The sequence below is a fragment of the Oryzias latipes genome, chromosome 1 (genome assembly GCF_002234675.1).
Source record: "Oryzias latipes chromosome 1, ASM223467v1".
NCBI lineage: Eukaryota > Metazoa > Chordata > Actinopteri > Beloniformes > Adrianichthyidae > Oryzias > Oryzias latipes.
The window spans coordinates 283876-391375 of record NC_019859.2 but is presented as its reverse complement, the minus strand read 5'-3'; the positions used below and the strand labels follow the sequence as shown (position 1 = coordinate 391375).

The 107500-nt window shown below is 48.5% G+C and overlaps 6 protein-coding genes and 1 long non-coding RNA gene across 13 annotated transcripts in view; 5 read left to right on the top strand and 2 right to left on the bottom strand.

Moving 5' to 3' along the window:
• Window positions 1-3111, top strand: part of LOC101164035 (spectrin beta chain, non-erythrocytic 1-like) — a 25129-nt gene extending 22018 nt beyond the window's left edge. For both annotated transcript variants that reach the window (XM_023953567.1, XM_023953570.1), the window contains 3 exons: window positions 21-194; window positions 317-359; window positions 2292-3111. In XM_023953567.1, the coding sequence (XP_023809335.1) occupies window positions 21-194; window positions 317-359; window positions 2292-2486 (412 nt within the window). In that variant the 3' untranslated portion in view covers window positions 2487-3111. The remainder of the gene's footprint in view (window positions 1-20; window positions 195-316; window positions 360-2291) is intronic.
• A 2199-nt stretch (window positions 3112-5310) lies between these two features.
• On the top strand, window positions 5311-34288 carry LOC101174888 (echinoderm microtubule-associated protein-like 6). 4 transcript variants are annotated; one of them, XM_023953555.1, is made up of 42 exons: window positions 5316-6270; window positions 7189-7348; window positions 8084-8182; window positions 8250-8318; window positions 8562-8747; window positions 8904-9039; window positions 9147-9348; window positions 9427-9564; window positions 9839-10092; window positions 10244-10453; window positions 10635-10802; window positions 11100-11206; window positions 11277-11377; window positions 11453-11639; window positions 11714-11819; window positions 12926-13019; window positions 13134-13234; window positions 13302-13504; window positions 13851-13962; window positions 19282-19409; window positions 20000-20141; window positions 20208-20360; window positions 20439-20570; window positions 21106-21194; window positions 21268-21435; window positions 21518-21719; window positions 21809-21935; window positions 22006-22084; window positions 23704-23833; window positions 23905-24003; window positions 25039-25059; window positions 26037-26210; window positions 26287-26495; window positions 26569-26726; window positions 27386-27500; window positions 27590-27778; window positions 27848-28020; window positions 29903-30065; window positions 30148-30251; window positions 31657-31810; window positions 31889-31989; window positions 34006-34288. In XM_023953555.1, exons 1-42 carry the CDS (start codon window positions 6074-6076, stop codon window positions 34028-34030), a joined length of 5865 nt encoding a protein of 1954 aa, XP_023809323.1. In that variant the 5' UTR covers window positions 5316-6073; the 3' UTR covers window positions 34031-34288. The 4 variants fall into 4 exon arrangements, with proteins under 4 accessions (XP_023809330.1, XP_023809323.1, XP_023809324.1 ...); XM_023953559.1 differs by having other exon boundaries at window positions 5317-5654; XM_023953556.1 differs by lacking the exon at window positions 25039-25059.
• An 8256-nt stretch (window positions 34289-42544) lies between these two features.
• On the top strand, window positions 42545-53748 carry mtif2 (mitochondrial translational initiation factor 2). Of its 2 annotated transcripts, none has more exons than XM_023953538.1 (14): window positions 42545-42661; window positions 45388-45579; window positions 45653-45764; window positions 45832-46003; window positions 46089-46249; window positions 46986-47162; window positions 47237-47376; window positions 47446-47570; window positions 47638-47842; window positions 47918-48167; window positions 48230-48370; window positions 48443-48607; window positions 49664-49804; window positions 53470-53748. In XM_023953538.1, the coding sequence occupies exons 2-14, from the start codon at window positions 45418-45420 to the stop codon at window positions 53637-53639; spliced, it is 2121 nt and encodes a 706-aa protein (XP_023809306.1). In that variant the 5' UTR covers window positions 42545-42661; window positions 45388-45417; the 3' UTR covers window positions 53640-53748. The 2 variants fall into 2 exon arrangements, with proteins under 2 accessions (XP_023809306.1, XP_023809303.1); XM_023953535.1 differs by having other exon boundaries at window positions 47915-48167.
• On the bottom strand, window positions 53710-58668 carry sde2 (SDE2 telomere maintenance homolog). Of its 2 annotated transcripts, XM_020701127.2 has the most exons (9): window positions 58481-58668; window positions 56955-57057; window positions 56783-56894; window positions 56538-56707; window positions 56340-56472; window positions 55584-55703; window positions 54714-54758; window positions 54045-54234; window positions 53710-53973 (listed from the first exon to the last, which is right to left on the bottom strand). In XM_020701127.2, the coding sequence occupies exons 1-9, from the start codon at window positions 58604-58606 to the stop codon at window positions 53770-53772; spliced, it is 1203 nt and encodes a 400-aa protein (XP_020556786.1). In that variant the 5' UTR covers window positions 58607-58668; the 3' UTR covers window positions 53710-53769. The 2 variants fall into 2 exon arrangements, with proteins under 2 accessions (XP_020556786.1, XP_011492442.1); XM_011494140.3 differs by lacking the exon at window positions 54714-54758 and having other exon boundaries at window positions 58481-58656.
• On the top strand, window positions 57171-58569 carry LOC111947157. Its single transcript, XR_002872980.1, has 2 exons — window positions 57171-57215; window positions 57263-58569. It is a non-coding gene; the product is annotated as an uncharacterized LOC111947157 (long non-coding RNA).
• Window positions 58669-95894: 37226 nt separating the features above from the next.
• mrps28 (mitochondrial ribosomal protein S28) lies at window positions 95895-96804 on the top strand. Its single transcript, XM_023953549.1, has one exon. It carries the CDS (start codon window positions 96005-96007, stop codon window positions 96536-96538), a length of 534 nt encoding a protein of 177 aa, XP_023809317.1. The 5' UTR covers window positions 95895-96004; the 3' UTR covers window positions 96539-96804.
• Window positions 96805-96818: 14 nt separating this feature from the next.
• Window positions 96819-107500, bottom strand: part of LOC111947154 (calpain-1 catalytic subunit-like) — a gene marked incomplete in the record, with an annotated part of 17900 nt that continues 7218 nt past the window's right edge. The window contains 6 exon segments of the mRNA XM_023953543.1: window positions 96819-97692; window positions 99655-99713; window positions 99793-99906; window positions 99987-100065; window positions 100213-100281; window positions 101370-101434. Coding sequence (XP_023809311.1) covers window positions 97666-97692; window positions 99655-99713; window positions 99793-99906; window positions 99987-100065; window positions 100213-100281; window positions 101370-101434 — 413 coding nt within the window.

The window sequence follows — 107500 nt, the reverse complement described above, 5'->3', positions numbered from 1 at the left end:
CCCGTCTGTGGCATCGGCAGGTCGTGGCACAACGTTTACTGCGTCGTCTGCCACCAGGAGATGAGTTTCTTCAAGGACAGCAAGGCGGCGGCGCAGGGGGCGGCGTACCACAACCAGCCCCCCGTCAGCCTGAAGGACGCCACCTGCGACGTCGCCTCTGACTACAAGAAGAAGAAATACGTCTTCAAGCTTAGGTGGGCAGGCACTGAGGGGAGGAGCTTAGCCTGTAACGCCAGGAACAGGCTGCACGACCTTCCGGTTGTGATGAATGTGGGGGCTTTGATGGAAAATTAACCCCCCCCTTCTGTTTTTTCAGAGTCGCAGATGGAAACGAGTACCTGTTCCAAGCCAAAGACGAGGTGAGCCGCTCCTCCGAGGTCATGACCTCTCCGTTAGGTTTGTCTGTCAGGTGAGGCCTTCAGGTGAGCCTCTCAGGTGAGGCGAGCCTCTCAGGTGAGGCCCTCAGGTGAGTCACTTTGGTTGAGGCCCTTACGTGAGGCCCTTTGGTTAGCCTCTCAGGTGAGGCCTTCAGGTGAGGCCCTTAGGTGAGGCCCTCAGGTGAGGCCCTTAGGTGAGTCCTTCAGGTGAGGCCCTTAGGTGAGCCTTTCAGGTGAGGCCTTCAGTTGAGGCCCTTAGGTGAGGCCCTTAGGTGAGTCCTTCAGGTGAGGCCCTTAGGTGAGTCCCTTAGGTGAGGCCCTCAGGTGAGGCCCTTTGGTGAGCCTCTCAGGTGAGGCCTTCAGGTGAGGCCCTTAGGTGAGGCCTTCAGGTGAGGCCCTTAGGTGAGGCCCTCAGGTGAGGCCCTCAGGTGAGCCTCTCAGGTGAGGCCTTCAGGTGAGGCCCTTAGGTGAGGCCCTCAGGTGAGGCCCTTAGGTGAGCCTCTCAGGGAGGCCTTCAGGTGAGGCCCTTAGGTGAGGCCCTCAGGTGAGGCCCTTAGGTGAGCCTCTCAGGTGAGGCCTTCAGGTGAGGCCCTTAGGTGAGGCCCTTAGGTGAGTCCTTCAGGTGAGGCCCTTAGGTGAGTCCTTCAGGTGAGGCCCTTAGGTGAGGCCCTTAGGTGAGTCCTTCAGGTGAGGCCCTTAGGTGAGTCCTTCAGGTGAGGCCCTCAGGTGAGTCCTTCAGGTGAGGCCCTCAGGTGAGTCCTTCAGGTGAGGCCTTCAGGTGAGGCCCTTAGGTGAGGCCCTCAGGTGAGGCCCTTTGGTGAGCCTCTCAGGTGAGGCCTTCAGGTGAGGCCCTTAGGTGAGCCTATCAGGTGAGGCCTTCAGGTGAGGCCCTTAGGTGAGGCCCTCAGGTTAGGCCCTCAGGTGAGCCTCTCAGGTGAGGCCTTCAGGTGAGGCCCTTAGGTGAGGCCCTTAGGTGAGGCCCTCAGGTGAGGCCCTTAGGTGAGTCCTTCAGGTGAGGCCCTTAGGTGAGCCTTTCAGGTGAGGCCTTCAGGTGAGGCCCTTAGGTGAGGCCCTCAGGTGAGGCCCTTAGGTGAGTCCTTCAGGTGAGGCCCTTAGGTGAGTCCCTTAGGTGAGGCCCTCAGGTGAGGCCCTTTGGTGAGCCTCTCAGGTGAGGCCTTCAGGTGAGGCCCTTAGGTAAGTCCTTCAGGTGAGGCCTTCAGGTGAGGCCCTTAGGTGAGGCCCTCAGGTGAGGCCCTTTGGTGAGCCTCTCAGGTGAGGCCTTCAGGTGAGGCCCTTAGGTGAGCCTATCAGGGAGGCCTTCAGGTGAGGCCCTTAGGTGAGGCCCTCAGGTGAGGCCCTCAGGTGAGCCTCTCAGGTGAGGCCTTCAGGTGAGGCCCTTAGGTGATGCCCTCAGGTGAGGCCCTTAGGTGAGCCTCTCAGGTGAGGCCCTTAGGTGAGTTCTTCAGGTGAGGCCCTTAGGTGAGTCCCTTAGGTGAGGCCCTCAGGTGAGCCTCTCAGGTGAGGCCTTCAGGTGAGGCCCTTAGGTGAGCCTATCAGGGAGGCCTTTAGGTGAGGCCCTCAGGTGAGGCCCTCAGGTGAGCCTCTCAGGTGAGGCCTTCAGGTGAGGCCCTTAGGTGAGCCTCTCAGGTGAGGCCTTCAGGTGAGGCCCTTAGGTGAGTCCTTCAGGTGAGGCCCTTAGGTGAGTCCTTCAGGTGAGGCCCTTAGGTGATGCCCTCAGGTGAGGCCCTTAGGTGAGTCCTTCAGGTGAGGTCCAGTCTTTCACATCAGTAGATGTTCTGATGGGGCTGAGAAGCCAATCAGAGCTCATGTTGACCTTAAGCTAACACTGAGGTGTCCTGAAGCTGACACAGCCCCCCCACATGTCACGTGACTCTGACTGCCCCCCCCTTACAGGAGGAAATGAGCTCCTGGATCCAGGTCATCCTGAACGCCGCCGCGTCTGAACTCACCGACACGCAGAGCAGCTTCCCCGGCACGCCGGTGTCTGGGCGCGCTCAGACGCTGCCGGCCACCATCACGCTGACCACCGAGTCGAGCCCCGGCAAGAAGGAGAAGCGCTTCAGCCTCTTCAGCAAGAAGAAGCAGTGACGCCGACCAGGCGGAGCCCAGGAAGCTGGGGGCGGAGCTCCGTGTCAGAGCTCCGCCCTCAGCAGAGTATGTGCTCACTAATCTACAGTTAGCATCACCTCGTCAGAGTTTGCAGCCACACCCCTCTTCTGCCACATCCTGCTTTTCCCAGAATCCACCTGGAACAGGGCTTCCCGAGCCGCGGGCCCCGACAGGTGGACGCCATCTTTCAGCAAATCATTTTATTTCTTTGTTTGATGTGGAGGGCGTGGCTTAGTGATGTCACAGCTCTGCCATCATGGTTTCTGACGTTTTGAGTTGCTGTGGTTTTGTATTTTTGTACTTTAGTCTGTTCGGTGAAGCCGACTCAAACTGGACCAACGCTCGCTCCTCCCACTTTCTCTGCACTGCCTCGGTTGCTCGGCGCCCGTGAGGAGGCGTTCACTGTCCACGCGTACTTTTGCATGTACCCGCTTGGCTCCAGCTCCCCGCCGTGCTCTTGTATCCGCTGAAGTTAGCGCCGCGCTGCCCGTCAGAGGTGCGTCTGTAGGAGGGAGGAGCAGCTCTGAGTATTTAGAGGCTTTTCTCATGTCTGAGCTCACCTGTAGAGGCTCCTGTGATGTCATTAAAGCTTTGAAAAGCCCCGCCCTCTGCGTCTGTCTGTCCACATCACCCACGGCAAAGATGGTGCTGCTGCGACCAGCTGGGTTCCTCTGTTCTGACATGACCCCGACCAGAGAAACCAGCATCAGAGCTGCTTTCAAACCATTTTCCTGGAACAAATGCTGACCGAGCCGCAGCTGGATGACGGCCTGCAGACCGAAACAATGAGTGAAGACGTCACCAGAATGGAGTTTGCTCATCAAGAAACAAGATCCGAAGGCCTTAACAGAGAAAGAACGTCAGCCGAAGATGGAGACAACGTCAAGCTACAGGAAAGAAGGTTTGGGAAGCGTAAGAAGAAAAGATCTACAGACAGTGATGGATGGACACGCCGCTGGAAAAAGGTGGAACTGAAACGTCCCACAAACATCTGCAGCAGAGGGTCTTCAGACAGAATGACTCCACTTTATAAAGACAGAAATTCAATTCAATTTTATTTGTATAGCCCAAAATCACAACAAAAGTCGTCTCGATGGGCTTCGAAGTAAAACATGAACTTAAAAGGATCACGAATACAAAGAAAGGAGCAGAATCAATGCTACCCAAGCGTTGAAAAACATGTCAATAACGGTTCCTTAAGCCCGTTTGTCACAAACATGACCTCTTAAATGAACAGCAGGAAGTTCTTTTCATCTTTAGCAGTGATGGGTTTCACTGAAAAGACCGCAGCATCCATCGAGGGGTGGGGGTGATAATACAAGGTCATGGGAGGGGCGTCATATGGAACTTCTATTACATGTGTTGATGCTCATACACACACGTACACACACCAGCACGCGGCGCCCCCCCCCCCCAGAGCCACAGCAGACAGAGCAGCCGGTCAGCAGCTAGGGCCCCCGACCCACAGATGCCAGGGACCAACCACCCACACATGAACTAGACCCCCACCACTGGACCGGAGCGGGAGATCACGCCCCCACAGCCCCCGGTTCAGGGACATGTCAAGGAGGCATCTGGACCAGAACCGCCTCAGCTGGCCCCTCCCGATGTGGAGGAGCAGCAGCTCCACTCCGAGCTCTGTAATGAAATGAAAACGGAAGAAAGGAGAGTTTTTCCCAAGATTCCAGGCCGTGAACCTTTAAGGAGACGGTCAAAGTCTCCGTCTCTTCTTCCCTTTTCTGAGATTTAGAGTTTAACCCTTGTGCTATCTTAGATGACCCCCCCCCTTCCATTGAGGTGTTCCCCCTACCGTGACAAAGGTGGATAAAGGTGGAAAGATTTCATGTAATCCATGGACACCAGTGAAGATCACAAATCATTGAAGAAAAAAGGTTCAGAGCTCTGTCTAGTGGGTCTAGATGACCCAACTCCCTTTAGTTTGATCAATTACTGTTGGAATTTGATCATCATTCTATAGATGTTTGTCCAGCTGAAAACCTGACCTCTGAAGAGACTGCAGCTCCCAGAATGCACCGCAGCAGAGATTAACCTCCACATCAAGTAGAGGCTTACAGAAGTAACATCCAACAGGAAGTTCACGGCTGTTCCTTCAAACAAAAAGCTGCTTGAACTGATGAGATGTTCTTGGACCGGTTCTGCTCGGCTCATGGATCATCTTGGACCGGTTCTGCTCGGGTCATGGATCATCTTGGACCGGTTCTGCTCGGCTCATGGATCATCTTGGACCGGTTCTGCTCAGCTCATGGATCATCTTGGACCGGTTCTGCTCGGCTCATGGATCATCTTGGACCGGTTCTGCTCGGCTCATGGATCATCTTGGACCGGTTCTGCTCGGCTCATGGATCATCTTGGACCGGTTCTGCTCAGCTCATGGATCATCTTGGACCGGTTCTGCTCGGGTCATGGATCATCTTGGACCGGTTCTGCTCGGCTCATGGATCATCTTGGACCGGTTCAGCGTCATCACAAATATTTACATTTGTTTTTAGCTTCAGGCTTTTCCTTCATCTGTTTCAACTGTTTTGGTGTTTTTTAAATGATTTTGCATTTTTAAGTTTTTTTAAACAAAAATGTAATGAAATAAAAATAGTATGACATATTTTAATGTACCTGGGAAAAACTAAAAGAATTTGATTATTCTGCATCTTTTAACGATTTTGTGTTTTCTCTCATCATCTTGTGAATATTTCATTTAACGTCTTCAGTGACCTTTGACCTTACTCTCTCTCTTCTACAGGCAACCTTGACCTAATCATGTCAGCTTACGCTTTTTATTTTGAAAGTCACGGCCGGAAGTGGCCCTGACGGTGTCTGACTTGTCGCTCGGTGATCCCGGGCTCCCGTTAATTCTCTCTTTGCTTCGTCGTTTTTACGGATTTCGGGCTGCTGTGAGGCGGGAAGCGCGCGGGTCCGTCAGTGGCGGACGGGGTTCTTCCGAACCTCGGAGGCAGATGGCGGAGGGATCTCAGGGTTCGAGCCTGAGGCGGAACATATGGCGGAGGGATTTTCTGTGATTTCATACGCCGGAACGACACCGCTTTTAGAACGGAACCGAGCCCGAATACGAGAGCTTCTGGCGGATCCACACATGAACCTCCGGGCCAAACGGAACCGCCGGTTCTGACGGTGATTGAGCTCCGGTTATCGTGCTTCCTCCAGCAAACTTGAATCATTTAGTCTGAATAAATGACCCAGTATACTATGAGTTCAGTTCTGACCCAGATGACCCAAACGCTTTGATCCGGACCAGCTGAAACATTCCACTGGGTTCTGCAGGTTCTGCTGCATAAAACCTTGCACCAAATGAAAGGACTTTGGTTTGGAACCAGAACCTCTGTGGTCCAAACGGTCCCTTTGACCCGGCCGTGAACAGGGAGGATGGCTCTAGGTGCAGCAGGGGGTTTGGGCGCCGTATGATGTCATCAGGTCGCTCTGACTGTGGAATCATGGGAGGTGAAGTTGAGAACGGAACCACAGCGATGGAGCCGGGCTCCTGCTGAGCGCGCTCAGAACTCTGGTACTGGTCCTGTGGGGTCTGGGCCACCATGACGGATAAAACGGCGCCGCGGTGTCAGCTGAGGCTGGAGTGGATCTACGGGTACCGCGGCCATCAGTGCCGGAACAACCTGTTCTACACGGCGGGGAAGGAGCTGGTCTACTTTGTGGCTGGGGTGGGGGTGGTCTTCAACACCCGGGAACACACCCAGAGGTTTTACCTGGGACATAATGATGACATCATCAGGTAAGGGGCGGGGATCAACATGACAAACTGACGCCTAGAGCCAGTGGGGGGCAGCACTTGGGCCCAGTTTTTACTTCAGTAATTGTGGGGGGGTCAGAGACCAAAGTGACCCCCGGGTCACATGACCTTCATGCTGGACCGATCAGAAGACAGGCTTCCGCTTTCGCTGCAGTTTCTGCCGTCCATCAGCTGCAGACGGATCTGCTGATCCCTGCAGAACCAGCTGAGAGGACAGGACTGAGCTCGCCGCTGCTCTCTGAGTGACGGCCGCCGCAGAGCGCGGCGCCCTTTGTGTCACCCATGTGACCTCATCACTCGGAGTGAGCTCGCAGAAACAGCCGCGGGCAGCCGTGTGATTGGCTGAGGCAGCCTGCAGGGGGCGGTGCTGGTCCTCTGATGATCCCAACACCTGCGACCCTCCTTCCCTTCTCAGGGGGTCCTATCTCCACATTCAACTGGAAACACGCAGTCAGCATGCACGAGCAAAGGTCAAAGGTCAGAGAACCCAACCGGGGAGTCCCTGAGCTCTGATGCAGGCTCTATAGAAACCAAACCATCCTGAATGTGGTTGGAGTTAGGTGCGTCAGTCTGACTGGGGGGAACCAGGTAACGGCAGCTGTGGTCAAACAGAAGATGGTGATCAGACGGCGCCGTGTTCTGGTTTGACTCATCTTGTGGGGACTTGTTTTCGTCTTCTCACCATTCCAACGGGGACTCCTGGTTTTCAAAGAACGGTCACGACGGAACCAACTATTACTGGTTCTGTGACTCTGTTGCTGCTAACTGGACTTGAACCCACAGACAGGCCACCAGGCTGTGGGCATGCTCAGTACTGCCAGGCGTGGAAACAACCCTTTATGCACATCATGTGACCCCCAGTCCCGAGTCTCAGACTGTTTCTGTCCAACGGTCTTTCAGCCTGGCGATCCATCCGGATAAGATCCAGGTGGCAACGGGTCAGGTGGGAAAGGACCCGTACATCTGTGTGTGGGACACTTACGCCATGGTGACGGTGTCCATCCTCAGGGACGTTCACACTCACGGAGTCGCCTGTCTCACCTTTGACTCGGATGGCCAGGTGAGACCACACCCTCTGCGATCTCAGGTTCTAAGGTGGCCGTGATATCTCAGGCTTTAGAGTGGTGATGTCGCAGACGTCGATGCTGTTACACGAAGGGGTAGCGGCTTTCAAACTCCATGGAAACAGCTGCGTTTTTCCTTTATTAAACAACGTGAGAGGCGAAGAAACAATTCTAAACTCTGCCGCTAAGGTCGGAATGTCCCAAAGGGCTGTTCCCGCCATCCAGGAGCATCAGAGAGGACGTTGGACTGCTTGTCAAATGAAAAGAAGCAGGAGGTTGAACTTGTGGGTAGCAGGCTCTTCTGTTGTAGGGGGGCAGCAGTCCGGGGTTAGGGGGTACCCGATGTGAACTCCTTTTTATAGCCAGTTACCCCGGCAGCCAGTGGAGTGGGTGGGGCTCTCAAAGCCAAATGCAGTTAGAGAGAGGAAGTCAGGTTCTGAAGAGCAAGTCATGAACAAACATTAGACACCACCCCATTGAAAAGGGCAGGCGTGGTAGAGTGGTCCTCTGATGAGAAGATAGAACGTTCAATTCCCGCCTTACAGGTCAACCCCTGTAGGGGTTACTCCCCATGTGGGTGCCTGTAGTTCTTATCTGTGTTTTACACTTTAGACGTTTTTGTTGGTTTCTTTATCTGATCAAAGCACAGATTTGGGACTCTTGGATCTCGAAGGGGTCTGTTGATCTTCAGACAGAATGAAAGCCTCACAGCTTTCTGTCTGTTCCCACAGCGGTTGGCTTCAGTCGGTCTGGATGCTAAGAACACGATCTGCGTTTGGGACTGGCGGAGGGGGCGAGTCCTCGCCACGGCAACCGGACATTCGGACAGAGTAGGTCTTTGCTGTAAACTTGCACATCGCTCAGGGAGAGCGTCCTCACCGGTGTGTCTGCTCATAGATCTTTGATGTCTGCTGGGATCCACTTCAGTCTAGCCGGCTCGTCAGCTGCGGGGTCAAGCATATAAAGGTAAGCCACGCCCCCAGAGCCCAATAAAAGGAGCAAGATCAGTGAAAGTCTGCTACTGAGGCACAGGAGGGCACGTTTTCATGTAGATTTTGGTGGTGTAAGGACAACAGTGACCCTTTAGCTGTACATGATCTGACCTGAAGCGCAGTAAAACACAAAGCATCTCTTTGACCCAACAGTCTTCTGCTTCAGTGTTTCATGAGGCTTCACTGGATGTTAACGTGGGGCTGTTGATCCCTGCAGTTCTGGACTCTGTGCGGGAACGCTTTGACTCCAAAGCGAGGTATTTTTGGAAAGACGGGGGATCTGCAGACCATCCTGTGTGTGTCTGCGGCCAAAGATGAGCTGACGTACTCTGGAGCGCTGAACGGAGATGTTTACGTCTGGAAGGGAGTCGCTCTGGTCAGAACCATCCAGGCCGCTCATGGGGTACAAACAAAACCCGACAAACACATGCTAACACTCAAAAGATGATGAAGGTGGAGATCCAAACCCCTCCCCCTCCTTCAGTGAAGTAACCCTCATGTGAAGGGGTTATGGGTAATGTCAGCGTCTGCTCTGTTGGGGGTTTTGCTTTTGCCGCAGGCAGGAATCTTTAGCATGCATGCGTGTGAGGAGGGGTTTGCCACCGGAGGGCGCGATGGCTGCATCCGTCTGTGGGACGTTGACTTCAAACCCATCACCAAGATTGACCTGAGGGAGACGGAGCAGGGCTACAAAGGTGTGACATCATTTTAGCTCCGCCTCTTCTTGCCTCTCTCAATATGTCTTGAGCACTGAGCCCCTCCCCCATCAGCCATGTTTCATCTGCAACTGTTCTCCATTCAGGTTTGTCGATTCGAAGTGTTTGCTGGAAAGCGGACCGGATTCTTGCTGGGACTCAGGACAGCGAGATTTTTGAGGTGCTGGTTCGTGATCGGGACAAACCAGTTCTTCTGATGCAGTCGCATAGTGAGGGTGAGCTGTGGGCGCTAGCTCTGCACCCCAAGCAGCCAGTTGCTGTCACAGGGAGCGACGACCGCTCAGTAAGGTCGGTGGAACCCAAAGGCACCAGCAGGCCATCTGTCCTTTACCTATGACTCACCTGCAAGTCTGTCACCTGTCTCAGGCTTTGGAGTCTTCCTGACCACACCCTGCTGGCACGCTGTAACATGGAGGAGTCTGTTCGAAGTGTTTGCTTTAACAGTGATGGGTCTCAACTGGCTCTGGGCATGAAGGATGGGTCATTCACGGTGCTGCGAGTCAGGTGATCCTCTCTACTGTTTCACTGCTCCTTACCTGGGATGTCAGGCCGGTTTTAAAGTAGCAAACAGAACTGAAATCCTGAATACATCAGAACTGGTTTCACAAAGGTGAACAGCTCCTAGTGTGAGTTTGTTGCCGTAGTAACTTTGTCTATGAACAGCAGATACAGATAAAGCTAAAGTAGACTTCCTGAACTGTACCCGTATCTTGCTGTCTCTTGTTTGATATTTCTGTTTTGGACTGACAAAGCAGAGTTTTTGGTGCCTCCTCTGCAGGGACATGACAGAGGTTGTTCACGTCAAGGACAGGAAGGAAGTCATCCACGAGCTCAAGTTTTCTCCAGACAGTTCCTTCTTGGCGGTAGGATCTAATGACGGATTGGTGGATGTGTATGCTGTGTCCCAGCGTTACAAGAAGGTGGGGGAGTGCCGTTCCAGCTCCTTCATAACCCACCTGGACTGGTCTGTTGACAGTCGCTTCCTGCAGACTAACGATGGTGCTGGAGAGCGGCTCTTCTTCAGAATGCCAGGTACCCATCTTCTGTTTTCCCGTGTTTTTTTACACTACAGAGTTCATCTGAACAGCTTTCTGCTGAGCTCCTTTGGAACTCACCTTTCCTGGGTTTCTGTGCTTCAGAATAGACTGGGTTGAGCATTGGGATTTGTCTTGTTCTTCTGCAGCAGGAAAGCTGGTTCCTAAAGAGGAGGCAAAAGGGATCCACTGGATGACCTGGACAGGGGTTATTGGACCTGAGGTGAATGGAATCTGGCCCAAATATTCTAGTGCCACTAATGTGAACTCTGTGGACGCCAACTACAGCAATGCGGTGCTGGTGACCGGGGATGAAATCGGCCTCATCAGACTCTTCAGGTTCCCCTGCTTGAAGAAAGGTCTGTCTGTGTTCCTCTGTTACTTAAAGACCTTCTTGGTAACCAAGAATCTAAATGTCTGAGAATCAAGCCTGAGTTCTTGAGCCTCACTGGTTTTAGTTTAGTACCTTTTTTGGGTTCAGGTACTATAGGGGCCGGACTGGGACTAGAACAACTCCTCATTGTCTTTCTTCTGATCCAGGGGCCAAATTTAAAAAGTACATCGGCCACTCTGCCCATGTGACCAATGTTCGCTGGTCCAACGACCTGCAGTGGGTCATTTCCACTGGGGGGGCCGACCACGCAGTCTTCCAGTGGAGATTCCTTCCTGAGGGAGTCATGAACGGCGTTTTAGAGCCTCTCCTTCAAGGTAGCCTCTAAGTTCAGCGTCTTAGTGTTTGTGCCAGCTAGTCTTCTCTGCATCAGGTGTTTTGTTTCCTCACAGCAGTGAATTGTTGGCAGACAGCACACATTTTCCTAACATCTTCAGGGTTTAATACAAAAACATAAAGTTATTCCTGGACAAGCCAAGTTACACATGTGTTGTTTTTGAACTCTGAAAGACCCAAACTACATTTACTTGAAATCAACGCCAGGGAATCTTCTGTTGTTCCGGTACATTCAGAGACTTGTGCCTGGAAAGGTGGTAACAGTTTCCCATTTTCAGAGGGCTACGCTGACTCCAACAGCGGCGAGTCCGACTCAGATGTATCAGATATCCCGGAACTGGACTCGGACATCGAACAAGAATCTCAGACGAATTACGAACGTCAGGTGAGGATGATATACGTAGGATTGCACACAAGTAATTCCGCGGAGGTCACTGAGCTCGCTTCCCTCCCAGGTCTACAAGGAGGACCTCCCACAACTTAGGAAGAAGCTGATTGGGTCTTTGAAGCGACAGAAAGCTCCGGAGGAGGGGCTTCGCCTTCAATTTGTTCACGGGTAAAACTGAGTTGTGATGCTTCATGTTTGTGCTTGTTAGGGTTAGGGTCCATGTCTGTCTCCTGCCTCCTGCAGGTACCGCGGCTTTGACTGCCGTAACAACCTGTACTACAGTCAGACGGGGGAGGTGGTCTATCACGTGGCTGCTGTTGGCGTGGTCTACAACCGTCTGCAGCACAGCCAGAGGTTCTACCTCGGACACGATGACGACATCCTTAGCCTCACAGTCCATCCACTGAAAGACTACGTTGCCTCTGCTCAGGTACAGCTGGCCATCCGAGCACGGCCAGGTCATAGGTCACAGGTGAGGTTTTAATTGTTTGCATCTGTTTTCAGGTGGGGCGGGACCCGGGCATCCATGTATGGGACACCCAAACCCTGAACTGCCTGTCCCTGCTTAGAGGACAACACAACAGGGGCGTATGTGCCCTGGAGTTCACAGGTGCTGCAGCCAAGTTATGCCCCGCAAATGCTCGCTTTGACCACACCTGTTGTCAGGTGTTACAGAAATGTTTATCAAACCAGCTATAGGTCCAGATACACCGTCTGCCTTATGGCTGTACTCTGTTGTACTCCACTGTACTGAGGCCCAGCAGGTTCCACCACTCTCCATTCAGTGTCCATTTACAAATTGTCCCAGAGAAGTCCACACGTGGCGTTTTAACAGAGCAGACGGTGTCTGAATTAGCGCATACTTCCTGTTTCCGTGTTTGTATCAACATGCCTCAGTGCAGCATCGCAGCAAAAAGCTATGGACACACTGGGCATGTGACCTGTACTCAAAAATGTGCTAAGCGTGAACAGCCTATGGTGTTCACACTGGACGAGCAGGGAGGGGCTTCTTCTTCTACTGTTTCCTAGCTCATGTCTGCCACCTGCAGTACGTCAAGTCTTGGTGTGAAATGTCTTAACGGGGTAAATCTGGTGAATCTGCTCCAGACTTTTTCTTTCACAGCTCTATTCAGAAATATGAAAGACTTGGTGTCGTAGATTTCCAGCCAGTTATTGATTTTTCTTCCATGATCAGTTGTCAAGTGGTTGGCACTTCCATGAATTATAAGGGATGCCACCCATACGTCACTATCAAATCCGAGTCCCTGATTGGTGACAGCTGGACCGGGTTTAACTTTAACGTGCGTTCAATGGCGGCATGTTATGTACGCAGAGCCTAAAACCAGTCGTAGAAACTTGTGTAGTGATGCAATAAATGTGAGAGTTTTGAACGCAGAACCCCAAAACGTACATTTCTGCGCGTTTACGTAAACTTTTGATTGGAAGTGGTCGCTTGAACCCGTGTTTCCAACGGTGGAGTGATCGTAGCTCAAAACCTCCAAATGCTGCAGCACTAAAGATGAACAAAGAGTCTACTTTGTTGTTTTTAGAGCAAAACCACAGAAAGACACGACTGTGTCCATAGGAACCACACTCACTGATTAGAAGTGGTCTCCACTGACAAAGCCGTACGCTGCATCTTCATGGTCATGAAGTTCTGAGCCACAGGTGGGTTCCTCTACATCATGTTTGCTTGTCTCTCCGATCGTTTGCCAGCGGATGGAAAGAGTTTGATCTCTGTGGGAATTGATGAGTCTCACAGCATCGTCATCTGGGACTGGAAGAAAGGGGAAAGGCTGTCCAAAGCCAGGTAAGCACACCTGGATTCCTTCAGGTTCCAACACGCAGCTTCCTCTGTGAGCTGACAGTCTGACCTGAGGAAGTGTTGCTGGGTGGGAACTGAGCTCTGCTCCCTGTCCTGCAGGGGTCACAAAGACAAGATCTTTGTGGTGAAGAGCAACCCCTTCAGGATGGACAAACTGGTGACTGTGGGGATAAAACACATCAAGTTCTGGCAGCATTCAGGTGAGACGTCCTTCTGCTCCCACAGAGCGCCGTGATGGAGACTAGCACAGCTTCGCTCATCCTGCAGGTGGCGGTCTGACGTTTAGAAGGGGGATTTTTGGGAACCTGGGGAGACAGGAGACCATGATGTCAGCGTGCTATGGTCGATCTGAGGATCTGCTCTTCTCCGGAGCCACAAACGGAGACGTTTACATCTGGAGAGACACGACTCTCATCAAGACCATCAAAGCTCACGATGGGCCGGTGTTCGCCATGTGCTCCCTGGATAAGGTGAGCGTCCTCCAAACGTTCATGTCCCCTTCACACAGAGGAAGAACCACACCGTTTTGGAGGAACATGACATCACACAGGGGATGGGGGATGTAGTGATGAAGTGACCCTCAAAACCTCCACCCGTCTGTTCTTCATGCACATGGTGGCGCTGGCGGTGTTAGCATCAGCGTTGCTTATTTGGAGCTTCATTTGTACTCCCCAGGGAAGGAAAAGAAACAGAAGTTGCCATGGTTACACAACATAACTGTGGGGTCTGATGACTTCTATTAACACGCGTGAAACTGACATGACAGATAAAAGTGGAAATGCGCCAATATTTACAGAAACCTCTGCCCCCCTCCAGGGATTCGTGACGGGGGGAAAGGATGGGGTCGTGGAGCTGTGGGACGACATGTTCGAGCGCTGTCTGAAGACCTACGCCATCAAAAGAGCAACGCTGTCCCCGTCCTCTAAAGGTCTGGACCTCCTCAGTCGCCCCTCCCATGTCTGACCCATCTGTCTGACCCGTCTGCCTGACCTGTCTGTCCGACCCGTGTGTCTGACCTGTCTGTCTGACCTGTCTGTCTGACCCCTGTGTCTGACCTGTCTGTCTGACCCGTGTGTCTGACCTGTCTGTCCGACCCGTGTGTCTGACCTGTCTGTCTGACCCTGTGTCTGACCTGTCTGTCCGACCCGTGTGTCTGACCTGTCTGTCCGACCCTCGTCTCTGACCCGTCTGTCTGACCCGTCTGTCTTACCTGTCTGTCCGACCCGTGTGTCTGACCTGTCTGTCCGACCCGTGTCTCTGACCTGTCTGTCTGACCTGTCTGTCTGACCTGTCTGTCTGACCCGTCTGTCCGACCCGTGTGTCTGACCTGTCTGTCTGACCTGTCTGTCTGACCCCTGTGTCTGACCTGTCTGTCTGACCCGTGTGTCTGACCTGTCTGTCCGACCCGTGTGTCTGACCTGTCTGTCTGACCCTGTGTCTGACCTGTCTGTCCGACCCGTGTGTCTGACCTGTCTGTCCGACCTGTCTGTCCGACCCGTGTGTCTGACCTGTCTGTCCGACCCTCGTCTCTGACCCGTCTGTCTGACCCGTCTGTCTTACCTGTCTGTCCGACCCGTGTGTCTGACCTGTCTGTCCAACCCGTGTCTCTGACCTGTCTGTCTGACCTGTCTGTCTGACCTGTCTGTCTGACCCGTCTGTCCGACCCGTGTGTCTGACCTGTCTGTCTGACCTGTCTGTCTGACCCCTGTGTCTGACCTGTCTGTCTGACCCGTGTGTCTGACCTGTCTGTCCGACCCGTGTGTCTGACCTGTCTGTCTGACCCGTGTGTCTGACCTGTCTGTCCGACCCGTGTCTCTGACCTGTCTGTCTGACCTGTCTGTCTGACCCCTGTGTCTGACCTGTCTGTCTGACCTGTCTGTCTGACCCCTGTGTCTGACCTGTCTGTCTGACCCGGTGTCTGACCTGTCTGTCCGACCCGTGTGTCTGACCTGTCTGTCTGACCCTGTGTCTGACCTGTCTGTCCGACCCGTGTGTCTGACCTGTCTGTCCGACCCTCGTCTCTGACCCGTCTGTCTGACCCGTCTGTCTTACCTGTCTGTCCGACCCGTGTGTCTGACCTGTCTGTCCGACCCGTGTCTCTGACCTGTCTGTCTGACCTGTCTGTCTGACCCGTCTGTCCGACCCGTGTGTCTGACCTGTCTGTCTGACCTGTCTGTCTGACCCCTGTGTCTGACCTGTCTGTCTGACCCGTGTGTCTGACCTGTCTGTCCGACCCGTGTGTCTGACCTGTCTGTCTGACCCGTGTGTCTGACCTGTCTGTCCGACCCGTGTCTCTGACCTGTCTGTCTGACCTGTCTGTCTGACCCCTGTGTCTGACCTGTCTGTCTGACCTGTCTGTCTGACCCCTGTGTCTGACCTGTCTGTCTGACCCGTGTGTCTGACCTGTCTGTCCGACCCGTGTGTCTGACCTGTCTGTCTGACCCTGTGTCTGACCTGTCTGTCCGACCCGTGTGTCTGACCTGTCTGTCCGACCCTCGTCTCTGACCCGTCTGTCTGACCCGTCTGTCTTACCTGTCTGTCCGACCCGTGTGTCTGACCCGTCTGTCCGACCCGTGTCTCTGACCTGTCTGTCTGACCTGTCTGTCTGACCCGTGTCTCTGACCTGTCTGTCTGACCTGTCTGTCTGACCTGTCTGTCTGACCCGTCTGTCCGACCCGTGTGTCTGACCTGTCTGTCTGACCTGTCTGTCTGACCCCTGTGTCTGACCTGTCTGTCTGACCCGTGTGTCTGACCTGTCTGTCCGACCCGTGTGTCTGACCTGTCTGTCTGACCATGTGTCTGATCTGTCTGTCCGACCCGTCTGTCTTACCTGTCTGTCCGACCCTCGTCTCTGACCCGTCTGTCTGACCCGTCTGTCTGACCCGTCTGTCTTACCTGTCTGTCCGACCCGTGTGTCTGACCTGTCTGTCCGACCCGTGTCTCTGACCTGTCTGTCTGACCTGTCTGTCTGACCCCTGTGTCTGACCTGTCTGTCTGACCCGTGTGTCTGACCTGTCTGTCCGACCCGTGTGTCTGACCTGTCTGTCCGACCCGTGTGTCTGACCTGTCTGTCTGACCTGTCTGTCTGACCCCTGTGTCTGACCTGTCTGTCCGACCCGTGTGTCTGACCCGTCTGTCTGACCCGTCTGTCTGACCTGTCTGTCTGACCTGTCTGTCCGACCCGTATGTCTGACCTGTCTGTCCGACCCGTGTGTCTGACCTGTCTGTCTGAGCCCTGTGTCTGACCTGTCTGTCCGACCCATCTGTCTGACTTGTCTGTCCGACCCATCTGTCTGACCCGTCTGTCCGACCCATCTGTCCTACCCACATCTGACCCGTCTGTCTGACCCGTCTGTCTGACCTGTCTGTCCGACCCGTGTGTCTGACCTGTCTGTCCGACCCATCTGTCTGACCCGTCTGTCCGACCCATCTGTCCTACCCACATCTGACCCGTCTGAGCCCTGTGTCTGATCTGTCTGTCCGACCCATTTGTCCGACCCACGTCTGACCCGTCTGTCTGACCCATCTGTCCTACCCACATCTGACCCGTCTGTCTGACCCGTCTGTCTGACCTGTCTGTCCGACCCGTATGTCTGACCTGTCTCTCCGACCCGTGTGTCTGACCTGTCTGTCTGACCTGTCTGACCCCTGTGTCTGACCTGTCTGTCTGACCCGTGTGTCTGACCTGTCTGTCTGACCTGTCTGTCCGACCCATCACTCTGACCTGTCTGTCCGACCCATCTGTCTGACCTGTCTGTCCGACCCTTGTGTCTGACCCGTGTGTCTGAACCATATGTTTGACCTGTCTGTCTGACCCGTCTGTCTGACCCGTCTGTCTGACCCGTCTGTCTGACCCGTCTGTCTGACCTGTCTGTCTGATCCATCTGTCTGACCTGTCTGTCTGACCCGTCTGTCCGACCCACGTCTCTGACCTGTGTGTCTGACCTGTCTGTCCTACCCACATCTGACCCGTCTGTCTGACCCGTCTGTCTGACCTGTCTGTCCGACCCGTATGTCTGACCTGTCTGTCCGACCCGTGTGTCTGACCTGTCTGTCTGACCCGTCTGTCTGACCCCTGTGTCTCACCTGTCTGTCTGACCTGTGTGTCTGACCTGTCCGTCCGACCCGTGTGTCTGACCTCTCTGTCTGACCTGTCTGTCCGACCCGTGCGTCTGACCTGTCTGTCTGACCTGTCTGTCTGACCCCTGTGTCTGACCTGTCTGTCCGACCCGTGTCTCTGACCTGTCTGTCTGACCTGTCTGTCTGACCCCTGTGTCTGACCTGTCTGTCTGACCCGTGTGTCTGACCTGTCTGTCCGACCCGTGTGTCTGACCTGTCTGTCCGACCCGTGTGTCTGACCTGTCTGTCCGACCCATCTGTCTGACCCGTGTGTCTGACCTGTCTGTCCGACCCATCACTCTGACCTGTCTGTCCGACCCATCTGTCTGACCTGTCTGTCCGACCCTTGTGTCTGACCTGTCTGACCTGTCTGTCTGACCCTGTGTCTGACCTGTCTGTCTGACCTGTCTGTCTGACCCGTCTGTCTGACTTGTCTGTCTGACCTGTCTTTCTGACCCGTCTGTCTGACCTGTCTGTCTGACCCGTCTGTCTGACCCATCTGTCCGACTTGTCTGTCTGACATGTCTGTCTGACCCGTGTGTCTGACCTGTCTGTCTGACCCGTCTGTCCGACCCACGTCTGACCCGTTCACCCAACCCACGTCTGACCCGTCTGCCTGACCCGTTTGTCTGACCTGTCTGTCTGACCCGTCTGCCTGACCCGTCTTTCTGACCTGTCTGTCTGACCCATCTGTCCGACCCACGTCTGACCCGTCTGTCTGACCCGTCTGTCTGACCTGTCTGTCCGACTTGTGTGTATGACCTGTCTGTCTGACCCGTCTGTCTGACCCGTCTGTCTGACCTGTCTGTCTGACCTGTCTGTCCGACCCGTCTGTCCGACCCATATGTCTGACCCGTCTGTCCGTCCCACGTCTGACCCGTCTGTCTGACCTGTCTGTCTGACCTGTCTGTCTGACCCATCCGTCCGACCCACGTCTGACCCGTCTGTCTGACCTGTCTGTCTGACCCGTGTGTCTGACCCGTCTGTCTGACCTGTCTGTCCGACCCATATGTCTGACCCGTCTGTCCGTCCCACGTCTGACCCGTCGGTCTGACCTGTCTGTCTGACCTGTCTGTCTGACCCATCCGTCCGACCCACGTCTGACCCGTCTGTCTGACCCGTCTGTCTGACCTGTCTGTCTGACCTGTCTGTCCGACCCATATGTCTGACCCGTCTGTCCGTCCCACGTCTGACCCGTCTGTCTGACCTGTCTGTCTGACCTGTCTGTCTGACCCATCCGTCCGACCCACGTCTGACCCGTCTGTCTGACCTGTCTGTCTGACCCGTGTGTCTGACCCGTCTGTCTGACTTGTCTGTCTGATCTGTCTGTCCGACCCATCCGTCCGACTCTCGTCTGACCCGTTTGTCTGTCCCGTCTGTCTGACCCGTCTGTCTGACCCGTCTGTCTGACCTGTCTGTCTGACCTGTCTGTCCGACCCGTCTGTCCGACCCATATGTCTGACCCGTCTGTCCGTCCCACGTCTGACCCGTCTGTCTGACCTGTCTGTCTGACCTGTCTGTCTGACCCATCCGTCCGACCCACGTCTGACCCGTCTGTCTGACCTGTCTGTCTGACCTGTCTGTCTGACCCATCCGTCCGACCCACGTCTGACCCGTCTGTCTGACCTGTCTGTCTGATCTGTCTGTCCGACCCATCCGTCCGACCCTCGTCTGACCCGTTTGTCTGACCCGTCTGTCTGACCTGTCTGTCTGACCTGTCTGTCTGACCCATCCGTCCGACCCACGTCTGACCCGTCTGTCTGACCTGTCTGTCTGACCTGTCTGTCTGACCCATCCGTCCGACCCACGTCTGACCCGTCTGTCTGACCTGTCTGTCTGACCTGTCTGTCCGACCCATATGTCTGACCCGTCTGTCCGTCCCACGTCTGACCCGTCTGTCTGACCTGTCTGTCTGACCTGTCTGTCTGACCCATCCGTCCGACCCACGTCTGACCCGTCTGTCTGACCTGTCTGTCTGACCCGTGTGTCTGACCCGTCTGTCTGACTTGTCTGTCTGATCTGTCTGTCCGACCCATCCGTCCGACTCTCGTCTGACCCGTTTGTCTGTCCCGTCTGTCTGACTTGTCTGTCTGACTTGTCTGTCTGACCCGTCTGTGTTTTGATGCAGGTCTCCTGCTGGAGGACAACCCATCCATCAGGGCAATCACTCTGGGCCATGGTCACATCCTGCTTGGAACCAAGAACGGGGAGATCCTGGAGATCGACAAGAGTGGACCCATGACCCTGCTGGTTCAGGTCAGGAGGGTGGCTGTAAGCCACACCCACAAATACACACACTCAGAGACAAACACACACTCCCTGTAGTAAGTGGGAGTAATAACAGCAGGGTCTGCGTTAGTCTTCAGGCCGACTTAACTGGCAAACTCCAGACTCGCGTCTCTAAACGGCTCAGCCTAACCCTAATCATTAACCATGCCTACATCTCTGTGAACAAACTGCAGAGGCTGCCCCTTAGTGGGGCTGAAGGGCAACCTCTTCTGTGGCCATACACCCACACAAACACACAAACACCCACAAGTACACACTAATGTGCGCTATAACCCATAATATCTAAATATCTTTCAAAATAAAACGATGCGGCTCAGACCACAGACCACGTAGACCACAGAACCCAGTTCTGATGGTTTTCTGTTACAGTGATGTCACCATGGGTTCTTTTGGGTCAGTGAACCTCTAACCCAGAACCAACAGACCCGTACAGACTCTACAGTTCTGCTGGTCTCATAGATCTTGATCTTTTCTGGTCTGCTTGAACATGAAGTCAGCAGCTCCAGGTCTTTGATGAAATGTTCAAATGGAAATGATGGACAGTTTCTGTTCTTCAGGGTCACATGGAGGGCGAGGTTTGGGGTTTGGCGGCACACCCCCTGCTTCCTGTCTGCGCTACCGTCAGTGACGACAAGACTTTGAGGATCTGGGAGCTGTCGTCCAACCACAGGATGGTTGCCGTACGCAAACTGAAGAGAGGTGTGATGGGGGGCGGCGTACTTCACCTGAGCCGTCTGCTGTAGCTGACTCAAGTCCTCCCTTTAGGGGGGCGGTGCTGTGCCTTCTCCCCAGATGGTAAAGCTCTGGCAGTCGGTCTGAACGATGGAAGCTTCTTGGTGGTGAACGCTGACACTTTGGAGGACATGGTGACCTTCCACCATCGCCGAGAGCTCATCTCAGATATCCGCTTCTCTCAAGGTACCTGAACTTGTCACCCAGGTATGGCGTTGGCAGGTGTGGTATTTCGGCATCTGACTGGTGGGCGGTGTGTTTTAGATGTAGGCAAGTACCTGGCTGTGGCCTCTAACGACTCCTTTGTGGACATCTACAACGTCCTGACCAGCAAGAGAGTCGGGGTCTGCAAAGCAACTGCAAGCTGCATCACTCACATTGACTGGGACTCCAGAGGTGAGTTCACCTGGGCTGCTGTGGGCGGAGGTCTTCTGTGAAGCTTTGGTATATGGCGTATACTTTTATAGCGCTTTTCCACCTACAAGGACAAAGCGCTATAAAGTCACAGACCCATTCACCCAGTCACACACACATGCACACACACATTCACACACTGGTGGCGGCTCTGCTGCCGAACACAGGCGCCAGCCTACCACCAGAGGCAAGGTGGGGTTCAGTGTTTTGCCCAAGGACACTTTGACTAATGCGCGGGCAAGGCGGGAATCGAACCTGCAACCTTACGATCACGGGTCGACCGCCCTACCGCTGCACCACGGCCGCCCCTTTGGTGTGGGCGGAGCTCTGCTGTGAAGCTTGGTTGTGGGCGGAGCCCTGCTGTGAAGCTTGGTTGTGGGCGGAGCTCTGCTCTGAAGCTTGGTTGTGGGTGGAGCTCTGGTGTGAATCTTTGTTGTGGGCGGAGCTTTGCTGTGAAGCTTGATTGAACATCTCAAAGCAGAGATGAAGCCTGAAACATTTCAACGTTTCCCTGCAGGAAAGCTGCTTCTGGTCAACACTGGAGCTAAGGAGCTGCTCTTCTTTGAGGCGCCACGAGGACGGCGGCAGAACATCAGCCTCACTGAGGTCAGAAACCGTCTGACAGCGTTCAGACACCCACTGAACGTTCACAGCCCAACAATCAGGTGTGTCTGTTCAGTTCGAGAAGCTGGACTGGTCTACTTGGACGTCAGTCCTGGGTCCCACCTGTGAAGGGATCTGGCCGGCGCTGAGCTTCGTCAATGCCGCTTCGCTCTCCAAAGATCGAAAACTTCTCGCCACTGGAGACGACTTTGGTTTCCTGAAACTCTTCAGTTTCCCATCCAGGGTGATTCTGCGCAGCTGCTACCAGACGTGTATGACTATTCAAACCCATTTCCTCACTTCTGATCTTCTTGTCGTGGCATCAGGGCCAGTTTGCAAAGTTTAAGAAGTATGTGGGTCACAGCACCAATGTGACCAACGTCCGCTGGTCTAACGATGACTCTGTGCTGCTGTCGGTGGGTGGCGGGGACACGGCGCTGATGATCTGGTCCAGAGAGCCTCCGGGTCACAAAGAGAGTAAAGCTGTGGACAGCGAGGAGTCCGATGACGACACTGAGGAGGACGGAGGTAGACTCCTCCTTCCCAGAGGAGACTTTATCCATCCCAGAAGACAGTTCTACCGTAGGGATGGAGTCACAGGCTTGTTCTGCTTTTAGGCTACGACAGCGACGTGGCACGGGAGAAGGCAGTGGATTATGTCACTAAGATCTACTCATCCAGCATCAGGAACATGTCAGGAACCAAACCCCACCTTCAGCACAAGGAGCTTCCTGTGGAGGACAGGTGAGGTCCAGCTGACCGAACCAATCAGGTCTGAAACCATCAGTTCCAGACAGTCTGTGGTGCCTTTCAGGCCTCCAGTGAGCCGAGCCACTCCGCTGCCGGACAAACTGTTGAGGAACAACGTGACCAAAAAGAAGAAGGTGTTGGAGGCAAGTGTGGCGTGAGCTGTGGCGCGAGCCGTGGAGTGACCCGTGGCGCGAGCCGTGGCCCGAGCCATGGAGTGACCCGTGGCGTGACCCGTGGCGCGAGCCGTGGAGTGACCCGTGGAGTGACCCGTGGCGTGACCCGTGGCGCGAGCTGTGGAGTGAGCCATGGCGCGAGCCGTGGAGTGACCCGTGGCGCGAGCCGTGGAGTGACCCGTGGCGCGAGCCGTGGCGCGAGCCGTGGAGCGAGCCCTGGCGCGAGCCGTGGAGCGAGCCGTGGCGCGAGCCGTGGAGTGAGCCGTGGCGCGAGCCGTGGAGGGACCCGTGGCGCGAGCCGTGGAGTGACCCGTGGCGCGACCCGTGGAGCGAGCCGTGGCGCGAGCCGTGGCGCGAGCCGTGGCGCGAGCTGTGGAGCGAGCCGTGGCGCGAGCCGTGGCGCGAGCTGTGGAGTGACCCGTGGCGCGAGCCGTGGAGCGAGCCCTGGCGCGAGCCGTGGAGTGACCCGTGGCGCGAGCCCTGGCGCGAGCCCTGGCGCGAGCCCTGGCGCGAGCCGTGGAGTGACCCGTGGCGCGAGCCATGGAGCGAGCCCTGGCGCGAGCCGTGGAGTGACCCGTGGCGTGACCCGTGGCGCGAGCCGTGGAGTGACCCGTGGCGCGAGCCGTGGAGTGACCCGTGGCGTGAGCCGTGGAGCGAGCCCTGGCGCGAGCCGTGGAGTGACCCGTGGCGCAAGCCCTGGCGCGAGCCGTGGAGTGACCCATGGCGCGAGCCGTGGAGCGAGCCCTGGCGCGAGCCGTGGAGCGAGCCCTGGCGCGAGCCGTGGAGTGACCCGTGGCGCGAGCCGTGGCGCGAGCCGTGGAGTGACCCGTGGCGCGAGCCGTGGCGTGACCCGTGGCGTGAGCCGTGGACTGACCCGTGGCGCGAGCCGTGGAGTGACCCGTGGCGCGAGCCGTGGAGTGACCCGTGGCGCGAGTCGTGGCGTGAGCCGTGGAGTGACCCGTGGCGCGAGCCGTGGAGTGACCCGTGGCGCGAGCCGTGGAGTGACCCGTGGAGCGCACATAGAAGGCTGCATTTACACTGCAGGTCTTGATGCCCAAATCCGATTTTCTGATTAAATCCAACTTTTTTGACGACCCGCTTACATCATGTTTTAAAAGTGACCCGTATACGATTTGTCTGCTTAGATGGCACACGCTAATGCATGTATCCCATTTATTTCCACATATGCATGAGGCCTGAATCCAATCTGAGAAAATCAGAATCCATGCGTTTTTTTCCTGCTTACACGTTCACCGGTCATATCCGATCTGTGCCACATGAGAGGAAAAAATTGGAATTGGGTCACTTGAACCATGCAGTGTAACCCTTGTGCTATCCTAGGCACTTTAATGTTGGGTCATCTAGACCCACTAGACAGTGCTCTGAACCTTTTTTCTTCAATGATTTGTGATCTTCACTGGTGTCCATGGATTACATGAAATCTTTCCACCTTTATCCACCTTTGTCATGGTAGGGAGAAGACCTCAATGGAAGGGGGGGGGGGTCATCTAAGATAGCTAAAGGGTTATATGGGGTACAAGATGTCACCTGGCTGTGCTCAGTTCTGGCTCATCCCTGTCGGCATGCAGGACCTGGTCTTGGACCACGTCTTTGGATACCGAGGCTTTGACTGTCGCAACAACCTGCACTACCTAAATGACGGCACTGACATCATCTTTCACACCGCCGCCACTGCGGTCATCCAGAACCTGTCCTCCGGTTAGTAGAACCTTCATCCTCTGAAAAAGTGCAGCTGACCACCTCTCACTTCCTGTTTCCTGTCCTGACAGGAACCCAGACCTTCTACCTGGAGCACACTGACGACATCCTCTGTCTGACCGTCAACCAGCACCCCAAGTACCAGAACGTGGTTGCCACCGGGCAGATTGGTGAGTGGACGACCCGACGGGTTCAACTCCAGACCGGAGTCCAGACCGGGTTCATGGAAACCGTCCACGTGTTCTTAGAACTCCTGTCATTTTCTCCACAACCAATGAGGTGACCCCTGCAGCTCTGGGCCCAGTCACGGAGGAGGTTCCTCAAAAACGCGCCTGGATACATTCGGCTGGATGGAAAAAGACACCGATTTCAGACGTGCATTTTAGATGTTCACCGCGCCCAAATAATGATACAAATGCTTTGTTTCTATGATTCTTCTAAATCCTCAATGCAAATGAAAGTCTGCATCATTTTCAAGTCACTATCCATTAGAGTGAAACAGATGTTCTTGAACAAACCTCCTAAAGAAAACTGGATTTCTTTCTAAACTAAAGTCTCTCTTCCACAACAGATGCTAAAGAACTGAAAATGCTCATTTGTTGAATTTGCTGCATTACGAGGTCATATTTTCTGACATCTAAAACTATTCTAATCAATAATCTTCAAAGGTCAAGTTCCGTTTGAACATAGGAGCCTTTTTTGGAGCAGCTTCTCAGTCCTTGGACCATTGAAATGGTGAATTTTTGAAGTTTGGAATTTCTTTGCAGAATGTCAGACACTGATTGTCACAGATGTCTGAGAGCCAAAGAGCCCAGAGACACGAAATCCTCCCTGAGTTTCATTCAAAAACAAATTAAATCTTTTTGACACTTGCATACGATTTGCATAATCATTAGGAAGGTGCTGTAGTTTTAGCTGTAGAGTTTTTGTTCGGTGTTCAGAGTCTGTTGATCGTCTCTGACTGCCAAACCCAACAGAGAACCAGAGGTTTGGCTTCTTCTTGTCTGTTCTTGAGCATGGATCGGGGGGGTAGACTTGGGGCGGCGGTAATGGGTCGCTCACAGCGGCAGTGACAGAGCTGCAGAGCTGTCATCTGATTGGTCAGCAGGTCTTACATGCATGCCTGGCTGCCATCAGCCCATCACACTCTTTCTGTTTTATCTTTCTGCACTGCTTCCTCATTGTTACGCCCGCCCCACCACCAGGTGATTCCTCTGAGCAGCCAGGTAAGTGGGGCTCACCGTGTTCGGCAGAGCCGGGCTCAGGCCCGGCCCGTTTGTAGTTGCATGTGTACCGTCTGCACTTGCTGAGGTCCTTCTCAGTCCCCCTCTGTTTGGTGGGAGTAGGGGTGGGGCCAGTTCATCTACAGCAAATACAGCTGGTATACACAGATGGATGACCGTCAAAGCCTCCTTCCGTCACATGGTTGGATAAAAGTTTGTCCGTTCATGTGACGGACATGTCTGGTTCTTGGCTGGGTCCATGTTCCGTCTGTAGATCTCTGCTCCCAGTGTCCCGCCTGCCTCTGTTTGTCTTCCTGTTCTTGAAACAAGCCATGGTTCCACAGCTCATAGAAGGCTGAAGGTCCTTCACCTTTTGATCTTTCAGAGTCCAGGGGCCTCATTTCTAAAACTTTGCGTAGGATTTGCGTCAGAAGTGGCGTACGGATGAAACATAGGACGTGCGTACGCACATAAATATTCGGATTTATAAAACCGTGCGCAAGCACATCCTACGCATCTTTGTCATTGTCATTGTCATTTTCACTTTCACGTGTTTCTTCCATCTGCCGACGGTGTCGCCGTCTCTCATTTCACCCGTTTTTGTGCGTACGCCTGGGTCAGAGCGTGGAGGACCGCACATTTTCCCGTCAAGTTTGCTTTTTATAAATCTCAACTATTGCGTAGAGAGTGGCGTACGCCTTCTTTTGTGCGTACGCAACCTTTAGAAATGAGGCCCCAGATCTCCTAGAACCTTCTATCCCCTGTTCTTTTGAAGTCTTGAAGTTCTTTCTGTTGGTAGAAACTGTCCTCTCTGGTCTTTGGTTTCACTGACAGCTTTGAAGGTTGACGTACTTCCTTGGTTCAGGGTTTGATAGATTCCAGGATGTCTGGGTTCTCTTTGCTCTGTGGTTCTTAGCTCCTCCTCTCATTTGAGCCCTGAAGTTCTTCGCTTTGTGGTATCTGTTGGTCTCTTCTCAAAGGTCTGGCTCCGTCCATCCATGTTTGGGATGCCGTGACCAAGCAGACGCTGTCCATCCTGCGCTGTTCGCACGCTAAAGGTGTTGGCTACGTGAACTTCAGCGCCACCGGGAAGCTGTTGCTTTCCGTGGGGGTGGAGCCAGAGCACACCATTACAGTGTGGAGGTGGCAGGAAGGTGAGTTGCGGTGATGCTCCATGGAGATGGTTTGTGATTGGCAGGACAGACGCATGACCTCTGACTCCTCTGTCAGGCACTAAGGCGAGCAGCAAAGGCGGCCATACTGAGCGGATCTTCGTGGTGGAATTTAGACCAGACTCGGACACCCAGTTTGTGTCGGTCGGGGTCAAACACATCAAATTCTGGACTTTGGTTGGTGGCTCGCTTATGTACAAGAAGGGTGTGATCGGCTCGGTGGAGGACAGTCGGGTTCAGACCATGCTGTCCGTGGCGTTTGGCGCTGTAAGGACCCCAAACCTTTTCCTAAAACTGCTCCTTCACTAATTTGCTCTGAATCCATGTTTGTTTGGTCTAGAACAACCTGACGTTCAGTGGCGCCATCAATGGAGATGTTTACGTTTGGAGAGAGCACTTCCTGGTGCGGGTGGTGGCAAAAGCACACAGTGGCCCCATCTTTACCATGTACACCACCCTGAGGGATGGGCTGATCGTCACCGGCGGGAAGGAACGACCGTGAGTGCACCAATCCACCCTGTTCCTTCATCCTACCACGGCCTATACCATCTGATAGGCTAATGGGGGGGGGGGGGGGGGCATCTGCAAGATACCAGCAATAATACCAGTGATCCCACAGACGCATGAAGTAAGAACTATCGAGTGTAGAAACACAGAAAACTGAATCTGAGAGATTATTATGGCAGCGCCTAGAACGAGTCCATGACTCCTAAAGCCATTTCTGATGCTCACAGGGTTGAGTTTGGGATCAGAGGCTGGTCCAGCAAGCTGACCGACTGCTTCATCCTGCAGAGTAAAGAAGAAAGGAACCGGTTCTAACTTTAGGAATGATTCCAGTTCCTGGAGATGCTAACAAAGCCCCTATAGATTGTGGAACTTCAAAGGAAAACAAAGACTTTGGTGGAGATTTAATGCTCTAACATTACCCACAGTTTTCTGAAAGCAGCAGAAGGAAGGTCTGAAGGATTTCGGATCCCGTGTGACCCGATGGAAGCTGATCAATCGCAGAATCATCACAGAAAGTTGAAATTGTCATTCTGTGTCCTCGAGTTGCGTTATGAAACAGTGGGACCCAACTGATCACAGAGAATCCTCCAGGATGTGTTATGGATGAGGACTTGTGTTTGATGCTCCTCCATTGTTCTGGTGCTAAACAGGACCAAGGAGGGAGGAGCTGTGAAGCTCTGGGACCAGGAGATGAAACGCTGCAGAGCCTTTCAGCTGGAGACGGGTCAGCCAGTTGAGAATGTCCGCTCTGTCTGCAGAGGAAAGGTGAGAGCTGTCCTCCACCTGAAGCTGTAGCTCCCTTTCGTCTCTGCTTCTGGTGGTGAATCAGAACCTCTACCACCGTTTTCATCCAGGGTAAAATCCTGGTGGGAACCAAAGACGGAGAGATCATTGAGGTTGGAGAGAAGAACGCTGCCTCCAACACCATGATCAATGGACACACTCACGGGGGGATCTGGGGTTTGGCTTCTCACCCTTTCAAAGATGTCTTCATCTCTGCTGGTGATGATGGGACCATCCGGATATGGGACCTGGTTGATAAGGTACAGGACAAACGTTACTTGGGTTCCAAGTTTCAAGTGGCCTAACATGTGACTCTGCCTCTGCACCAGAAACTGCTAAACAAGGTCAGTTTAGGTCATCCTGCTAAGTGCACATCCTACAGTCCCAACGGAGAGATGGTGTCCATCGGCATGGAGACCGGAGAGTTCATTGTCCTGCTGGTCAACTCTCTGACCATTTGGGGGAAGAAGAGGGACCGTAATGTCTCCATCCAGGACATTCGGTAGGTCGTCCAACCTTCAAAAAGATCCAGTGTTTAGTCCTGAGGCTGGTTTGGCCTCCACAAAACCTTCACACGTTCATGCTCTGCATTTCCTCAGGACATTTACTGCCCCAAGCCAACCCAACACAAGTAAGTGAGGGAAAATCACAGCTAGATTGACGGGTGGATTGGTGTCATGTCTGCTATCAGACAGGGAGCTCCGCCCTGTTTTCTTCATCACGCCTGCTCCCGCAAAACTCTGAGAACTTATTCCCGCGCAATAATAGAGCTGCATCGATTTTGTGCGTATTTGTATTGATATTATTTAAGAGATTGTTTGTTTCGTTTTCCCTGGCCTGCATGTAAAAAAAAAAAAGTATTTGATAAACTTCTCCAAACGTCAAACTTTCCTTGTTTAGCTTCTGTGCTGTACATCAGCGGTCCCTCCCCAACCTTTTTTGTGCCACGGACCGGTTTGACGTCTGGCAATATTCTCTCGGACCGGTATGTTAAATGTGGCGGACAGACGCTGCAGCAACGCCGGCCGGCCTTTTCCACTTAGCAAAGAAACTTTCCTGACGTTTGTTTTTACTCATTTTTCTAGTTCCTGGGTTTTATTTTAGCGGTATCCCGTCACGTGACCCAGAAGAGCAAATTGACCTGCGTCAAGAGAGACATAGACGGATGGAACAGAGAATCGGGCAATTTTTCAAAATAAAACATCTTTCAGATTCCGAAATAGATAAAACGGAAGTAAAGTAAGTTATTTTATTTTTCCTGTGCGGCCCGGTACCAAATGACCCGTGGAACGGTACCGGCCCGGGGATTGGGGACCACTGCTGTAAATACCTCGTTTGAGGTTCTTCTCTACATCATCTGTTGACATCTCCATCATGTCGCAAGGCAACGTCCCGAATCCCACGGTGTTTCTTTTTTAGCCGCACGCTCCCGCCCGCAGCAAAATTCAAACCGCCCGCTCCCGCGAGATTTGCGTGGGACCCGGCGGGACCCAATCCCATTGCAGCCCTCTACTCCGCCTCTCCCTCTACTGATCAATCTTGGTAACACTCACCTGGTGATGAGTTGTAGGTCATGACTGAAAGAATGAGCTCCCGGATACAAATGAGGTGTTCCAGGCCTGTCCCACCGGGCGGAGACCCCAGGGAATGGTAAATCCAGATTCCAGTTGGCTCGTCTCTGCTCTGCAAACATGTAGTTGTAGATTTAGATAAGTTAATTCTTCTCTATAATCGCCTGTCCGTCCTGGGGGAGGATCCCTCCTTCATGTGGACACCCCTGAGGTTTCTGCTTTTTTCCAGAATCCTTTTTTTAGGAGCTCTTCCTTACAGAGAAGGGGGGTCTAAGGGCAACGATGACAGTTTGGTTAAGTTTAACAATCAGCTGTTGTATTTTATGATTGATTTCATGTTCATTACACAAATACTGGGATGAAGCCCGTTGAGTCAACTGTGTTGTCCATCAGTGTGTAACCTATAACTTATAACCTGTAGGGCTCAGGGTCTTGCTCAAGGACGCTTTGACGCATAGGCAGGCAGGGCGTCTGTATGTCGAAGGTCGACCGCTCTACCTCGTTGTCCCTCCGACCCGTTACCGGAGAAGCAGAAGAAAATGGACGGATGGACTTTTGTTGTCAAAGTTTTCTTTCACCACAGATCCTCAACTCGTGCAGTTTCAGTAGATTAGACTTTTTGTCTTTGATGTCGTTTTTCCGCCGTCATGGCCGTTGTCGTGGCAATGGTGGAAGACAGCGTGGGAAGCTGTAGTCAACCTCAGAACATTTGCAGTATTCAGGGGGACAAAAAGCAATGAGGTCGGGGTCAGCTGCTGTCCAAGCGTGCCACAGAATCCTTTCTTAGCTCTATTCATTAAACTTCTGTCTCAGGTTCAGTCCAGACAACCGGTTCCTGGCCGTGGGTTCGGTTGAAAGTGCGGTGGACTTTTACGACCTGTCTCTTGGGCCTTCTCTCAACCGGATCGGTTACTGTAAAGACATCTCCGGTACCGTGATCCAGATGGACTTCTCTGCTGACAGCAGGCACATCCAGGTGAGTTTTTCAGACTTCTGACCCGGTCTCGACAGGATGGGGGGTGCCGTGGTGCATCTGCTGATCTGGTCGTACTCTGTAGGTGTCCACCAGCACCTACACTCGTCAGGTGCATGAAGTCCCGTCTGGAAAGGTTGTCACCGAGCAGAATGCCATTAACAGGATTACCTGGGCCAGCTGGACCAGGTGAGGCTTAGTCCTGTTCATCAACTGACCCAGTCAAGACTCAGATGTGTGATTTGTGTCCAGTAGCTGGCGCACTCTTATGGAGAACATTAGAGAAATGACACACACCGCTCTTAACGGAGGTCCAGGGTAGATAGAGAATTTCTGTCCAGTGAAGCTCCTCCCCTCAGCAGCAGAGGTAGATGTTTCTTTAGAGCTGGAGCTGAAGGACGGGTTCTGTCTAGATCAGGGGTCGGGAACCTTTTTGGCCAAGAGAGCCATAAATGCCACATATTTTGAAATGTAATTTCCAAAGAGCCATACAATAATGTAGTGTCTCTTCCCCACACTGAGGCACGGAGACTTAACCTCTTTTAAAGTTCTTTATTCTGGTTACTGTAGACCGCAACAAACGCCGTTCAATTAATTCAGCAACTCCTGAATCTCTCCCGCCGAGACGAGAGCGAGCGCTTCTCCCAACTTTATATTCGCTCCTGCCGCGTCAGCCCTCCCCTTTCCCTTATTCGGCCCACAGCTGAACCCCATTGGTCCAAACTAACAACAGGCTGAGCGACAGAACTGAGAGCCAATCAGATCTCTGCTTGATGCGTTCATTGAACTCCAGAACTTTTAACGCGGCCCAACAGCCACCCAGTCCAACTCCGTCCGCGACAATTTGTTTAAAACTAAATATACAAGTGAATGTGTGCATTTGATGTAATTTCAACATTTTTAAAGTACAATAAGTCTGTGGATTCTTTTTAATAACATTGTTATGCTGTTGCTAATAAATGATGAGTATTTCTCGTGGTAGTTTTGCTGATGGTCTAGTCTGGTTGATACGTGGTGAGTTTCTGCTTCATGCAGGCGTTGAGACTTTAAACGTGATCGTAGTCTGAATGTTCTGTAGATGTGAGACAGACATGGAGCCAAACACACACTCACACACTGCAGTGAGTGACGGGCATTGGGTTTTACATTTTTATCCCTGCGCGGTTCACCTGCTGCCCTCACAACCCCCCCCACCCTCTGCTTTCTTCCTCACACCCCGTCCCCGCAACTGCGCACTCTTCCTCAGAGACGGGAGCGCAGTTTTGGGCACGGCAATTTACAGGTTTCCGGCTGCTACAAACTCTGTGAAATAATAGATAATAGTAAAGTGACCTCTGGCATCGCATCGCGCCCCAGAAGGACTGGTCTAATGAAAAAAAAGTATAATTAAAGATTTGTCTGCGAGCCACATGTGACCATCGAAAGAGCCATATATGGCCCGCGAGCCATAGGTTCCCGACCCCTGGTCTAGAACGTGGTTCTAGGATGTGATTGGAGCCGTCCAGGTGTCTTGCTGAAGCTCCTGAAGGTCTGAAGGTGGGTGGGGCTTTAGGGTCGGCGTGCTGCAGCTCTTCACTGCGGTTGTCTTTCTCAGCATCCTTGGCGACGAGGTCCTCGGCGTTTGGCCCCGTAACGCCGACAAGGCCGACGTGAACTGTGTGTGCGTTTCCCACGCCGGCCTGAACCTGGCGAGCGGAGACGACTTCGGCCTCATCAAGCTCTTCGAGTTCCCGTGTCCTGAGAAGTTTGTGAGTGCACGTCACGAGAACAAGCACACACACCTGCAAGCTTCACACACTCACCTGTTCTGACACGCCCACTTACAGGCCAAACACAAGCGGTACTTCGGTCACTCCGCCCACGTCACCAACGTGCGCTTCTCCTGTGACGACAAGTTCTTAATCAGCGCCGGCGGCAGCGACTGCAGGTAAACGTTCTCACACAAAACACACATGTGCACCACACACACACACCAACCACACACACATGAAACGCAGACGCACAAAACACACAAACATGAAACAAACACATATATACAACACGCACATACCTAATGCTACCCCACGCCACTGGCCCAAGTGTGAACACCTGGCCCACGCTCTTATTGTGGAAGGGCCAACGTCCATATAGGTTCCGGGTCGGCACTTCCTGCTCCCGGCTGCTTCTGTGGAAAGTCGACACAAACTCATCCGGAAAACTTCAAGCTTCAGTGGGTTCATGGTAACCCCAAACCCCAAAAGCCTTGCTCATGGGACAGGGTTCTGGACCCTCCTCCGTTAGTGAGGCGAAATAAACATCCACACAAGACGCACACATGAAACAAACACACACAGAACAAATATACACAAAACAAATGAAAAACACACACGCCCTGTCAAAACGTCTCACAATCCCTGCGTCACTGAAGAACTTTTGTTCGTACTCAGAGATAGAAATGCTGTTTGGACCAAAGCGAGACCAACCGGCCCTGAAGAAACCCAAGAGACAAACATGTCTGCCTGGGAACGCTAAAGCTCAGACATTCTGGAAGCAAACCAGAACCCGAACTGGACCAAAGGTTAAATCAACCGGAGGATCTTATCATGAACTCTGTCACCTGCAGAAAAAGGAAGCTGGCTGGACCCCCTATCATCCCCACCAGTCTGTCATTCAGACCCTTCTCCTCATCCAGACAGGTTCCACTTCAGAGCTGCTAAAGACCATGAAAGCCCTTGACCCAAAAAATCTCCATTAAGACCCTTAATTCTTAGGACTCGCAGCAGATTTTAGAGTGGAAGCCATCGCCCAAATCGTTCTTTATTCAGTCAAACATGACAGCTGGAGTGTGGAGGCAGCTCTTCTATCAATCAATCAGAGCTAAATAACTACAGACCCATCTCCAACGGATCTGTTCTTGCTAAAATTCTCCAATCTGACGTAAACTCTCAACTAAAACCCTTTTCAACATGTACCTCGGTGTGAAACTCAGTCCGGTTTCAGGGCGGTCCACACCCCTGAAACCGCTGCTGTGTCTGTAACCAACGACATAATTAATGCCCTAAACAAAAATACACTGTGCAGCCCTCTGTGGACTCATCTAAGGCCTTTGGTTCTGTTGACCACCAGCTTTTACCACAAAGGCTAAAGCTAATTGGTCAAAGTGATTCTGCTGCTGAGCGGGTTAGAAATGATCTCTGCCACAGAACCCAGTGTGTGATTGTTGGGTTAGGGTTAGGTTAGGTCAATTGTTGAACAGCAGTAATGGAGTCCCCCAGGGCTCCATGTTGGCTCCTGTCATTTTCACCGTCCTTATTAATAACCTGGATAATGCAAATGTAAAATTTCATTTTTATGCAGATGACACCATCATTTATGTGTTTGCTTCTTCTATCAGTCACGCCGTGAATGAGTGTGGGCAGTTTAGATCATGTCCTGAGCTGAATCACCGTCTTACGTCATCATGACGTCATCATGACGTCATCATGTGACGTCATGATGACGTCATCATGTGACGTTGCAGCATGTTCCAGACCACATGTATGAAACTGCAGAGTTTTTAAAATTCCCTGTTCAAACCGTTTTTTTCTTCACCGAGTCGTTTCCTAGAAACAAAACATTCTTAGTCACAAAGGACGCCATACCTGTGATGATGTCACATGACGTCAGCTCATCAACGCCACAAACACCTGTGACCCCCCCCCCCCCAGAAGACGAGAGGAGAAGAAAAGCAAAATGATCCTGATCATCATCATCATCATCATCATCATCACAGCAGCTACAGCAAAAATTAACGACTAAAAATCAACACACAAAGCCCCCACCCAAAACAACACACACTGATACACAAACGCACAGAAACCACTTAGGTCCACACGTTGCTGCTGATCAGGACGTTGATGCTTCTTTCCTGTGTTCTTTTGTGTGTTGTTGTGTGCTGCTGTGTGTTGTTGTGTGTTCTCTGCAGCCTCTTCGTCTGGAAGTGTCATTGAACTTCCTCCAGCCTCTTCTTCCTCGCCAGCGTCAGACAGGCTCCGCCTACAGTCCAGCGATGAGATGGCTGCTGCTGTGTTTTGTGTTCAGATCTGTGTGAGTCTTAGTTGTGTTTGTGTTGTGGTGTTTGTGCCTTCAGCACAAATCTGTTCTTTAAACTGTGGTGCTACAATCATTCAGGGCTCCAACAGCAGGAAAAAAACCTGTGATTCAGTAGCAACTCGTAAAAATGGAATAAAGTTCATTTCTACCTCAAACTGGAACGTTTCCACCTGTGTGTCACGAGTCGCTGCAGGCCACCTGTGTGTCACGAGTCGCTGCAGGCCACCTGTCCGTCACGAGTCGCTGCAGGCCACCTGTCCGTCACGAGTCGCTGTAGGCCACCTGTCCGTCACGAGTCGCTGTAGGCCACTTGTGTGTCACGAGTCACTGCAGGCCACCTGTCCGTCACGAGTCGCTGCAGGCCACCTGTCCGTCACGAGTCGCTGTAGGCCACCTGTCCGTCACGAGTCGCTGTAGGCCACTTGTGTGTCACGAGTCACTGCAGGCCACCTGTCCGTCACGAGTCGCTGCAGGCCACCTGTCCGTCACGAGTCGCTGTAGGCCACCTGTCCGTCACGAGTCGCTGTAGGCCACCTGTCCGTCACGAGTCGCTGTAGGCCACCTGTGTGTCACGAGTCGCTGTAGGCCACCTGTGTGTCACGGGTCGCTGTAGGCCACCTGTGTGTCACGGGTCGCTGCAGGCCACCTGTCCGTCACAATTCAGTGGATTCCACCTGTCTGTCACAAGTCGCTGCAGGTCACCTGTCCGTCACGAGTCGCTGTAGGCCACCTGTGTGTCACGAGTCGCTGTAGGCCACCTGTGTGTCACGGGTCGCTGCAGGCCACCTGTCCGTCACAATTCAGTGGATTCCACCTGTCTGTCACAAGTCGCTGCAGGTCACCTGTCCGTCACGAGTCGCTGTAGGCCACCTGTGTGTCACGAGGCGCTGGATTGCACCTGTATGTCACGAGTCGCTGCAGGCCACCTGTGTGTCACGAGTCGCTGCAGGCCACCTGTCCGTCACGAGTCGCTGTAGGCCACCTGTGTGTCACGAGTCGCTGTAGGCCACTTGTGTGTCACGAGTCGCTGCAGGCCACCTGTCCGTCACGAGTCGCTGCAGGCCACCTGTCCGTCACGAGTCGCTGTAGGCCACCTGTCCGTCACGAGTCGCTGTAGGCCACCTGTGTGTCACGGGTCGCTGCAGGCCACCTGTCCGTCACAATTCAGTGGATTCCACCTGTCTGTCACAAGTCGCTGCAGGTCACCTGTCCGTCACGAGTCGCTGTAGGCCACCTGTGTGTCACGAGGCGCTGGATTGCACCTGTATGTCACGAGTCGCTGCAGGCCACCTGTCTGTCACGAGTCGCTGCAGGCCACCTGTCCGTCACGAGTCGCTGTTGGCCACTTGTGTGTCACGAGTCACTGCAGGCCACCTGTCCGTCACGAGTCGCTGTAGGCCACCTGTCCGTCACGAGTCGCTGTAGGCCACCTGTCCGTCACGAGTCGCTGTAGGCCACCTGTGTGTCACGAGTCGCTGCAGGCCACCTGTCCGTCAAGAGTCGCCGCAGGCCACCTGTCCGTCAAGAGTCGCTGCAGGCCACCTGTCCGTCAAAAGTCGCTGCAGGCCACCTGTCCGTCACGAGTCGCTGTTGGCCACTTGTTTTGTCACGAGTCACTGCAGGTCACCTGTCCGTCTCGAGTCGCTGTAAGCCACCTGTGTGTCACGAGTCGCTGTAGGCCACCTGTGTGTCACGAGTCGCTGCAGGCCACCTGTCCGTCACGAGTCGCTGTAGGCCACCTGTGTGTCACAAGTCGCAGGATTCCACCTGTCTGTCACAAGTCGCTGCAGGCCACCTGTCTGTCACGAGTCGCTGCAGGCCACCTGTGTGTCACGAGTCGCTGGATTCCACCTGTATGTCACGAGTCGCTGCAGGCCACCTGTGTGTCACAAGTCGCTGCAGGCCACCTGTCCGTCACGAGTCGCTGCAGGCCACCTGTGTGTCACAAGTCGCTGCAGGCCACCTGTCTGTCACGAGTCGCTGCAGGCCACCTGTCCGTCACGAGTCGCTGCAGGCAACCTGTCTGTCACGAGTCGCTGCAGGCCACCTGTGTGTCACGAGTTGCTGCAGGCCACCTGTGTGTCACGAGTTGCTGCAGGCCAACTGTGTGTCACGAGTCGCTGCAGGCCACCTGTGTGTCACGAGTCGCTGCAGGCCACCTGTGTGTCACGAGTTGCTGCAGGCCAACTGTGTGTTATAAGTCGCTGCAGGCCACCTGTGTGTCACAAGTTGCTGCAGGTCACCTGTCCGTCACGAGTCACTGTTGGCCACTTGTGTGTCACGAGTCGCTGGATTCCACCTGTATGTCACGAGTCGCTGTTGGCCACTTGTGTGGCATGAGTCACTGCAGGCCACCTATCCGTCACGAGTCGCTGGATTCCACCTGTATGTCACGAGTCGCTGCAGGCCACCTGTCCGTCACGAGTCGCTGTTGGCCACTTGTGTGTCACGAGTCACTGCAGGTCACCTGTCCGTCACGAGTCGCTGTTGGCCACTTGTGTGTCACGAGTCGCTGGATTCCACCTGTATGTCACGAGTCGCTGCGGGCCACCTGTCTGTCACGAGTCGCTGTTGGCCACTTGTGTGTCATGAGTCACTGCAGGTCACCTGTCCGTCTCGAGTCGCTGTAAGCCACCTGTGTGTCACAAGTCGCTGGATTCCACCTGTCCGTCACGAGTCGCTGTAGGCCACCTGTGTGTCACGAGTCGCTGCAGGCCACCTGTGTGTCACGAGTCGCTGTAGGCCACTTGTGTGTCACGAGTCGCTGCAGGCCACCTGTCCGTCACGAGTCGCTGCAGGCCACCTGTCCGTCACGAGTCGCTGTAGGCCACCTGTCCGTCACGAGTCGCTGTAGGCCACCTGTGTGTCACGAGTCGCTGTAGGCCACCTGTGTGTCACAAGTCGCTGCAGGCCACCTGTGTGTCACAAGTCGCTGCAGGCCACCTGTCCGTCACGAGTCGCTGGAGGCCACCTGTCCGTCACGAGTTGCTGTAGGCCACCTGTCCGTCACGAGTCGCTGTAAGCCACCTGTCTGTCACAAGTCACTGCAGGCCACCTGTCTGTCACAAGTCGCTGCAGGCCACCTGTCCGTCACGAGTCGCTGCAGGCCACCTGTCTGTCACAAGTCGCTGCAGGCCACCTGTGTGTCACGAGTCGCTGCAGGCCACCTGTGTGTCACAAGTCGCTGCAGGCCACCTGTCCGTCACGAGTCGCTGGAGGCCACCTGTCCGTCACGAGTCGCTGTAGGCCACCTGTCAGTCACGAGTCGCTGTTGGCCACTTGTGTGTCACGAGTCACTGCAGGTCACCTGTCCGTCACGAGTCACTGTTGGCCACTTGTGTGTCACGAGTCGCTGGATTCCACCTGTATGTCACGAGTCGCTGTTGGCCACTTGTGTGGCATGAGTCACTGCAGGCCACCTGTGTGTCACGAGTCGCTGGATTCCACTTGTGTGTCACAAGTCGCTGCAGGCCACCTGTGTGTCACGAGTCGCTGTAAGCCACCTGTCTGTCACAAGTCGCTGCAGGCCACCTGTCTGTCACAAGTCGCTGCAGGCCACCTGTCCGTCACGAGTCGCTGCAGGCCACCTGTCTGTCACAAGTCGCTGCAGGCCACCTGTGTGTCACGAGTCGCTGCAGGCCACCTGTGTGTCACAAGTGGCTGCAGGCCACCTGTGTGTCACAAGTCGCTGCAGGCCACCTGTCCGTCACGAGTCGCTGGAGGCCACCTGTCCGTCACAAGTCGCTGCAGGCCACCTGTCCGTCACGAGTCGCTGGAGGCCACCTGTCCGTCACGAGTCGCTGTAGGCCACCTGTCCGTCACGAGTCGCTGTAGGCCACCTGTGTGTCACGAGTCGCTGTAGGCCACCTGTCTGTCACAAGTCGCTGCAGGCCACCTGTGTGTCACGAGTCGCTGTAGGCCACCTGTCCGTCACGAGTCGCTGTAGGCCACCTGTCCGTCACGAGTCGCTGCAGGCCACCTGTCTGTCACAAGTCGCTGCAGGCCACCTGTGTGTCACGAGTCGCTGCAGGCCACCTGTCTGTCACAAGTCGCTGCAGGCCACCTGTCCGTCACGAGTCGCTGTAGGCCACCTGTCCGTCACGAGTCGCTGCAGGCCACCTGTCCGTCACGAGTCGCTGTAGGCCACCTGTCCGTCACGAGTCGCTGTAGGCCACCTGTCTGTCACAAGTCGCTGCAGGCCACCTGTGTGTCACGAGTCGCTGTAGGCCACCTGTCCGTCACGAGTCGCTGTAGGCCACCTGTCCGTCACGAGTCGCTGCAGGCCACCTGTCTGTCACAAGTCGCTGCAGGCCACCTGTCCGTCACGAGTCGCTGCAGGCCACCTGTCTGTCACAAGTCGCTGCAGGCCACCTGTGTGTCACGAGTCGCTGCAGGCCACCTGTGTGTCACAAGTCGCTGCAGGCCACCTGTCCGTCACGAGTCGCTGGAGGCCACCTGTCCGTCACGAGTCGCTGTAGGCCACCTGTCAGTCACGAGTCGCTGTTGGCCACTTGTGTGTCACGAGTCACTGCAGGTCACCTGTCCGTCACGAGTCACTGTTGGCCACTTGTGTGTCACGAGTCGCTGGATTCCACCTGTATGTCACGAGTCGCTGTTGGCCACTTGTGTGGCATGAGTCACTGCAGGCCACCTGTGTGTCACGAGTCGCTGGATTCCACTTGTGTGTCACAAGTCGCTGCAGGCCACCTGTGTGTCACGAGTCGCTGTAAGCCACCTGTCTGTCACAAGTCGCTGCAGGCCACCTGTCTGTCACAAGTCGCTGCAGGCCACCTGTCCGTCACGAGTCGCTGCAGGCCACCTGTCTGTCACAAGTCGCTGCAGGCCACCTGTGTGTCACGAGTCGCTGCAGGCCACCTGTGTGTCACAAGTGGCTGCAGGCCACCTGTGTGTCACAAGTCGCTGCAGGCCACCTGTCCGTCACGAGTCGCTGGAGGCCACCTGTCCGTCACAAGTCGCTGCAGGCCACCTGTCCGTCACGAGTCGCTGGAGGCCACCTGTCCGTCACGAGTCGCTGTAGGCCACCTGTCCGTCACGAGTCGCTGTAGGCCACCTGTGTGTCACGAGTCGCTGTAGGCCACCTGTCTGTCACGAGTCGCTGCAGGCCACCTGTGTGTCACGAGTCGCTGTAGGCCACCTGTCCGTCACGAGTCGCTGTAGGCCACCTGTCCGTCACGAGTCGCTGCAGGCCACCTGTCTGTCACAAGTCGCTGCAGGCCACCTGTGTGTCACGAGTCGCTGCAGGCCACCTGTCTGTCACAAGTCGCTGCAGGCCACCTGTCCGTCACGAGTCGCTGTAGGCCACCTGTCCGTCACGAGTCGCTGCAGGCCACCTGTCCGTCACGAGTCGCTGTAGGCCACCTGTCCGTCACGAGTCGCTGTAGGCCACCTGTCTGTCACAAGTCGCTGCAGGCCACCTGTGTGTCACGAGTCGCTGTAGGCCACCTGTCCGTCACGAGTCGCTGTAGGCCACCTGTCCGTCACGAGTCGCTGCAGGCCACATGTCTGTCACAAGTCGCTGCAGGCCACCTGTGTGTCACGAGTCGCTGCAGGCCACCTGTCTGTCACAAGTCGCTGCAGGCCACCTGTCCGTCACGAGTCGCTGCAGGCCACCTGTCCGTCACGAGTCGCTGCAGGCCACCTGTCTGTCACAAGTCGCTGCAGGCCACCTGTCCGTCACGAGTCGCTGTAGGCCACCTTTCCGTCACGAGTCGCTGTAGGCCACCTGTCCGTCACGAGTCGCTGCAGGCCACCTGTCTGTCACGAGTCGCTGCAGGCCACCTGTGTGTCACAAGTGGCTGCAGGCCACCTGTGTGTCACAAGTCGCTGCAGGCCACCTGTCCGTCACGAGTCGCTGGAGGCCACCTGTCCGTCACAAGTCGCTGCAGGCCACCTGTCCGTCACGAGTCGCTGGAGGCCACCTGTCCGTCACGAGTCGCTGTAGGCCACCTGTCCGTCACGAGTCGCTGTAGGCCACCTGTGTGTCACGAGTCGCTGCAGGCCACCTGTCCGTCACAAGCCGCTGCAGGCCACCTGTCCGTCACGAGTCGCTGTAGGCCACCTGTGTGTCACGAGTCGCTGTAGGCCACTTGTGTGTCACGAGTCGCTGTAGGCCACTTGTGTGTCACGAGTCGCTGTAGGTGGCCTACACGGAACATCAGTGAGAAGGTTAAAAGCACCAGAGCTAAGGCTAGCGCCGCTGAACCGGGCCGGGTCGAGCCAGGCTCCAGTCCATCACAACCTGCTGAGCTGTCAGTCAGAGCTGAGGGGGCGGAGTAACCATCAGAAGAAGCATCACGAAGGATTTTTCCTTAAGATTTCATCGTTCGTCCCTCTAAAATCCAGCCGCCGTGATTCTTCCCTGGATGTGGGGCTTTTCTGGAGCAAATCTACAGATTCACCGGGAAAAAGCAAAAATATGACGTGGTTGTCTGTGTTCTGAACCCAGTTTTGCAGCGGATGCCCGTCCTGACACAACCCTGGATTTCATGGGAGCGAGGCTTTCGTCCCCGGTAGAAAACGCCTGACCGCCAGCTCCAGCAAAGTGAAGCCGCCATTTTCCTTAGATTGAGACATCGCCATGGAGGATGGCGTGATTGGTCGGCTTCGGTCTGAATCATGGTTTATTGTTGCTGAAAGCTGCTAGAGAGACGTTGGGGCCAGCAGGCTCCACCTACTTTTCCAGAGGCATCTGATTGGTCAGTTTAGGACTTCAATAACTTGAATTACAGATAAAATATGGGGGGGGGGATTATCAGGAAGATGTTGAAAACACTCAGATCCAGAACGGTTCTTCTGACCAATAGAACGACGGAGGAACCTGTTTGTTCCTCTGTAGAAGTCTTCTTGGAGCCACTTCCTGTTTGGAACGCCAGGGGGGCGGGGCCACTCAGTCCAGTTCTCACATACAGTCAGTGGTTTGGATCAATGAGTTATATCACTAGAGGAGACACGCCCGCTTGAGAAGCCTGGCCGACGGTGGCGGAGCGCGACGCCATCTTGCTGAGGTCGACGACGCCCACATGACAATGATTTCTATAGCCTTTAGTGGTGTCTAAGTAGCTTTTATATACTATTTATATATTTTTACATTTATATATATTTATACATATATGTAAATATATTATATCTATATATATATAATATATATACATCATTTGTCGTTGTTAAAGAAGAGGAACAGTCAGCCTTAAAAGCTCAAACTTTAATGAAAATGCATTGTTGCAGGACTTCTTACAAATAAAAAAATTATTACAAACATTTTTTTAAAATAATTTCTAAACATTTAGAAGTTTTAAACATCTTTGAAATGTAATTTAAATGATTAAAAACCCAACAATAAGTCAATAATAATAATAATTATCATCACTCAGTGGGGGTCTTTAGGCAAGACCCTTAACGCTACCGCCTCCCGAGCGCCGTTCAGGTGCAGCTCACCGCTCCCCCAGGGGATGGGTCAAATGCAGAGAAGAATTTCCCCATTGAGGGATAAATAAAGTATCCGAAAAATATATATAATAATAATAAATCAATAGTAAGTCAATAACAATAAATAAATAAGTCAATAAAAATAGGTATATTAATATTAATAATAATAAAATAAATAGTCAACAAAAAGTCCAAAAGTGAACAATAGATTTTACCCTAGAAAAAAAACAACAACAAAGAAAAACAATAGATTGATACTGATACTTTGTCCTAAAGTCTGAATCCATTAGAAACCTGCAAGAAAAGTTCAGTCGCCGAGTCAGAAATGTATAAATCTATATTACTATAATAGCCTAGTCCTAGTATACTGCATACAGGTTTAACACAATAAAGTTTATATTTATGTCGACAGCAAATTATCCGTACATCATGCAGCATGTTGATAACAGCCCTGCAGCATCATGCATGTCAACATGTGTTCTATTAATAAAGCCCCTCCAGCAGTAAAAGAAAAAAATTATAGTCCTTACCTGTGAAATGTTCTGCCTTCCTCCTTTGTGGACTCATTTCTCTGATTTTGGCAGTTGAAACACACAATGAACTGGTATTATGCAAAAAACGTGTTCACATGCTGAACAGCAGCAGTGACTGGACCTCACCAAGATGGCGGTGCTCTCCTCCCATGAGGAATCACGTGATGTCTCCTCTAGCGATAAAACAGAACATCCGGGTGTCTGATGCTCCTAAACTCTAGAGGCTCCTCCCCTTCCTCTGACTCTCCTTTACTTTCGTTATCATTCGTTTAGTCATTTTCACAGGATTTGTAGTTTAGATTGATAGATAATTTAGATTATTGGGCACGTGAGCCCTGTGGTGGCGCGTGCGCATCTGTGCCAAACTCAAATTAAAAAGCACAACATACGGGAACCTTTGAGTTTTTGTACAGCGGAGCCGCGCGCTCCCTCCACAGCGGCAGGGGGCGCGCGCGCGCCAGACTTCTGCCGCGGTCACGTGACTGTCATGGCGTCTTTCTGAAGAGGGTCACGGCTGAGGCGGCGCGCTTATCGAGCAGGTGAAGTCAGGTAAGGCCGCTCCCGTGGACCGAACCTCAGGTTCTGCCAGAACCGCGTGCTTGCGCCGGTTCGCGGCTGATGTGTAGAAGCGCGCGCACAGTTTGGATCAGAGAGTTCATTCATCGTCTTACGTGATCATGACGTCATCATCTGACGTTGCAGCATGTTCCAGACCACATGTATGAAACTGCAGAGTTTTTAAAATTCCCTGTTCAAACCGTTTTTTTCTTCACCGAGTCGTTTCCTAGAAACAAAACATTCTTAGTCACGAAGGACGCCATTCCTGTGATGATGTCACATGACGTCAGCTCATCAACGCCACAAACACCTGTGACCCCCCCCCCCCCCCCCCCCCCCCCAGAAGACGAGAGGAGAAGAAAAGCAAAATGATCCTGATCATCATCATCATCATCACAGAAGCATCACGACTGTCCAAGTCCTCAATATGAACAAGTCTCTTCATCAGGCAGAGAAGCATTTCTGTAATTATTAAACCAGAAATGCTTTTTCATCATCGCTCCTTCTGTGACATCATTACAGCGAGGATCCAAAGAGGGGATTGCTTTTCCGTTTTCACATCCACCGCCTGAAAAGCGTCGCATAATTCAGTTCCAGTCAGCATTTCCAGGAGGAGGCGGAGCCGTGACATCAGCGCTCACTCGATGTGGCGCTCCAGAGGAGGAGCGCAAGCAGGACCGGCCGGCCGCTCCACGCGAGTGGAGCATGTCTCTGAGAGCAGCTGGACTCGTAGCTTCGAGTCTCTGTTTAGAGCAGCCGGACTCGTAGCTCGAGTCTCTGGTCAGAGCAGCTGGATTCGTAGCTTCGGGTGTCTGGTCGGAGCAGCTGGACTCGTAGCTTCGGGTCTCTGGTCAGAGCAGCCGGACTCGTAGCTTCAAGTCTCTGTTTAGAGCAGCCGGACTCGTAACTCGAGTCTCTGGTCAGAGCAGCTGGATTCGTAGCTTCAAGTCTCTGTTTAGAGCAGCCGGACTCGTAACTCGAGTCTCTGGTCAGAGCAGCTGGATTCGTAGCTTCGGGTGTCTGGTCGGAGCAGCTGGACTCGTAGCTTCGAGTCTCTGGTCAGAGCAGCCGGACTCGTAGCTTCAAGTCTCTGTTTAGAGCAGCCGGACTCGTAACTCGAGTCTCTGGTCAGAGCAGCTGGATTCGTAGCTTCAAGTCTCTGTTTAGAGCAGCCGGACTCGTAACTCGAGTCTCTGGTCAGAGCAGCTGGATTCGTAGCTTCGGGTGTCTGGTCGGAGCAGCCGGACTCGTAGCATCAGGTGTCTGATCGGAGCAGCTGGTCTCGTAGCTTCGAGTCTCTGGTCAGAGCAGCTGGACTCGTAGCTTCGAGTCTCTGGTCAGAGCAGCCGGACTCGTAGCTTCAAGTCTCTGTTTAGAGCAGCCGGACTCGTAACTCGAGTCTCTGGTCAGAGCAGCTGGATTCGTAGCTTCGGGTGTCTGGTCGGAGCAGCTGGACTCGTAGCTTCGAGTCTCTGGTCAGAGCAGCCGGACTCGTAGCATCAGGTGTCTGATCGGAGCAGCTGGTCTCGTAGCTTCGAGTCTCTGGTCAGAGCAGCTGGACTCGTAGCTTCGAGTCTCTGGTCAGAGCAGCCGGACTCGTAGCTTCGGGTGTCTGGTCAGAGCAGCTGGACTCGTAGCTTCGAGTGTCTGGTCGGAGCAGCTGGACTCGTAGCTTCGAGTGTCTTGTCGGAGCAGCTGGACTCGTAGCTTCGAGTGTCTTGTCGGAGCAGCTGGACTCGTAGCTTCGAGTCTCTGGTCAGAGCAGCCGGACTCGTAGCTTCGAGTCTCTGGTCGGAGCAGCCGGACTCGTAGCTTCGGGTGTCTGGTCAGAGCAGCTGGACTCGTAGCTTCGAGTGTCTGGTCGGAGCAGCTGGACTCGTAGCTTCGAGTGTCTTGTCGGAGCAGCTGGACTCGTAGCTTCGAGTGTCTTGTCGGAGCAGCTGGACTCGTAGCTTCGAGTCTCTGGTCAGAGCAGCCGGACTCGTAGCTTCGGGTGTCTGGTCGGAGCAGCTGGACTCGTAGCTTCGAGTCTCTGGTCAGAGCAGCCGGACTCGTAGCTTCGGGTGTCTGGTCATGAAGAAGCTCGCCGCCTCTGGCCGGCGGTGGAGGAGCAGAGAGAACGCCGGCGTCCACCAACCGGTATTGGTTCTTCTGCTCGGACCGTTGGTCATAAATGCTGTTTCATGACTAGAGGAAGGAGGTGTTCTGTGAGCAGAGTAGTTGTTGACGAGCTCACTTCCTGTGGAAACGGTTGATCGTCGTTTGTGGACGGCAGAGACACGATCCGGATGGAAGCTGGAAATATAAACAATCTCAGGTTTCTGGGTTAGTAGAGAAAGTAGACATTATCTTTATTACAGTCGTTTCATTCAAATCACTACTGCTTGGAGAGAGTGGTTGCCATAGAAACGTGAGGTTGTCTGGTTCCACCAGAAAACAGCGACTGAAGGACTTTATTGGTTGGAACCGGAAGTAAACGGGTTTTCTCTCGGCGCCGCTGCACACGCTCAGTCCAGTTCTCTGATAGGGTCAGGTCCAGAGGAGTAGGGCGGGGCTTCCGGTTCCAGGGTCACACGATGGAGCTCTGGGTGGTCCGGACTCTGGATCCACAGACACAGCAGGACTTGGTTCTAAAGTTAGAATTTCTCTGCTCCGCCTCCGTAGAACAAACCCCGCCCTCACGGCTCCTCCTCCTTCCTGTTCCTCTCTTCCCGCAGGTTCTCTGGTGTTCCTGTCCTCATGCAGGTATGAATGTGATGTCATCAGTGAGGCGGGGCGCTCAGCGGCTCAGGTGCACTGACCTGCCCCTGCTCAGCAGCTTCTTGTCTCCGCCTTTCCTACGCTGTCCGGCCTGGAGCTCCGCCCCCCCGGTTACATACCTGCCAAACAGAAAGTTTGCTGCCAAACAGGTGAGATGTTACAACAGCTGCAGGGTGGTCCCTGAATGCAGCACGGCGCATTCACTGAACCTGCCTCCTGCAGGTCAGAAAAGGTCAAAAGGAGCAGAAGAAGCCCAAGGTGGACAAACAGGAAGTGGAGATCCGGCAGGGCATGACCGCCGCGGCGCTGGCGGCCGCCATGAACAAAGACTTTGGTGAGCCTCCGATGTTGGGTCCGTGAGGTCACGGCGCCCTCAGCTTCTGACCACGTTCTGTGTGAAGATCACGTGCTGGAGGCGCTGCTCAACACCCCGGTGGACCTGGACTCACTGGAACCCGACTCGGTTCTGGAGGAGAAGTGGATCAAGGAGGTGGTGACCCGGTCGGGGATGAAGTTCAGGTGGGCCAGGCTGAGGGAGAGCCGGGAGAAACCCAACACCGACGCCAGACGGAGGTATGAGCATGCTCAGTGGGAGCACAGCCGGCCAATCAGAGAGCAGCTCCAACGTGGCCTCTGTTCTGATGCCCCGCCCCCGCAGGCCCCCTGCAGACCCGTCCCTCCTGCTGCCCCGCCCCCCTGTGGTCACCATCATGGGTCACGTGGACCACGGTAAAACCACGCTGCTGGACAGCCTGAGGAACAGCCAGATCGTTTCCACGGAGGCCGGCGGCATCACGCAGCACATCGGTGCCTTCCTGGGTAAAGACCGTCAAAATAAAAGCGCAACTTCCTGTCGGCATCCTCAACGTTCAGGATGAAGAAGCTGCTGATCTACGGCGTGACGTCACGTACCGCCGTCAGTTAGGGCTGCATGATGAGGAAAACTCGCAGTTTCCGATATTAGTGATCAATATGGCGATGACGATAGAAGATGTAACGACCCAAAACATCATTTCCACTTCATGGCAACAGTTTCAAAGTGAAACTCCAAATGACAGAAGTCTACATAGAGGCCAACGTCAACACAACAGGCTCCATCTGGCTGGATTTATGCGATTCATGAGAAACCTGCAGCTGCCATAAGATTGTTTTTACACATTTAAAGGAACCATTTGGTGGAACTTTTGCGTTTTGCACGGCTTGGTATCGCGATAACGATAAATTCACGATTCCTTCATCAGTTACGAAACCTCTGGATGTGTTTGTCAGCGACATCGATTATCGCCCTATTTAACGGCCCAGATGGCGCTCTTTGGTCTGCGCCATCGACATCCATCAGCCGATTCTGGCACGGCGCTAGCAGCAGCTGGATCCACGATGACGGCTAAACGGTAGAAGGATCGCGGTCCTGGACCGAACCGGAGCTAGAATCGCAGTCCTGGACCGAACCGGAGCTAGAATCGCGGTCCTGGACCGAACCGGAGCTGCAGCTCAGGTGTCGAGACGTTTCAGTTGCGCGTTTGGGTCCGAATTTCCTGATTCTGTCCGCTTTCAGTCGAGCTCCCGACAGGTGAGAAGATCACCTTCCTGGACACACCCGGTCACGCTGCCTTCTCCTCCATGAGGGCCCGGGGAGCCCACGCCACTGACATCGTCATCCTGGTGGTGGCGGCGGACGACGGCGTCATGACCCAAACCGTGGAGTCCATCCAGCACGCAAAGAGCGCTAAAGGTTCCTCGCCTGGCAGTCTCAGCTTCAGGAGAAGGCTCCTGCTGGTTCTGACCCGGTTCTACCGTGTTCTACAGTGCCCATCATCGTGGCGGTGAACAAGTGCGACCGGCCTCAGGCGGACCCTGCGCGGGTGAAGCGGGAGCTGCTGGCTCATGGCGTGGTCTGCGAGGAGTTCGGAGGAGACGTTCAGGCCGTCCACATCTCTGCTTTGAAGGTGAGGGACGGAAGCCACGCCCACATCACTCTGATTGGCTCTGCATGCTGATGATGTCATCGTTGCCAGGGGGAGAATCTCTTGGCTCTGACTGAGGCCACAGTGGCACTGGCAGAAGTTCTGGAGCTGAAGGCGGACCCAGGCGGCGCCGTGGAGGGGCTGGTCATCGAGAGCCGGACGGACAGAGGGAGGGGGTAGGTCTTCCTCACAGCCCAAGGCCCGGTTCTGTTGGACTCACTCTGACTGGCGCCGTCCTCCCAGCCCTGTGACGACAGCCATCGTCCAGCGGGGGACGCTGCGGCGCGGCTGCGTTCTGGTGGCGGGCAAGTGCTGGGCCAAGGTGCGCTTCCTGTTTGACGAACGCGGCCGCATGGTGATGGAGGCGGGGCCGGGCGCCGCGGTGGAGGTGTCGGGCTGGAAGGAGCTCCCGTCCGCCGGAGAGCTGATCCTGGAGGTGGAGTCAGAGGTGAGTCCGCTGGAGGGGGAGGAGCCCCTTTCTGTCCCTTCACAATAAGAGCCTCTTCTTCCTGTCCTGCAGCAGCGGGTGAGGGAGGTGGTAGAGTGGAGGAGCCACGAGGAGGAGCAGCAGAAGCTCCAGGAGGATCAGATCGCCATCCAGCTGAAGCAGCAGCGCCACCTGGAGGAGTACCAGCGTCAGCGCGACGCCCACGCCCACCTGAGCTGGAGGCAGAGGAAGGCGGCGCTGTACCGGGCCAACAAGACCCGCTTCTCCATGAGGCCCAGCGAGCACGCCGAGAGCCACGAGCCCCGCCTCCCCCTCGTCATTAAAGGTATGCAGGTCAATTTAAGCCCCTCCCCCACCAGACACCAGGTGACCCTCTCTGGCCCGCAGGAGACGTGGACGGCTCGGTGGAGGCGGTTCTGAACATCCTGGATGGTTACGACGCCCAGCACCAGTGCCAGCTGGAGGTGGTCCACTTCGGCATCGGAGACGTTTCTGAGAACGACGTCAACATGGCGGAGGCGTTCGGAGGTAAAGGCGAGCCCCACCGCCATTCCTGCTGACCAACCACGTGCACATCCCTAAGCCCCGCCCCTTCTGCAGGTTCCATCTATGGGTTCAACGTGAAGGCGAGCCGCGCCGTGCAGAACCTGGCGGTGAAAAGGGGCGTGGCTTTGCATTTGCACACCATCATCTACAAACTGATGGAGCAGCTGAGGGAGGAGCTTAGCAGCAAGCTGCCGCCGTGCGTCTCAGAGACCGTCATTGGTGAGTCCAGAACCGGGACGTGACGGGCTGAAGAACCCGACCCGGGCCAAAGTCTTGAAGCAGGACTGCTCCAGACAGACGGTCCAGGTTTTCGACACTCAGCGGTTTTTGACATCAGACCTCTTCGGGTCACCGTGAGGTTAGAGGTTCTTCCAGAGGTTCTGGTTGGGGTAGACCCGGATGTTCTCTGTGAATGCAGCTCGGCGCTGCAGGGGCTGCTGTTCACACACCTCGCCGCCAAAGCCGTCAAGGGGGGGCGCCGTCTGGACATGCAGTTACCGTTCTTGCGAGGGTGGGGCTGTTGTACCTGAGAAGGGGGGGCCGCGTGGAGGAAAGCAGGGACTGATGGTCAAACCGGCTCAGGTCTGGTTCTGATTTCTGAGTGGACCACAGCCAGACTGTCGGTTCTCCTCGTGGCGCCTTAAAGCCTGGACGGTTAAATCCCAGCTGTGATGTCCAGCAGGAGGTCCCGGTTCCGGTTCTGATGCTGCAGTGGTGTCCAGCAGCAGGAGGTCCCGGTCAGTTGGACTTCTGTTGAAGACGTCTCAGTCTTTTATTTTGAAATGTCTTCCCATCGTGGTCCAGCTTAGAACACTGAATCTGCACCAACTGGAACCACAGAACCTCCAACCCGCTCCACCTGGTGCGTCCAGAAGCCTCCATGACGGGTCTCTGGAGACAGAGGTGGACGTTCCTGTGTGGGTCCAGGTTCCCGTTAGAGCCTCATATGTCAGGATCCTGGAGCTGAGGGTCCTCAGGACAAACCGAGGAGCCTCCTCTTCATCAGGCCTGATGAAGAGGAGGCTCCTCCCCCTGACACTGGTTGGTAAAATGAGAGGATCAACATGAGGGTCTCTGAAGCTCCTGGATGCCCCTGTTGGTTTATTTGGTTGTCATGGAAACCAGTTCAGGGGCAGTCAGGGGGTCCGGTAGGAGGAGAAAGGGTGGCCCGGCTCCTCCAGGGGGCGCTGTTGCATCTTTACTCGTATTTGTTTGCCAGCAGAAAGCCAGCGTCCTCTGTGACACACCTGTGCTTTTGGGCCCGCCCCCATGCAGGTGAGGCCTTGGTGCTCGCCACCTTCGACGTCTCTGTGGGGAAGAAGAAGGTTCTGGTCGCCGGCTGCAGAGTCCAGAAAGGGAGTCTGGACCGGCGCTTGAAGTTCAGGCTGATCCGGGGAGGAGACGCGGTGTGGGAAGGTGAGTGGAACCAGGAGCCTCTGATCAATGACTCCGCCCCCATCCCAATTAGATACCAGAAAATGTTCCAATGGGATCAAAAGATTCATTGATGGAAGGCAGACATGAACACAGATGTGCCCAGTTGGCTCATCCGTGCTCCTGGCCGTGTACCCCCCCCCCTCTCTGCCCCCCCCCCCCCCAACTCCGTCTGCTGGACTTTAAATATGTAGTTGTAGAGTTAGATGAGCTACTGAGACGACTGTTGCTGTGCTATACAGATAAAATGGAATTGAACTGAAGATGTGGGTCATGTCTGGAAGGTTCTGCAGAACTTTCTTCTTCACTGTCAGACGTCTGGTTCTGTGGTGGAGAACCTCCGTTCCCCTTCAGATTTAAAGATGCATTATTTAATAAACAAATGTGTTTATTTTGACAGCTGTTTGCAAGCCGCTCAGCCGTTCTGCCGTTCCCTCAGCCGTTCTGCCGTTCCCTCAGCCGTTTCGCCGTTCCCTCAGCCGTTCCGCCGTTCCCTCAGCTGTTCTGCCGTCCCCTCAGCCGTTCCCTCAGCTGTTCCGCCGTTCCCTCAGCTGTTCTGCCGTCCCCTCAGCCGTTCCCTCAGCTGTTCCGCCGTTCCCTCAGCCGTTCCGCCATTCCCTCAGCTGTTCTGCCGTCCCCTCAGCCGTTCCGCCGTTCCCTCAGCCGTTCCCTCAGCCGTTCCCTCAGCTGTTCCGCCGTTCCCTCAGCTGTTCTGCCGTCCCCTCAGCCGTTCCGCCGTTCCCTCAGCCGTTCCCTCAGCCGTTTCGCCGTTCCCTCAGCCGTTCCGCCGTTCCCTCAGCTGTTCTGCCGTTCCCTCAGCCGTTCTGCCGTTCCCTCAGCCGTTTCGCCGTTCCCTCAGCCGTTCCGCCGTTCCCTCAGCTGTTCTGCCGTCCCCTCAGCCGTTCCCTCAGCCGTTCCGCCGTTCCCTCAGCTGTTCCGCCGTTCCCTCAGCCGTTCTGCCGTTCCCTCAGCCGTTCCGCCGTTCCCTCAGCCGTTCCGCCGTTCCCTCAGCCGTTCCCTCAGCCGTTCTGCCGTTCCCTCAGCTGTTCTGCCGTTCCCTCAGCTGTTCCGCCGTTCCCTCAGCTGTTCCGCCGTTCCCTCAGCCGTTTCGCCGTTCCCTCAGCCGTTCCGCCGTTCCCTCAGCTGTTCTGCCGTCCCCTCAGCCGTTCCCTCAGCTGTTCCGCCGTTCCCTCAGCCGTTTCGCCGTTCCCTCAGCCGTTCCGCCGTTCCCTCAGCTGTTCTGCCGTCCCCTCAGCCGTTCCCTCAGCTGTTCCGCCGTTCCCTCAGCCGTTCCGCCATTCCCTCAGCTGTTCCGCCGTTCCCTCAGCCGTTCTGCCGTCCCCTCAGCCGTTCCGCCGTTCCCTCAGCCGTTCCCTCAGCCGTTTCGCCGTTCCCTCAGCCGTTCCGCCGTTCCCTCAGCCGTTCTGCCGTTCCCTCAGCCGTTTCGCCGTTCCCTCAGCCGTTCTGCCGTTCCCTCAGCCGTTCTGCCGTTCCCTCAGCCGTTCCGCCGTTCCCTCAGCCGTTCCGCCGTTCCCTCAGCCGTTCCGCCGTTCCCTCAGCCGTTCCGCCGTTCCCTCAGCCGTTCCGCCGTTCCCTCAGCCGTTCCGCCGTTCCCTCAGCCGTTCCGCCGTTCCCTCAGCCGTTCCGCCGTTCCCTCAGCCGTTCCGCCGTTCCCTCAGCCGTTCCGCCGTTCCCTCAGCCGTTCCCTCAGCTGTTCTGCCGTTCCCTCAGCTGTTCCGCCGTTCCCTCAGCTGTTCTGCCGTTCCCTCAGCCGTTCTGCCGTTCCCTCAGCCGTTCTGCCGTTCCCTCAGCCGTTCCGCCGTTCCCTCAGCCGTTCCCCCGTTCCCTCAGCCGTTCCGCCGTTCCCTCAGCCGTTCCGCCGTTCCCTCAGCCGTTCCGCCGTTCCCTCAGCCGTTCCGCCGTTCCCTCAGCCGTTCCGCCGTTCCCTCAGCCGTTCTGCCGTTCCCTCAGCCGTTCTGCCGTTCCCTCAGCCGTTCTGCCGTTCCCTCAGCTGTTCCCCCGTTCCCTCAGCTGTTCCGCCGTTCCCTCAGCCGTTCCGCCGTTCCCTCAGCCGTTCTGCCGTTCCCTCAGCCGTTCCGCCGTCCCCTCAGCCGTTCCGCCGTTCCCTCAGCCGTTCTGCCGTTCCCTCAGCCGTTCCGCCGTTCCCTCAGCCGTTCCGCCGTTCCCTCAGCTGTTCCGCCGTCCCCTCAGCCGTTCTGCCGTTCCCTCAGCCGTTCCGCCGTTCCCTCAGCCGTTCCGCCGTTCCCTCAGCCGTTCCGCCGTTCCCTCAGCCGTTCCGCCGTCCCCTCAGCCGTTCAGCCGTTCCCTCAGCCGTTCTGCCGTTCCCTCAGCCGTTCTGCCGTTCCCTCAGCCGTTCTGCCGTTCCCTCAGCCGTTCTGCCGTTCCCTCAGCCGTTCTGCCGTTCCCTCAGCCGTTCTGCCGTTCCCTCAGCCGTTCCGCCGTTCCCTCAGCTGTTCCCCCGTTCCCTCAGCTGTTCCGCCGTTCCCTCAGCCGTTCCGCCGTTCCCTCAGCCGTTCCGCCGTCCCCTCAGCCGTTCCGCCGTCCCCTCAGCCGTTCCGCCGTCCCCTCAGCCGTTCCGCCGTTCCCTCAGCCGTTCCGCCGTTCCCTCAGCCGTTCCGCCGTTCCCTCAGCTGTTCCGCCGTTCCCTCAGCCGTTCCGCCGTTCCCTCAGCCGTTCCCCCGTTCCCTCAGCCGTTCCGCCGTTCCCTCAGCCGTTCCGCCGTTCCCTCAGCCGTTCCGCCGTTCCCTCAGCCGTTCCGCCGTTCCCTCAGCCGTTCCGCCGTTCCCTCAGCTGTTCCGCCGTTCCCTCAGCCGTTCCGCCGTCCCCTCAGCCGTTCTGCCGTTCCCTCAGCCGTTCCGCCGTTCCCTCAGCCGTTCCGCCGTTCCCTCAGCCGTTCTGCCGTTCCCTCAGCCGTTCCGCCGTCCCCTCAGCCGTTCAGCCGTTCCCTCAGCCGTTCTGCCGTTCCCTCAGCCGTTCTGCCGTTCCCTCAGCCGTTCTGCCGTTCCCTCAGCCGTTCTGCCGTTCCCTCAGCCGTTCTGCCGTTCCCTCAGCCGTTCTGCCGTTCCCTCAGCTGTTCCCCCGTTCCCTCAGCTGTTCCACCGTTCCCTCAGCTGTTCCGCCGTTCCCTCAGCCGTTCTGCCGTTCCCTCAGCTGTTCCGCCGTCCCCTCAGCCGTTCCGCCGTTCCCTCAGCCGTTCTGCCGTTCCGCCGTTCCCTCAGCTGTTCCGCCGTTCCCTCAGCTGTTCCGCCGTCCCCTCAGCCGTTCTGCCGTTCCCTCAGCTGTTCCGCCGTTCCCTCAGCTGTTCCGCCGTCCCCTCAGCCGTTCAGCCGTTCCCTCAGCCGTTCCGCCGTTCCCTCAGCCGTTCCGCCGTTCCCTCAGCCGTTCCGCCGTTCCCTCAGCTGTTCCGCCGTTCCCTCAGCTGTTCCGCCGTTCCCTCAGCCGTTCTGCCGTTCCCTCAGCCGTTCTGCCGTTCCCTCAGCTGTTCCGCCGTTCCCTCAGCTGTTCCGCCGTTCCCTCAGCTGTTCCGCCGTTCCCTCAGCTGTTCCGCCGTCCCCTCAGCTGTTCTGCCGTTCCGCCGTCCCCTCAGCTGTTCCCCCGTTCCCTCAGCTGTTCTGCCGTTCCCGCAGGTTCTCTCTCGGCGTTGAGGCACCACAAAGACGATGTGCAGACCGTGAAGACTGGGATGGAGTGCGGCCTGTCCGCCGACACCGACATGGACTTCAGACCAGGTGATGTCATCGTGTGCTACGAGGAGAAGGAGATGCAGCAGGTCACCTCCTGGGATCCTGGTTTCTGATTTCTCATCACGCAGTGTAGTGAAGGAGGCGGAGCCAAGGTGGCTCAAATGTCAGAACACGGGTGGGACGTTTATGTTTGAGAACTTTATTAAACAGACTGATCACTGACAGCTTTGTTTCTGGACCGCCTCACTTCTTCTTGGCCTTGGTGGGTTTGGCGAGCAGAGCCGGGTTGATTTGACCCGGGCTAAAATCTCTGACAGAGAAGAGGCGTGCTGCACGCTCCTGCAACGTCCCGCCACACTTCAGCCCTCGCCGCTGAAGCTCCGCCTTCAGGACGTCTGGACCCAGAAGCTCCAGCTGCTGCACAGACGTCACCAGGGACAGGTCCACCTGTGGAGACATCCGGTGCCGTAAGAACCCAGAACAGTTATGGTCAGAGTGCAGTCTGGGCCGGGTCAGACCTGCTGGGACTGATTGCAGAACTCCTGTGGGTCAGGAGGCCTCTGCTCCTTTGAGGAGGCCACATCCGGTTCTGCTGAAGGTCCGGTGTTCTTCACTGCTGGTTCTGATGGAGGTCCGGCGTCCTCTGCTGCTGGTTCTGATGGACCGCTGTCTTCTGAAGGTCCAGGAACCGGATCAGCTGATGAGGACCTGGAAGGGAGGAGTCAGCAGCAGTGTCACGTGCACGCTCACAAATGTGCACTAAAGTCGTAACTGGGGAGACCTAAGGAACCCGAGGGGCTTAAAGGGGGAGGAGCCTGAGAAAGTCACCTCTGTGACGGTCAGGCGTGAACAGCCCCGCCCCCTCTGAATGATGGAAGAGACCGGAGAGAGTGAGATGGGTTGAAGCTGGAAGCCCCTGCAGCTGCTGCAGAAGGTTGAAGATGTCTTAACTGGTTTCCATGGTAACCAGGTGCAGGTGTGCTGGTTCCAGCACCGGTCTGAACTCCTGGGGCCAGTTGTTCAAAAAGTGTAATCTGGATCAAAATGATCCGGATTTGGAAATCACATTTCCTCCTATGCAGGATCAGGTAATCCGTCTTACTTTTATGCCGGTTTTTCAAAGCAACATTGGACTGGATCACCCTGATCCAGATACACAGTTTTCAAGATGACCAAATCCAGATTACCTGTGCTCTAAATGGGACCACATGTCACAACACGGACTACCAGCTCTGTGAAGGACAGGTAGAAGAGCCAACACTGTTATTCTGAGACAAAACACAAAAACAACAAACATCCACTTCCAGTCATAATTTCTTTCATGATCCCTCATCTGAGTCACAAAAAATAAAAAAACAAATATAAATTAACAAATACATTGTGGATATTTTGAAAACGTCTTAAATAAAATGGCTAAATGTCCAGTAGTTAACAAAATAAAGAATGTTCAGGGAGTTTCTTAATCTGAGGAGGACAGAGCAGCATTTCCAGGCTCTGCTTTCAGGAGGATCTGTGCTTCTGCTGTCAGTAATTCATAGACATCATCATTACTTTAACAGGCTCATCTTTGATGATTGTTTCTTTGAAATTAATATACGGTGATGAATTGAATATATTATTTTTGTTTGTTTCAGGGATTATTTCATTGTTTTTACTTTACTGAATATCTTAATTGTTACCTTATGTCTACTGTATCACTGTTCCAACGGTTACACAAGTCACGTGCAAAATATGAATAAAAGTATAAACACTAAATGAAACAAACGTATTATTTAACCAATTTTAAAGGTTTTCTACATTTCCCTCCTGGGATCCACCTTTAAATCCGACCCCCTGTTGGGATCAGGATAATCCCGTTTGTTTGGATCAAAGTTCTCCAAATCCTACTGACAAGTTTAGAACAACACAAACTGAAGGTTTGATCCAGATTAGAACTAGGATTGGATTCTGTGATCTAATCTGATTTCAGATTCCTTCTTTCCTTCTGGATTTGATCCAATCCGATCAGTTTACCTTTGAACAACTGGCCCATGAAGATCAATGATGGAAAAGCCTACCTGCAGGGTGGAGACTCTGTTGCCATGGTGACGTGTCTGCTGCCAGCCGTCTGCAGGCACAGAGGCTCCTCCTCCTCCTCTTCCTCTTCCTCAGAACTCTGGAGCTCCTCCAGGCCCGTCCTGCAGCCACAGACAGAATCAGAACAATAATCTCCATCAGATCCCCGGTTCTATCAGGAAACCTCGTTCAAGGACGCCGTCTCAAAACGGCAGAATCCAGGTGACAGCCTGACCGGTTCGGAGTCTCAACAAAAGGTCCAAATGGAGAGAAGAACCAGAACTTTCTCCCTTTGATCCTAGAATCCGGTTTTCTTTTAGTTTTTGCTCTCAGAGAAGGAAGGTCTAAAGGCGCAGACATCCGGTCCGGTTGTATTTCATGTGTTGTATAGTGACGCCGTTCAGACGACTGGAACACAGACTTTAAATAAAGCTTTGAATCCACAGTGGGTTCTGATACCGGTTCTGGTTCTGTCGTCACTGAAGCTTCTGTGAAGATCGTGACGTCTATTGAAATCTGGGTCAGGCCTGGTCCTGGAGATCCTGATCCAGCTAAGAAGCAGAACCAAGGCGGACTGGGCAGCCCTGGTCCAGAAGGACGTCTGGATCAACAGAACCGTGGCTCTCAGAACCCTGAACGGGTTCTGGTCCATGAAGACCTTCCAGAAGGTTCCCTCTAAGGAATCTGCTCGGTGTCCAAAGGTTCTAGGGTTCTCAGAGTCCACACCAGAATGAAACGGGTCAGAACCAAGGACTGACCAGAAGCTGGCTGCTGCTCCGCCCCCCGCCTTCTTCTTCTGCGGCGGCGCCCCGCCCGGCACCGTGCTGCTGGCTCTCTTGACCGCTGTGATGTCAGCGGCCGCCGCCGGAGCCCCGGAGGACGCCTGCAGACCTGTGAGCAGAACCGGATCAGAGGTGTGGCTCTCGTGGTTCATCTCCAGAGTGGGCGGGGCCTACCTTTAAGGACAGAGTCCTCCAGCCTCTCGCTCAGGTGGTGGCACTGCCGCTGGTACTCGGGGTCGCACAGCTGGTGTTTGGGCGCCGCCAGCTTCCTCTGCAGACGCTCCAGGCGCCGCTGCTCCTTCTCCGCCTCGCGCTCCGCCTGCTTCTTCAGCCACTCCGCCATCCTGCGCTCAGCACAGGGGACAGCTGACGAGAAAGGGCGGGGCTTCTTCGCCACACTGCAAACGGGAGGGGCTTACTCTTTCTCGTGGTTGACGTCCCGGAGGCGCCGCCCGCTCAGGTCTCTGCAGGCCTCGCGGTTCGTGGTCTTCTCGATCTGAGCGCCCAAAGCTCGCAGCATGGAGCCGAAACCTGAAACGGACCGCAGGCGTCAGCGTCCCGACGGCCCGACCCCCCACCCCCCGTACTCACCGCCCTTCCCCCCACAGAGGCGGGGCTCCAGCCGATACGTCCATCCATCCTGTAAGGGGTCCTGGGGCGGGGCCAGACGACCGTTTGTAGTGACGTAAAAGTTCTGAAGACAGAAAACCGGGTCGTTTGGATTCTGTGACTTTATGGTTCTGCTGCACACATGGGGGGGGGGAACCCCTCCCACCCCCAGTTACCATAGTAACCAGCACAGGTCATCTCTTGACCAAACTCATTGATCTCACCGGTTCTGTCCACTTCTGAGTTCTGCTGACCAACAGAACCTGATGAGTCCAGTCTGGATCCATCAGGTTCTGCTGACCAACAGAACCTGATGAGTCCAGTCTGGATCAAACAGGGGTTCGACGGAGCCGCACGGCGTCTGAACCATCCCATTCATCAGAACCGCTGTTCTGTACCTGCAGGTTCTATATCCATGACTGATCCATACGGTTCCGTCCGCCCTTATCTGGATGATTCAGAAGTCGGTTCTGAAGGTAAAAGGTTCTGTTTACAGTTAAACGGGTGAACTGGACTCCTGTCAGATGAACCAGAATCTCCCCAGAGGTCCACACAGCAGGTCCCATACGGAACCAGTGACCTAAACAGAACCCTGAGGACCACGTTCGGCTATGACATCATCATTCTGGGTTTGACGGTTCGGTATCGGCGTGGACCCGGATGTCACTCAGACAGAACCTTTCATCAGAATCACAGTCATCCTGGATGAATTAACGAATTTTAAATAAAGTTTTTAGAAAAAAGTTTAAATCTTTAGAACTTTTGGACTTTAAAGGCCAATCAAATCTAAATGACCCGACTGACTCCTGGGATTACTGGTTCTGTACCATCAGAACCAGTGGGTCGGTGGTCCCGGGTTCTTGATGGAGGCTAACATGAGTGATGACATCATGACAGGATGGAGGCGGTTGGACGACGACCATTTGGTTCAGTCCATTTGACCCAAACTCTTCTTTCTGGTTCCGGTCCATCTGGGTTTCCCTGGTCAGGTTTGTGATCCGCTCTGCCGCCGTTCAGCCTCCAGTGTTGAACGTAACCTAAAGGTTTACATCCAACATTCCTGAGGATCTGTCTGACAACAACGCACGTGCGTGAACGTGCGTCCAAACGTCATTAATCTGACGGATTACGGAAATGCTGCGTCATGGATGTGTGACGTCAGTGCCTTATAGTTTAGACTGCTTTTATTTTGAAAGGATCTCCGTGTGACTTCCGTGTCAAGCTCATCATTAAACCGTCAGAACCGATTCCACTTGCCGGTAACGGCAAAGATCTGCGTCTTCTGAGCCGCTGATGTCCGGAAGTCATCCGGTCTACCGGAAGTTCACTCTCCCGGGGTTTTCTTCAGTCCGTTATCGTTCCAGTTTGGTTATTTTAACCAATTCTGTTTCTTCAAACTGAAATCTGCATGAAAACTTTACAGACCAGACTGACGGACGCCTTCCGCCTCACCGGAGACTCATCGGTGTTTCCTTTGACCGGAGCTCGGTTTCCCTCGCGGGACTCACCTGCTGCGAGACGAACCGGTCCAGAACATCTTTGACCACAGAGCCGCGCGGAAGCACGCAGGCAGAACCTCTGGACCTCGGAACCACAACGAACACCTCCATCCTGCCTTCTAGCGGCACACGCATGCGCAGCTTCTTGTTCACTGCTTAGGCACCGCAGCGACACAGCACCGCCTACCGGCCGGGAGGAGCTTCTGCTGGCGACTTTTTTTTTTCAATTGAAAAAGACAATTGAGGTTAACAGTTGGTGACAATTGTATACAACTATGCAAAGTATAGAAACATCGAAAAAAGTACTGGACATGTACAAACAACAAATGCAAGATTAAATAAACTAACATTTTTACCAAATACAGAAAAAAAATTAAATAAAAGACATTAAAATAAAATAAATAAATAAAAATAAATAAATAAATAAAAAGGGGGTTTACATAGACATTGTAATGATTCTTAGTTTAGGGGGCTATCAAAAAGCTGCAATTTATATACAATACTTTGAAGTTCCATAGCAAGTTTGTTTTCCATGAAGTTTACAGATGAAAAAAAGAGTTCTTTATGAAATGTAGAAAAATAAGGTTTGATTTTAAGGAAACGACATTTATGTATATAGAATTTACCCATAATAATTACAACATTCAGAATAAGTTCTTTGTTCTTGTTTTCTAAAATAAACCCAAAAATAATGTCCTTAATAGAAAAGTCTGCTAAAAGTGGAATCTAAAAGTGGAACCCTAACCCAATAATTTAAATTATTCCAAAAGACATCAGAATAAAAACATTGAAAGAAAAGATGCTCAGTCATTTCAATGTCATCGTGACAAAAAGAACAACAATTTTCAGGAATTCCAAACCGTTTTCTTAGTAATTCCTTGGAAGGGTAAATACCTGAAAAGGTTGTAAAGTGGACTTTGCTTTAGGAGGGATGGGGGGTTTGAAATATTTAGTTCCTATTTGTTTCTTTTCTGAATTATTAAAATATTGGGTTATATAGTTTGGATTTGAGATGTAGGGAAAGGACGTTTCATTCAAATATTCTCTGATTTGATGGTTTGGGAGTTTGGACGTTGCTATATTGTGTCCATTAATCAGAAGCTTGGGGACAGTAGGATGTCTGTAGATGTCATCATGAAACAGATCAGAAACTGATCAACAACATTCTGAGGAATGGCCTTAATAATGTTTTCAAATTCTTTTCTATTCGTTAGTGAACCATATTTAGCTGTGAAATCATCAACAGACATGAGAGTGGCATCGTCATTAAGAAGATGCATTAAAGACCAAATTCCATTTTGAAACCATGTTGGAACAAAGATGGATTTGTTTCTGATAGTGATGTATCTGCAGTTCCATATGGGAGTGTTGTGTGGACTGGAATGATGTTTAGAAATGAGTTTCATTACAGGAGAACTTGGATGGGAAGTTTCTTATTGTCAAAATCACAACTGAGTTAAAATCAGATCCCTCCTAGGCTGGAATATATTTCATTAGGAACAATGAACCAAATACTGTTTTGATTTTTAATAAATGATTTTAACCCGTTTATTTTTAAGATGCCTGGCTGTTAAAGTCTATGGCTTGTAGACCTTCATCCTGGTATTTTTTAGTTAGAGTACCTTGTTTAACATAGTGTGTTTTTCTTTTCTATATGAAGCGAACATTGATTTGATTAATAGATTTAATGGCTTGTTTAGGGACACCTAAAGAATAGGTTGGATCTATGAATCTTTTTTTTTTTAACTTGTCCTGTCCAACAGCTGGGCAGGCAGATGAGAGCTGAGGGCCTCTTGTGTTGGACATATTTTACTTTAACAAGAGGGGTTATTAATCTTCAGACAAACCAAAGGTATGTCTGAATAAACCCCTTTTGGAATTGAGGCCAAACTTTATTAATTTCAATCATGTTTGAAAATCTTTGGTGTTGGACCGGACGGAAAAGGAAAGAGGGGAACAAGAGAGAGGGACGTTAGAGAGAGGGGGGGAGGGTGATCATAGGGGGGGATAAGACCATGAAGCAGCAAAAAGCAACAGGTTTACTGGTTTTTTATCATTACGGTATGGTTCAGATGTAGTACAAAAAGGGCGGGGCCTGTCCACACACACTCAAATGTTATAAACACACCTGCTAGCTGAAAAAAATGTCCACATGTCAACATGTACACAAAACAGATAGTGTTCACACATGCATACTTATGCCTTTGAACCAACTAGTGTGAAATATTTCATTCATTCTATCACGCAAACTGTTAGTGCAAAGCTATTTAACGGGAAGAAAACAATTTGTCAAGATTGATGAATATACATCAGAAACCAAAGAGATAAGTTGTGGTGTCCCACAAGGATCAATTCTAGGCCCGCTGCTATTCAATATTTACATAAATGACATATTCAATGTTTCAAAGCTTATGAAACTGATAATATTTGCTGATGACACAAACATATTCTATTCTACAGACAATCATAGGGAACTTATCAAGGTGGTGAACACAGAGTTAAACAAAATAAAATTATGGATGGATTACAACAAATGATCTTTGAACCTAGATAAAACCAAAGTGATGTTTTTTGGTAACTACAACGCAAATAAAGAGCTCTCAATTGAAATAAATAATGTCTTAATCAAAAGAGTTACAGAAATCAAATTCTTAGGGGTTTTTATTGATGACAAACTAAGTTGGAAGCCACACATCAGACACATACAAACTAAAGTCTCAAAAAGTATTTCAATCGTAAATAAATCTAAACAACAGATATTTATATTTATTGTACTGTTCTTTATTATTACCACATTTCACCTACTGTATAGAAATTTGGGGGAATAATCACAAGAGCTCACTACATCCTCTCTGTTTACTTCAAAAACCAGCCGTCAGAATTGTACATAAAGCCGGATATCTTGATCATACAAACACACACTGTTTTGAACTTTGCTGTTTTAAACATTCGCTCTCTTTTAAACAAATCTTTTATCATGAATGAGCTCATTTTAGACAACAATTTAGATTGCCTTCTTTTAACAGAGACCTGGCTGGGTACTGATGCTCCTGTTGTTCTCACTGAAGCTTCCCCACTAAATTTTAACTTTTTATTTTCTACCAGGGGAGATAAAAAAGGCGGTGGCACTGCATCGATTGCTCGCGGCTCATTTGCAACCAAAACAATCACGCTACATAGCTACTCCTCATTTGAGCATCATGCATTTTCTTTTAACAGCCCATCTAGTTTATGTGTTACTGTTTACAGACCACCAAAGCCTCCCTCCTGTTTTATTCAAGAATTTTCAGAATTTTTATCTGTAACACACTCCAAATATAGTAGAGTTTTAATAACTGGTGATTTTAACCTACATGTTGATAAAGATAGTGATGCTCATGCAAAGGAGTTTCTCAACCTCTTGCATTGTATGGATTTCACACAGCATGTCACACAGCCTACTCACGGCAGGGGGCGCACTCTAGACCTGGTGATAACCTATGGGCTGTCCTGCAGTGTGTCCTCTGTTGTTGACATGGCTGTGTCAGATCACTATTGTATATTTTTTAATATCACCAGTTTTACTCGACAGGAAGCTCCAGTGAGAACTGTGAGGAAACGATACATAACTCCTGATGTGGCTGCAAATGTTATCAATATTTTACATCAAACTCCCGCTCATATTTTACCTGCATCATGTGATTTTATGGTTGAACATTTTAACAACAAACTACAGTCAGCCATTGATGTTGTAGCTCCACTTAAAACTAAAATGTTGAAAACTAAAGCTACAGCACCGTGGAAGAACGAACCAATCAGAGCCTTGAAACGTGAATGCAGGAGAGCGGAGAGGAAGTGGAGAAAAACGAAGTTAACTGTACATCGCAAAATTTTTAAAGAACAGCAAATGAGGTACAGTCATGCAATAAAAAAAGCCAGAACCCTCCACTTCTCAAACTTAATTTTACAAAACAAAAACGATCTTAGAGTTCTCTTTAAAACAATAGACAGTTTAACTAAAAGAGACTCTCAAAGGTCCTCCATAGCAGCCTCAGATGCTGTATGTGAGAGTTTTGCAGACCACTTCAGGAGTAAAATCAATGCTATTAGATCTAGTCTCTTAACTCAAAAAGGTGTTGATTTTAATGAATCTATAGCATTGTATTTATCAGAGGAAACACTGGAAAGTTTTGTCCTGGTTGATGCTGTGGGACTTGGTCAGGTTTTCTCCCAGTTAAAGCCAACCACCTGCCTTTTAGACCCAATCCCCACATCGTTGTTGAAAACATTTTATGACTTCTTTGAGTCTGAGCTTTTAAATATAGTAAATTACTCTCTTCAGACAGGTGTCTTCCCTGCTGCCTTTAAAACGGCAGTGGTGAGGCCTCTTCTGAAGAAGAGTCATTTAGATCCATACAACTATAATAATTATCGTCCAGTATCCAACTTACCATTTTTAAGTAAAATGATTGAAAAAACTGTTTTAATCCAATTTAATGAGTTTTTAAATAGAAATAACATATTTGAAAAATATCAATCTGGTTTTAGGACAAACTACAGCACAGAGACGGCCCATGTTAAAATAGTAAATGATATTAGATGTAACCTGGATTGTCAGAAACTCTCAGTTCTGGGACTACTGGATCTCAGTGCTGCTTTCGACACTGTAGATCACAGTATTTTACTCAACAGACCGAGAGGTTTGGGCATCTCTGGTACTGTACTAAAGTGGTTTTATTCCTATCTCACAGATCAAAGTTTTTACGTAAGTATGGATACTTGCTCCTCAAGGGTCTTCGACATCAACTGTGGGGTCCCCCAAGGTTCAATTTTAGGCCCACTACTTTTTAATCTATATATGTTGCCACTGGGGGACGTCATCAGGAGGCATGGCGTTTGTTTCCACAGCTACGCTGATGACACTCAACTCTACATCGCTGTGTCTCCTGATGATGAAGAGTCGGTCAACACACTCTTAAAATGCATTTTAGACATTGAGTCATGGATGGCGGAGAACTTCCTACAGCTAAACCAGGACAAAACAGAGGTTTTAGTGATCGGTTCTGAAGACAAGAGAGAGATAGTTTTATCTAAACTAAAGAATTACAAAACTTCTCAGTGTGTGAGAAACCTGGGTGTCATTTTTGACTCTGAGATGAATTTTATCCCACAAATTAAAAATATCACAAACACAGGATTTTATCATCTAAAAAATATATCCAGAGTCCGCCCGTTTCTCTCTTGCCAGTACAGAGGTGCTAATGCATGCTTTTATTACCAGCAGATTGGATTATTGTAATGCCCTGCTCTCTGGTCTCCCCAGAACAAGAATAGAAAATCTTCAACTGCTGCAAAATTCAGCAGCACGCGTTCTGACGAGGACCAGGGGGCGGGAACACATTACACCAGTTTTAAGATCGCTGCATTGGCTCCCTGTGCAATTCAGAATTGATTTTAAAGTTCTTTTATTGGATTACAAATGTTTTTATGGTCTCGGGCCTTCATATTTATCTGACATGATTTTAAAGTATGAGCCCTCGCGGACCCTGATGTCCTCTGATACAGGCCTTTTGGTTATCCCAAAAGTTAGAACAAAAACATACGGCGAGGCCTCATTCAGTTTTTACGGACCTCGCCTGTGGAACAGCCTCCCAGAGAGCCTAAGGCTACGTTCACACTGCAGGCTGAAACGACCCAATTCCGAATTTTTTGCCCCTAAGCGGCCCAATTCCGATCTTTTCATGACAGTCTGAATGACACAGATCCGATCTTTTCAATTGCGACCCAGGCCCCGTGGGTTTGCCGTCCTGATTCCGAATTGTAGCCGTTCTTTTCAATTGCGACCGCCGTCTGACCGGCCAGGCGACTTGATTCCGAACCGTACGTCATCGACACGCAACAAACGTCATCATTTTGCGTTGAAGTAGGCGGGAACGAGAACGTAAACATTAACCATGGTGGATGATGCTGCTGAGACCAGTCAGTGGAAGGGAAGGGAGGTCACTGATTGGATTAATATTTGGGCTGATCGCTCTTTTCAGGCCAAACTCCAGGGCTCTGATCGCAACTGGGCGGTTTTTGAAAAAATTTCCAGCTAAATGGCAGAGCGTGGTGTTGAACCTTTCCCGCGATAACTTTTTTTTTTTTCTCCCCTTTGACCGTGCTCAGAAGCGCGGGGGACCCAGGCGATCCTCCTCCTCCTCCCTCTTCTGATCCTTAGATTCCCCAGAACGGGTTAATAAAGAGTCCATAGCATTTATTTTGGGGGAAACCTTCTTTTATTACTGTGACTCTTCTCATGACAACACAGGTCGGGTTACAACGGGCGTTTATTTGCACTTCTGCAGGTCATCACACTTTTTGTGGGACATTGCGTGCCTTCGCTTTCATTACGCCGTGAAAACTATAACAAAAATTATACACGTTTCAGGAGAAATGAACAATACAAAATAACACAAAAACAAGCATAACAAATACCTCGTTTCCGCTTGTCAAGAAAAAGAGTCTCTTTGAGTCCAAAGTAATCTTTTTTGCAGCTCTTTCTCCCAGCTTGAACTCTTAATTGCTGCAACCTCGTGAGCAAAAGACGTGCTCACCTGCGGCCAACATAAAAGGCTCAAATTCTCGCGAGAATAATCCTATTCTTCTGAACATAATTCAAACAAAATTCACTGTACACTCCAAAGAAATAAAATTAAATCACCAAATATTAAACATTTCACAACCCATGAACTTCAATAAAATATATAAATTTAAACTGCATTTACACTCCCACCAAAATCACTCCTATGAAGAATAAATGGGATTTTCATGTCAAACCACTACTGCTTTGGTTACTCACTCTGCTTCTACAAGCGTTACAACCTTATGAACAGGTCTATCTAAATGCAGTAGTCTAGTGTGTGAATTTCCTTTATTCTGTGTAGTCTCACTGACAAGTATAGTTAACTTTCGTACGATGCCATCTTCACTAGGATAGGTTTTTAATACTCTAGCAAGCTTCCACTCATTTCTTGGTGTGCTGTCATCTTGTAGAATCACAATATCATTCACTTTCAGGTTTCCTGATGAGTTTTGCCATTTCTGACGTTGCTGAAGGTTTAGCAAATACTCTCGCTTCCATCTCTGCCAAAATTCATTGGCTAGGAATTGCACTCTTCTCCATCTTTTATGCAGATATAAATCTTCTCTGCAAAATTACGGTAAATTGATTTTAAATTTAAAATCTGATTTAACACGTTGGGAAATTTTACCTTTGTCTCTAGTAGGTCGAATAGAAACGGTCAAAATGAATGTTCTCCCTTGCCTGCTATATCTTTTTCAAGCTCTTCCCATATGGATCCCATCCTCCACTTTTAAAATATTAAATAAGATGATCTCTACATTCGTGTGGCAAAATAAAAAACCTAGAATTCGGAAAAAATTATTATGTAGTTCTAAGAGGGATGGCGGTTTAGGATTACCAAATCTCAAGCTTTATTATTGGGCGGCTCAACTAAGAGGGTTGGCTGAATGGGTGAGCCAAGATGAGGATACAAATTGGATAAAACTGGAAAACTATGCTTCTCCCTCAGTTTCACTTGAAACAGCACCATTCCTGGGACAGAAAAAATGGAGAGACCTCAAAATAAGAAACAATTTGATACTGTGTACACAGAGAGTATGGTCAACTGTGAGGAAAAACATTGGCGCCCCCCTGACAACTTCAAGAGCACTCAAAATTTCCAAAATAGCAGACTTTTTGCCAAACAAGATAGATCCTGGTTTCTCAGACTGGGGCAAAAAAGGTTTATTAACAATACATCAATTATTTGACGGAGACATCTTAAAATCTTTCAAACAATTACAAGATAAATACGGTATAGATTCCAAGGATTTTTACAGATACTTGCAAATAAGGGACTACTTAAGGTCGTGTGGGGAATGGGAGGCTTTGAGACAACCACCAACTCAAATAGAACAGTTAATGATCAAAAGCATTGTTGCTAAATCAAGGAAGAAGATAGTATCAAATTTGTACAAATGTCTGCAGGCACACTTGTCAGATAATTCATTAGATCTGAAAGGAAAATGGGAATTGGAGGCAAACATTGTCATTGAGGATGAAAAGTGGGAAACAATCTGTGAGGGGGTTCATAAAATTTCAAACAGTCCTACATGGAATGAGTTCAACTGGAAGATTATGATGAGATTTTTCAAGACTCCTTACACCATATCTAAATATGACAAAAATAAATCTGATCTATGTTGGAGGAAATGCAATAAAATTGGAGATCACACACATATTTTTTGGGACTGCCCTGTTCTGATACCATATTGGCAAGGAATTCAAAACATTATTAAAGTTATAACACAGGTCAACTTGCCATTAAATCCACTTTACTATATAATAGGCATCCTTCCAGAAGAAGGTATAGAAAAGAAAAAAGTTAAACTTATACAAATCCTTCTACTGGTGGCAAAAAAGATTATTACCAGATCTTGGCTTAAAACCTCACCCCCGACTCTTGAACAGTGGCTGGAGGCTTTGAGGAAAGTTTATTTGATGGAAAAAATAACAGCTAAACTTCATTTGAGGTCAGAGATGTTTTATGACTTATGGACTCCTGTGACTGAACACTTTGGTTGGCCAGATGGATAAATTTTAGCATAGGGTGTTTTTGCAACGGGTCAGTATTGTTTACCTTTACGGGCAGCTTTTCCACTCATAATCAGTGTACAATGTAATATTTCTTTGTCAATTATTGTTTCATTATTTATTTACTTTTATGGTAATATTTTCTAAGTCCTGGGAAACTGTTTTTGAAAGACTCCTGTTGATACCTTCATTTTTGCTGAGATGCCACTTGTTCTTCGTTCATTTCGTTATGCTGTAAAAGTCAATAATTGATCTGCATACTTGAATAAAGTGTGTTCAAAAAAAAAAATCTTCTCTGCAAAATTGTCCAGGAGGAGGCAGTATGACTGAAGATTTCATAGTCAGTATATGGTTTGGTGTAAGAGGCTCTGGTCCGGTGGGATCATGCAGGTGCTCCACAGTTAATGGTCTACTGTTGATTATAGCCATTGTTTCATAGAGAAAAGTTCTCAGAGATGTAGTGTCAAGTCTGTTGCCTGTCTTGTCAAGCATGACTGCAAGAATACTTCGGATTGTTCTTATTTGGCGCTCCCAAACTCCACCCATATGACTTGAAGATGGAAAATTTGCCACAAACTCACAACCAAGAGCCCTTTGACGTTCTGGGTCCACTTTCTTGAGCAACTCAGAAAACTCCTTTCTGGCTCCCATGAAATTGGTGCCTTGATCACACCTTAGTTGGTGAACTGGTCCTCTGATTGCCACAAAGGTTCGAAATGCATTTATGAAAGCATCAGTCGTCATATCATCCAGTGTCTCAATATGAACAGCTCTCGAGCACAAGCAAGTAAACAAGAGGCCATATCTTTTTAATTCTTTCCTTCCATCCTTTAGTATAAAGGGACCAAAACAGTCAAGGCCACAATATGTAAAAGGAGGGGTTGTTTCCGTCCGCTCTCTTGGCAGATCAGCCATCTTCTGAACTTCTGTATTTCTCCTGTATCTCCTACATTTCACACATTTGTAAATATGTGAGGAGACCATGTTTCCACATCCAATTATCCATATCCCATTTGCTCGCAGTTCATTCATGGTCATTCCTCTGCACTGGTGACAAACACGCTCATGATAGTGTTTCACAAGCAAGGATGATACATGAGACCTTTTGGGAAGTATAGCTGGATGTTTTACACTATAGTCCAGGGTTGATCTACAAAGCCTTCCTCCAACTCTGAGGACTCCGTCGTCATCAAGAAAAACATTTAAACGGTATAACTGATTGTGTTTGTTAAGAGAGTTGACTTTTCCTTGTTTTAATTTCCTTATGTCGTCTGCGAAGGCTTCTCTTTGTTCCAACTTAATTATAAGCAGTTCGGCTTGTCGCCTTTCCTCAAGACTGCTTGTCTCATTTGATCTTGGTTGTACTCCCTTACGTTCTTGGACAAATCTTCTCAGCCTGGCAACAGCTTTCACAACTCTAGACCAGTCTGAAAACTTGGTGAAGCGGTTCACAACTGAATCCGTTTCTGTTTTCACAGTGTTGACACAAGACTTGCGAAGCTCTGGGTCGGATATTCCCAAACTCCCACCATCTCTTCTTCACCAACTTGCATTTCAAGTGTCTGTTGCCAGAGATAATCTGGACCCGTTAGCCAGTTAGATTCTCTTAACTGTGATGCAGTTAACCCCCTCGAGGCATGGTCAGCTGGATTGTTTTCTGAACAGACATAATGCCATTGCATTGGTTCTGAGCTTGACCTTATGCGCTGAATGCGGTTGGCTACAAAGGTGTGGAACCTCTTTGCATCATTGTTCACATATGCAAGAACAACCTTTGAGTCTGTCCAGAAGTACACATCCAAATTTTCAATCTCAAGTTCCTCTTTGACAGTATCACTGTTCCGAACTGAGGTTACTGCCGCTGACAGCTCCAGCCTTGGTATGGTGATCTGCTTGGTGGGGGCCACCCTTGCCTTTCCCATTACAAGTGAACAACACACCTTTCCTGATTCACTTACTGCTCGGAGATATGAACAGGATCCGTATCCATTACAACTTGCATCTGAAAAGTTGTGGAGTTCATACTGTATGAACTTGCCAAAGCTTGAAGATACGTAGCACCTTGGTATCCTGATTGTTGGCAGTTGGGATAAGTCTCTCAGCCATGACTCCCATCGAGGCTTGATTTGCTCCGGGAGGTCTTCGTCCCAGCTCACCTTCTCTTTACAGAGCTCTTGAATAATTTGCTTCCCAAGCAATATGTAAGGAGCTACAAATCCCAAGGGATCAAAGACTGAAGCAACTGTTGAAAGAACTCCTCTTCTTGTCATGGGCTTGTCCTTGACAATAACTCTGAACTGGAATTCATCAACTTCAACACACCACTGGACACCTAAAGCACGCTCGATGTAAAGTTCACCAAGAGCCATGTTTATGTCTTCACTCTGTGCACGTTCTGCAGGTGGTATTGCAGCACAGACTTCTGGATGGTTAGAGACAAACTTGTGGAGACGAAGATTCCCAGTTTTACAAAGAGCTCTTGCCTCATTCACCAGATGTATAGCTTCAGCTGGAGTTTCACAGCTTATTAGGCCATCATCAACATAGAAGCTTCGTTGAATGAAAATGAAGGTGTACTCTCATTCTATACACTGCAGGTTCGGAGCTTAGATTTCCATTTTCCCACCACAAGAACCTGAGGTAGTCTTGATGGTCACTTACAACATGAAATTGATGGAACATCCGTTCAACATCACACATGATAGCTATTGGACCTTTTCTGAACCGGCAAAGCACACCAACTAAGGTGTTTGTGAGATCTGGCCCAGTAAGAAGATGGTCATTTAGAGAGGCATCTTTGTATCTAGCTGAGCAGTGTTGGAATAATGTATATAGGTTATCTAATATTTGCTTATTTTATGCATCACCTTGCTATATATGTATAGGTGATTTAATCATGTTTGCAGAAGTGTCTGTGTGTGTCCAAATCTGTTTCACAGGAAGGTGGAGGTGACACCCTTGGGAGAAAATGTTTATCTTTGTGTCTTTTCAGCATTCTCCTGAGAACCTGTGTTAGCTATGTCTAAAATGAATCGAAGGACGCTCTGTGTTAGTTTATCTGTGAGAAACGGCTTTGCAGGTCCAGAGATGATTTGAGAAGACTGTGGAAGGATAGACATGTTGTAATAAATGCTTTCTGATAGCGCTGCAGTTGTGTTTTTATCTGTTTCCCCTCCTTAGAGCTCAGCGCATGTGTAACTTAGGGACAACCCAAATCAAATTATTAAAAGAGGAGGCAGCAGAATTTGCGCCAGAGGGGAGAGAGATTGTTTACTGGGTAGATCTCTGTCTGCTCTCCTCGTAAAGGTACCTTTGTCCGTTGGTCTTTCTTTCCTTTTTGAATTGTTATGATGTTGCAGGTTGTTTGAACCCAACATTAATTTGGTCCCTTCGAGCCGGATACCAACATACCTGAGGATTTCAGCAAGCGTGGTGGGCCCCAGGAGACTGTGGCCACAGCTGACTCCTAGGTGAGTCAACCCTTTGTTGGAACTGGTGCCCATCCCGTTGGCTGGAGTCCAAAAGGTTGACGGTATACCGAAGGAGAAAGACAACGGAAAGGACGACGGAGTCCTGTGAAATTCATTAAGTACGGACGGCGGGGTCCTTGAAATCCCGTACTATTTGGTTGGACGGCGGAGTCCGTGAAATTCCGCGTTTAAAAGGAAGTAAAGCCCTGAGAATTCTAGACACTATCAGGCAAGGACGGCGGGGTCCTGGAAATCCCGTACCATTTGGTTGGACGGCGGAGTCCGTGAAATTCCGTGTTAAATAAAACAATGAAAAGAATACATATATGTATGAATAGATATGATATACAAAATCCCAGTACCATAACTTTCAGATGTAGGAATTAAAGATAATTAAAAAGCCGGGATTTATAAATTAGTAAAGTAAAGAGTGTGTGAATGTTAATGTGATTTTGTGTGCAAATCGCCGTATTTGCTGTTTGTTTCTTGTTGCTGTGTTTTGTTGTTGTTGTGTTTAGCAAATCGCTGAATTTGCAGATTGTGTTTTTTGAACTGCTAAACAAGTGTTTTTTGTTTAGTTTTGTTTTTAAAAATGAGAAAGGCACAGAGTAAGGAAAGTCCAAAAGAAAGTTTGCAGAGCAAGGATTAGAAGTATGTGGGAAGTCTGGATCCTGCAAAAAACGAGCATTTGGATAAATGGGTAAAAGACTATGGATTTAATGGAAGGTTAAACACTCGGAGAATAATTGCATTACAGGATGCGATTAAAAAAAAGACAGGAAAAGAACAGAAGAAAATGCAGAAAGCAGGATTTGAGTCTACGGAATTTTGGTTGAGAGAGGCGGAAAGAAGGAAAAAAAAAAAGGGCAATGCGGCTTCAGAGAACAGGAGAGAGCAGAGGGAGGGGGCGCGTGCACGAGCCTGCAGGAAGGAGGACGAGAACGTGCAGGAAGGAGGAGCGCCTGCTCCATACGGAGCAGATGTAAACAGCTCTCTTTACCCCCAGTTAGTAAAGGATCCCCCACCTAATGATGGGGAATCCTCTCAAAAAGGAATGTTGACTAGATCACAGAAAGGGCAGAAATTACAGTGGTCAAAAACGATGGGAGAGGGACTTTCTCCTCTCCCCTCTGAACCTGAAGAAACTTCAGCAATGACAGAATCATTTCCAATGATCCAGGTTGCAAATCCCCAGGCAGGAGATGATCAACTCCGACTATTTTAGTGTATAGGACATGGACAATGGAAGATGTTAAGAAAGCTATAGAAGGTGTGATTTCTTACAAAGCAGAAGTGAATCAGTTTGTGCAGGACATGGAAAACTTGAGTGGAAGTGTTTTATCATGGTGGAGGCAGCCGAAGGAGAGGTTCCAGAGAGGACATGACAGAAGAGGTTTGAGATGTAGTGAGGATGTCAGAGAGGAGCTTATGGTTACCCCTTTTCAGGGAGTTGGACCTGTGGAAGAGAAGGAAAAAGCATGACGAGGCCAGGGGACAGGGAGCTTTGCATTTTTTAATGCAGGACTCCCTGAAAAGCAGAATGATGAGTCAGATGGAGATGACGAGGTGTTGATGAAGTTCTAGGATTTATTGGCTTATGCAGATGTGAAATCAGAAATTAAATTAAGGATAAATGGGAATGTGATGATTTTTGTGTATGACGATGGTGCATGTAGGACAGCTATCAAAGAACAAATTCCAGGAGCAAAGCCTGCAGCCACGCGAGTTTCAGTGAAAGCTCAAATGGTGAAGTCGTGTGTATTTCTCAGTTAGAGTTAGTGCAACTAAAATTACTTTTACATAATTGTATGCAGTGCAGCTGTAGCTGCAAAAATGGGGGAAAACATGTTGAATTTTAAATCACCTTTGGCATGTCTTCATGCTGAATGGGCACAATCAGCAGTGGCAGGATCTGGGGGATATGGTTAGGATGGGGGAAGGTGCTGATGACTGGATTCCAACACTATCACCCCACATCCAGGGAAGTCCCTCAACTGGACTGACTCGAGTGGCTTTGTTTGGACAACTTCTGTTAAAATGGGTGTGCATTTGGAAGAAAAACTAAAGGACTGGGCCAGATGATTATTAGTGTTAACTGAGGAGGAGGAAGATCTGTTAAAGGATCTCCCTGACACTCTGTGGTCTAAAGGACCCACAGATGTAGGGTTAATTAAAGGCGCTTTACCAGTTCAGATTAGACCAAAAACAGAATATAGACCATGTGTTCGACAAAACCCTTTAAGACCAGATGCACAAGAATGTATTAAACCAGTAATTTCAGATTTAATAGCTGCAGGAGTAATTATAAAGTGCAATGACTCACCATGTAATACTCCTATATTTCCAGTGAAAAAACAGGCGCCCTCCACTGGTTGGAGGATGGTATGAGACTTACAAGCAGTACACAATGCAGTTATTCAAAGAGCACCCTGTGTGCCTGACCCCTATACATTACTGAACTCGTTAGGATCGGATGCAGCCGCCTTCACAGTGGTAGACATTCAGTAATGCATTCTTTCCTGTGCCTGTCCACAAGGACAGCCAGTACTGGTTTGTGTTCACATATGACGGCCAAAGGTACACTTACACCAGACTACCCCAAGGTTAGTGCGAAATGATAGCGAGCATGGCAAAAATTCCAACCTCCAGGGGAAGTAAAAAAATAATTTATGTTGATGATGTTCTGATAGCATCACCAGAGAAAAAAAAAAACTTGTATGAAGGATTCAGTGGCACTGTTAAAACATTTAGCTGATGAAGGCCACAAAGTCAGTAAAAATAAATTACAGCTGTGCAGGGAACAGGTAAAATATCTTTGTCATATTTAAGCGCAGCAGGACGCACAATTATGGAAGAATGGAAAACTGCAATTCTGCAAGCACCAAATTCTCTAACGAAGAAGCAAATGATGTCATTTTTAGGTCTGTTTAATTATTGCAGGAACTGGGTACCAAACTATGCTGAAATAATGGTTTCTCTCCAAAAGTTGATGTATGACAAAATTTTAAAAATGAATTCCCCTGTAACCTGGACACAAGAAGCGGACACGGCCTTTGGTAACATTAAACAGGTTCTGGTGTCCAGCACAGCCTTAGAGTTACCTGATTATAGTAAACCTTTTGTATAAATGGTAGACTGCAAAGGTAATTTATTGACCTCAGTTTTAGTCCAACAACATGGAGACAAAATGAAACCTGTAGCTTATTTCTCTTCAAAATTAAATGGTGTGGCATGTGTACTGCCGCATTGCGTTAGGACACCAATTGCGGCATCAATGGCAGTAGAAGTAAGTGCAACAATAGTACTATTCCACCCAATGACCCTTAAGGTTTCGCATGCAGTTTTAGCATTACTTTTACAGATGAACTTAACTTTTTTTTTGTCGCCTGCGGGACACTTATCCTGCATGGCCACATTACTGTTCCAACCGCACCTCACGATAGAATGGTGCACCCAGTTGGACCCTGCTACAATGTTGCCACTTCCTTATGGTGGAAGTGTGCATGATTGCCAAGAATTAGCAGAAAAAACAGCACAGAGCAGAAATTACCTAATAGATCAACCACTGACGAAAGGTGTAATACTTTATGTAGATGGTTCTTCATAGAAAAATGAGGAGGTTGACAAAGTAATACTTAAAGAAATGCAACAACGGAGATTGGAACCTGAAAAAGAGCTTTGGAACAAACATAATGCTAAACTCCTAAATAGTATATATGTATGACCAGAAAACAAACTTACTTTATAAAAAAAACTATTTTTAAATGGGCAGCTATATTGACCCATGGGGTGACCCATGGGTCAACGGGGGGAATGATGGGACAAGTAAACAAATATTGGATTTAATTCTTATTCAAAAATTTTTTTATAGGAGCATGTAAGCACAATGCTCAGGGAAATCTTAGACCAACACGAGGGAAGTTTCCAACTCCCCAATATCCGTTTCAGGTTATACACATGGACTTGATAGAATTAAAACGCAAAATTCTGTCTGGTAATGATAATGCATTCTCTAAATGGATTGAATTGTTCCCAGCAAAACATCCTGATGCAATAACAGTAGCCAAAGCATTATGCAAAGATGTAATTCCTCAGTATGGTATACCTGGGAAAAAAAAAATATATATATTATTATTTATAGTGACAATGGGTCTCATTTTGTTAATCGAATTATGAAAAGGATAGGAACTATGTTTCACATTAATACAATAACAAAGCAGGATGCCCACTCCATCAGCCCTTTAATTAAGTGCTCGAAGAAATTACAAATCTGGATGGCTCTTAAATTTTCTCCACCTCAATGACGAAAACACAGAGGTGATTGTCTTCGGTCCCAGTGTCAACAGTGAGTCACACCCAATAGCTCTGGGCTCTCTCACTCAATCCGTTAAATCTACTCTGACAAATTTAGGAGTGAAGATGGACATTGGTTTTAAATTTGGACAAGCAGATCAGTTCGGTGGTGAAATCCAGCTTCTTTCAGTTAAGGCAGCTGGCTAAAGTCAAATTGTTTTTATCAAGAAAGTTCTTTGAGACAGTAATCCACGCCTTTGTTATAACTCGGCTGGATTACTGTAACTCTCTTTTCTTCGGTGCCCCTCACTCATCCTTGTCCCGTCTCCAGCTGGTGCAGAACTTTGGTGCACGCTTGTTAACTGGAACGTGGAAGAGAGAGCATATCCCACCAGTTCTGGCTGCCTGTCCATTTTAGAGTTTTTAAAAAAAAAAAAAAAAAAAATCTTTTATTTGTTTTTAAGTCTTTAAGTGGTCTGGCTCCGCCCTACCTCTCTGAGCTGCTACACCTGCATTCCCCTTCCTGCTCACTTAGATCAGCTGACCAGCTGCTCCTGGATGTGCCAAGGACACGGCAGAAATTCAGGGGGGACAGAGCAATTGCCGTTGCTGGCCCCAGCTTGTAGAATGCACTCCCTATGCAGATTAGGAAGGCCCGTTCGTTGAATGATTTTAAATCCAAGTTAAAAACTCACTTTTTCTCTCTGGGGTTTAACTCGGTGTGAGTTGATGTTTTTATTGGTCTTATTTATTTTTATTTAACTTCTTGATTTTATACCGTTTGTTTTAGTTTGTTGTTTTGTTTTATTCTGCATTGTTAAGCCTTTTGGTCAGCTCCTGCTGTTTTAAAAGCGCTTTATAAATAAAGTTGACTTGGCTTGACTTGACATTGTCGTAAAGAATCACTGTGCCTACCACCTGCAAAGTGCAGGGTTAGTAGAAATAATGACTGGTACAATTAACAATAGGCTGAAGGAATGTATTGTGGACACTGGACTCAGTGTCTAGATTTAGTGAAACTGTGCATAGAAATTAACATTACCAGTGCAATAAGGCCGAGACCCTTTTTGGAAGACCTTACAGGTTACCACAGTTTAAAAACCAATGGGAGACTAATAAAGAAGCAAACCTGGCTGACTATATGAGGGCCGTTTTAGTAAAACAAAGAGACATCTTGACTAATGAAAAACCTTTTGCCCCTCAGCAGGAAAACCAGCTTTTAGAACCAGGTGATTGGGTTCTGATAAGAAGCATCAAGAAATAACACTGGTATTCACCCAAGTGGGAGGGGCCATACCAGGCACTGCTGGCCACTCCTACTGCAGTCAAATTCGCTGGAAGATCCACCTGTGTTCACCTGACATATTGTTTATATTGTAAAAAGGTAATCTCGACTGGAAACTCAAAGGTGGAAGGTGAGCTAAAGTCTGATAATAGGGTGGACTCAGACGTTTGGAGTCTGGGTAGACCCGAAAGTCAGTGAAGCCTCCTGTAAAGCCACCAACCCATATAGACGACGAAAAAAGAAATAACAGTTGGTCGAGATGGTAAACCAGGGTTTTCAAATTTGTGTGAAATGTATTGTTGTTGTGATCATAACCATTGTTATAGTGTGGCATACCTGGCAGTACTTGCGCCCCCCTGGGTATGAAAATGGAACAACCCTTTCGACTGAGAGGAGGACTGTAAGTCCACCCACTAATGTTTGCCCAAGACGACTAATGGCTAAAGGAAATCCACTAAACCCAGAGAATACTGCTACTATTTTTAACTTGCAACTTCTTGAAACTAAATTCTGTTACCTTTTTCTGTGTATCCTATAACAGTTTATGTTTTGGTTGCTGAAATGTCTGGTATTTATCCTCACAGATGGAAACCTCGCCATAAGCGGGAAGTGTGGCTGACAGACACTGACCCTACTTACATAGACGCCATAGGGGTTCCTTATGGAGTACCAGATGAATGTACATTGATTAATCAGGTGGCTGCCGGCTGGGGATCTTCACTCTGTTGGTGGTGTACGATTGTCAAAGGCGTGGACAGGATCAACTACATCCACTACAACGTCCAAAAAATTAGGTAACTGGACACGAGAAGGGTTTGAAGCTGTGCATGAACAGCTTTCTGTTACATCTATAATGGCATTCAGGAACAGGATCACTCTCGACATGCTGATGGCTGAAAAGGGTGGCGTGTGCACCATGTTCAGTGAACAGTGTTGCACGTTCATTCCTAACAACACCGCTGCAGACAGCAGTCTGACCAAGGCCAAAGAGGGCCTTCGCACTCTCAATGGTAAGATGAAAGACCATTCCGGTGTTGATACCACCATGTGGGACTCCTGGCTGGATGTGTTTGGGAAGTACCACTAATTGGTAGCTTCCCCTTTGGTGTCCATAGCTATATTTATGGCCATCTTGACCTTGTGTGGATGCTGTTGTATTCCTTGCCTGCGTTCTTTGTGCAATCGTCTCATCTCCACAGCTATTAGACCTGAAGAGACCCAGCTGCGTCCCATCTGTGTAAGTGTCTCCAACACACACCCTCCAAGTGTGAATGTGTTTGTGCTCGTAAACATGATCTTACAGTTAGAAATCTTGTGAAGTGGCTGACTAATAGTGATGTTACGTTTGCGCAGATATGGATAAACAGGGGGGAGTTATGTTGGAATAATGTATATAGGTTATCTCATATTTGCTTATTTTATGCATCACCTTGCTATATATGTATAGGTGATTTAATCATGTTTGCAGAAGTGTCTGTGTGTGTCCAAATCTGTTTCACAGGAAGGTGGAGGTGACACCCTTGGGAGAAAATGTTTATCTTTGCGTCTTTTCAGCATTCTCCTGAGAACCTGTGTTAGCTATGTCTAAAATGAATCGAAGGACGCTCTGTGTTAGTTTATCTGTGAGAAACGGCTTTGCAGGTCCAGAGATGATTTGAGAAGACTGTGGAAGGATAGACATGTTGTAATAAATGCTTTCTGATAGCGCTGCAGTTGTGTTTTTATCTGTTTCCCCTCCTTAGAGCTCAGCGCATGTGTAACTTAGGGACAACCCAAATCAACTTATTAAAAGAGGAGGCAGCAGAATTTGCGCCAGAGGGGAGAGAGATTGTTTACTGGGTAGATCTCTGTCTGCTCTCCTCGTAAAGGTACCTTTGTCCGTTGGTCTTTCTTTCCTTTTTGAATTGTTATGATGTTGCAGGTTGTTTGAACCCAACAAGCAGTCAAACACCACACGGATCTTACTTGGCTTGTGTGGATGGTAAACCCCATGGTGTGGAATGTACCATACAGGCTGGTTATCCAACTCAGAATGTGGAACCTTTTCAGCATCTCCTCTTGATATTATGTCATTCATAAAATGAACATAATCTTTGAAGTACTGTTCATTCTTTCGCAGCCGTCGCTCTAATGAGGCTAACCTGTGCAGTGCATAAGTTTTGTTATCTGGAAGCTCAGGCTTGTCATCACTGAATGGCAGTGGGAGTTCATAGTGGCCATCTTCTTTCTGCCTGATGCCTGCCTTTACCTTTGACAAGAAGAGAAGGTCATCTTGAGAGACTTGATTAACATCTGATGCTTGATCTGAGAAATCTGACTCTAATGCTCTGATAATTTCTGTTGAAGTGATTTCTCTTATTTGAGTTTGACATACAAAGCTTACTTCTCTCCTGAGTTCAACTGATGACTGTGCAGACGGTGTTACTTGGCAGACTATTATTCTGTGGCTGACTCCTATAGAGTCAACACAATCACTTGAGGATTGTGAGCAGCCAACAATGCTCCAGCCCAGATCAGTTCGTTGACAGTATGGCTGAGTTTCTTTCCCAGGCAGAATCTCCTTTGGTTGAAGGGCTTGGTGGCAGTTATACCCAATAAGAAGGCCGACTTCACAAGACAGCAAAGGTGGGATCTTGTCAGCCAACTTTTCCAGATGAGTCCACTTTAGAGCAGTAGCTGATGTTGGGATGTGTGATCTATTTGCTGGAATATATTCTCGTGTGAAGACTGGTGGCAGTGAGATTCTTCTTTCCAAGTTGTATCCTCTTACTTGTAGGTTTGTTAGCCTTTGACATGAAATACTTGCTAACTTGGATGACATTGTGGACAAACGCAGACTTACATTTTCCTTGTGGGTGTTGAGATCTTGTGCTACTTCATCTAAAATGAAAGTAGTATCACTTTGGGTGTCTAATAACGCGTAAACAAGAATCTCTCGATCTGGTTCTTTTGAAGATGATACCCAAACTGGTACTATGGAGGAGGTTTGTGAAATTTGACTTTCTTGTATCACTCTGTTTGATGTTGCTGCTTCAATGGTTTTCTTTGTGTTTTCATCTTCTGTTATTTTATCCTTTGGATTTTGAAGTGTTGACCTTTGCTGCTCTTTAAAGTCATCATTGTGCAAACAGGTGGGATGCTTCTTCTGACATTTTCCACATGTACTTCTTTTGTAGCACCTTTTTGACTGGTGGCCAGCCTTCAAACAGCCAAAACAGAGCTTTTCTGCTTGCACAAACTTAACACGGTCTTGCAAATTCTTTTCACAGAACTTTTTACATTCTGCGATGAAATGTCCTGAATGTTTACAAAATGCACATGGTGGGTTACTTCTTTCTGTTGTGTTTGTGAACAGAGTCTTAGCTTGAACTGGTATATATTTTGGTTGTTTGGGTTTTTCTCCTTCCACACTCTTTAATGCTTGTACTGAAAATACAGGATCACAAGCAAGATCTGCTTCTCTTGAGAGGAAGTCCACTAGTTCTTTAAACCTTGGATACGTGTGAAAGTTTTCTCTGGTTTCCATAACCTTGCGGTTCCAACTGGAAACTAACCAATCTGGAAGTTTGAGCAAGATGTTTTGGCACTCATTGCAGTCATTGAGAACTTCCAAGGTCTTTACATGTGACATAGCCTTTTCACAGCTCTGGAGGAAGTCTGCAAATTCTCTAAGTTCATGTGCATCCTTTGAACTTATTTTTGGCCAACTGTAGAGTTTATCCCTGAAAGACTTCCCTATGATGAATGGATCACCAAATCGTTTTTCCAAAATCTGCCACGCTGAGTCATATGCAGCCTCTGTTCCGAGCATGAAAAATCCTTCTACAGCCTTTTTTGATACCTTTGAAGGTAGAACAGCTTTTCATTCTTTGGTATATTTTTTTTGTCTATTAGTGTCTGAAAAGACACTTGCCAATCTTTGAATTTCAAAGGATTTCCAGTAAAAACTGCGGGCTCAGGTGTTGGAAGACGATTAGCACTTATGGCTTCTGCTAAAATACTAACAAAGTTTGCACTGTCTTGCATATGAGTCGTGGTTGTTAGGGGTGTCGTCATTTGGTATGTGATAGCTTGTGGAATAAATGGAGGACTTGAGGCATCAAGTGTTTGAACAGGGGCTGGAAAAGACTTAGGAATCACAGGAGGTCTTGGTCTTTGAAGCATAGATGATGACTTTGTCAAAGGAAATTTTTGAGAAGTACTTACTCTTTCAGTGTTACCTTGTATGAGGGAAACCTCTGCTTGGTCGTAGACTTCTACTCTAGCTTTAGCAGCATTTAGCTTTTTGACTTCTTCGAGTCGTTCAAGTTTTCTACGTTTGTCTTGTATAGCCTGAAGTCTAGCTTGTTTCTCTGATTCAAACTGAACAAGACGCTCTTTATCTTCAGCCTCCAGCCTTTGAAGTTCAACTGCTTCCTTTTCTTGTTCCTCCAACACTGCCAAAACCTCTTGACATGCAGCAGCTTCTGCAGCAGCTTCTCTTCTTTTAGCTGATTGGACACTTGAGTGAAAAGAATCACACTTTGACCGATCAGACATTGACTGAGATGACGAAACTGTTGAATTTAAGATTGATCCAACATCTGGCCAAGGTTCCTCATCTTCATCTGCTGGTGACCCTTGAAGCTGTCTTTTAGCCCTTTGGATAATAAATCTTGACAGTGACATACAGGTATCAACCTTGCGCCGCAGGTCTGACTCAGGCGTACATACTTGGCGCAGCTCATCGTACATTCCCTGTACAGCAGAAGAGGTAACTTGAAGGTCCTCAATTATTTCATTTAGCTCCTCCTCGGAAACTTCATCTGATAACATTTCTTTACTGATTCTTGCATGATATCTCCACTTTTCATATGTCATTCTGTACTTGCGTTCCATTGTTTTCAGTTTTTCATTTTGGAGTTCTTTTCCTTTTTCAGTCAAGCTTCGAATTCTTTCACTTCTTCGTAGTGTTTTTGCTTCTTCTTCAGGAGTAAGGTGAACATTTTCAACTTGGGCAGATGGCTCAGCTTGCTCCTCTTGCTTGTGTGTTTGTGCATGTGACATCTTATCAAGTGAGTAAGTGTGCAAATATTTAGGAATATATATTTTAGACAATATTTTTAACTTGTTTAAATTTTCAAATGTAATAAGCTTATCTAAACATGAAAGTCAAATGATCTGTCACTAAATTAAATAAATGAAATTTAAAAACACTTCAAGCCTAAATTGCAATGGAAAAACATTTAAAATAACAATAATAATACTGATGAACTGTAGTATTAACTTTGCTTTCAAATATTTTAACCCCTTAAATGAACTTTTTTTTTTTTTCTTTTTAAATAAGTCACAAAAACATTTTCTTGATATCTAACAATATAGTAGAAACGCCTTAGAATTCCAAAGATAACAAATAACTTATTTCCTTAGCTGCAACCTTTAAATCCCCTTTTTACACTATTTCTTTACTTTTTGGAAATTAACTTTCTGGGATTCAATGGACCAGCTGCGCTTCCGACAGTCTTTTCATCTGCTTGCCTGCATGCGGTAAGGAAATGGGCGTCGGCTTCCTCGTGCCTCTCGGCTCTGCTTAGCGGGCTTCACGCTGCAGTCTCCTGTCTCCTCCCCGTGTGGAGCAGTCGAGTTCTCACTGTGACTCTTCTCATGACAACACAGGTCGGGTTACAACGGGCGTTTATTTGCACTTCTGCAGGTCATCACACTTTTTGTGGGACATTGCGTGCCTTCGCTTTCATTACGCCGTGAAAACTATAACAAAAATTATACACGTTTCAGGAGAAATGAACAATACAAAATAACACAAAAACAAGCATAACAAATACCTCGTTTCCGCTTGTCAAGAAAAAGAGTCTCTTTGAGTCCAAAGTAATCTTTTTTGCAGCTCTTTCTCCCAGCTTGAACTCTTAATTGCTGCAACCTCGTGAGCAAAAGACGTGCTCACCTGCGGCCAACATAAAAGGCTCAAATTCTCGCGAGAATAATACAATTCTTCTGAACAAAATCAAACAAAATTCACTGTACACTCCAAAGAAATAAAATTAAATCACCAAATATTAAACATTTCACAACCCATGAACTTCAATAAAATATATAAATTTAAACTGCATTTACAATTACCGTCCTCCGTAACACACAACATGAATGCGCGCCCACACTGCCCCCCCCCCCATTCTCTATCGCGCACGCGCTTGCACACACACACACGCGGGGGCGCGGCCCCAACACATACACATTCCTCTTCCACTACAGTGGGTACAGACCATCCCGACTCCATTGCCTTCTTAAAATGAGTAGATTGTAATTGTGCTGCTCCTTGGTGAAAATAAATGTAATATTACAAAAAGAGCTCCGCTTTTGACAACACTGTTGTTGACATCCATTGTTAACGTTTGCTCCGCAAACAACAAGTGACGTCGTTCACCGTTGAGTATTCTTCTGGCTTCTGCGCATGCGGGTCTCGTTTGGGTCGTGTCACGGTCACACTGGAGATCACAAAAGTTTGGATTTACTTGGAAATGTGAACGGTCTAACAAACAATTCAGATTTTTTCAAAAAATCCGAATTGAGCATTAAGCCCTGCAGTGTGAACGTAGCCTAAGGGCCGCAGAGACTGTTCATGTTTTTAAAGGAAGGCTCAAGACCTACCTTTTTAATTTAGCTTTTAGTTGAATTTTAGGATTTTTAATTTTTTTATTATTATTATTTATTTATTTATTATTATTATTTTCAAAATATTTTAATTATTTATTTTTCTTTTAACTAGTTTTATATGTGTATGTAAATACATTTATTTATTTATTTATTCTATTAATTTTTAAGTCGCTCTTACTATTTCATATGCCTATTAAGGTTTATGTAATTATTTGTTTTTTGTCTATGTTTTATACATATTTTAATTTTATTCCTTTTACATTTTATTACACTCCAGTGTTTCCCTCTGAGGGATCCTCCACATCAGTGACTGACCCTTCTCAGTGAGCGGGGTCGCTGCAGTGGGATCTCCTGGGTCTGACTCTTTTGATCGGATCTGGGGGGTTCTGTGGTAGTGTTCTCCGTGAACTTGGGTTGGGGGGTCGCTGGTGTGGACATGTCCCCAAAATATCGTTTCCCCACGTCAGGACAAAGCCTGGTCTCTACATTCTATCATTTTATCACTTTTTTATTTATTTATTCATTTATTTATTGATGTGTGTGTGTGTGTGTTTTTGTGTGGGGGGGGGGGTCGCACGGTTTGTCTTGTCATCTTGTTTTTAAATTTTATTGTTTTTTATGCACAGCACTTTGAGTGACATATGTTGTTGAAAAAGTGCTATATAAATAAAGGTTGATTTGATGATTTGTATTTATTTTATCAATCTAGACTTTGAAAACTGTTTGACCTTGTTGATTTTTACACTGCACAACTTTTATACAGAGCCAGTGGGAAATCGTTACCATTCAACATCCAGAAACAGTTGTTAGAAAATGAAGGAGGCTACAGACTGAGGGGATGTAGGAACTTCAAGATCAAACTGATCAGAACCACAAAGAAAAGTTTCTGTGTGTCGGTGTGGCACTAAACTCTGGAACGGTTTAAGAAATGAGCTCAAATATTCAAGAAAATGTAGAAAGAAGGGCTGCACGGTGGTGCAGTGGTTAGCGCTCTTGCCTCACAGCAAGAAGGCCCCCGGTTCAAGTCCCGGCTGGGGGACGTGAAAAACAGAACATCAAAGGGGGGCCTTTCTGTGTGGAGTTTGCATGTTCTCCCCGTGCATGCGTGGGTTTTCTCCGGGGTCTCCGGCTTCCTCCCACCATCCAAAAACATGCTTCATAGGTTGATTGGCAACTCTAAATTGACCATAGGTGTGAGTGCAGAAGTGAATGGGTGTGTGAGTGAGGACATTCTACCCTGCAACAAACTGGCGACTTGTTCAGGGTGTCCCCCCTGCCTTCACCCACAAGTGGCCGGGATAGGCTCCGGCAGCCCCGTGACCCCGAAAGGGATAAAACGGTATAGAAAATGAATGAATGAATGTAGAAAGAAACTCTGATTTCAGGATATGAAGACAAGAGGATTTAAGGATCAACAGGTGATTGAATAATTCCAAATCAATCGATTGTGGTGAAATAATCAAAGCTCTTTTAATTACAACCACTGAGTGTTACATTGTAATGTGGAATAATGATTACTGAAATGTTTGAATTACAATCAATAAGTTATTAATTTTGTTTACTTGATCTGCAATGTGAAGCAATAATTACTAGTTTAATGTGATCATGTGTTCTAATGATAATCAATTATTATTACATATCGGTACCGTTACTGTTTACTGAAATCATGAATGAATGTTTTCTGAAGATCATCAATCATTTCTAGGCACTGGATTTAGTTACTTGAAGAGAATCTATTGGATCAGAACCGGATTTAAAACTCTGTAAAACTATCAAATGAATGGACTCAGTGGGGGGGGGGGGGGGGGGGGGGGGGGTTATATAAGCTCGCTTCTTCCCGCTCCTTTTCAAGCAATAAATCAAACTCTACTTATACCTCAGTTAATGATCACTGTATATAATTAAGCATATATGATTTAAGGGACATTTTTGTGTTGTTTTCTGTCTTTTGAATCTATGCATTTCATCATTTCTGTAATGAGTTTGATAAATATGTGTAAACTCTTTATTGCTTTGTCTACAATGCTGGAAATAAATCAATAAAATCAAATATATAACCCAAACGTTCAGTTTCTCCAAGTCTGTTTTGTTTTTACTTCTATGCATTCCGACGTATTTAACTGTGGATTTAATCAGAATATTATAAACATTCAATAATGTTCATGTTTAATGGGTTCAATGGGTCAGATCTCACATTTGTTTAGGTTCAGTTTGAGGCCTTAGGTTCAGTTTTTGAAAAGATGTCAATAGTTTTAGGAATCTTGGGATGTCATGAAGATTATTCAGGAAAATTGTTGTATGGTCGGCTAGTTGGCTTATTGAAAATTCAGCATTTTCAACTGACAGCTTACCAAAGTCAGTATTTTTGATGAGCAAAGACAGCATTTCTGCTGCTGCAGTGAATAGAAGAGGTGAAATGGGACGACCTTGTTTTCTACCTTTGTTGATGTTAAATCTGTGAGACGTCCCCTGAGGTAAACAAACAACTACTGGTTTCATAGTGAAAGGTTTTAACTGTATTAACCCTTGTGCTATCTTAGATGACCCCACCCCCCTTCCATTGAGGTGTTCTCCCTACCATGACAAAGGTGGATAAAGGTGGAAAGATTTCATGTAATCCATGGACACCAGTGAAGATCACAAATCATTGAAGAAAAAAGGTTCAGAGCACTGTCTAGTGGGTCTAGATGACCCAACTCCCAATGTTAAAGTGCCTAGGATAGAACAAGGGTTAATACATTTGTTACCAAAACCAAAGAATTGCAGAGTTTGAAACATGAAATTATGCTCAATCATATCAAAGGCCTTGTAAAAATCTAAGAATAGAATAAAACCGTCTGTCTCTATGAGATGTTCATAGTCAATCATATCCAGAACAAGGCCTAAGTTATTATGAAGTGAGCGACCTTTAATAAAACCAGACTGCGTTTCAGAGATTATGTCTGACTTGAGTCTGTTTGCAAATATATGCGTTAGAAGTTTACAGTCAGTATTCAAAAGAGTTATAAATGATCTAGACATGTTGGGTCTTTACCCAGCTTAGGAATAAGGGTGATTCCACGATGTTTCATTGTATTTTAGAGATCCATTTTGAATAATTTCTTTAAACATTTCAAAAATTAAATCTTTGATTTGCTCCCAGAAGAATTTCCAAAAGTTACTGGTCAGTCCGTCACATCCTGGAGCTTTATCCTTGGACAGACAGCTTACAGCTTCTCTAATTCCTGCAAAGTTATTTCTGAATCACAAGAGTTTCTAAAATTGTCATCAATCTTAGGAATCAAACCTTTAATTGTCTGGAAAAATGTTTCAGTGTGGGACTCAGAATAGGATGACGACTACAGTTTATTATAAAATGATCTTATTTCTTTAGAGATCATTTGAGGATCAGAGCATCTGATTATTAATATGAAGTTTCTTTATAGCATTCTTCTCTAGATTGCAGAAATCAGATGTTCTCTTTTCACCAAGCTCCACCCACTTTGCTGGGATCTGATGAAAGCTCCTTTTGCTTTTTTAATAGAAATATCGTCAAGAGAACACTAGCCGCGGTTACATGGGCAGAATATCTTGATCGGATCAATGGTCGGGTTAAAATTCACCCGTGCACATGGGCACAGAAAACCTTTTTCCGATTAGAACAAACGTTCCCATGGCTCACACTCTCGTTCGGAATGAATCATCTGGGCATGCGCAGTAGTGTAAAAATCATCCGTATGCGGAAATAGGTCCCGTTGTAAACAAACCGCTGCCCCAGACATTTATGCAGCAGCTCGGTAACATACGAGACGATCTTCCAAACGAGCTTTTTTTAATGTCATGAATATTATGAATTGCCTGTTCGCTCATCGTTATATTTTTTTTTTTCCAACAATATGTTTATTGTTTTTTCTTTTGTTGTTTTTTTACATTCCAACACACTCAAACACAAACTAGCACAAAATTAAAGACAAAAATAAAAATATATAAGGACAAAAAAAATAAAATAAACAATAAACATTTTCCTCTCAGACACCGTAGGCTGTTAGTCTTATAACATATTCAATATGAGTTTGAATACTTAAACACAAAACCTTGATATGTTTCTGCAGAGACTTTCCCAGAAAAAAGAAAGTAAAACAGTAATAAAACAGTAATTCAGCTTATAGTTCACAGTACAGGGTACAAGCTAAAGTTTCAATCATCACTGTCTGACAGATCGGTCCCCTCAACAAATGTAATAAATGGTCTCCAAACTGCTTCAAACGAGTTCTTTTTTCCTTTTATGAAAAATGTTATGCGTTCCATCGGCAGAACAGTTAGCATCAGTTTAGTCCATTGTTTTAGTGTTGGTCCTGAGCAGTTTTTCCAGTTAATTGCTATTGATCTTTTAGCCTGCAGTAAACACATGTCTATAAGTGATTTTTCTGATCTGGTATATCTATTGTCTTTGGGATAGATTCCCAAAATATAAAAGGCTGGTTCCAATGATATTTCTTTTGAGATAATTTGTTTAATGGTTTCTCTGATTACAGACCAAAACTGCTTTATTATTCTACAGTCCCATATACAATGAAAAAGTGTACCTTTTTCCTCATTGCATTTTGAACAGGAGTCTGGTATGTTGGCATTGAATTTATTTAATTTAACAGGCGTAATATAAACTCGCATCAGCCACTTGTACTGTAATAGCCTCAATCTTGAGTTAATTGTTTGCTTTTGTGCCTTTGTGCAGGCTTTTTGCCATTCTTCTTCTGATATATCTGTTCCTAGGTCTTTTCTCCATGCATCAAGTTTCATTTTTGCATTTTCTTTTGAGTTAGTAAGTATTAAATTATAAAATTCTGATATAGCTCCTCTCTTATTGTCCTTGGTAACCAATTCTTCTAGTTGAGATTTTTGTGGTTTTAAAAGGGTTCTTTGTTCTGTTCTAATAAAGTTTCTTAATTGTAGGTATTTGTAAAAGTGTTTTCTATTAATGTAATATTTTGATTGTAGCATTTCAAATGACATCATGTCTGAGGAGCTATCTGGATACAGATCTTGTATTTTTTCCAAACCCTTCATTGCCCATTGTTTGAACACTGCATCTGCTTTGCCCGCTGTAAATTGCTGGTTTGCCCAAATAGGACTAAGCTGTGATAGCGTATTTTGTTCTTTTATAGCTTTTTTTACACTATACCAAACATTGATCATGTTTTTAACCATTGGATTATTAGTTTTCTTGTTCAAGTTAGCTTCCAAGTCTGAAAATATAAAAAGAGGCAAAGGTGGGGTTAAAGTTTGGTTTTCCATTTCTGTCCATTGTGGGGCATATTTTTTTGTAAAATAGTATCTTATTGACCTAAGCTGTGCAGCCCAGTAATACCACATTATATTAGGGCATTGTAGTCCTCCTTCATTGTAAGGCAGATGGAGGAGTGATAGCCGTATCCTAGGTTTTTTGTTTTTCCATATAAAACACAGAATCATTTGTTTTATAATTTTGAACCAACTGTCAGGAGGTGGCAGAGGGATATTTTGGAAAACATACAGTAGTTTTGGTAAAATGTTCATTTTGTAGACATTAATTCGACCGATTAGTGACGTAGGAAGTTGCATCCATCTATTAATACTGTCATTTATTTCTTTTGTTATGGAATCATAATTATTTTGAACTATTTGTACTATATTTGGAAAAATGTTTATACCTAAATATGTAAACGATTGGACTGAGTTGAAATGCGTTATTACTGTTGGTGGCCCTTCTCTTTGATTCTCGTTCAGCAGTAAAATGGACGATTTAGTTTTATTTATGGTGTAGCCAGATATGTGACCATACTCTTCGATTAATTGCAGTAGAGCAGGTATAGATGAGTCTAAGTTTGAGAGATATAGAATTATATCATCTGCGTACAGTGACAATTTATGTTCAACGTGATTAATCTTAATACCAGAGATGATTGGATGAGCTCGCACTGCTATGGCGAGTGGCTCTATTGCGAGGGTAAACAGCAAAGGTGACAAAGGGCATCCCTGCCGACACCCACGTTTAATTTCAATAGGAGCAGAGATATTTTTATTTGTTAAAATTTCAGCAGTTGGATTTGTATAAAGTAGTTGAATCCATTTGCGGAATGTTTCACCGAAGCCGAGTTTTGCCAACACATTAAAAAGAAAAGGCCATTCTACCTTATCAAAGGCCTTCTCTGCATCCAAAGAGAGCAGGGCCTGGTCTGCAGTGTCTTCCAGTCCATGGATGATATTTAACACTCTGCGGACATTGTGCAAGCCCTGGCGTCCTAAAATGAAACCATTCTGATCCCTATGAACAACATGAGGGAGAGTATTCTGCAGACGCATAGCCAAAATTTTACAGATTATTTTTAAATCAGAGTTTAGTAGACTTATAGGTCTCATGTTTTCACATTTATTACTTGGCTTTCCTGGCTTAGGTAGTAGGATGATTAGAGCACAGGTCATAGATTTAGGAAGGGCTCCATTATTAAATGATTCTTGAAGCATGTCTAACATTGGCTTTAGAATTTTATGTTGAAATGTTTTATAAAAGTCTATTGGAAACCCGTCCGGTCCAGCCTTCTTTCCAGAGCACGTATTTTCTATGGCCTTTTTAATTTCCTCTACAGTTATATTATCTTCTAGCTGCTGTTTGAAATCCCCTGGAATTACCGGAATAGGTAGTCTATCAAGAAATGCATTTTGAGCTTCATGGTTTACTTTATCAGAAGAGTTATAGAGATTGCAGAAAAAGTTTTTAAATTCTGTATTTATTTCCTTTGGGTCCACTATGGTCATGCCACTTTTGTTAATTATTGATGTTATGTTTTTTTGGGCCTCCAATTGTTTAATTTGCCAGGCTAAGATCTTTCCAGGTTTGTCTCCCTGTTCATAGAAAGTTTGGTTTAACCTCAAGATATCCGAGGCTGCACGATCTGTTGATTCTTTATTGTACTCAGCTCTCAAAATTTCTAATTCTTTTTGAGCTTGCTGATCTTTTTCTTCATAAACTTTCTCCTCAGTTGCTTTTATTTTTTCTTCCAATTGTATTCTTTTTTTGCGCAATTCTCTTGATTTTGATGACGTAAAGGAAATTATATGCCCTCTTAGAAAAGCTTTAAATGCCTCCCATCTTACACTGGCTGAAGTTTGAGTAGTGTTTATAGTAAAATATTCATCGATTTTATTACCTATAAATTCAACAAAATTTTCATCTTTAAGCCATTTTAGGTGCAGACACCACCTGGGTGGATCCATTTTAAGGTTATTATGAGAGTATAAGATGTTACATGGGGCATGGTCTGATATTGTTATACTATCGAAAAAACATTGTTTTATATTGGATAATAATTCTGCTGAGATTAGAAAGTAATCTATGCGAGAGTATGTGTTGTGAGTTTTAGAATAACAGGAATACTCAATATCTTTGGGTCTTGTGTGGCGCCAGATGTCTACAATTTTTAATTCCTTCATAAAATTCTGGATAATATTCCTACATCTTTGGTGAGTTTGGTCACATCCAGATGATCTATCCAAAGAGGGATCCAAGACACAATTCCAATCTCCTCCTATGATATTATTTCCTGGGAGTGAAGAAATGGTTAAAAAAAGGTTTGTAAAAAATTTGTCATCATCTGTGTTAGGCCCATACACATTCACCAGATTGATAGTCTCTTTTAGGATGGAACCCTGAAGAATCAGATATCTGCCAAGTGTGTCCTTAATAACATTTAGGACTCGAAAAGGAACAGATTTATGAATTAGTGTGATAACGCCACGTGCTCTTGAGATATGAGATGCTGCATATAGAGACCCCTGCCATCTTCTGCTTATTTTGACATTATCCTCTTCCAGAGTGTGAGTCTCCTGGAGGAAAACAATTTTGGACCCAATATCTTTTATCCTATTCATAACCTGTTTAATTTTGTTTGTTTTGTTCAAGCCCCTGCAGTTCCAAGATGTGCATTTAATTTCAAAGTTGTGTGTCACTTAAGCGCTGTTAGATAAACTTTGCTGCATTTATTAACAGGTCTGAGAGGTAAAAAAAAAACACATGGACAATATCTCCTAGGAGATGAACAACATGAAGAACAAAACCCCTTTTTTCCCAGCTAACTGGGCGCCCCCCCGATACATTCTGCTTCCAGCCGCAGTCCATTACGAACTTATTTGTTTGTAGAAACAAACCCCTAACCCCACCCTCCTCTGCTAGTTTTATGAGCAAATTCTATCCTTTAGAAATGCAATCAACTGCTCCTTTAACAATTTTGTGTGAAGTATATTGTTAGTATTATTATATATACATACATATATACAATATTATAGTTTTCTAAATGTATTTAGGATAGTGTTGACAAATGTTTTAACATAAAATAACTTTTCCTGCATAGTAATATCTTTCCCTGTACTTGCAAACATGGTAAAATAAACTTCAAACCCAAGTCCACACTCTTAATACTTAAGGTCAAGCTGTATTTTTTATTACTTCAACCAGCTGTCTCCTTTACACTTTAGTTAAGAGTGGTAGTAGTAAAAATGAACTTATCCTATGTATTAAGCCGTTACCGTATATTTACTTTGTGAGGCAAAATTTCCATTAAGTAGTTCTTTAATTTACCCCTTTGTCTTCTTGGATCTTGGATATGAAGCTCTGGGCCTCCTCTGCGTTGGTGAATTTGTGCACAGCGTCTTTGTACGTGACCACCAGTGTAGCTGGGGATAGGATCCCATGCCTCAGTCCAAGCTGGCGCAGATGCTGGCGTGCGGTGTCGAACTGCTTACGTTGTTTATGTACTTCTGTTGCGACATCGTTGTAGATTCTCACACGCTGGTTCTTATACAGGATTTCCTTTTTGGATCTTGCTGCTTTGGACACCAATTCCTTATGACTGAAGTTAAGAAACCTCATAATCAGCGTTCTTGGGGGTGCATCTGAACTCCTTTTCGGCCCAACCCGATGTGCTCTTCCAATGGTTAGAGGCTGTCGCAGTTGAGCAATATCCAGGGCTTCAGGCAGCCAGCTTTCCAAAAATCCACATATGTTGGAGCCTTCGGCACCTTCAGGCAGATTAACAAGACGGAGATTATTTATCCGTGATCTTGTTTCCAAATCAATTATTTTCTCCTCCAAATACTTGTTGCTTTTCACCAGCTTCACAACTTCAGCATTAATGCCTGTTTGTATATCCTCCACAGAAGAGAGACGCACCTCTGCCTCATCCATCCGCCCCGTGCATTCAGTCACTTGCCTTTGTGTGTCTTCAATGGCTTTCATAACACCGTCAAACCTTCCGGAAAATTAGGACCTTAATCCCCGGATTTCCATAAGTATCTCCTCTTTGAAGGCAAAAAGTTGGTCGTTGCTTATCTGGTGTTGAGCAGAGCTGCCCGGTTTATTTCCTCCGGCAGCGGTCGCCATTCTCCTGGTGACTGTAGCAGATTCCTCCTCGCACGCGGTGTTAGCTGTTGTGCTAGCTCTAGCGGTTAGCTTTTCCGTCATTGGCGACCCGAAGTCCGTCAATTTAGATTGTGCGGATGGCTTTGGCTTGTCTTTACCTCCTTTGCCTGTGGCGGGCATTTTCACAGATCTATCTTGCTGTTTGGAGCAATTCAAATCGTCTGTTTAACGGATAGTTCAGTGTTTGTTAGAGAGCAGAGTCGAGCGTGACTTTCTAGTTACCGGCCATTTCCGGAAGTCCCCTCATCGTTATATTTAATCTGTGTGGTCAGTGCTTTTTTGTGGAAGAATTAAGCTGGACGAAAGCTTAGGACAGACTAACACGGGCTAACATCATTAGCCTGATGGATGGACACAAAATCCAGGACCGTGCAAGAAACGCAGCAATCTGCAGCTTTCTAAGGACTGAGCGACATTTATTTCTGCTCTGAAAGTTCACACAGACCGCCCCAAAGCCACTCTGTGGGCTAGCGGCCCGAGCTCTGTTCGAACACGGTTCCTCCTGAGTCCTGCAGCCGCTAACCCAGAGCGGCAGGGCGGCTCGCAGTCTGAATTCTCCCACACATAACAAAACAACAAAACGCACACGTAAAAAAGCCCCCCCCCCCGACACAAAATTATTAATCCAGCTGCTCTGCTCACTCGGGTGCCAGTGGACCGAGTGAGCGTCAGGGGGCACGAAGCGCTCCTCCTCCGAATCTCCCCCGTGAGGGGTGTAAGAGAGGGGAGAGCCAGCGGGGCGAGAGCGGAGCGGCGCTTTTCACGGGGCGTCCGCAGAGCTGGTCGGTCCCGTATGCGCTCCAAAGCTTTCTCACAGCGAAACACCTTCTATGCGTGACGTAAACCAGAGCAGCAGTGACACACGATCGGAATGACCGTTTACATGCTCCACGATCGGATAAACGATCGGTATAACCCACCTATCTCAATCGGAAAGATATTCTGATCCGAATGAGTCTGACCGGGGCAGAGTATTCCCAACGGCGCGTTTACATGACGCATTTTCTTTCCGATCAGGCGTTCATTCCGATTACTTTTGCCCATGTAAACGCGGCTACTGTAAAATACTTCAGTGTTGTTTATCATTGAAAACAGGCTTGGAACAAATCTGGTTTAACTCATAATTTCAGTTTATTTTGCTTATAATGTTTTGATATTAATTTGATATTAATTGATATTTAATTTTAATCGTAATTTGACATACTTTGAATTGAAAGATTTCTAATTTATCAGTGTAACATTTTAGAGTTGAATCAGGTTTTATTGTTTCTAATAACTCAATAACATCCTTACAGAAATTTTCATTAGTGAGAAGTGAGGAATTAGATTTCCAGAGGATTATTGGATTTGAGAACTGACTTTAAGTTCAAACAGTCATGAGTCAGAGGAGCTGCTGAGATGTTAACGTCTATTTAAAGGTTATTTCAGACTAGCCAGAAGTCAATCCGAGATTTTGAAGATCCATTAGGTCTGAACCAAGAGAATGTTTGTCTGAGAGGATTTTTGATCCTCCAGGGGTCAGAAACATTAACATCAAGACAAAAGTCCCGTAAAGTTGGATTAATATGATGGGTATTGAACTTTGAGGGTCCTCTATCCAGTCATTCATCTAGAACCATGTTATAATCACCACCAATTACTACAGTATTTGTACAGTACTTATGATTGAGACGTTTGATATGTTTTGTGATTTTTGTTCATAATCATTTGTTTTGACTAGGAATATTATAACCATAGACATTGCATAGGATCAGAAAACCATCATCAGTTTTAAGAACACAGATGAGCCAGTGGCCGTCATCATCAGAGATACGGGGAACCACTTTGATGGACAGTTTTAAAGAGCAAAGCAACAGAAGATTTGTTTGTACCGTGACAGAACAGGATTCTATTTAGACCGGAACTGTTGGTCTGCTTTAACAGAATGAGTTTCCTGCAGTAGAATGCAGCTGGCTTTACATTTTTACAGAATAGGAACATAGATTTTCTTTTGACATCGTCTCGTAAACATTTAAGGAAACAAAGTTAAAATTAGACATGAAACACAAAAAAAACCAATAACACAAAAATGAACAAAAAGTTACTTACTTAGCTAGTTACTGAAGGTGAAAGTGAGCGGTTGGAATTCAGATCCCAAACAACATTGTAATGCAAAACTAGACCTCAAACTTTTAGAAAAAAATACTTTAAAACTTATAACTTTCAAGTTAACAACAACAGAGTTTCACTTTCCTCTGTGAACTTAAGGTGTGGAAAAAACGGAGCAAATGAAGTTTATGCTTTAAATAACAAAGCATGTATGATAATTAACTCCAAACGTATAAAGAAGAATAAATAAAACACAGCTAGTCTGGAGACAAACGGACTCCATTAGCGTTCCCGATGTGGCCCCGATAGCAGACGTTCTGTCCCGCAGCTCTCCTTTCTCCATTTTGGGCCAGACAGCAGCTCTTGATTCTCGGTCGGATTTGCAGAAATCCTGCTTGAAGAAGATTCCCATCTCTTGACAAACCTTTGCATCCTTAGAAACCGTCCAGAAGATGTGGCGGTAGTGCCTCATGGAGAACTGGATGAGGTTTTGCCGGTGCCTCCCGGTTTCTCTCCTCCAGCCGATGTTCTGTGTCCACAACCATTTCCAACAGCGAGCTGTGCTGTGGCGCCATCTTTGACCGGATCTCCAGGACTTCTTTGAGGATGTTTTCCTCGCTTTGTTCTTTTAAACCTTGTAACTTCAGGTTCCAGCGCCGTCTGTCATCTCTACGTTTTTGGATGCGGGAGTCGGCTTCTCCGTTGCAGGCTTTTCCCGTGCCATTCTAGGAGCTCTTAATATTGCTGTTGTTGTTTTTCCCACTTCGTTCTTGTCTCTTTACAGTGGTAAGACTTGAGAGTAATACAGAAAAAAGCAAAACTATTTCAGCAGTTTGAAAATGAGGTCAAAAGGGATATTTTGGGACCCGATCGTCGCAGCTCACAAAAAGTTGACCGCACAGACCGCCATCTTAGCTCCTCTCTCGGTTGATCAGAATTAAGTATGCTAGGAGTTGAGTACATAAAATGAAAGTTTTGGGTGATATTGGAAATCCTTGCCTTTTTCCACATTCTGGGTGTTAATTCTGACTTAACAGTGATGTAACTGTAAATTTCAGTTTAGAACATTTTTATAATTAAGCAACATTTTTTTCCAAATCCAAAACGTTCCAGCGTTTGAAATAAAAAGTTATGTACAGAATCAAAGGCTTTGTAAAAGTCAATAAATAAAATGAGACTTTCTGTTAAGCATAGATTGATAATCCATCATGTCCAGAACTAATCTAACATTATTAGCCTGACTACTATTGCTTAATTTAAGTGTTATTTGGGTTAATATTCACATCTAGCACCTTTTATTAGCGAATACACTAATGTTAAACCGCTTGCTGTTCACTTTTCTCAGTTTGCTAAATAAGCTACTTGTCTTTAGCTAAACACCGCTAGCCCTAGCTTAGCACTTTTTTAGCATGGCTTCCACCCTCACCCCCCTCTCTCCTGCCCCCCCCTCCACCTCTGTACTCCTCCTTCAGACCCCCCCCCCCTTCCTTCAGTGCCCTTACCCCCCCTCTCCGTACCTTTTTTTCCTATTCTCCGTCCAGTCCGACAGTAAAAAGATAAAAATGTAATCAATAAAAATAAGAAAAAATTGAAATAAGGAAAAAAAACCTTCCCGGGAGGTTCACCAATCAGATGACGGCTTTCTCCGTCTGCCCCGGATGAAGCAGGCTCGTCATTTCCGGTTTACTGTGACAACATGGCGATGCTTGGCAGGGTCGTGGGCAGGCTTCGGTTCGGAGTCCGAACCCGACCTTCCGGCTCCTTCCAGGCCTTTCTTTGCTCCGGAAGCCCCCCCGCGGACAGAACCCGGTCCGGTTTCGCCGCCGCCTTCGACCTGCAGACGGAGCTGCGGCGGGAGGCGGAGGGCTCCGCGGCCGGGCTGCCGGGCGGCGCCTCCGCCTCCGGACAGGAGCAGAGCTTCGCCGCGCTGCTGCGCCGCTCTCCGCTGATCCAGATGGGACCGGCCCACGACAAGGTGGTGGTGGGGAGAGTCGTCCACGTCGTTCAGGACGACCTGTACGTGGATTTTGGGGGGAAGTTCCCGTGCGTGTGCCGGCGGCCCGCGGACGGGGGGGAACAGCTGCAGCGGGGCTCCAGGGTCCGCCTGCGCCTGCTCGAACCGGAACTCACTGCGCGCTTCCTGGGAGCCAGAACCGACACCACGCTGCTGGAGGCGCAGGCTGTGCTGCTGGGCCCGCTGGACGGCCGGGACCCGCACAGCCGGGAGTAGAACTGGACTCGGACCTCCGGACCACAAACTGGAATTGGCCGCATGGATACTGAGCATGCGCAGAAAGACTCAGGATTGCACAGATTTTTTTATTTGCTCTTTATTAAGTTCAGAAGCAGAGCGGGGGGGGGGGGGGGGTGTCTGTTTTGATCCTGACTCGTTAGACACGCCCCTTCCGTCCCTGACAGCTGATCACGTGATTCGATGTCTGTGACGGTTATTCATCAGAATTCTGCAGGAAAAACAATAAAATTGTTTCGACTGAACTTTTCTATTTGAGTTTTTTTTTGGGGGGGGGGGGGGTGAAGTCGTGAAATGACGTTTCCTGTTCATCTCCAGAAAATGTTCTGATTTAAGAACCGTAACCATAAGACAAGTTCTGAGGCACTCATTTCAGGGTTCTTTCCTGCAGATTGGTGACGGTTCTTGAGTTTCTCTCAGAACCTCTGGTTCTGGTGGGTCTGCCTCCTCTGGAGTCCGGATGCTCCTGGAGCACCAACAGAATCCTGACTCCAGGAGGGGGGGTCGTTAGTCTGGTTCCTCCAGAACAACAGGTTAATAAGAAGGTAGTTTCAGTTTGGCTCCGCCCGTTTGGCCGGAGAACACCTGTAGAAGGTGGAGCATAGACGGAGGTTTGCTAACTCCCAGCATGCTTTTCTTTGGGATTGTCCCTCAAATCCAAGCAGCTGAAGGTGATTGAAGTTAAAATTGTCCCACAGAGCAGACACGTCTGGATTATTGTTCCTTTAGTTTAGAACCGACCCAAACGTTTCTTTTACTTTGTTTTACATTTTGTTGAAAAAACGGCCTTCGGCTGCAGATGCTGCCCCCTCCTGCAGGGGGGGCTGTTGTTCAGTCTGCAGAATAACTGCCATTCAAGTCTTAATGCACATTTAGGGGGGCGGTGTCTAGTAGGAGTTTGCATCTGAACAAGGATGTCAGAACCAGAACTTTCCGAGGTTCTACCTTTTTCTGCTCTTTTCACAGCTTGGGCCGCTCATGGACACCTGCACAGGTGAGCCTGGAGCTGATGGAAGACATGCAAGTTAGGGGGATGGGGTTACAGGTTGTCATGCTGAAAGCGCAGCTGGCTCCGCCTCTCCTCCTGATGGGGGCGCTCTGGTGTTTTAGCCACACATGGTCACAAAGAGCCACTGGGAAGAAAACAAAGAGCTTCTGTTAGTTACGGTTCTGCTCAGTGCGACGAGGTCCAGTTCTCTGAGACCCGATACCCCCAACGATCTTTTTAGCAGTCTCACCTTAACCCTTGTTCTATCCTAGGCACTTTAACATTGGGAGTGGGGTCATCTAGACCCACTAGACAGTGCTCTGAACCTTTTTTCTTCAATGATTTGTGATCTTCACTGGTGTCCATGGATTACATGAAATCTTTCCACCTTTATCCACCTTTGTCATGGTAGGGAGAACACGTCAATGGAAGGGGGGGTCATAGGATAGCACAAGGGTTAAGACATTTGCATCGTGGGACTGCAGACCTCCAGGTGGAGCCGTGGTACCAGAAAACTACTCTGGAGCACTACCTCGTGCTCATAATAATAATAATAATGGATTGGATTTATCTGCGCTTTTCAAAGTTCTTACATTGTGTCCATTATTCATTCACTCCTCATTCATTCTTGGTGATGGTAGCTACGGTTGTAGCCACAGCTGCCCTGGGGCAGACTGACAGAGGCGTGGCTGCCATTTCACGCCTACGGCCCCTCTGACCATCACCGGGATCATTCATGCGCATTCACACACCAGTGGAGCCACACTGGAGGCAAGGAGGGGGAAGTGTCTTGCCCAAGGACACGATGACAGTTGGCTGGTGGGAGCGGGGTTCGAACCGCCAACCCTTCGATCATTGGACGACCCGCTCAACCGCCTGAGCCACTGCCGCCCGATCATGTCAGCTTCAGGACCAGACGCGGGTCTCCTTCATCTCCACTTCTTCCATACCAGAATCCAGTCTTTCCCTTTCCCTCTGGTCACCTCCTGTTGGTCCAGATCCCGTGCGTGGTGGTCTAGACCAGTGTTTTTCAACCAGTGTGCCGCGGCACACTAGTGTGCCGTGGGAGATGGTCAAGTGCGCCGTGGAGAAATTGCCCTCATTCACTGATCTAAAAACATTTTCCATCTCCAGGAAATCAGCTCTTTGTTCATCAAAACAGGTCCTGATAAAACACTGAGTAGTTAGGAATATAAAAGATCTTAAAATTATTTTTTCTTTGTGTTTATTTAATTCTATTAAAGACATTTTCATAAGAATGACGGTAAAGCGATTTAGCTGCAGCTATAACTGTGTAAGGAAAAGCCCCGCCCCTTTAACTGTCTCCGCCAATCATTCTTGAAGGCTTAATCACACGTCATCAGTCTGACCAATCAGAAGTGGTTAAAGTCTTCACTTCCTTGTTCTTAATTCTGCTGATAAAGTCGCTCAGTTCTAACAAAAATACCAGCTAAAGCTCGTCTTTAGCTGGTGGTTCATCTCTTAGAAAAAAACAGCCGCAACTTCCTGCTTTTTCTGCCACAATTATCACAAAAATCCACGTGAGATTGCGCGGGGGGGGCGCTGTCGATCAATACAGACCATGAATTTATGATTTTTTTTTTTTTTTTTGGATGCTGGTGTGCCGCGGGATTTTTGTCAGAGTTAAAGTGTGCCGTGGCTCAAAAAAGTCTGAGTCAAGCCACATTTTATCCTTGACAATAATCCCGCAGCACACCGGCATCCAAAAATTAAAAAAGGAGAAACTCTATAGTTTGTATTGATCTACAGTCCCTCCATGATCTCACAGGCATTTTTGTGATGATTGCAGCAGAAAAAGCTGGAAGCTGCAGCTGTTTTTCCTAAAAGATGGAATAAAAGTTAAGTTAGTTTTCAGTAGTAGGTCTCCCCTCCAGTCATCACACATCTGGCTGTGTGAGTTTTGTTCTCTGCCTCTATCCATTGAAATGACTATTGTTGTTATATCAAGTAAAGTCGAATTGTTGATGAGAAGAAGTTATTGGTTGGAACGTGACCCTGCTCCCCTGGTTGTGAGGACAGACTGTAACCAGCTGGTTTTACCGCCTGTTTCCATGAACCGGTTAGCGGGTTTGTTATCTTCAGCTACCTGCAGCATGTTCAGCTCCACGGTTCCTGTCCCGTCTCGGTCCAGTCCCTGGAAGGTCTCTGATGGAGACACAGACACCACATCATTCCAGAACCACCCTTCAGGGCATTGTGCATGTTCAGACGAGCGTGCACATACTAAACATGGCCACCAGTTTAACCAGGCAGCAGATGAAGTTGTCAAAGTCGATGGTCTCATTGTCAGCATATCGAGCGACCAGCATCTGGTACAACTTGTTATTTAGTTTAAACCCTGTGAACAGAACCAGTCCCTGTCAGAACCATCGCACACAGTGGGCTTGAATGATAAAAAGATAGCACAACAGAACCTACCGCCGTTTTCCAGAGCCAAGCGCATTTCATAGGAGTTCATGCAGCCAGACTTATCCAGGTCAAACTCCCTGAAAATTCCCTAAAACCAAAAAAGAACTACAATGAAAGATCCACAAGGTTCTAGGTTGGACAAGAGCAGAACTCTGGAGCTCAGAAACCGCTCGGTTCAGGTCCAGTATCACATACAACCACACTTAGAGTCACTTTGGACCAAGCTTTGACCTACCAGCCACTTTCTGATGTGGTTCCAGAGGATTTGAAACTCCAGCAAGCCAAGCCGAGCACTCCCATCTTTCTGAGGTCCAGTTAAGCTTCAAACGGGCTCAGTGAAAAAATAAAGTACAGATCTGCATCTGTTAACCTAGAAGGCCTTACATGGAATGGCCCCGTCCTATATTAAGGACCTCATAGTCCCTTACCATCCAATCAGAACACTTCACTCACTAAATGCAGGACTGCTTGTGGTTCCTAGAATTAGTAAAAGTACGGTTGGAGGTAGAGCGTTTAGCCACCAAGCCCCTGTTTTATGGAATAAACTCCCAGCTCATGGAAGAGAGGCCGACTCAGTTTCTACATTCAAAGTTAGACTGAAAACATTCCTCTGTGGACAGGCTTATTGTCAGACTAGTTAGTATTCAGAGATTATTTAACTTAATGTGTTGAAATTAAACTTAATAACAATAACTATTTGTTTTAAAAGGCTGCTAGAAGTTGAAGCTGGGGTAACTATGGTGCACTGGGGTTCTGTCCTCTTTTCTCTTCTACTTCTACCCTTCCTCTCCTCTATTCTTGATCATTATTCATCATTTAGTTCTCCATGCCTCTGTTTGGTACAGTGATTCATGTATTGTCCCTCTTTTCCTCTCCCCTCCTGGGGAGTGGGAGTGCTTCCAGACTCCAGTTGGTTCATCCGTGCTCCAGTTCCTGACCGTGTACCTCGTCTCTGCTCCTGCTCCTACACCTGGCTGTGGTTCCTGTCTCCGGCTCGACTCGCCCCCCGACTGTCCCCACAACCACGGCTGGATGAAGCTCGTCTGCTGGACTTTATATATGTAGTTGTAGATTTAGATAAGTTAATTCTTCTCTAAGAGTTCTGGTAAATCGCCTGTCCGTCCTGGGGGAGGATCCCTCCTTCATGTGGACACCCCTGAGGTTTCTTCGTTTTTTCCGGAATCCGTTTTTTTAGGAGTTTTTCCTCACAGAGAAGGAGGGCGGGGATGTCCAGTTTAGTTTATTGTAGTGATCAGCTTTTGTATTTTAGATCTGATATCATGTTTTGTAGATTTAGTGAAGCCTGTTGAAACAACTGTGTTGTAATATTGGGCTGTATTAATAAAACTGAATGAAACTCAAATAGATTCTCAAGAACATGAGACAGGATACATCCATGAGGCTGACCATAGCTCTGCAGGACTCCAAGCTGAAGCCATCAGTCTGCAGATCTTTGTCTGCAACACAAAACCAGCGTAACTGAAGAGGTGGATGAGGAATAAAAGAACACAACTCAAACGAAACAACGGCAGATTGTAGATGCTCAGTCACAGTTAGGTATGGATGGATGGATGGATGGATAGATGGATGATGGATGGATGATGGATAGATGGATGATAGATGGATGATGGATGGATGGATGATGGATGATGGATAGATGGAAGATGGATGGATGGATAGATGGATGATGGATGGATGCATGGATGGATGATGGATAGATGGATGATAGATACATGGATGATGGATGTTGGTTGGATGATGGATGGATGGAAGGATAGATGGATGATAAATGGATGATGAATAGATGGATGATGGATGTTGGTTGGATGGATGATGGATGATGGATGGATGGATGGATGATGGATGGATGATGGATGGATGGATGGATGATGGATGATGGATAGATGGATGATGGATGATGGTTGGATGATGGATGGATGGAAGGATAGATGGATGATAAATGGATGATGGATAGATGGATGATGGATGTTGGTTGGATGGATGATGGATGGATGGATGATGGATGATGGATGGATGGATGGATGATGGATAGATGATGGATGGATGGATGGATGGATGATGGATAGATGATGGATGGATGGATGGATGGATGATGGCTGATGGATAGATGGATGATGGATAGATGGATGATGAATTTTGGTTGGATGATGGATGGATGGATGATGGATGGATGATGGATGGATGGATGATGGATGGATGGATAGATGGATGATGGATGGATGATGGATAGATGGATGATGGATAGATGGATGATGGATGTTGGTTGGATGACGGATGGATGGATGATGGATGGATGATGGATGGATGGATGGATGATGGATGGATGCATGGAAGGATGGATGGATGATGGATGAATGGATGATGGATGGATGGATGGATGGATGATGGATAGATGGAAGATGGATGGATGGATAGATGGATGATGGATGGATGCATGGAAGGATGATGGATAGATGGATGATGGATGTTGGTTGGATGATGGATGGATGGATGATGGATGGATGATGGATGGATGCATGGATGGATGGATGGATGATGGTTGAATGGATGAATGGATGATGGATGATGGATGTTGGTTGGATGACGGATGGATGGATGATGGATGGATGATGGATGGATGGATGGATGATGGATGGATGCATGGAAGGATGGATGGATGATGGATGAATGGATGATGGATGGATGGATGGATGGATGTTGGTTGGATGGATGATGGATGATGGATAGATGGATGATAGATACATGGATGATGGATGTTGGTTGGATGATGGATGGATGGAAGGATAGATGGATGATAAATGGATGATGAATAGATGGATGATGGATGTTGGTTGGATGGATGATGGATGATGGATGGATGGATGGATGATGGATGGATGATGGATGGATGGATGGATGATGGATGATGGATAGATGGATGATGGATGATGGTTGGATGATGGATGGATGGAAGGATAGATGGATGATAAATGGATGATGGATAGATGGATGATGGATGTTGGTTGGATGGATGATGGATGGATGGATGATGGATGATGGATGGATGGATGGATGATGGATAGATGATGGATGGATGGATGGATGGATGATGGATAGATGATGGATGGATGGATGGATGGATGATGGATGATGGATAGATGGATGATGGATAGATGGATGATGAATTTTGGTTGGATGATGGATGGATGGATGATGGATGGATGATGGATGGATGGATGATGGATGGATGGATAGATGGATGATGGATGGATGATGGATAGATGGATGATGGATAGATGGATGATGGATGTTGGTTGGATGACGGATGGATGGATGATGGATGGATGATGGATGGATGGATGGATGATGGATGGATGCATGGAAGGATGGATGGATGATGGATGAATGGATGATGGATGGATGGATGGATGGATGGATGATGGATAGATGGAAGATGGATGGATGGATAGATGGATGATGGATGGATGCATGGAAGGATGATGGATAGATGGATGATGGATGTTGGTTGGATGATGGATGGATGGATGATGGATGGATGATGGATGGATGCATGGATGGATGGATGGATGATGGTTGAATGGATGAATGGATGATGGATGATGGATGTTGGTTGGATGACGGATGGATGGATGATGGATGGATGATGGATGGATGGATGGATGATGGATGGATGCATGGAAGGATGGATGGATGATGGATGAATGGATGATGGATGGATGGATGGATGGATGGATGATGGATAGATGGAAGATGGATGGATGGATAGATGGATGATGGATGGATGCATGGAAGGATGATGGATAGATGGATGATGGATGTTGGTTGGATGATGGATGGATGGATGATGGATGGATGATGGATGGATGCATGGATGGATGGATGGATGATGGTTGAATGGATGAATGGATGATGGATAGATGGATGATGGATAGATGGATGATGGATGGATGATGGATAGATGGATGATGGATGGATAGATGGATGATGGATGATGGTTGGATGATGGATGGATGAATGATGGATGGATGACGGATGATGGATGGATGATGGATGGATGGATGGATGGATGATGGATGGATGGGTGATGGATGGATGGATGGATGATGGATGGATGCATGGAAGGATGGATGGATGATGGATGAATGGATGATGGATGGATGGATGGATGGATGATGGATAGATGGAAGATGGATGGATGGATAGATGGATGATGGATGGATGCATGGATGGATGATGGATAGATGGATGATAGATAGATGGATGATGGATGTTGGTTGGATGATGGATGGATGGAAGGATAGATGGATGATAAATGGATGATGAATAGATGGATGATGGATGTTGGTTGGATGGATGATGGATGATGGATGGATGGATGGATAGATGGATGGATGGATGGATGATGAATAGATGGATGATGGATGATGGATGGATGATGGATGATGGATAGATGGATGATGGATGTTGGTTGGATGATGGATGGATGGAAGGATAGATGGATGATAAATGGATGATGAATAGATGGATGATGGATGTTGGTTGGATGGATGATGGATGATGGATGGATGGATGGATAGATGGATGATGGATGATGGATGGATGGATGGATGATGGATGATGGATAGATGGATGATGGATGATGGTTGGATGATGGATGGATGGAAGGATAGATGGATGATAAATGGATGATGGATAGATGGATGATGGATGTTGGTTGGATGGATGATGGATGGATGGATGATGCATGGATGGATGGATGATGGATAGATGATGGATGGATGGATGGATGATGGATGATGGATAGATGGATGATGGATAGATGGATGATGGATTTTGGTTGGATGATGGATGGATGGATGATGGATGGATGATGGATGGATGGATGATGGATGATGGATGATGGATGGATGGATAGATGGATGATGGATGGATGATGGATAGATGGATGATGGATAGATGGATGATGGATGTTGGTTGGATGACGGATGGATGGATGATGGATGGATGATGGATGGATGGATGGATGATGGATGGATGGATGGATGATGGATGGATGCATGGAAGGATGGATGGATGATGGATGAATGGATGATGGATGGATGGATGGATGGATGATGGATAGATGGAAGATGGATGGATGGATAGATGGATGATGGATGGATGCATGGATGGATGATGGATAGATGGATGATGGATGTTGGTTGGATGATGGATGGATGGATGGATGATGGATGGATGCATGGATGGATGGATGGATGATGGTTGAATGGATGAATGGATGATGGATAGATGGATGATGGATGTTGGTTGGATGAAGGATGGATGGATGGATGCTGGATGAATGGATGAATGGATGAATGGATGATGGATGGATGGATGAATGATGGATGTTGGTTGGATGATGGATGGATGGATGGTGGATGGATGGATGGATGATGGATGATGGATGGATGGATGGATAGATGGATGATGGATGATGGATGGATGATGGATAGATGGATGATGGATGTTGGTTGGATGGTTGGATGGTTGGATGGATGATGGATGGATAGATGGATGATGGATGCATAGATAGATGGATGATGGATGTTGGTTGGATGGTTGGATGGTTGGATGGTTGGATGGATGATGGATGGATGGATGGATGGATGATGGATAGATGGATGATAGATAGATGGATAGATGGATGATGGATGTTGGTTGGATGATGGATGGATGGATGATGGATGGATAGATGGATGATGGATAGATGATGGATAGATGGATAATGGATGATGGATAGATGGATGATGGATGTTGGTTGGATGATGGATGGATGGATAATGGATGGATGATGTAAGGATGGATGGATGGATGGTTGATGGATGGATGGATGATGGATGATGGTTGGATGATGGATGGATGATGGATGAATGGATGATGGATGGATGGATGGATGGATGGATGGATGGATGGATGATGGATAGATGGATGATGGATGGATGGATAGATGAATGATGGATGGATAGATGGATGATGGATGATGGATGGATGAATGATGGATGGATAGATGGATGGATGGATGGATGGATGATGGATGAATGGATGAATGGATGATGGATGGATGATGGATGGATGGATGAATGATGGATGTTTGATGGATGGATGTATAGATGGATGATGGATGGATAGATGGATGATGGATGATGGATAGATGGATGATGGATGATGTATAGATGGATGCTGGATGTTGGTTGGATGATGGATGATGGATGATGGATGGATGATGGATGGATGGATGGATGGATGGATGGATGATGGATGGATGAATGATGGATAGATGGATGATGGATGGATGGATGAATGATGGATGGATAGATGGATGGATGGATGGATGGATGATGGATGAATGGATGAATGGATGATGGATGAATGGATGATGGATAGATGGATGATGGATGGATGGATGAATGATGGATGGATAGATGGATGGATGGATGGATGGATGGATGGATGATGGATGAATTGATGAATGGATGATGGATGGATGATGGATGGATGGATGAATGATGGATGTTTGATGGATGGATGGATGGATAGATGGATGATGGATGGATAGATGGATGATGGATAGATGGATGATGGATGATGTATAGATGGATGATGGATGTTGGTTGGATGATGGATGGATGGATGATGGATGATGGATGATGGATGGATGATGGATGGATGGATGGATGGATAATGGATGGATGAATGATGGATGGATGGATGGATGGATGGATGATGGATAGATGGATGATGGATGGATGGATGGGTGAATGATGGATGGATGGATGGATGATGGATGGATGGATGGGTGAATGATGGATGGATGGATGGATGGATGGATGGATGGATGGATGATGGATGATGGATGAATGGATGAATCGATGATGGATGGATGATGGATGGATGGATGAATGATGGATGTTGGTTGGATGATGGATGGATGGATGGATGGATGGATGATGGATGGATGGATGGATGATGGATGATGGATGGATGATGGATGAATGCATGGATGGATGACGGATGAATGGATGATGGATTGATGGATGGATGGATGGATGATGGATGGATGGATGGGTGAATGATGGATGGATGGATGGATGGATGATGGATGAATGGATGAATGGATGAATGGATGATGGATGGATGGATGGATGAATGATGGATGTTGGTTGGATGATGGATGGATGGATGGATGGATGATGGATGGATGATGGATAGATGGATGATAGATGGATGATGGATAGATGGATGATGGATGGATGATGGATGGAGGGATGATGGATGGATGATGGATAGATGGATGATGGATAGATGGATAGATGGATGATGGATGGATGATGGATAGATGGATGATGGATGGATAGATGGATGATGGATGATGGTTGGATGATGGATGGATGAATGATGGATGGATGACGGATGATGGATGGATGATGGATGGATGGATGGATGGGTGATGGATGGATGGA

Coding starts and splice junctions, on each gene's coding strand:
- sde2 (XM_020701127.2), bottom strand. CDS start 58,606: ATGCGTGTGCCGCTAGAAGGCAGGATGGAGGTGTTCGTTGTGGTTCCG. Junction 56,895..56,954: donor CCTCTGTGGGGGGAAGGGCG/GTGAGTACGGGG, acceptor GGTCCGTTTCAG/GTTTCGGCTCCATGCTGCGA. Junction 53,974..54,044: donor TCTGCAATCAGTCCCAGCAG/GTCTGACCCGGC, acceptor ATGTCTCCACAG/GTGGACCTGTCCCTGGTGAC.
- mrps28 (XM_023953549.1), top strand. CDS start 96,005: ATGGCGATGCTTGGCAGGGTCGTGGGCAGGCTTCGGTTCGGAGTCCGA.
- LOC101174888 (XM_023953555.1), top strand. CDS start 6,074: ATGACGGATAAAACGGCGCCGCGGTGTCAGCTGAGGCTGGAGTGGATC. Junction 11,640..11,713: donor ACTACGTTGCCTCTGCTCAG/GTACAGCTGGCC, acceptor ATCTGTTTTCAG/GTGGGGCGGGACCCGGGCAT. Junction 20,361..20,438: donor AGATATCCGCTTCTCTCAAG/GTACCTGAACTT, acceptor GGTGTGTTTTAG/ATGTAGGCAAGTACCTGGCT.
- mtif2 (XM_023953535.1), top strand. CDS start 45,418: ATGAATGTGATGTCATCAGTGAGGCGGGGCGCTCAGCGGCTCAGGTGC. Junction 45,765..45,831: donor CGCCATGAACAAAGACTTTG/GTGAGCCTCCGA, acceptor TTCTGTGTGAAG/ATCACGTGCTGGAGGCGCTG. Junction 47,571..47,637: donor CGGACGGACAGAGGGAGGGG/GTAGGTCTTCCT, acceptor CCGTCCTCCCAG/CCCTGTGACGACAGCCATCG.